Source organism: Salmo trutta, chromosome 18 (genome assembly GCF_901001165.1).
Source record: "Salmo trutta chromosome 18, fSalTru1.1, whole genome shotgun sequence".
Taxonomy (NCBI): Eukaryota; Metazoa; Chordata; class Actinopteri; order Salmoniformes; family Salmonidae; genus Salmo; species Salmo trutta.
The window spans coordinates 38,678,833-38,814,881 of record NC_042974.1 but is presented as its reverse complement, the minus strand read 5'-3'; the positions used below and the strand labels follow the sequence as shown (position 1 = coordinate 38,814,881).

The window sequence follows — 136,049 nt, the reverse complement described above, 5'->3', positions numbered from 1 at the left end:
GGGTCTGAATAATTACCGAATACACTGTATCTGCGTTTCTATTAACCTGGTTACCAGTCTGTTTCTGCTAACATTAAACTCCTTGTCGTCTGTGTCAGATGCCAAACATGCATATTACACGGAGTACAAGGTGTAGAATAGCTAAACAGACTGGTACCCAGGCTATGTTTGTATGATATGGGCAATGTAACCATCAATATTTCTCCATTCATACCTATAGGCTAGTCAGAGATCAATATTTGAGTATAACATGATTTTATTTTATTTGATTATTGCTGAATAGAAATACATAAAATATATATTTTAAAGCTTTATTGAACTCATTGATATGGTTTATTAAGTCAGTACAGTTAGCTCTTTCAGGAAACCCTGGTCAGAAGTAACATACTGTATCATTGCAATACCATAGAAGAATGCAATTAACTGTATTTCACACTCTGTGGTTCCCTCTCTTTTCAAGAAGGGGATTACGAATTCCAAGTCGTCCTGTAAGATCTCTCAGAGTTTGACTGTGGGAAACTGTATCAAAGTTCCTTAGGAACATTGGGTACCACAGTGTGAAAAACCCTGCCTGTCCTTTCCTCAGTCCAGGACTCAGAAATAATAAAACAATTTCTCCAAAAGTACAGAACAGAAGGGCATGATCTGTCAGACATGAAAGGCATAGCTCCACTCTTCCCAAATTCCTCAGGAGTCAGGACTGTATTAACTATAAATCTGATAAATACAGTTGCTCTATAACACAGAATGGAGCTGTAAGCCTACTGGCCTCTGATGTGGTACAATAGTTGCACTATTGTGCATTCAATTCGTAGTGAGCTAAGGAAAGCATTTTCTCTTGAAGGACAATAAAACATACAGATATCATAAGGTGAATGCACCAATTTGTAAGTCGCTCTGGATAAGAGCGTCTGCTAAATGACGTAAATGTAAATGTAAGTCGGAAGTTTACGTACACCTTAGCCAAATACATTTAAACTCAGTTTTTCACAATTCCTCTCATTTAATCCTAGTAAAAATGCCCTGTTTTAGGTCAGTTAGGATCACCATTTTATTTTAAGAATGTGAAATAATAGTAGAGAGAATGATTTATTTCAGCTTTTATTTCTTTCAGCACATTCCCAGTGGGTCAGAAGTTTACATACACTCAATTAGTATTTGGTAGCATTGCCTTTATATTGTTTAACTTGGGTCAAAGGTTTTGGGTAGCCTTCCACAAGCTTCCCACAATAAGTTGGGTAAATGTTGGCCCATGCCTCCTGACAGAGCTGGTGTAACTGAGTCAGGTTTGTAGGCCTCCTTGCTCGCACATGCTTTTTCAGTTCTGCCCTCAAATCTTCTATAGGGTTGAGGTCAGGGCTTTGTGATGGCCACTCCAATACCTTGAATTTGTTATTCTTAAGCCATTTTGCCACAACTTTGGAAGTATGCTTGGGGTCATGGTCCATTTGGAAGACCCCTTTGCGACCAAGCTTTAACTTCCTGACTGATGTCTTGAGATGTTGCTTCAATATATCCACATCATTTTAATTCCTCATGATGCCATCTAGTTTGTGAAGTGCACCAGTCCCTCCTGCAGCAAAGCACCCCCACAACATGATGCTGCCACCCCGTGCTTCACGGTTGGGATGGGTGTTCTTCGGCTTGCAAGCCTCCCCCTTTTTCCTCCAAACATAACGAGGATCATTATGGCCAAACAGTTCTATTTTGTTTCATCAGACCAGAGGACATTTCTCCAAAAAGTACGATCTTTGTCCCCATGTGCAGTTGGACACCGTAGTCTGGCTTTTTTATGGCGGTTTTGGAGCAGTGGCTTCTTCTTTACTGAGCGGCCTTTCAGGTTATGTCGATATAGGACTCGTTTTACTGTGGATATAGATACTTTTGTACCTGTTTCCTCCAGCATCTTCACAAGGTCCTTTGCCGTTGTTCTGGGATTGATTCGCACTTTTCGCACCAAAGTATGTTAATCTCTAGGAGACAGAACGCGTCTCCTTCCTGAGCGGTATGACGGCTGTGTGGTCCCATGGTGTTTATACCTGCATACTATTGTTTATACAGGTGAACGTGGTACCTTCAGGGGTTTGGAAATTGCTCCCAAGAATGATCCAGAGTTGTGGAGGTCTACAATATTTTTTCTGAGGTCTTGGCTGATTCATTTTAATTTTCCCATGATGTCAAGCAAAGAGGCACTGAGTTTGAAGATAGGCCTTGAAATACATCCACAGGTACACCTCCAATTGAGTCAAATGATGTCAATTAGCCTATCAGAAGCTTCTAAAGCCATAATTTTCTGGGATTTTCCAAGCTGTTTAAAGGCACAGTCAACTTAGTGTATGTAAACTTCTGACCCACGGGAATTGTGATACAGTGAATTATAAGTGAAACAATCTGTCTGTAAACAATTGTGGGAAAAATTACTTGTGTCATGCACAAAGTAGATGTCCTAACCGACTTGCCAAAACTATAGTTTGTTATCAAGAAATTTTTGGAGTGTTGAAAACCTAGTTTTAATGACTCCAACCTAAGTGTATGTACACTTCTGACTTCAACTGTAATTGTCATCAATCAAATGTAATGTAGTTGCTTGCAATTAAGTTCAAACATCTAAAGTTACATTTGAAGTACACCGCATGTCAATCTAAATGACTTACATAACTTTAGAGTGTCTCTGCTGGTCAAATTAGCTGGATGTTGCTTTTTTTACCTGAAGCAAATTACTCCATTCAGGTGTGAGGCTGGTCCACTGCGTGGAGGAAATCCCCATCAGGTAATCTATTGATATAATGTTGATGGTAAGGGCAAGAAATAGTCTTCAACCAATAAAACAGCCTGCAATAAAATTGCATTCCCCATAATTAAAAAAAAAATCACTGGGTTATATGGCAGCTAAGAGAAATAAAAAAGCGATGACATTTTAAAAAGCCCAGTTTGGCAACCTGGACCACCTACATGTAACATGGTCAATTTAAATCCAGAAAACAAATCTGTATGATATGTTGCATTTCATATGGTACGTATTAATTTGTGGATGTCCATCATCCATTTCGTATGATATACTACGAATTGCAATATGTTACGAATTGCAATTCGCACAATTTGTTGCGAATTTGCAAAACTTATGTTAGTTAGGGTTAGATTAAAAACCTTCAGGACGGTAGCTCTCCAGGAACAGGGTTGGAAAGCTTTTGCTCTGGTCTATGAGACCAGGCTGAGTAGGCCTATGTAACCTATTGTAGGCCTATGGCAATATGATGTAGCCTAGGGCTATACATTTTTTTTTACATTTTAGTCATTTAGCAGACGTTCTTATCCAGAGCGACTTACAGTAGTGAATGCATACATTTTCATACATTTTTTTTTTCTGTGCTGGCCCCCCGTGGGAATCGAACCCACAACCCTGGTGTTGCAAACACCATGCTCTACCAACTGAGCTACAGGGAAGGCTATAATGACGATATGATGTTGTTGATGTATTACACAAAAAAGCTGGATGTGGAGTTGGGCTGGCATGGTTACACGTGTTCTGCGGTTGTGAGGCCGGTTGGACGTACTGCCAAATTCTCTAAAACAACTTTGGTGGCGACTTATGGTAGAGAAATTAACATTACATTTTCTGGCAACAGCTCTGGTGGATTTTCCTACAGTCAGCATGCCAATTGCACACTCCCTCAAAACTTGAGACATCTGTGCAATTGAGTTGTGTGAAAAAAAATGCATATTTTAGAGTGGCCTTTTATTGTCCCCAACAATGAGATGATTGTGGACTACAGGAAATGGAGGACCGAGCACACCCCATTCTCATCGATAAGGCTGTAATGGAGCAGGTTGAGAGCTTCAAGTTCCTTGGTGTCCACATCACCAAGCACACCAAGACAGTCGTGAAGAGGGCACGACAAAACCTTTTCCCCTTCTGGAGACTGAAAAGATTTGGCATTGGTCCTCAGATCCTCAAAAGGTTCTACAGCTGCACCATCGAGAGCATCCTGACTGGTTGCATCACTGCCTGGTATGGCAACTGCTCAGCCTCCGACCGCAAGGCACTACAGAGGGTAGTGCGTACGGCTCAGTACATCACTGGGGTCAAGCTTCCTGCCATCCAGGACATCTATACCAGGCAGTGTCAGAGGAAGGCCCTAACAATTGCCAAAAGCTCCAGTCACCCAAGTCATAGACTGTTCTCTTCGCTACCGCACGCACAGCAAGCAGTACCGGAGCGTCAAGTCTAGGTCCAAGAGGCTTCTAAACAGCTTCTTCCCCCAAGCCATAAGACTCCTGAACATCTAATCAAATGGCTACCCAGACTATTTGCATTGCTCCCCTGCTACTCTCTTATTATCTATGCATAGTCACTTTAATAACTCTACCTACATGTACATATTACCTCGACTAACCGGTGCCCCCTCACATTGACTCTGTACCGGTACCCCCTGTATATAGCCTCACTATTGTTATTTTACTGCTGCTCTTTAATTATTTGTTACTTTTATTTTACATTTTTTCAACTTTGTTGTTGGTTAAGGGCTTGTACGTAAGCATTATACTAAGGTCTACACCTGTTGTATTCCGCACATGTAACAAATACGATTTGATTTGAACACAAGGTGCACCTGTGTAATGATAATGCTGTTTAATCAGCTTCTTGATATGCCACACCTGCCAGGTAGATGGATTATCTTGGCAAAGGAGAAATGCTCACTAACAGAGATGTAAACAAATGTGTGCCATTTTTGGGGGGAGAAATAAGCTTTTTGTGCATATGGAACATTTCTGGGATCTTTTATTTCAGCTCATGAAACATGGGACCAACACTTTACATGTTGCGTTTATATTTTTGTTCAGGATAGAATGTGTGAGCTGCAGTTCATCTCAAAGTACATCCCCATCCAACCTGGCCTCAGAGGATTTTGTATTATTCTGTACGTAAATCCGAGACACTGGATTTAGTATGATATGTTACATTTCGTATGGTATGTATTAATTTGTGGACGTCCATCACTCATTTCGTACATTTCGAATTATATGTTACGAATTTGCTAAACATACAATATGTTACAAATTTTCAAAACGTACAGTATGTTAAGAATTTGCTAAATGTATGATATGTTACGAATTTTCAAAATATGCAATATGTTAACATTTTGGAAAAAATTGACAATATGTTCCAAATTTGAAAAAAGTTGGATATGTTATGAAGCTAGCTGGCTAACATTAGCTAGGCTAGGGATTAAGGTTAGGGGAAGGGCTAACTGAAAGGTTTAAGGTTAGGGTTAGCTAAAAGGGTTAGGGGAAGGGTTAGCTAAAATGCTAGTTGTCCTTGATGAGATTTGAACTTGCAACCTTGGTTACTTGACGTTCACATTATGTTATGTCAAGTCTATGAGACCAGGCTTTATCACCATCAGGTTCCAGCGGCCACACGCGCTCCGTGCAAATTGATGTTAGGCTACTTGCCAACAAGTAACCGGTTCTGACTGGACCAGACGCAATATTAACAATGTTCCCGGTAAATATTGCTCAGACTTCACACTCAAGCATCACCGGCAAAATAACTTTCTTCTGCGCTAACTCCGGAGGATCCCTTTACTTGTCGTTTAGAGTGGGTCTATTATGTATAGATTAAAGTGCATATATAAAACTTGTATTCACTGTAAAGAGAAAAGAAACAGCTATTTTTCATTTGCGATAACAAATAATTTCTCCGTTTAGTTTTTACAAATTCAAAGATGTTTTTACACTATTTGTGAAGAAACATTCAATCTGATTTGACTTGAAATACTTTGAAGCGCTTTCTGATCATCACAGGTAGGCTAATTACAAATGCTAACTTTTATAATTGATAGGCTAATCGATAGCCAATGCATGCAGTTGAATAACATGTCCCCCACCCCACCTATGTCCACTATTATCACGATGCATACAATGTAGCCTATCATTATTGAATTGATGGGCCTATTATCAAAAAGAAGAAAACGTATCCGTATTCAGTTGCGTTTACTCTGTGGCAGTGTGTACTGTACGCTCTCTAGCTCCACACAGTCGCACATGATGAAGAGGAAGCAGAGTTTCCTCAACGTTGGTAGCACACAAATCCGGACCAGCAAAAACAGCTTTGAACCGGTTTGGTCTCCGGCAACAAAGCTATAGGCTATAAAACGAATACTGTGCGCGTAGCTAATGCTGCTGGGGGACCCGGGTCTGCCTCACCGGACCTCAGATATAGCCTAGCGGGCGCTCGGCATCAGCCTGTGTTATCGTATATATTTTTTTCGATTTCGATTCAATACCTAGTTATTATCGGGATACCAACCATCCTTCATGGCAACTCCCTGTAGGCAAACGAGCACGTTTGCTGCAGTTGCATGTTGTGCTTGTGGCTGTTCTTTTTTTATGTTGTTGAGGTAAGTCGCATGTATTTCCTTATGTTAATAAAATAACAATCGTCTACTATAGCACAACATTATAACATAGTAGGGCTATGGCTAAATACAGCGTCATATATTTTGTAGGCTATGTAATGGGTGATTAAGTGCCAACGAATATCTCGTAAATGCAAGCAAAAAACATTGTTTAATAAAGAAAATAGGTAGCTATGTGTAGTTGGCACAGTGTTCCACCATATAATTATGTTTATTGAAAATTGATAGATGCGCAACTTGTGTCGCGCTCCTTGTTTTTAAAAACAGGAAGAGAGAGAGAGGTTGCTGCAGTAGTGCACCGACAGCTCAATTTGTTCTCTGGCACAAATTATTAATCAAAGATAAAAACATGTTTCCGTCAGCACAGGAAACAGGGTGTGCCTCTAAAAGTTCAGTTTTTCGTGCCAGAACTTAGACAAAAGGCAGGTTAATTAAAGTAGGCAGTCCAGACACCAAACTCCCCTCCTTCAAGGTGTGGTCTGCTAGGGCACATAACGGGCAGCGCAGGATGGGAAGGTTGCACTCTGTTTAGGAAGTACAGTAAAACAGGTGACCTGCCTTGTAGACCAGGCAAGAGCAGCATCAACATCAAGACATGAGTGTGCGTTTGGCATGCATCTACTACTTTAGAACTCAACTTATGACATGTATCTCTTCCTTGATCATGATCCCTGTTTCCAAACTTGCATGTGATTTATTTTGTCTGTATTCTCGTGCATTTGGTCAATTGCTTGTCTATTGCGCTTGTTTTTAAAACTTTTTGCTCTTTTTCTGTTTTCCCCAGGAACCCTCCCTGTTGAAGTTGTAAGATCCAAGCAGACAGCATGAGTCCTCATACCTCAAAGAAAGCTCTGGATGGAGGTTGGGGATGGGTGATCATTGTGGCCTGCTTCATGGCCCAGTTCCTGGCCTACGGCTCCCCCCAGTCGGTGGGCGTCCTGTACCCAGAGTGGCTCCACGCCTTCCAGGAGGGGAAAGGCATGACGGCATGGGTTGGCTCCTTGGTCTCTGGAGTGGGACTCATAGCCAGTGAGTATTCTCCGAACACCTTTGTTTAGATACGGTATAGGTATAGGCTAATGCTCTCATCCAAAGACAGAGCTCACTGTGCTTTACTGCAGAATTCTGTATTTTATAAAATGTAGATTTTTTAACATTCATTTATTCAACTCAGCATCTAAACATCTGTTCAATAATTCCATATTGATTTACTTGGCATGGCTATGAATTGATATGCTTAACAGCATGCCAGTGGTTAGACCTGAATTTACTTATCTATGCACTTTACAGTTGCAGCTACATTGTCTCCTTTAGAGTCTCACCTGGTATGCACCTGTTGCATAATTAATGATGTCACTGATACAGAACCAGACAAAAGAATGGTCCAATGTCTCCATAAACACATACAGTGAGGTGGCATTATGGGTAAAGTAACAGACCAGTTTTTATCTAACCAAGTTATCTTGTTTGGAGGGCAGAGTGGCACATAAGATGGGAAAATAAGTATTTTACCTGGTACATATCAACAGTTGTGAAAGTGCAGTGCTGACTTGTTCTAGGTAGATGAAGAAAACTGCAATATTGGTGGCATTTTGGTGCGCTTAACACTTAGTTGAGGTTATTGGTTGATAAGTAATTTACATTTATATCATTTAGCAGACGCTCTTATCCAGAGCGACTTAGGAACTAAGGGCACAGTAAGATTTTTCCCCTCACCGACTCAGGGATTCGAACCAGCGACCTATCGTTTACTGGCCCAACGCTCTTGAACGATAGGCTACCTGCCGCCCCACAGTCAGCCCTGTCATACCTGCAGAAGGAGCCCTTAAGTAGCTGTGACCATACAGAGAGTGTGTGTGGGAAAGAGAAAATGATAATAGGAAATATACATTTACATTTACGTAATTTAGCAGACGCTCTTATCCAGAGCGACTTACAAGCTTTCAACAGTTTCATTCGTTTGGAATGACCAGGGGACACAGGAGGACAGTTCACTGCATGTCTGCAAGCTGTATTCATAGATCAGAGAGATCACAGTCTTGGTTTACATTTACCGCCAGGCTAAGCCTCCCTTCACTTTGTCGCCTTTCCAGAGGTCAGTGAAATGTCATGACTAGACAGATTGCTCCCAGTACATGTGTGGGAATTGGCAGCTGGGCTATGCAGCCTTATACCGTGGGCTGTTTTAACTGGTGGTGAAACGGAAAGGAGGTGGAGACAGGGTTCATCAAGACGTGATTGGCTATTCTTTACGCACACCCTTGGGTTGTCAGTGGTCTGATTAGTAATTCAATATGTCTCCGCACAACAAGTGACGTGCATAATAAGGACGGACACATTTAAGACTCAGGTTATCACCACCAACTGTCTCCTCTATCCAGAGTTTGACTGATTCACTGTACTAAAACAAAATAGTCAATTCAATGTGCATCAGACACATGAGGACCTATACATACAGTGCAGTGTATAGCTTTGGAAACTAAATGGATTGGGCTGCATTTGACTTGGCACAATGCTAGGAAATCATAGCAGTCTTTAATGAGTTGGCAGCAGATTACGGGTTAGTGAGGTGATACCGTCTCAGGCCCGACGCCAGGATAAAGTGACTAAGGGGGCAGTTGAAATCAGTGAGAGGGCAAAACATTTTTATATTGAATTCTGCCTGTATCGAGCTATACTACAAACAAAGTTTGAATGTCGAGACTCAGACCATTGATTGAGTGCTTTTGAAGTGACAGGCTACAGATTTCGTGCCAACCTATCTCTGCCAAGTACCCCTGACTGCAGTGTGCAGTTCTGGGCTGGGCTCAATGTGGGCAGAGTCAAACATTTGACCCCACCAACCTGTTTTTTTTTGTTGTTGTCCATCTGAGGTTTGACAGTCACACACTGAATACAAACACACGTTTTTGCAAGGCACACGTTAAATACAAACGCATTTCATTTTTGAAGATCGTAAGAAATATGATATAAAGTGGTAGCAGAACATGTTTTAACACTTTTTGCTTGATGCTATGAGACAAGCCACTGATATTGTTGCAGTGAACAGACTTGTTATGTCATGTAATGTTAAAATTGTTGATAAATGTTAGATTATTTCAATGTGTATAGACACACACAGTTACTACCTATCCTTATTTATAATGCTATTTACTTTCCTCATTAGAATGGAGACAGACTATACCATATAGACAAGCTGAATGTGCTTTGTACATTACGTTATACCAGCTCCAGTAAAGAGATCAGAGACTCGGGTGACTTCTACATCATCTTTACTAAACACGCGTCTTCAACATCATCCTGAAATATTGGAGGGGGGGGGGGGGGGGGGGGGGGTGTTTAAGTCTTATCTTTCAACCTCTCTTCTTCAGACCTTAGTGAGTGAATGACACATTCAATATATTCAGGTCAGCCTGGCTATAGTGAAACAAGTGACTTTAAGGATGCTAATGAAACGTTTTTATAATGTTCAAGACTTACGGCATTGGAAAGTTCTGCAGGAGAACTAGGCACCACCAAAATGTTTAAATCTACCAATGATCAACAACCAACTTGACAGAGCTTGAACAATTAAAAAAATAATGTGCAAATATTGTAAAATCCAGGTGTGCAAAGCTCTTAGAGACTTACCCAGAAAGTCACAGCTGTAATCGCTGCCAAACGTGATTCTAACATGTATTGACTCTTATCTAATCAATATATTAGTTATTTTTTATTACATTTTTATTTTTTTTACATTTCTTCCACTTTGACATGTGAGTATTTTGTGTAGATCGTTGACAAAAAATGACAAATATATTTTAATCCTACTTTGTAAAACAACAAAATGTGGAAAAAGTAAGGGGGCGTGAATACTTTCTGAAGGCACTGTAAGATATATTTCTGTAACTCGGTGTGCTTTTAAATTCGATATGGTGTGAGGATGATGACGAACGAGCATCACTGGCTGTCCTTTTCCCTGACCCTTTACCTCTGCTCAGGTGTCTAATAAATAGCTAGTGCCGCTTTCAGGCTTAAGGGGACCACGTTGTAAACATATGAGGAGAACGAATAGGGTCACAAGCCTAGCCAACAACATGCCTATGATAGAGACTTAGGAACAGAGACGAACACTGTCCTATATAGGGAGCGATAAGGTCAAAATAATATCAGGGCAGAAAAGGGGACCATGTCACATGGTTAAAGTTGATACATCACGTTTTCCTGCCATGAAATAGTCCAACATGTACGGTACACCTTGACCGGTATCACTTTCCTTTTTGCTGCTTTTGTATTGTTTAGGAAAGCCATCTTTTGCTAACACCACATGCATCCTGAATGCACCATATTAATTCCATCATGCGTCTTTTTTTTTTGTGTCGTCATCTCATTTTTGCTACTCCCTAACTCACTATTCAACAATGTACCCTCAACTCTCCCACACACACACACTGAATTCACACTTCCTCTCTGCCCTATTTTCTCCCCCAGGTCCTGTCTGCAGTGCCTGTGTGGATAACTTTGGGGCGCGCCCTGTGACCATCTTCAGTGGGGTCATGGTAGCAGGGGGCCTGATGCTCAGTGCCTTCGCCCCAAACGTCCAGTTCCTCATCTTCTCTTACGGGATTGTCGTCGGTAAGTGAGAAGCTCGTAAATGGTCTTTTTTCTGCTGAAGCAAGTCTGCGGTTTGTGTGATCCACTATTAGATATAGGATTAGCCTTGCAAGTGTGAGAAAAATTATAGGAAGTTGCTTGTTTACTCTGTGGTTGTGTTGGAAGTGAATTGTGTTTTTAACTCATCATTACATAAAAATATTACAGTTAAGCAATAACACAAGTCAATGATAGATAAGACACATAAGAATTGAATAGGTTAATGTCTCTGCTCCAGCACACATGCACTGTGAGGGTATATGTAGGATGTATTCAGAGATATAAAAATAGGGTAGAGTCGGATTGCCATGTGACTGATGCCTCCCCCAAACAGTTTGAATGCACCCATCGCAGCTCATTATCTAACACCCAGTGACAGCTGTGCCATGCTAAGGGGGAAAGAGCCCAATAGACGGCCACTGCCTGTGGCATTGGCCTGAGAGAGAGGCCATGCATATTTGAAGAAAGGTGTCTATTTTTAGACCATCCCTTAAACGTGACACGTGTGGCTCAGTATTCTCTCATCACTTTTCCGCCCAGTCATCCTTTGCGGATTAAATTACTGTTGGGGTGATTTTACACTAAACAAAAGTTATTTGTATGGTTAATATGTAACATATTTATCACAGAACAGATTTTAAACATGGTGAATTTACTGTATGTTATTACATGACTAAGATGGCCTTACACAAGTCCCACAGTTTCACATTAATGTACAAAGTTTACTGTGCAAGGCTTTGCTCAGAACATTAAATGTCTTCTTCAACATGGTAAAAAAATAAGGTACTGTAGCTACATGCTCCTCTAAAATGTGCTAATGAAAATACCTCTGTTTTTGTTGTCCACAGGTCTTGGCTGCGGTCTTGTCTATGCTGCCACATTGACCATCACCTGTCAGTACTTTGACAAGAGACGTGGCCTCGCCCTCGGCATAGTCACCACAGGTACTTCAGCCCCCCTCTTCGCTCACTGGGTTCACACCAAGTCTCCATGCTCAGTTCTTTCATGTTTCAGAAGCTGGAAGTCTTGGAATGCCAAGGTAAACATTCTAGTCTAGAAACACTGTAGCCTTGTGATTAGGGAAGTGGACTGGTGACAAGAAGAACACTGGTAATACAACACAGTTCTGGGGCATTCTGTGTTTGTCCCCTTGAGGGAGGGTAGCTTTAGGCAATGATGTTCCACTAAGCAAGGCTTTTATTAAATGAATATTAATGAATGTCTAAGGGCTTATTCTTGGAATGTCAACACTAAATCGTTCCCTTCTCTCATTTAGGCACAAGTGTGGGAGGGTTCCTCTATGCCACGGCTCAGAATGAGCTGATTGTTCTCTTTGGCCTGGAAGGCTGTCTGCTGATCATCGGGGCCTTGGCCCTCAACCTCATGGCCTGTGCCGGCTTCATGAGGCCCCTGAACATGCCTGGCTACTACCTCAAACAGAAGGCTGCTATGGAGCGCACAAAGGAGCAGCTCTTCAAGAAACCGCCTGCTGACGACCTCAAGACCACACCGGGCACTGGCGAGAAAAACCTGGCGGTCAAGGATCACCTGATCACCATCGACGCCAAAGACATCACCACACCTGACAACAAAGGGGAGTTCATGGCAGGTTTAGCCATTGTGAAAATTATCAAGAAGAAGCGTCAGGCTTACTCAAAGTACATGCACTCCACGGCTGACTTCCTGCATGACAGAAACTTCATGGCCCTCTGCATAGCTATATTCCTGTTCAGTCTAGGAGCCTTCCCTCCGGTCCTCTTCATGGAGGATGTGGCCCAGAGTGAGGGCCTCATCGACGAGGTCAGAATCATCCCCCTGGTCTCTATTGTAGCCATCACTACCGGTGTGGGCAAGCTGACCCTGGGCATGCTAGCAGACATGAGGTGGATCAACAGTGTGTTCCTGTACGCCTTCACCCTGCTGGGGACCGGGACGGCCCTTCTCCTCATCCCCATCTCCAAGAGCTACGTAGGCCTGCAGGTCCTCTCAGCTGTGGTGGGCTTCTTCTCTGGGAACTGGTCCCTAACGTCATACATCACTACCAAGATCGTGGGCCTGGACAAACTGACCCAAGCCCATGGGATCCTCATGTTCTTTGGTGGATTTGGGATCATGCTTGGGCCCCCTGTTGTTGGTAAGAAAGATCCCACTTCTGACACCATTGGTCAACATTGCTGAGTGTGTGTGGTCCACATTTACAGTTGTTAGGTTAGAGCTTGTACAGATTCATATTCATGCTTTTACAGAGAATCACTCTTCCATATGTCAAAACATTTTTACAGATGATGTAATCTTAATGTGTGAGTGAGAATGTGGAACTCAGGATGTTGGCCATTAGCTAGTCTTTTGCTGACTCATATTGTCAAGAGATTTTGCTGAAATTGTTGTTTTTTTTCCTCTCCTCTTCTTCCTGTTCCAGGGTGGTTCTTTGACTGGACCCAGTCCTATGACCTGGCCTTCTACTTCAGTGGAGGCTCTGTGCTCCTGGGTGGAGTCACACTCTTTCTGTGTGCTCTGCCCTGCTGGGACAAAAAGAAGTCTGACATCGACAGGCCCGACATTCAGTACGCCAGCAACTGTGACAAAGTTGCCTCTGTAGCCTGAACACTAACTTTCACATCGACCTTGCTCTCCAGTGCTCTCAGCGATTTTTGCTGATAAGCTCTATACCCTTCAAGAGGTTTCTTTTTCCCTGGTGCCAGATTTCACAGATGTGTACCTGAGAAGAGCTTTGAAGTAGGCCTTTTCTGTACATCTTTATTGTGTTTTTAAGACTTCTTACATTAAACTACAGAATTTTGAAAGATGCCAATGTTGAACATTTTAATAACGGCCTCATTTTAAGAGGCCTATTCAACAAAATTGTTTCTAAACAAATTAATACAATAGATTATGTTTACTTAGAATAAATGTTGTTTTTTACATTTCTGGATCTTTTCTTGGGTCAAATGGAAAAGGTATTTTCTTCTGGTGACCCTGTGGAGAAATACAAACCAACAATGGCCTGTGAAGATGTTGGTTGAAAACACAAAAGGCTGTTCAAATATCTCAGCATATTGAAATGTATAACCATGTAAAATTTAAATTCGAAAGAATTTCCCAGGTATTTACTGGAAAAATACAGGGATTGGAAAAAAACGAGGGAATGCACTTTAATGTACTCTTTTCAATTCTAGCCGCACAAACTTTTTGTTTCTATCTTACCAAAGCACCAGGATGGTGGACGCCTGTCAACACATTATGCCTGATGAATACAAGTCTTGCTTTTTAAGTTCATTGGCATTGTACTGTATTTTACTTGTACTGTCCAAACTTGTTTTGTTTGAGTTAAGGAGGTACCAAATACCTCACTTTGTCTTAACCGAACTAAGAACTTGCTGAATAATATTCTGTGCAAATACCAGAGACTGTACAGGAATAAGGTCCAGTTCCTTAAACTAGTTTGTTGGTTCTTTGTGGCATGACCCCTTTCCTGCATTTGTTCACCAGGCTGGTCCTATTCATAATGTTTTAATGTGTTTTTTGCGTCTGTGCATGATTTTGTACATTTTTTTTTTGTACTATATTTTGTACGTTTCTTCAACTCTTTCAATGTTTATAAGCAACTTTGTATACAGTATGCACTGAACCAGTCCCAGATATGCATTGTATGTAAAGATGTCATTCATTATTGCCATTATGATTTTGTTAAGAAATATAATTGTGATACCTGCTTTGTTAGTCACTTGAAGATCCCATTTAAAAAGTTAAATAAACCACAACATATTTCAGTTTATATTCTTCCTCAAATCTAAGACTACTGGGATATTGTTTTATTCTTAGTCAAGCTTCTTTGTAAAAGTATTTACAGGGTTGAAATGAAATACAAAATATCTTCGATCCAAAAAGGTTAGAAACAGTAGAACTGTGACTTTATATGATGTTGATCCACTCCGTCTTATTCTGTTTTTAATGTCAGTGTTACAGTATTTATGTTTGCAATATTTCGCTCTTTCTATTTTGTTATTTTCAACAAAAAAGTTCCAATAAATGAAATTCAATATTGTGATTCTAGATGTTTTTTAATGCTTGTCTGACTAACATAAAATGTGATTCACTGAAGACCTTTCTTCTTGACTTCAACACATGTGGCGAACATTTTGGTGGTATTTAGAGAGTGAGCACATATGTAAACTCTAGACACTCCTTGGAAAGTTTGACCTAATTCAGTTCTTTGGCAGTGCAACATCCTCCTAGGGATGGACCGACATGTACAGAATGGTTGCCTGGAAGGAAATGGGGGAGGGTCATGCTTTTATATTTCAGACAAGGGGAGGGTTTAGTCTTTTTTCAAATCTAGTCCGGGGGAGGGTCATGTAATTTGTAATGAATAAAATGTTTATATTTCTCAGTGTTTTAGAATGAGTTGCTTATTAGGCTATATATTGAGGTGTGCCCAATGCCCCCCCCCCATCTCGGATTCTCCGCTGGGAACGCAATATCATATGTGCCTATAGGATATTTAATGTGATCTCAATCAAATGATCCATACATAGCCTTGGCTATATATAGGCTTTAAAGTGCGTGCTCCGAGTAGTACAGAGCAAAGTAATATTTCTTGCTGGGATGGTGTAAATACAACTAGGTTGCATTACACAGCAGTGGCTATTCCAACCCTGAGCCCCGGCCTGCTCTGTTCTTGCTGATCAAAGAACATTTGTGTGTGCTGCCTATCCAATGGCTGTGCTGTGTAGGCCTATGGCAGCAGTTCAGGAGGAGAGTCAACAGCTTCTTCCCAAAAATATTTTAGGCCTAGTAAAAAAAACAGCACTATCTTGCTCATGGACTAGCCTATAGCCTATGTACTATAGAGCCACAGTGGTGGTGTCATAATACCCATAAAACCTAGCGATCAAACAGGAAAATGGTTCCAATAATTTTTCCACCATTCATTTTTCCCATAGGGAATTTAAGAAAACCTCAATAAGGGCTGTGTTTTGTGTAGACTTACCCTGGCATGATGTTTTGATAACCACGTAAATCTCTCTGGGACAAGGTGAGCTTTATCAATATCTTCACCTGTATGGTAGAGAAACAATTGGAATCATTTCCTTGTTTGACCGCTAGGTTTTATGGGTATTATAACTCATACTGTGGTACTCTATTCAGTTTGAGAAGGAGAGGCTAAGATGAAAAGGAGGACCTGAGGTCAACTGTGATAGCATGTTACTACTGTAATTGATTTTATTCAAAACATGTTTCTTGCCCATTATGTATTTATCATAGTTAATGAATTTACAATTATCCAGATTCTACGTACTTACATTGTGGTGCTGAAACTTGAAGCAGCAGCTGCAGCACAATCAATCGGAAATGACAGCTCATGGTGCTGAAAGTAGGCAAATTTGAGTAGGCATAATTCATTTCAAGCTTCTTAATTTTAATTAGACTACAAACAAAGGTGCTTTTTGTTGGAGCCTATTTCTTATTTAATACTTAAGACATAGGTCTATATACCTGTTTGACGAGGCTGATATATCTGTCACGGTTGTCGTAGGATGAAGGAGCGGACCAAAGCGCAGCGTGTGTATCGTTCCACATTTTCTTTATTAAACTGTGAAACTATGCAATACATACAAATAAACAAAACAACAAACCGTGACGAAGCATTACAACATACACTTACTCAAAAACAATCTCCCACAAACCCAGGTGGGAAAAACAACTACTTAAGTATGATCTCCAATTAGAGACAACGATGACCAGCTGCCTATAATTGGAGATCATCCCAAAAAAGCACAACATAGAAATACAAAACTAGAACATAACAACATAGAAAATCTAAACTTGAAAAAAAAACTGTATTAGAAAAAAAACCTGTCACGCCCTGGCCTACTCTACCATAGAAAATAACAGCTTTCTATGGTCAGGAAGTGACAATATCCATAGATTTGTCAGTCTATTCCTCCACCCACCATGCACTCTTTAAATAGCCTACCTCTGTGTCAGTGAGGGGCTGTTAAGTTAAAACAGGGACTCAAATTGAGGGTGTATGAGAAGGCATGCTATAGGCCTAACTTTTTTTTAAAGAAAATGGCAAAAAGCAGAGGCCTACCCCTTGTTAGTTTTAGATTTTGAGGAAAATAAAATGATCCGATTATATAAAGTGATCTATAACAGCGCTTTGGTCTGCGATGCTTTATGCTAGTGTAACCGGTGTGTAACTGACACAAACAGTACAACGTTTCAGTTTAGGAGAAAACTGACTGCAGTCTGACTGGGACAGAAAATGTCATGCATCCTCCGAAGAATCCCCATAGTTACAGTATGCCTACTTGTCACATGACAAACAAGTAAACATAGAAGTCTAATTAGCTAGCCAATGCCCACAGTGAAAGGTCTGATTTCGTCTGATGTTAGTGTAAAGCTATATTTCTTATATGTATGTGCATATCGACATGCGCGGGCGATGGAAAACATATGTAACGTTAATTGAAGAGCCTTTCCAAGAAGAAAAACTATGCGTAGAAATGGTGTGTTGCTGTTTGCTGACTTGATGGGAGTAAGTGCCTCGATATCTCTTCGTGTACAGTTTAGTAATGTACAGTGCAATTCTACAGCGCAATTCAGTATTGAATATAGCTTGTTAGTGAATGAACGACAGGCAAGCAAAAACTGAATTTTCAGTGCATGCATCACCCGAACAGCATCAGCTGTTGCACATTGCAGGAAATATAATAAAGTTTGTGAAATTTTCACAATTTTCCCATTGAGCAGACAGCAGTAACCCAGAGAGATTATGCATCTTTGGGCTAGGGGGCAGTATTTTGATGTCTGGATGACAAGCATGCTCAAAGTAAACTGCCTGTTACTCAGGCCCAGAAGCTAGGATATGCATATAATTGGTAGATTTGGATAGAAAACACTCGGAAGTTTTTAAATCTGTTAAAATGATGTCTGTGAGTATAACAGAACTGATATGGCAGGTGAAAACCCAAGGAAAATCCATCCAGGAAGTGGGATTTTTTTGATGTGACTGGTTTTCCATTGAAAGCCTATTGACTATCTAATGGGTTCGGGCCCAGATTGCAGTTCCTATGGCTTCCACTAGATGTCAACAGTCTTTAGACCTGGTTTCAGGCTTGTTTTCTGAAAAATGAAGAAGAATGAGACATTTTGGTCAGGGGACTATGGAATCATGCAGTACTGGTTTGCGCGTGTGACTGTGAGCATGCTCTTCGTTGTTTTTCCTTTCTATTGAATACGCTATTGTCCGGTTGAAATATTATCGATTATTTAGGTAATTGACAACCTGAGGAATAATTATAAACATCGCTTGACATGTTTCAACGAACTTTATCGGTACTATTAGGATGTATTTGTCTGCATGTTTTGACCGCCTTTGAGCTAGTGGATTACTGAACAAAACGTGCCAACAAAACAGAGTTTTTGGGATATAAAGAGAGACTTTATCGAACAAAACAACCATTTATTGTGTAGCTGGGACCCTTGTGATTGCAACCAGATGAAGATCTTCAAAGGTAAGTGATTCATTTTATCGCTATTTCTGACTTTCGTGACTCCTCTACTTGGTTGGAAAATGTTTGTATGCTTTTGTAAGCGGGGCGCTGTCAGATAATCACATGGTATGCTTTCGCCGTAAAGCCTTTTTGAAATCTGACAAAGCGGCTGGATTAACAAGAAGTTTATATTTTAACCGATGTATAGCACTTGTATTTTCATGAATGTTTATTATTACTATTTTTGCAATTTGAATTTGGCGCTCTGCAATTTCACCGGATCTTGTCGAGGTGGGTCGCTAGCGGCACACCTTGCCCAAAGAGGTTTTAACATGGCTGTTGATTTGAAGAAAGTTACAATTTAGGGGATTACAACTGTGGGATACCTGACTTTTATACTGTGTTGATTAATCCATCCAGTTGCCTCTTACCCTATTAGGCCTCAGGAAATAATGATAATAATCACAAAAATGCATACAGCCTGATGTTTTTTTTGTCTTTTCTATGCAGACCCACTCATCCTCTGTGAGAATTCAAATGGACAATGTGAAGTCAGCCCTGTGCCAACTGTTCCAGACCCAGGCCCTGACACCAGTCCTGTCTTTGGGGTAACCCTTTAGAGGCTGAGGAAAGATAAACAGCTAATTTGTGGAGTTCTCGACATGCTGCAACACATGGTGGGATTTTCTGGATAGAAATGGTAAGGCATCACACTGCTAAACATGTATGCATGCAAGCACGCACGCACGTAACTTTGTTTGTTTACGGTCCATCCCCTGCCCTTCCTCCAGGTGTGCAGCAGAGGTGTCTATTCCGTCTGTCTGGCTCTGTGGTGAGAACCAGATAGCTGAGGTGGGACAGGGAGAGAGGGTGGATCTTGGGGTGGAGGGGGATGTTTCCAGTGTGGCCTCCCTGCTCAACTCTTCTTCAAGGAGCTGCATAGACCCATCATACCAGAGTCTCAGCACAAGGACTTGGTTCTCAGCCGTACAGGTATGGAATTATGCTTTGAAATATGGGAAACAGGGTCATGCGCAGATTTTATCACTCAGTTATCAACTGTATATTAAGCCATATACAGTTCCTTCAGAAAGCATTCACACCCGTTGACTTTTCCAAATTTTGTTGTGTTACAAAGTGGGATTAAAATGTCATTTTTTGTCAACGATCTACACAAAATACTCAAATGTCAAAGTGGAAGAAAAATATAGTCAAACATTTCTAAAATAAAATGCATGAAAAATAATATATCTTGATTAGATAAGTATTCAACCCCTTGAGTCAGTAGATGTTAGAATCACCCTTGGCAGCAATTACAACTGTGAGTCTTTCTGGGTAAGTCTCTAAGAGCTTTCCACACCTGGAATTGTAACATTTGCCCATTATTCTTTATAAAATTCTTAAATCTCTGTCAAATTGGTTGTTGATCATTGGTAGATAACCATTTTCATGTCTTGCCGTAAATTTTAAAGTAAATTCAAGTCAAAACTGCAACTCAGCCCCTCGGGAACATACACTGTCTTCTTGCTAAGCAACTCCAGTGTAGATTTGGCCTTGTGTTTTAAGTTATTGTCCTGCGTAAAGGTGAATTCATCTCCCAGTGTCACGACTTCCGCCGAAGTCGGCTCCTCTCCTTGTTTGGGCAGCGTTCAGCGGTCCGAACAAGCAGGTACCCCGGTCCGAGGGGTTGAGGAGCGCGTCCGAGAACACTTGGCGATGCTGCAACATCTCGGCGCCACGATGGATTGCGTTGTCCAGACCATGGACTGCTGGGAGAGGCAGGGAGTCTCTCCAGCACCTCGACCAGCACAACCGGGGTTACCACTACCCGTCCCTCCTGTTTCCGGTCCCAGTGGGATGTGTATCGCCCTTCCCGGGGAGTATGATGGGACGGCAGCACAGTGCCAGGGGTTCCTCTTACAACTGGACCTATACCTGGCCACCGTTCACCCGGCTCCCTCGGGAAGGGAGAGAGTGTCCGCCCTCATCTCGTGCCTCTCGGGGAGAGCTCTGGAGTGGGCAAACACCGTGTGGGGAGAAGGAGATGCGGCGTTGGACCACTTTGAGGAGTTCGCCTGCCGCTTCTGGGCAGTTTTTTGGGCTGTTTACAGATGGGCTATCTACAGGTGCAGTGATCTGTGAGCTGCTCTGACAGCTGGTGCTTAAAGCTAGTGAGGGAAATATGAGTCTCCAGCTTCAGTGATTTTTGCAGTTCGTTCCAGTCATTGGCAGCAGAGAACTGGAAGGAAAGGCGACCAAAAGAGGAATTGGATTTGGGGGTGACCAGAGAGATATACCTGCTGGAGCGAGTGCTACGAGTGGGTGCTGCTATGGTGACCAGTGAGCTGAGATAAGGCGGGGCTTTACCTAGCAGAGACTTGTAGATAATCTGTAGCCAGTGGGTTTGGCGACGAGTATGAAGCGAGGGCCAACCAACGAGAGCGTACAGGTCACAGTGGTGGGTGGTGTATGGGGCTTTGGTGACAAAACGGATGGCACTGTGATAGACTGCATCCAATTTGTTGAGTAGAGTGTTGGAGGCTATTTTATAGATGACATCGCCGTGGTCGAGGATCGGTAGGATGGTCAGTTTTACGAGGGGATGTTTGGCAGCATGAGTGAAGGATGCTTTGTTGCGATATAGGAAGCCGATTCTAGATTTAATTTTGGATTGTAGATGCTTAATGTGCGTCTGGAAGGAGAGTTTACAGTCTAACCAGACACCTAGGTATTTGTAGTTGTCCACGTATTCTAAGTCAGAGCCGTCCAGAGTAGTGATGCTGGACAGGCGTGTTGTAGCACATGATCTAAGCCAGCCGGACTTCACTTCACTTCAAGAACGGAAAAAATATATTTACGTTCGTTCAAACATGTCAAACGTTGTATCGCATAAATCATTAGGGCCTTTTTTAACCAGAACATGAATAAAATTCAAGGCGGACCATTGGGTTCTCTTTTAAAACGTTTCGGAATGAGAGTACCCACCATCAACTCGCGCGCAAGGTGTCTAATGGGCCATCGCCGTTCCAAGGCTCTTCTTCAGTCAGACCTCAGAGTAGAAGACTCAAAACACGTTGTAAAGGCTGGGGACATCTTGTGGAAGCAATAGGAAGTGCCAAAACATTCCTCACCCCCTTTGTTTTTCAATGGTATAGGCTTAAAGTCAATTCAACACATCAGGTATCCACTTCCTGTCAGAATCTGTCTCAGGGTTTTGCCTGCCAAATGAGTTCTGCTATACTCACAGACACCATTCAAACAGTTTTAGAAACTTTAGGGTGTTTTCTATCCATATATAATAAGTATATGCATATTGTAGTTACTGGGTAGGATTAGTAACCAGATTAAATCGGGTACATTTTTTTATCCAGCCGTGAAAATACTGCCCCCTATACCCTAACAGGTTTAAGCATGTCCCAGTTTAGGTCACCTAGTAGCACGAGCTCAGAAGATAGATGGGGGCAATCAATTCACATATGGTGTCGAGGGCACAGCTGTGGGCAGAGGGTGGTCTATAGCAAGTGGCAACACTAATTTGTAAACATTTCGAAAACATAATTACATATTATGGGGTATTGTGTGTATATACCAGTGACACAACAACTCAATTGAATCCATTTCAAAATCAGGCTGTAACACTAAAAAATTGGAAAAAGTCAAGGGGTGTGAATACTTTCTGAAAGCACTGTAGATTGAATCCAGGTTACAGTTTCCGTATGAAATGTGTGTTTCTGCTAACCTATAGCTGACATAAGGGGTGAGAGGCAGAATGTTAATCGATCACAGTGTAACCTTTGGTCCCCACAAACATGCTTCCCACCATTGTCTGCAAATTTTGCTTCATGATGTGGGTTAAAGAACTCGCAATATGCAACGCTTGTGTTTACATGCACCTCAACCACTAGTTTGAAAATAAGATTATGGCATGTTAGGACCTCTATATCAGGCGGTGTCAGAGGAAGGCCCAGAAAATTGCCAAGACTTCAGCCACCCAAGCCATAGACTGTTCACTCTGCTACCGCCTGGAAAACGATACCAGAGCATCGGTTCTCGGACCAACAGGCTCCGAGACAGCTTCTACCCACATAAAAATGCTAAATAGCCATAAGACTACTAAATAGTTCATTAAATGTTAACCCGAACTAAAAAAGGTGGCCTCTCACAGCTAATCAAATCACATGTCTGTGGAGAACCTGGCCTCAGTCTTTGGACCCTGTATATTTAAGTGAGTCATTGCCAATGCCAACCCTATTCATCATATAATAAATCAACCCAGAGACATATTCAGGTCATAGAACTTGGGCAAACTCTACAAAGATGAAATTATCAGTCATAATAGCTGTCTTAATAAAAGAGACTTAAACATTCTTACACTGTTTTCGATAGGTTAGTAACCTACACAATTGCAGTCCTAGTTGAGGTAAACATTAGTGTATAACAATTAAACATGAGTGCCAGTTCCAATCCTCCCAATTGCGCAATTGGTAACTGGAAGTGTTGTTGGGGAGTTGGAAGAGTTGTGGAGTGGGGCGATAGAGCAGGACAGGCGGTGGATGACAGAAGTTCCAGTACAGCTGTACCTCTCCTATTTACAGAGCTCTGCCGTCTGTGTAAACAAACATGACCCCCGGAGATCTTCCTGTCCTGTCATGCCTCTGCCCCGACGCAGTGGAAATACTTATTTATATCAGTTAATGTCCCCCCTTTCCCCCCCACTCTCTCCTCCTTCCTCTCCTACGTCTGTCTGAGTACTGGAAATAAGAGGGATGTGTCTGGCCAGCAGAGTTTGTTGTCAAAGTGTACATTTTGCCAAGCAAAATAAAATTACAGCTGATTGAAGTGGGGAGGGAAATGAGGAGGAAAGGGAGGTGTGTATGAAGTCCTGGCCAGACATCCTGCACTGTCTACCTGCCAGAAAAAGGCAGAGAGAAAGAGCAGGAGAAGAGGAGACAGGAAAGCAGGAGCAGTTTAGCGACATGACCTGCACCTGCTTCGGCTCAACACAAACAAACCTTATAAATACCCTAATGTTTCACATTCTCTTCCCTCCATGTACCGTTTACTCTTTACAGTGCCATACGGTATGGTTCCGCTGGACCTGAGCTCCCCAAAAAATACACAAACAGATGGCAACAGCAAAAACATTATGAGAAAAACAAAAACACACCGAAATAGAAAATGTTTCCACATAAATATATGAAGATGTTTCCGGCATTCAAGTTCTGGAAAGGTCGGACGAGCTAATCATCTCTGAAATGTAGGGCAAGTGGATGCTATTAAAAGGACTTGTTTTTTGGATATGAAAGGTCACAGTCAGAAATTGGAACTTAGACGACGTGTATACTGTTTAGCCATCAGCGTACATTGACACAGAGGCTTTATTCAAGGTCAATGGAAGGTCATTAGTCAAAACAATAATGGCCCAAGCCGGCTGCCCTGCGGTACACCACACTCAACTGAATTTGCATTAGAGGGGCTTCCATTAAAGAAAACCCTATGTATTCTATTAGATTGGTAACTCTCAATCCATGATAAGACAGAGAATGCAAATCCATAACACTTATGTTTTTCAACAATAGGTTATGATCAATGATATCAAAAGCTGCGCTGAATTCTAACAGCTCCCACAATGTTCTTATTATCAATTTCTTTCAGCCAATCATCAGTAATTTGTGTCAGTGCTGAGCATGTTGAGTGGTCTTCTCTATAAACATGCTGAAAGTCTATTGTTCATTTGTTTTCTGTCAATTTACATTGTAAACTCAGCAAAAAAAAGAAAAGTCCCTTTTTCAGGACCCTCTCTTTCAAAGATAATTTGTAAAAATCCAAATAACTTCACAGATCTTCATTGTAAAGGGTTTAAACACTGTTTCCCATGCTTGTTCAAGGAACCATAAACAATTAATGAACATGCACCTGTGGAACGTTCGTTAAGACGCTAACAGCTTACAGACGGTAGGCAATTAAGGTCACAGTTATGAAAACTTAGGACACTAAAGAGGCCTTTCTACTACTCTGAAAAACACCAAAAGAAAGAATCCCAGGGTCCCTGCTCATCTGCGTGAACGTGCCTTAGGCATGCTGCAAGGAGGCATGAGGACTGCAGATGTGGCAAGGGAAATAAATTGCAATGTCTGTACTGTGAGACGTTTAAGACCGCACTACAGGGAGACAGGACGGACAGCTGATCATCCTCGCAGTGGCAGACCACGAGTAACAACACCTGCGCAGGATCGGTACATCCGAACATCACACCTGCGGGAAAGGTACTGCTCGAGTTACAACAGGAATGCACAATCCCTCCATCAGTGCTCAGACTGTCCGCAATAGGCTGAGAGAGGGTGGACTGAGGGCTTGCAGGCCTGTTGTAAGGCAGGTCCTCACCAGACATCACCGGCAACAACATCGCCTATGGGCACAAACCCATAGGCCAGACAGGACTGGAAAAGGTGCTCTTCACTGACCAGTCGTGGTTTTGTCTCACCAGGGGTGATGGTCGGATTCGTGTTTATCGTCGAAGGAATGCGCGTTACACCCAGGCCTGTACTCTGGAGCGAGATCGATTTGGAGGTGGAGGGTCCGTCATGGTCTGGGGGGGTGGGTTGCAGCATCATTGGACTGAGGTTGTTGTCAGGGCTAGGGCCATTCACCCCAGAAATGTCCAGGAACTTGCAGGTGCCTTGGTGGAAGAATGGGGTAACATCTCATTGCAAGAACTGGCTAATCTGGTGCAGTCCATGAGGACGAGATGCACTGCAGTACTTAATGCAGCAGATACTGACTGTTACTTTTTGTTCAGGGACACATTATTCAATTTCTGTTAGTCACATGTCTGTGGAACTTGTTCAGTTTATGTCGCAGTTGTTGAATCTTGTTATGTTCATACAAAAATTGACACATGTTAAGTTTGCTGAAAATAAAGCAGTTGACAGTGAGGTGTTAGGTTCTTATTTTTCAGGGTAAATAACCCACGGACGCTAGAGAAGCTTTAACCAAGTTTATTCTTCCCAAAGGTTCTGTACAGCTGAAAACAGACAGCAAAAGATTTCGGACATCACAGTTTATATGCATCCTATGTTGCATATAAACTGTATGTTGGTGGTTGGAGATATCCCTCCAGTGGTGTGGAGGCTGTGCTTTGGCAAAGTGGGTGGGGTTATATCCTACCTGTTTGGCCCTGTCCGGGGGTTTCATCGGATGGGGCCACAGTGTCTCCTGACCCCTCCTGTCTCAGCCTCCAGTATTTATGCTGCAGTAGTTTATGTGTCGGGGGGCTAGGGTCAGTCTGTCACATCTGGAGTATTTCTCTTGTCTTTTCCGGTGTCCTGTGTGAATTTAAATATGCTCTCTCTAATTCTCTCTTTCTCTTTCTTTCTTTCTTTCTTTCTCTCTCTCGGAGGACCTGAGCCCTAGGACCATGCCTCAGGACTACCTGGCTTGATGACTCCTTGCTGTCCCCAGTTCACCTGGCTGTGCTGCTGCTCCAGTTCCAACTGTTCTGTCTGCAGCTATGGAACCCTGACCTGTTCACCGGATGTGCTACCTGTCCCAGACCTGTTGTCCCAGACCTGCTGGAACCCTGACCTATTCACCGGATGTGCTACCTGTCCCAGACCTGCTGTTTTCAACTCTCTAGAGACAGCAGGAGCGGTAGAGATACTCTCAAAGATCGGCTATGAAAAAGCCAACTGACACTTACTCTTGTGTTGCTGACTTGTTGCACCCTCGACAACTACTATGATTATTATTATTTGACAATGCTGGTCATTTATGAACATTTGAACATCTAGGCCATGTGCTGTTATAATCTCCACCCGGCACAGCCAGAAGAGGACTGGCCACCCCTCATAGCCTGGTTCCTCTCTAGGTTTCTTCCTAGGTTTTGGCCTTTCTAGGGAGTTTTTCCTAGCCACCGTGCTTCTACACCTGCATTGCTTGCTGTTTGGGGTTTTAGGCTGGGTTTCTGTACAGCACTTTGAGATAACAGCTGATGTAAGAAGGGCTATATAAATACATTTACATTTACATTTAAGTCATTTAGCAGACACTCTTATCCAGAGCGACTTACAAATTTGATTTGATTTGATCCTACTTAAGACACTCCCCTTTCTCTCCAATCCTTACATTTTATGGCTCTACAGGAAGCTAATAAAGAGGGTAACAGGATTCCAAACATTTATTATTCTCTTAAGAGAATCTGTCCTCACCTCCTGACCTCAACCCCTCTTTCATCCAATACACAGATGTCCATCTGTCTCCCCTGTATCAACACATCTCTCTCCTCTCCTCCATCAAACACATTCCAAAGCCTTCTGTCTTTCTTCTGAGAACCATTCACTTCCAACATAACTCAGTCTCTTTAATTTCCTATCATTCATTTAATATCTCAATGTTCAAAGTTTAGCCGATTCCAACAAAGGGGACATATTTTTTAAATTTGTTTATTTGGTCGAACATGATTGTTTTAACATTTTTTCTAATCACTGATAACAGGCAAATTGGTCAGCTGTTTGAACCATTTAAAGGGTACTTTGCTATTATTGGGTAGTAGAATGGCCTTTGCCTCCCTCCAGGCCTGAATGCACACACACTGTCTTCTAGGCTTAAATTGAACATGTGGCAAATAGGAGTTGCAATGTATTCCGTTACCAACCTCAGTAATTTACCATCCACGTTGTCAGTACCAGGTGGTTTGTCCGTATTTATAGATAGCAATAATTTTCCCCTCTTCCACAGAAATGTTGTGGAATTCAAAACTACAGTGCTTGTCTTTCATTATTTGGTCTGTTATGCATGAATATGAAGGCTCGGCGTTTTGTTGTTTGCACGTCATGCCTAAGTTTGCCAATCTTGTCAACAAAAAAGTTATTAAAGTGGTTGGCAAAATCAAAGAGTTTTGTTATGAACAAGCCATCTGCCTCAATGAAGGATGGAGTTGAGTTAGCTTTTTTGCCTTGAATTTCATTCATGGTACTCCAGAGCTTTTTACTATCATTCTTTATATAATTTATCTTTGTTCCATCGTATAGTTTCATGGTATGTTCACACTATTCTTGTGGACAGAGAGAAAAATTAGCAGTTTTAAATACATTTTCTGCAATTCTAAACATTATGCCATTGTGCTACTAGAACATTTTGGAATTTTAAAGCTAATTTCTTGCAATTCTACAAACTTTCCACATCTTATGTGTGTTCATATGGTATCTCATCCTGACCAAATTCCAGAAATAAAATAATAGCGATCTCACCTTGTCTTTATCCTGAAATTCTTAGTGGGTGCTGTTCAGATGAACTTTGAGGTTGGTTGGGTTTTTCCCTTTTATCTCTGTTCCACACACACTGCCATCTTCTGAAACTACAATACATTTGCTTTTATCCGTTCCAGCAGTGTACTCTAAATAATCTCATAAGGAGCTTTGCCTTTTGCGCCTCACTATTGTTGGTGTTGGGTTTGCTGCCGCCATTGCTCACACCTATGGTTTAGGCTCATGCCCTGCGCTCACCCTTGGATTTCTTCTCTGTTAGCTAGTGATAGTGATACAGAAGCTAGGCCTATTTGAAACATTGCCATTTACCCGCCAGATTCAGAAGCTTGAAAACCCCATTAGAAAAAGGGCTTGAAAATTCCATTAGATTTATGCCCAAAGTTTAGAAGTTTCATTTTTAGTTTGTTTTGCAGTCAAATATAATAGTTTCAGTATAGTTTTAATTTTAGAAATGTTTTTATTTTACTATTTTACTTCAGTTAACTAAATAGTTTTTACAATTTTAGTTTTTATTACATTTTTGTTTACTTTAATAACCTTGGTGCAAACGCTTTTCATTGCAAACTGCAGTACATGTTGAATTTCACTAGGGGGAACCATTAAGTATATTCACATGAAGCTTACCTAGGTTCATTCCCCTTTTATTTTTTAATAAAAAAATATATATAACACCTTGCGGGCTGCCGCAGAATTCTGTGGCACGTTATTTAATTGTCAGCCATTGTTACCATTAATGCTAGTTAGTGCTAGTTTGACCACCAGAGGGCTTCTTTGAGAAGCATTTGATAGCCTTCAATATTGGTTGTACTAGAGAATTTAAAACCCTTTTTTTGTAAGAACATTGTATATGGGATTGATTTTAAGAAATGTAGCTTAATTAATTAGATTAATATTATAGTGTTTCTATTCCAAGAAAAAATGAAAAACGAAACATCAGGGTTTTTCTTTTTAGGAGAATATGGCGCTGTACAACGTGATGGTCGGGAATAGGCTACAGTACTGAGAGCATAACATTTCCACACCCTAATTGTAGTCTAACCAATACCCAAATGGAGATTCAGTGAAAATAAAAATCGCATTGATTTATCAAGACCAGTCCCCATGCTTGTCTCAGTGCAGCGCGAAACGGCGCTATAACAGTTGACCAAAAGTTGCTTCAAATCCTATTGCTTCTAACTTCAATATGCTTTCTAAATAAATAAGACCTACACCACTTTTAACAGCACATTACTCAACACTAGTGAGACTCATGTCGCCTCTGGAAGTCCTACAGTATATCGAAAAATATTTTTTCAATGAAGTGACTCTCCGCAAATAATTCGATTTAGAGAATCGGAAGATTCTAAATTTATATCTTAGGGGCATTTTTCTATAGGGCAAATCTGATCTGTGAGAATATCTACGGGGCTTTTATATAATTTTAAATGAATTAATAATAATAATCGCTTTGTTGAAAAAATAATGATATTTTGGAGATGATTTCGTTTTCAAATAACCTAAAGTGAGCGAGAAAAAGGCCATTGAACACGGGGTGAGACATTCTTACTAATTTCTAAATAAGGCCAGTTTGTTATTTAGAATGATTTATATCTGTTTTTAGAGGGAGAGAAACCAAAAGCCCAACATCGCCTCATGGGTCTCCCCGTCATGGACGGCATGGGAATCAAACCAGCATCCGTAGCAACAAAGTTTGCACTGTGATGCAGTGTCTTAGACCGCTGCGCCACTCGGGAGGCCCCATATGCAAAGTTTTTTTAATGCTGATCAATTGCCTTGCACAAAGTATGAAAATACAAAGAGGTGTTGGCAAGAGTCTATTGTCCTGCTAATAGCCCATAACGGTCTATTATAATACATGGTGTCCAGGTCAGGATAACCAAAACATTTCTTTATTAAAGACTTATTTATTTTGATCCAAAGCCATGAATGAGTGAGTCACTCAGCATTATGTAGGTGCTATGACTGTACCATCAACTTGATTATTTAGCAGACATCACTTGCTTATATTCAGTCAACACATATATCTTAAGCATATCATGGAATGTAATTGAACATTTTAGTTTCTCTTAGAATAAAAACCTTAGTGTAACAACAGTTTTAGTAAGTAATACTGACGAGTAGAAACAAAAAAAGAAGTGTATTTCTCAGGGTGTGCGCGTGCAGGACAGAGGAATAGTAATTCTTACACAATTGTTCTAAATTCAATCACCTTCATCTTCATCATTCAGTTTATTGAAATTAAATTTTGAAGTCGTGCAAAATTATCAGTTTCGATTTGGTTTATGTCGCCCATTCATTGTCAGTTAGAGACACAGTAGCGCCTTGGGACCCAAAAGCATAATCAGTGCTCTAACTCCCCTTTGTGTTGGTCTGGAGCAATGAAGTAGTGATGCAGAGTACCGTACTAAACCACAAATTACCTCTAAATCCCGCAACATAATCTCAAAAACATTTAGTTGAGCAACCACTGTAGCAACACATGACAACAACATGGTAGCAACACAACATGGCAGCAACACAACATGGTAGCAGCACAAAACATGGTACAAACATTATTGGGCACAGACAACAGCACAAAGGCAAGAAGGTAGAGACAACAATACACCAACAATACACCGCGTTATTGGCGGGCCTTAGGGGGCCTGGCCTGCCCTACTGTACCTCCTTGCCCGTTCAAATAAAATATTGAAATATTGATCATTTATTTGACCAAGATGCACGCTGACAGAAAGACGCATCAATCACAGTTAAAGCATCTGAGTGAGTGAAACAGCACCCATCTGGCTCAGTATGTGTACACCATGGATCTGATGCTGTCTGGACCAAAAGAGTATGGCATGTCATACTATTTCTGTCCAGACAGCATCAGATACAGTACATGGACTACATACAGAGGGGCGTTGTTTCACTCACTTTGATGCTTTCTCCAATGATATAGTTTCATCAGAGAGGAAGAGGTGAAGCGAGAGGGCTCACCTTCGCCAAAATCTGTCCAGGGTAAGCCCAATGCTTTTCTATGGGAAAAATATGCAGACCTAACCTTGTCGCCTGCCTTCCCACCTTTGGGACAAAGACTCCCATTGTTAGGGCGGAGACATGAGCATCTCATCATTATATACTGATCTCTGGTTTCAGCCTCTTGCGAATTGGGAAGGAAAGTTGGCCGGTGCACTGTTAGGATGGTTGATTGCCCTAAAGTAAATTGATGTTTCGCCAAAATTATATAATTACTCCTGTGTAAATAAAATCATTTAAAATACTTTAGCTTATTTAAAAAAATAGCTGTGGATTGTTCCAAATCACAAGTGTGTTTGGGAAGCCCGCAATTTGGGTAGTGTGCATAGCATAGGTCTAGCTGATTGAGTTGTGGCTGTCAGTGAAAAGTGTCTAAAATATGTGTGAAGATAATGTGTCTTGAGTATAATGTAAAATGTTGCATCAAGGAGAAGGGGAGGTGGGTATGGCGAAGATATGGTGTGTCTGTAGAATGCATGCATATGAAGGAAAGTTCCCTTTTTGTCAATGTCTTATTTCTGATTGTCTTAACACATTTTTTCTTCACCTCACAAGTCAACAAAGTGTTTTTTTAACATCCATTGCGAATGATAGTTCCTCAGTATTTGAAAAATCTTTCAACACTCCCGGCCTCGATAATCATCAAGCCTCGGTGTGAAAGGGCAACATATGATATGATGATCCCATATATCCAGTGGAAAGCGCTTTCTGTCCTGAGCTCACTGGCACAGGAAACTTTGAGGGCCCGGAATAGGCTAGTTGATACAATGCTGCAAGTTAGTTAGCAACTGCTTCTGGCCAGATCCTGTTGAACTTCACTAGCAATAGCTCAAGACAGATAGAAAGGGAGGCAGACAGGCTGAGAAGACATGAATGCGACTGAAAGAACCTGAATATTCGTCAGGATATTATCTACAGTTTTGGATCACAGTGTATCAATGTGTCCATATGGCAGAGGCTAGTGCTAATAGTTTAATTTTAACTTTTAGATTTTTATAATTTGACTTCAAATTTGTATGATTAACCACGCGACAACATTATTAGGCTATTGAAATTAAACTGTTTCACAAAATGTGCATATTAAAATAATCATAACGGGCACACAGATTGGTAGAAAAAAGGGTAGGATAAAATGGAAGCTTCCCCAAACTTAAAACTCAGGAGCTGCCTATGATCTTTACTATTACACCCATTTAAAAATTGTGGACGTTGCTAGCGCCTGTACACATAGGTGGTCCCGTGAAAAAAAAAACGGGCCCGCCTATGGAAAGCAAATGCCCGTCCAACTGATTTGTTCTGGCGCCGGGTCTGTCCCCTTGTGTTGTTTACAGTATCGATATTGAATTGCATAGAGAAGCAAATCACATTTCATAGTAACGGTGTGAATGAAATAGTTGTAAATGGCATGCAATCACTGTTGGAACTCAGTCTTGATTTCCTCTGATCAGCACAGTATTTTACTGAAAACATTTGTATTGACGTTTCGTCTCCCTCCCCCTGTACAGTGTTCCATCAGAGCCCAGGATGTTGGAGAAGAAGAGTGTGTGTGTGTGTGTAATTCCCTGTTGCTCCACCTCCTGAGGCACCAATCTGTCAACTTTATCCGTCCCCCAGATCTCCAACACACCCCTCCTAGCCGGGACACCCAGTCACCACCCCTCTCAGCCCTGTCCGACTTTGAGGTGAGACATGTTATAATTAATAACGTTTTTGTTATTCTTTTGTTTTTTCCTCTTATGTTTGTTGTGTAGTAAATATTTCATTTTTTATTTTCATTGTTGTTTTTGTTTTTTTGTGAAGCACGTGTCGCATTTCATGTCTGAAATGTGCTGTATATATAAAGCTTGCTTTGATTCCCTTCCCACAGTGATTTGCACTGTGCATCTCTCCCTGGCGTCTGAGGATAGGCTTACAGAGGTTCTTAATGTCCTGAGTTTTCACTAAATGGACCATGGTCCTGACCCTGAAAATATTATGTAATGTGCTGTAGATGTATTCCATCTGATAGTTCTAATCTAACCTTTATTCAGATTCACATGCTGTTGTCTTTAAGAAATGACAGGATATCCTGATTCCCTTGACCCCTGTGGTGGGTTTCATGATGCATCATTCCACCCCAGTGAACTCCATTTACTTTGCAGCAGCACATACAGTGCCCTCCTGAATTATTGGCACCTAAAGTAAATACTGTATGAACAAAAAAGGGTGTGAAAAAATGGCATTGTTGTTTATCAGCTTGATCTTACACTAAAAATGTCAACCTTTAATTGAGTTAAAATGTTTAAAAAAAAGAATGGCATCAAGAAATAATGATTTTATTCAAAAACATACGTGTCACATTTATTGGCACCAATAGAAATTCTTATGAACAAAATCGAATTAATGTATTTTCGATTAAGATTTTACTTTCTAAAGTTCATCTGAGTCTTTGGGAACTATTACGTCATCCATGACTTCCTGTTTCACTGGGGTGTACATATGAGGTGACACACAGGCTAAACTTCCTTTGTCATCAATCAACATGGGAAAGGCCAGAGAACACACAAATGAAATGAGACAAAAGGTTGTTGACCTTCGCAAATCAGGCAATGGCTATAAAAGCATAGGTCATTTAAGTTGTGTAGCTATCTCCACTTATTAAAAAATGTAAAACAACTGAAGCTGTGATGAACCTTCCTGGAAGAGGACACACTTTTATTTGACCCCAAAGCACAGTGAGAAGGATGGTTCAAGTGGCAAAAAATATGCAGAAGTTGGTTACACCTTGGGGTCATCAAGTCTCCAAAACTACAATTAGATGCCACCTCCATGCCAACAAGTTATTGGAAAGGGTTGCTAGGAGAAAGCCTCTTCTGACACCAAACCACGAACATAAGCGCCGGGAGTTTGCTGTCATTGGAACTTTGACTGGAATCAGGTTCTATGGTCTGACGAGACTAAAATATAGCTTTTTGGCAACAAAAAAACAGAGGTGGGTTTGGCGTAAAAAGAGCCATGGTCATGCAGAAAATAACCTAATCCCCACAGTGAAATATGGTGGTGGATCTGTGATGTTGTGGGGCTGTTTTACCTCCAAAGGCCATGGGAACCTTGTTAGGATACATTACATCATGGACTACATTATCAAGCACCAAGAGATTTTAGGATCAGAAAAACAGTCAGTCTGGTGTGACCACCATTTGCCTCATGCAGTGCGACATCTCCTTCGCTTATAGTTGATCAGGCTGTTGATTGTGGCCTGTGGAATGTTGTCTCTCTCCTCTTCAATGGCTGTGTGAAGTTGCTGGATATTGGCGGGAACTGGAACACGCTGTTGTCCATGTCGATCCAGAGTATTCCAAACATGCTCAATGGGTTACATGTCTGGTGAGTATGCAGGCCATGGAAGAACTGGGACATTTATTGCTTCAAGGCATTGTGTACAGATTCTTGCAACATGGGGCCGTGCATTATCATGCTGAATCATGAGGTGATGGCGGCTGATGAATGGCACGACAATGGGCCTCAGGATCTCGTCACGGTAGCTCTGTGCATTTAAATGGCCACCGATAAAAATGTCATTGTGTTTGTTGTCCGTAGCTTATGCCTGCCCATACATAACCCCACCGCCACCATGGGGCACTCTGTTCACAACATTGACATCAGCAAACACGCTGTCTGCCATCTGCCCGGTACAGTTGAAACCGGGATTCATCCGTGAAGAGCACACTTCTCCAGTGTGTCAGTGGCTATTGGCGGTGAGTATTTGCTCACTGAAGTTGGTTACAACGCCAAACTGCAGTCAGGTCAAGACCCTGGTAAGGACGATGAGCACACAGATGAGCTTCCCTGAGAGGGTTTTTGACTGTGCAGAAATTCTTCGGTTGTTCAAACCAACAGTTTCATCAGCTGTCCGGGTTGCTGAACTCAGACGATCTTGCAGGTGAAAAAGCCAAATGTGGAGGTCCTGGGCTGGCGTGGTTACACGTGGTCTGCAGTTGTGAGGTCTGTTGGACATACTGCCAAATTCTCAAAAGCGACATTGGAGGCGGTTTATGGTAGTGACATGAACATTCAATTCTCTGGCAACCGCTCTGATGGAGATTCCTACAGTCAGCATGCCGATTGCACGCTTCCTCAAAACTTGAGACATCTGTGGCATTGTGTTGTGTGACAAAATTGAACATTTTAGAGTGGCCATTTATTGTCCTCAGCACAAGGTCCACCTGTGCAATGATCATGCTGTTTAATCAGCTTCTTGATATGCCACACCTGTCAGGTGGATGGATTATTTTGGCAAAGGAGAAATGCTCATTAACAGGGAAGTAAACAAATTTGAGCACACAATTTGAGAGAAATACACTTTGTGCGTCTGGAAAATTTCTGGCCTACTTTATTTAAGCTCAGATGCAACAATTTACATGTTGCATTTATATTTTTGTTCAGTATAGTTGCTGATAACTTCTTTATTGAGGAAAAACACCTAGCTATCTTAAGATGAATGCACTAACTGTAAGTCGCTGTGGCCAAAAGCTTCTGCTAAATGACCACATTTTTAATGGGAATTATATTTGACATTTTAGTTATGTAGCAGATGCTCTTATCCAGAGCAACTTACAGGAGCAATTACACATGCATTGCTCAAGGGCACATTGACAAAGTTTTTGACCTAGTCGGCTCGAGGATTCGAACCAGCGACCTCTCAGTTATTTGCCCGACGTTCTTAACCGCAAGTCTACTTGCCGCCCCTAAATCTAAAATGTTTGATAGCATAGTAAGGCTGAAGCATCTTATAAATGTATTGTGGCATCTGCGGTAAGAGATATTGGGGAGTAACGTGTCATTGTTGTTCTGGTTGTATCAAAGACGGGGGGGGGGGGGTCCTCCCAGCACCTCTCAGTCAGAGGAGAGTAACAGTGTGGGAAGGTTTGACGGACACAGCGCCACGTAAGAGACCAGAGGTCTTACGGCCAACACACCCAGCAAGGCATGGACTCCATCCAACCTGAACAGGTGCAGTCCCCTGCATGGTATCACCTGACAGTCTCTGAAAGAGCCCATATGGGAACCATCAGAGAGGTGGAATAATATTAAAGCATTCAGCAACAACAAAAGTGGTTATAGGTTGAGAATGTCTACACAAGGCCAACATATACTCAGTATGTACAAAATTCCTTTCTAAATGGTCATGCCAGGAATGTACACTTGTGCAGTAATGTATGGCACAATCATGCAACATTCTCTATTCAGTGTTCTGGATCATTCAGTCACATGTCAGGTTATGCAGTAAATTAAAGTTTATAGCTTGTAAAGATCACACCTCTTAGAACATATAATTGGTGATCACTTGTCAGCTGAATCTCAAACATTGTTATTAGCAATAACTGTAAACAAGCATTTCTGAACTTTGACCTGACCTGAATGCACACTACGAACTGTTAAAAAAAATTTTATCAGCCTTTTATGAAGTTATGATTCAATTTATGAGGACTTGTCCCGGTTCAGTTATGTACATTATGTAATTTCATGATTGTTTTGATAACTTTATTAGTGCAGTGTCTGCAGAAACCGAAGCCACTCCTGACCCGTTGAGTGTGTGCGCCTGTGTGTGTGTGTGAGCGTGTGTGGATGTTAGGCTTTAGTTTCCTGGATGTTATCACCAAGCTTGTTATGATGTCTGATGAGCAATCTGACTTTGTGGCCACATAAACTCAGTGAAACATTTGTGTGGTGTCAGTTGACTTGCTCTGACGTTCATTACAGGACATTTTAGAAATCCCTGAACAGATTCTCTTGTTGTTAAAAATCCCTGAATAGATTCTCTCCTTGTTAATAGATAGTCATGCACAAATATAAGATGATAGTCAGGAATTAAGGACACTCCCTGCAGGGATGGGAGTACTGCCTCTGTCTGGACAGCTGTACTGTTCCAAGACTCAAGACATACAGTAAGTTAGCCACAATGTGTCCCATTATTAGAATCCCAGACAGTCAGTCCTCAAGTCCACGTCACTGCGGTAACTGAAACTGACATGCCACTCTGTGCAGTTCCAAAAACCAAGAGTGTGCAAAGCTATCATCAAGGCAATGGGTCACTACTTTGAAGAATCTCAAATAAAAAATATATTTTGATTTGTTTAACACTTTTTTGGTTACTACATGATTCCATATGGGTTATTTCATAGTTTTGATGTCTTCACTATTATTCTACAATATAGACAATAGTAAAAATAAAGAAAAACCCTTGAATGAGTAGGTGTGCTTCACTGTAGGGATGGTGCCAGGTTTCCTCCAGACATGACACTTGGCATTCAGGCCAAAGTGTTCAATCTTGGTTTCATCAGACCAGAGAATCTTGTTTCTCATAGTCAGACTCATTTAGGTGCCTTTTGGCAAACTCCAAGCGGGCTGTCATGTGCCTTTTACTGAGGAGTGGCGGGTAAACAAAGTCAGAGTAGTCAATCCCGTCCACACCTGCACTGGCCAACTGGTCGCCAGAGCCCTGCTCAGTGAAGAGGATCTGGCCACTCTACCATAAAGGCCTGATAGGTGGAGTGCTGCAGAGATGGTTTTCCTTCTGGAAGGTTTTTCCATCTCCACAGAGGAACTCTGGAGCTCTATCAGAGTGACCATCGGGTTCTTGGTCACCTCCCTGACCAAGGCCCTTCTCCCCTGATTGCTCAGTTTGGCCGGGCAGCCAGCTCTAGGAAGAAGAGTCTTGGTGGTTCCAAACTTCTTTCATTTAAGACTGATGGAGGCCGCTGTGTTCTTGAGGACCTTCAATGATGCAGAAATGTTTTGGTATCCTTCCCCAGATCTGCGCCTTGATACAATCCTGTCTCCGAGCTCTACAGACATTTCCTTTGACCTCATGGCTTGGTTTTTGCTTTGACATACACTGTTAAATGTGGGACCTTATATAGACAGGTGTGTGCCTTTCCAAATCATGTCCAATCAATTACATTTACCAAGAGGTGGACTCCAATCAAGTTGTAGAAACATCTAAAGGATGATCAATGGAAACAGGATGCACCTGAGCTCAATTTCGACTCTCATAGCAAAGGGTCTGAATACTTTTTTAAATTTTAAATTTGTATAAATTTGCTAAAATTTCTAAAAACCTGTTTTTGCTTTGTCATTATGGGGTATTGTGTGTAGATTGATGAGGAAAAAAGTGATTCAATCCATTTTTGAATATGGCTGTAACGTAACAACATGTGGAAAAAGGGAAGGGGTCTGAATACTTTCCGAACGCACTTTAAATATGAAGTCTTTACCTAATGACTGTTGGCTTCAGTTTTAGTGAGAAATCTTTTTGTGCTACAACACATTTATTTATGGAACTTTATAATAACTCCAAAAATCCACAAGAGAAAAACTGTCCGGTCCGGAATCAATGGCTATATATAATTAATTTTAAAGTCCTCAAATGGATGAGGCAATCGCATATTGCTCCTTTAAAGAGCATCATGTACTGCTGGAATGTCTGCCAATGGCATGCACATCTTTTTGTGAGAGATTACACTGGTCACTCAAAACTTTTATAAAGTATTTAAAAAGTGTAAATAGCCCACACTTTAGATGGTGCCACACAAAAAGACTTAACTATAAACCAAGTAAATGGTTTATAAGGACCAATATTAAATGTCTTATGTATGGAGTAATGATTAATAAATGATAAATAAAATATTTACTAATCCATTATAAATGCTTTATTACGTAGAGTTATTATAAAGTGCTACCCATTTATTTATCATTTCGAGAGCTTGGGACTATAAGGTTCGATCTGTATTTTTGTCCAAATTTTGTTATTGCTCTCTACCTATATAGTACTCTAAATAACCCAATTCATGTTGTTAAGATTAAAAGAATACTAGATCAAATTGCGGACACCATTCAAACCAATGAGGGTTCTGAACTTTTAAAGCCAATTATATCAGAATAATATTTTTGCAGATAGACCCTTATAGTCCCAAGCTCTCGATTTGTCTTGGTTAGCCCTGTTTTTTTAGAAAGACATCTTAGCCACACAGGAGAGGTGACAAGCAGCTGAAAATGTGTTTACACTTACGGGGGAGAAGGACATGTTTGGGTAATGACAAATAAGTCCATTGGGATCTGTAGCAGACCAGTAAACCATGATCTGTATTGTGTTTAAGAATTCCCCTCCTACATTGATAAAAATAGTCTCTGCCTCACTATTGGAAAATGTAGAACAATAACTAATTGGTCCCCAAGATAAATCTGCATAATACAGCATTCTGTTTCAAAGTAACGTTTCCTATCCAAACTGAAAAAGGCTTTGCTCCTTAGCAAGTCTATTTTGAAAACGTGGATGTGGGTGCCAAGTATTTTGGATGCCGTGAGAGTGGTTCATTGACTATACTTATAATTTAATTCCCCATGGCTCTGCATCTGACTCCTAGGTGATTAATACACTACATGGCCAAAAGGATGTGGATACCCCTTCAAATTAGTGGATTCTGCTATTTCAGCCACACCTGTTGTTGACAGGTGTATAAAGTCTAGCACACAGCCATGCAATCTCCATAGACAAACCTTGGCAGAAGAAGGGCCCCTACTGAAGAGCTCAGTGACTTTCAACGTGACGCTATCATAGGATGCCACCTTTCCAACAAGTTTGTTTAACAGCAAGGGGGGACCAACTCCGTATTAATGCCTGTGATTTTGGAATGAGATGTTTGACGAGCAGGGGTCCACATACTTTTGGTCATGGGGGTGGGGTGGGGGGGGCGAGGGGGGGGGCTACCCAAGACCACTGCCACCTGCCACCCTCTGAGCTGGTTGGGGATCAGGTTGTCAAAGGACAACTTAGAGTCAGACAACACTGTCTGGATCTAGCTGGAATGACTCAGAGCTGGTGTTTGTGCTTGCTTGCTTGTTTGTGTGTGTGTGTGTGTAATTCCTATTGGCAAATTAGAGGATTTCACAGATGCCCTTCATTACACTGCGGAGAGGGGTTTTATAAATAGACAAAACATGTGGCAAATAAGATGTGATGATGTGGATTTATGCCCACTCGACACGAACCCAAAGACTGTCTAATCTACCACCAGGCCCTTTTTTTAGAATAGCGCATTCTATTTCCCTTATGCATTTATTTCTAGAAGGTATTTTTGTATAATCTGTTCCACACATACAAATGCATTTAATGCTCCTATTAACTGTCTTTAGCCTACGAGAGTGAAATGTTGTTTCGGTACACAGAATCATCGTAACACTCACGAGTTAGAAACTCTGAGTGTTAGAAACTCTATTAGAAACTCTATTTCTCTTTCCTTTGTTCATTCTTCCCACGTTGTGACTGAGCTCCATGTGTCCTATCTTGTCTGTCATTTGGGCTGTGTTTTAGGAGCGATCACGCCTTTTCGCATCGCGACATGTTACTGGGTTGCCATCATTCGCCGATTCTATTCATGTAAGATGTGCCCAATTTAAAGTGTACATGTATACCGAATAAAAATATAAACGCAACATGTAAAGTGTTGGTTCCATGTTTCATGAGCTGAAGTAAAATAGCCCAAGAATGTTGCACATGCACAAAAAGCGTATTTCTCTAAAATGTTGTGCACAAATTTGTTTACATCCCTGTTAGTGAGCATTTCTCCTTAGCCAAGATAATTCATACACCTGACAAGTGTGGCATATCAGGTGTGGCATAGCCTTCCCTGTAGCTCAGTTGGTAGAGCATGGTGTTTGCAGCACCAGGGTTGTGGGCTTGATTCCCATGGGGGGCCAGCACAGGAAAAAAAAGAAAAATGTATGAAAAAATGTATGAAATTGTATGAAATGTATGCATTCACTACTGTAAGGCGCTCTGGATAAGAGCGTCTGCTAAATGACGTAAATGTAAGAAGTTGATTAAACAGCATGATCAGTACACAGGTGCACCTTGTGCTGGGGACATTAAAAGGCCACTCTAAAATGTTCAGTTTTGTCACACAACACAATGCCACAGATGTGTCAAGCAATTGGCATACTGACTGCAGGTATGTCCCCCAGAACTGTTGCCAGAGAATTGAATGTTAATTTCTCTACCATAAGCCGCCTCCATCATTTTAGAGAATTTGGCAGCACGTCCAACGGGCCTCACAACTGCAGACCACATGTCACCATGCCAGTCCAGGACTTCGGCATCTGGCTTCTTAACCTGCAGGATCGTATGAGACCAGCTGATAAAACTGAGGAGTATTTCGGTCTGTAAAAAAGCCTTTTTATGGGGAAAAACTTAATTCTGATTGGCTGGACCTGGCTCCCCAGTGGGTGGGCCTGGCTCCCAAGTGGGTGGGCTCCCAGGCTCAACCATGGCTGTGTCCCTGCCCAGTCATGGGAAATCTGTAGATTAGGGCCTAATGAATTTATTTCAATTGACTGATTCCTTATATGAACTGTAACTCAGTAAAATCGTTGAAATTGTTGCATGTTGTGTATATTTTTGTTTATATTTTTTGTTCAATATATGTAATTGGGTAATTATGAGGAGGACAGTTTAATTTCTATACCTGTTATGTGGTTATTTGTCATTGGACAAGTAACTATGTCCCAGGGAGGGGCTTAGAGAATATACAGTTGAAGACGTACGCTTACATACACCTTAGCCTAATACATTTAAACTCAGTTTTTCACAATTCCTGACATTTAATCCTAGTAAAAATTCCCTGTCTTAGGTCAGTTAGGATCACCACTTTATTTTAAGAATGTGAAATGTCAGAATAATAGTGGAGAGAATGATTTATTTCAGCTTTTATTTATTTCGTCACATTCCCAGTGGGTCAGAAGTTTACATACACTCAATTAGTATTTCGTAGCATTGCCTTTAAATTGTTTAACATGGGTCAAACGTTTCGGGTGGCCTTCCACAAGCTTCCAACAGTAAGTTGGGTGAATTTGGCCTAATCTTCCTGACAGAGCTGGTGTAACTGAGTCAGGTTTGTAGGCCTCCTTGCTCGCACACGCTTTTTCAGTTCTGCCCACAAATCTTCTATTGGATTGAGGTCAGGGCTTTGTGATGGCCACTCCAATACCTTGACTTTGTTGTCCTTAAAACATTTTGCCACAACTTTGGAAGTATGCTTGGGGTCATTGTCCATTTGGAAGACCCATTTGCGACCAAGCTTTAACTTCCTGACTGATGTCTTGAGATGTTGCTTCAATATATCCACATAATTTTCCATCCCTCATGATGCCATCTATTTTGTGAAGTGCACCAGTCCCTTCTGCAGCAAAGCACCCCCACAACATGATGCTGCCACCCCCGTGCTTCACGGTTGGGATGGTGTTCTTCGGCTTGCAAGCCTCCCCCTTTTTCCTCCAAACATAACGATAGCCGTTATGGCCAAACAGTTGTATTTTTGTTTCATCAGACCAGAGGACATTTCTCCAAAAAGTATGGCAATCTTGTCCCTGACATCCTTGGAGAGCTCTTTGGTCTTGGCCATGGTGGAGAGTTTGGAATCTGATTGATTGATTGCTTCTGTGGACAGGTGTCTTTTTTACAGGTAACAAGCTGCGGTTAGGAGCACTCCCTTTAAGTGTGTGCTCCTAATCTCAGCTCATTACCTATATAAAAGACACCTGGGAGCCAGAAATCTTTCTGATTGAAGAGGGGGTACTTATTTCCCTCATTAAAATGCAAATAAATTTATAACATTTTTCACATGCGTTTTTCTGGATTTTTTTGTTGTTATTCTGTCTCTCACTGTTCAAATAAACCTACCATTAAAATTATAGACTGATAATCTTTTTGTAAGTGGGCAAACGTACAAAATCAACAGGGGATCAAATACTTTTTTCCCCCACTGTACATCTGCCCGAGCACTCCCTCGACCACCCCTTAAGTGCCCTCTGTCGCCACGAAATCTTAGGGTTGTGAGTGGCTAGCCAGGGGATCCGTAACACCACCGGAAATGTCGGGGAATCAATAATAAAGAGACTGATACTCTCCTTCTGACCCCACCACATTACCATGACCAGTGGCACAATAACCTCCCTGACCAGCCCTGACCCTAGTGGTCGACTGTCTAAGGCGTGCACGGTGAATGGTTGGTCTAATTAATCCCTAACTTACTGGCGACCCCACTGTCCATAAAACTCCCCGCCGCGCCTGAATCGACTAGCGCCTTAAGCCGGGAGTGAGGGGAAAATTCAGGAAAGGAAACTAACCCATACATATGACTAACAGGGGGCTCTGGGTGAGACTGGTGCTGACTCACCTGAGATGTCGAAGGAGTGCTCTGGCTGCCGTCTGGACTCCCGGGCGAGCTCCTCCAGCACTGGTCGGCAGTGTGCCCCCCCCTTGTGTCCCGACAAGCTAGCTCCCGGCAGACGTCCTCCCTGAAACTACAATGGTAGTGGTCTATCAGGGCCCTCTCATTCTACCCCGCTCCAGCCGCCAGGGTCCGGAACTCCAAAGCAATGTCCTGCGCTCTCCTCGTCTCCTGTCTCAGGTGAAACAATCACTCACCCGCCGCTCTCCCTTCCGGAGGATGATCGAGTGAACTCCGAGTAGTGGTCCCTGGCCGAGTCCGGACTGTCACAAACTGCGTTGGCCCAGGCCAGGGCTCTACCCGTGAGACACGAGACGAGGACGCTGACACTCTCCTCTCCCGAGGGAGGAGGGCGGACGGTCGCCAGGTACAACTCCAACTGGAGTAGGAAACCCTTACACCCAGCGGTTGTCCCATCGTACTCCCTCAGGGGCGCGAGTTTATCCCCACTGGAACCGGGTGATGTCGGTGCTGGTGGTGGCACTGGCTGTTTTGCAGCCACGTTCGACGGGGTGGGAGCGCTTCTGTCCAGGCTCTCCAGGCGCGCCAAGACTTGGTCCATGGCGTTGCCCAAACGATGCAGGATGGCGGAGTGTTGAGCCACCCTCTCCTCCATGGACGGGGTCGACGCTGCGGCTCCTGCTGACTCCATAAGTGGTGCGTGATTCTGTCAGTGTTCACCAGGAAACATGAGGGTTGAAGTCAGACGCAGGAGACTCAAGTCCGTGAACACACAAAAAATATTTATTAGATATCCACACGTTGCCCAGAAAACAGGTAAGACAGGGCAAGGCAAAACAAATGCCCAAAACAAACAGCCTGCACGCAGCTTAGAGACGCAGCCCAAAACATGGGAAAAAAACACCTGTACCTCAAACACTTAACACCTGACAACAAACAATCACGCACACAGCACACACTACACAGAACGACTAAATAGCCCTCCCCCACTAATGAACTAATAAGAAACAGGTGCCAACTAAACAAGACCTCACCAACAGAAAATTTTAAAAAGGATCGGTGGCCGCTAGTAGGCCGGCGATGACGACCGCTGAGCGCTGCCCGGGCGAGGAGCGGCGCCACCTTCCGTCGATGTTGTGACAGCAGGCTGGTTGAGCCAGGTACACACCCAACCTGTCATTTCTATGGAAGCTACAGCGTAATCAAGTTTTTGGCTTAGTGCTGTTCGTTATTTTTTTGAGTAGTAAGTCTATCGTCTACCTGTTTGTCTTATTCGTTGCCGGCTGTTACTATTGAACACTGAAAATACAAATGGACATCTTTGCACCAGAACCTTCTGCCTCCTTCTGAATAACTGCCCTTAAGATCGCATCTCTATGTTAACTATTTCACAGATGTCAACCTTGTTTTCCTTTGTTTTAGAGCTCGCTGTATGTTTTCGTTCCGAGCATAGTCATTTGCATAATAATGATGTGTCTAAATATGTGGACACTTCCTTCTTGGCAGCTCACTGAGCTCAGTATGTAGTCTGAATCCTATCTATCAAATATCTCTAAGAGAATCTCTCTATAGACTAGATATTGAGACATGTCTTATCTCTTCTGTCCCTTGTGACATTGCATTGAGGGTGGTACTCTAAGGGTCTGGGTTTCAAAGCTAAGGGTCTGGGTTTCAAAGCTCCTATTGGCTGACCCTGAGCAGCACATCAAATCAAACTTTATTGGTCACACACACATGGTTAGCAGATGTTAATGCCAGTGTAGCGAAATGCTTGTGCTTCTAGTTCCGACAGTGCAGTAATATCTAACAAGTAAGTGAAATTGCTAAGCCCGCTCGGAGGTGAGTGAGCCATCCTGTGAAGGCTGTCAAGATTCCAGTACTCTACTATGCCCTCAGGGTGCCAGTCTAATTTGCATGGGTGTCATTGCGCTCACCCTTCTTGTTTGTCCATAGTGAATGCTGTACATCAAGTGTAATCAGCTGGTTGGTTGGTCTTGGTTGAGTGTCCCAAATGTTCTCCTGTCTTCTTTGCTTCAGCTTCTCAGACTAGCTACAGTAATTTGCAAGTAAGGGCTGAATATTTACACTGAATAAAACTTGTTTGATTGCATGTTATAAAATACATGTAATCTGAAAAGTGTGATTTTACACTGCATTCCAAAAAATTGCTTTGTTAATTACTGTCCTATTTTTAGATTAGAGTAGATGACTGTTCTTGAACATTTTTGTAGGATGCTTACTAGACATTCTAGTAGTATTTCTACCAGTGGAGTCTGACTTCACCTCATTCAACTCATTTGAGTTGCAAAACAGGTGCAAGGTGCATGCATTGCAGAAATCAGTGGAGGCTGGTGGGAGAAGCTATAGGAGGATGGGCTCATTGTAAAGGCTGGAATGGAATGAATGGAACAGTATCAAACGCATCAAACATTTGTAAACCAAATGTTTGACTTCATTCCATTTATTCCATTCCAGCCATCACAATGAGCCTGTCCTCCTATAGCTCCTCCCACCAGCCTCCACTGATTTCTACAGTGCATGCACCTTGCACCTGTTTTGCAACTCAAATGAGTTGAATGAGGTGAAGTGAGTGTGTAGTTGCTGCTGCTAAGTGAAGTAAGAAATCCTTGTCCAAGCCAGAATGGCCCATGGGGGCAGGAGCCTATCTCTTGTTTCTGTAGCGTGAGGCAGCTTAATGTACACCCACTGGACAGGATGCTAGTTGCTGCTGCTAACCTTGTGTATAAGAGTTAGACCACTTTGGTTACATTCTCAGACTACTGGCAGCACATGTTACCTTGGGCAGATCACTAGTGTTTTGTTTTGCTGAGAGCAGGCAGATGAAGACTAAATGGAGGTCTGAAAGGAGTCAAACTAGATGTATTCACACCCAGAAGTAGAAAGATAGTTCTTGATTTTGTGAAAGTCAATATTTAGAAATGCTTTAATGTATGTTTAATCTAATTTAAGTTAATGTTCAAAATAATGTTGTCCATGCTTGAACTTGTTACTCAAATTTGCACAATGTATATTATTTTGGCCATTGTAGGAATAGGGGACAATAATGAGCAATATGTCCTCCAACTAAACAAAAATATTACTCATACCTTTTACATTGTACTTGTATTATATCCCCATCTCTGTAGTCCTGAGAGCTTGTACCTTGGCTCGGACATCACTGGCCACACACAGCACCTGATCCCAGACCTATTGGAGGATGTTGTGGATGGCGAACCTGGCTGTGTTCTCAGCTGCTCCGCTGATCCTAGACCAGCTGGGGAGCCTAGCCAACAGGGTGAGGAGGATCCTGGATGTCCCAGGGAAAGATGGGTCTCTCTGGGGTGCTGTGGGTCAGCCTTCAATACTTCCCGAGCTTTCCTCTCTTTGTCCCCGGGGGGTGGGAGATGACGTCAGTTAGTCACCCTGCTCCATATGACCTCTGCATCTGTTCACTTACTTAACATGCAGTTTATTTATTAATGTCTGCTTCATTGAGATGCCCTTATTGAGAAGTTCAAGGTGATCCACCCCAACCTGCCTGCTCAAGTCTCGGGTCATAATAGTAGATGACAGGCTTTTTGAAAAAGTATTGAAGAATGCAGTTCAGCTTGTATATATCTTCCTGAGCAGGACAAGGTCACAACAGGAGGAAGACCCAGTCACCTCCTTCAGCATAAAGGAGGAAGAGGACAAAGAGGAGGAGAGAGGCCCCTTTAGCCATCTGTGGACTCATGGACCACAATAAAGAAGACTATTACCAGGTGATCTTTCTCTCTCTATCTCTCTCTTTCACTCTCAAACATCACTTTTCTCATTAACAATGCAAAACACAATTGTCACAATATGATGATTCACCCTCAGCTCAACGCACTGTAAGTGTGTATGTGTCTGTATTCAGTGATAGCCTAGATGTTAACATCATCATACATCGAGAGCTATTTCTAAACCACCATGTTTATTGTGACATGCAACGCGGGCCCCTATGAAGAAGTTGTTAGATAAAAATGAAAAAAGCTAATGAGCAGAACATATGTTTGTTAAAATATATGAATTGGTCTCAATAGTTGAATTGCAGCAATAATTGATGTCAGTATTCACAAAGTACAGCATGGTACAGTATGTTTCAATTGATGAGTCGGTGTATGCAGAGTCTATTGATGAAGATATTGTATGTATTGGGTTTTAGGACATAAGGGATCCTGAGCGCTCCAGGTGTGTGTCAGTGAGCTGGCAGGCCCAGGACCCCCAGGGGCCCGCGTTGCATGTCACAAAACTCAACTCCATGCTGAAGGAAGTTTCTGATTCAGTTAAGCAGAGACTAGAGGTCTTCACGGGTCTAAATAGTTGGTTCATGTTTCTTGAAAAGTATGGATTTCAGCAAACCAAGAAATGCACGCTACTACAGATGACAAATATGAACTCTGTTGGTGGAGTTCATCCAAAACTTCCTTCACCATGGTGTTGAGTTAAGTCAGCTACCCAGAACCAAGACTTGCTTACAGACAGGCTTTTAGGGAAGACCCAGTTTAATTTTTGTCAACAGAGATATTACTGTACTTTCATGATAGCAAGGGCTAAGGGAGTAAGTTATTTTCATAATGATTCAGGGAACAAAGCATGTATTCTCTCACTGCTGGATATGGCCTATGCCAACAGTCCCGTCAAAGTCTTCTCTAATGTCTCGTATAGAATAGTAAAAATATATTTTTGAAACCAATCACATTTCAATGCTCCACTCTGTTTTAATTGGTGTGCTTTGAAAGAAGCCTTAACTGAACAACATTTTCAACTTCATGGAAAACAAACAAAAAATGCCAACAGCAACAGCCACAGAACGGTGGCAACTCTGCTGCTAGTGTTAGTGGTTCTGTAATGGCGAGGAGAGATCAAATTGGTGGCTGTACTGATCCTTCTGCTGCTCTTCTGGCCAGATCCAAATGTAGCATCTTGGATTTGGACTGAAACAATCTTTAGGCTGAAAACCTCTGCCATGAGGTACAGTAGGCCTGAAAGACACAACAACCTTTTTGATATCCCTACAGTAGCAACTTGAACATGAGAGAAGACACCTGAATGATGGGGTTAACAGTTTTGTTAGGTGAGATAAGGGCAGTGGAAGGTAGGCCCCTATGGCAGGTAATCCAAGACTGATTTGCTCTCACCACGTGACCTTGGCTCTTTGCTCTCTCGAACAGCCTGATTACCCACAGCAAGAGGTGGGCAGGGTCTTGGTCTGGTCTCTGGGTCACCAGGACAAGCTCAGGGCTGGTGCCAATCCGGACCATGGCCAGGGGCTGGTCCAGGTAAAGGAACAGAAAATACATTCTGGCCAGACAGAGATGCACAAGGAACATGTCTAATTAGTCAATTCTGTCTGTCTGTGTCCTGCCTGCCTGCCTGCCTGCCTGCCTGCCTGCCTGTCTGTCTGTCTGTCTGTCTGTCTGTCTGTCTGTCTGTCTGTCTGTCTGTCTGTCTGTCTGTCTGTCTGTCTGTCTGTCTGTCTGTCTGTAATACAACAGCAAAAACATGTTAATATATGAGTGTTATAAACAGCCCAGAATAGAACCGTTCACTTCAGCTCTCATATTAGATGGTGAGTCATTAATTGCATTCCAATCAGGGGCAATGGTTTCATTTTAGATATGGGTAATTTTTATTGACACTGCAGTATTGATTTTAATATTTTGTGAAGTGGAATACATTTGCATTGGCTAATGGCTAGTGTGTGCGTTCATACAGGTTAGCGTGTGTGTGTGCACTTGCGTGTGTGTGAGTAACAGCACCCTCCCTTTCCTCTGTCTCCTGTCTGACGCACACAGTTTTTTTAATGAATGAACAGCGAGAGGGAGGGGCTATAGCCTCACTAAATCATGATGTCAAACGAAACTGAATGAGCCCCCCTTTACCCTCTATCCCCCCAGACTACCCCATATTTATGCATCAAAACCGATTTTATCCTAGTACGGACGCTCACAGAACAACCCATGTCAACCCCCTACTGCGGCTCACACTGAGCTAACAACGTCAGCCTTCCTGCTCTCCAATTAGAATGCTCAGCCTCACAACGTTACCACGGAGACCCCCCCCCCCCACCACCCCCTATCATATTCCCACACGCATGGTTTTCCTGAACGTTTCCCTGACGCTATGAATAATCCATGTGGAGGTGAGTCGGAGCAGCAGAAGCATCACTGGGAACGCAGACGGACCGGAAAAACGGGGAAAACACAGATATGTGCAGACACACATGGATTCTACTGAATCACTAACAGTGATACTATGAGAATTACAGAACACAGGGATTTCACCGTTCTGAGGAAGCTGAGTATGCCGTCACACACACAGGGATCTAACTAATGGGATCACATGTGGATCCAGGTTTGAGGAAACCTAGGGGAGAGCAGAACCGAGACAAGACCCATTATGTGACTGCTAACGTCATGTCTTACGCCACCCTTTTATAACTGAGGTGTGGGGCACACGGACACAACACAAGATCACTTTCCCTAAGGACAAGCCCTCTTAACGGCCATCATCAGGATTTTGCCACCCACCTTCTTCAACCTCTCCACCCCAGACAGGGAATCTGCACCCCTGTTTTACCTTCTCCAGACCCCTAATTCTGAAGACATGTTCTGCTTCTGTTTCCAGAGCCCCTCCCTGAAGCAGCAAGCCCTGGAGGCTGAGGTGTGCACCTCGCCCCCCGGAACCCCCCAGGAGGACCTGGAACTCCCCCCTTGTACCAATGACTACCAGAGCCTAACCCCATCTCTCCAATCCCTCCCAAAACAGGACCAGGACATCATCAGCACTTCACTGACAGGTAGGAGAGCAGCACCTTCCCTATCCCTCCTTTTCTTTTATCTCTTCCTCCTCTCCTATCTCTCTCAACCCTCGTCTCCTCGTTAGCAAATTGGTTATTCTTGTACTGTGTGATATCTTGTACACTATGATTGATATTTAGTGCTTTTTTTGTGAACCAATCATATGTCTCTTCATCTGTCTTTTGTTTAGTGGATAATATAAGCTCTTATCAGTGTTAGCTTTGGGTGGGTATGTCTCATGCTTGCTTATCAAGTGACGATGCACCAGGATGCTATAGAGATACAGTAGGAGCAGTGTGTGTATAAGGGCAGATATCTTTTGAGTATGTTCTGGATATGAAGTGAAGTTAGTTGTTTTTGACTAGTAGGACAGGTGCACAACTACACCACTAGCTTTGTTATAGTTTCAAACCTGTTAGTCTTCATTTCATTTCTGTACTTTGACCCCGTTGTTTCTCTCCCTCCACCCTCTGCTCTCTGTCAGAAGCCAGTCCGGTCCAGAGGGCCCCCGTGTCTCTCTCTGAGGGGAGTAGCAGTGAGTGTCTGCTGACCCCTGGTCCTAGTCCTCTCCTCCAGCGCCTCGCGGCTGGTGACTGTCCCATACCGTCCCCCCGCTGCCACAACCTCAGCCAGGGCCAGCGCTTCAACACAGACCCGGAAACAGCCCCATCCCCACCCTGCTCACAATACATCAGGATGTAAGAGACTGTGTTCAAGTGTTGTGTGTTTGTGTTCGGTTTTTGTGTGTGCATTCGGATGGAGAGAGTATGTAACCTTGTGTGTCCAAGGTTTATGCATGTGAAGTGTGTGTTGTGTATTAGTGGGTGTGTCTTGGAAGCGTATGTGATGGATAAATGTGGAAACTTACCATTCTAGCTCTCCCTCCCTCACAAGGGCTCACTACACAGTCAGGACTGAACCAGCAGAGGGAGCTATCAAGACCCCATCAGTCACAATGCTAAACAGACACATCCAGAACCTGAGGAAGAGGATCAGACATTTTGAGGAGCGCTTTGAACAAGAGAGACACTACAGGGTGAGACAGTAAAACCATCAAACATCAACGTTTATTTACAACCATATTATAGCCCAGAGGCCAACCTTTTAGTTTCTGAATAAATCCATGGTTTGACTGATGAGAGCTTTAGTACAGAGTGTCTCATAAAGACAAAGCCCACTCGACACAAACTGCAGAGAAATGTTGTTTCAACATAATTTGTCAACATATTGTGACGTGGAATCTGTGTGGAAAATAAATTGCATTTGAAAAAAGTAATCAACCTCAACTGTTGTTTTGATGGTGAAATTTCAACCACAGGATTATGTGTCATCATGGTAACCACATTTCAACATAGACAACCCTTGTATAAAATGTGTTGAATTTGTACCATTAAAACAACATCAGATCTTCAAAGTTATGTCTACTATCAGGGGGGAAAAACTATAGGGTGGGCAGCACCTCCTACTGGAAAATGTATCTATAGCTACCCTTTGGTCTCCCATCCAGGATTTTAACTAAGACCAACCCTATTTAGCTATTTTTCAGACTATTACCAATGTGCTATCTTGAGAATAAATATTGAGAGAGCTCCACTTAAAAATTAAATAGATTCATTGTTGCTATCGAAGTCATTCCACTGTAGTTTTAACAGAGCAAAGTAAATGTCACTATACTTTATCACTCATATATCATCAATTATACTATTTAGGCCTATATAGATACCATTTGCAAAGTCATCAACACCTATTGTTTCAATTCAACCCAACTAAAAATAGACAATACAACAGGCCTAGGGTTTCAAGCTCTGGTTGATTTCAAATGAAATTATATTTAGTGATATTGAATTGTGTTTAGTTGTCAACACAACCGAATATCAACATTTGAAGGAGATGGATCTTCTGCTTGGATAGTTCTATGCCACTGACTTAGTCTGACTTTAATTACAGTTTTTCTACAAAATAATAATTGATATGTTTGATTCACGTCTCCATCCCAACCAAAAATGTAACTTAAAGAATAGGACTAAATCAAATCAAACATTATTTAAGTGCATTTATATTTTGATTTGATTTAGTAATATTCTTTAGCTTAGATTTGTTTGGGTTGAGATGAAGACGTGAATACAACATATCACAAATACTGTAGCTAACCTCTCACAGTTACAATAAAATGGGAAGTTAGCATTTTTGGGGGTGTATGATATTTGTGCGTCTAACTTCCTCACTCATCATTATTCACAAATCATTCAGGATTATCTGTAATCATGGTAGCATTCACATGAATGTAGAAGTGTTTACAAACATATTCTTATTTACAATAAAAGTGATTCCAAAATGTCACAATACATGATTTACCATTCATTTCTATTGGGCACAAAATAATCTGAAACCCAACCAAAACAAACAGCAAATGCATCCAACAAATGTGTAGAGTCACAAGCTTGATGAAGCCATTGTGTGTTATGAATATGGGACCAAATACTTAACATTTTACTAACCTGTTGCTGTTTATATGTTTACAATATATATCTTTATCTTATCCGATTTGCCACAACTGAAGTTCTTTCTGGAAAGAAAGAATTCAATAACACATTGTAAATTCAACTAACTTTTGTCTATCTTTTTGAGTGGGTGAATATAGGTTGTATCAACGTCTCAGCCAAATATTACCCAATTATCCACATTGAAACATCCTGGTGTGTCCAATGGGAGGAATGTATTTCCTCCTGCTGAGTCAAAGAATCAAGGCCACAGACGGTCATATCTCCTCTCCCTCTTTCAGGCCAGTTTAGACTGGTTCAAACCGCTCTCTCTCTCACCAGACTCGACTTCCGTTTCCTTTTCTAAGTGCCAACTCAGCCCAATACCAGCTGCACACAGCCTTAGGAAAAAGTTGATGGTTTGGGAACAGAATAATCCAACTCAAGAAGTTCTCCTACTGGATGTTTTCCCACATTACACTTCTGTGTTTTCTAGTGCTGTAGTTCTCGTTCCAGTAGAACACACGCATTTAGTGTAGCGCCACCTAGTGTTTATGGACTGCTAATAATGATAGGATATATTTTGCCATATATGAATGTACCTTTTCTATGTGTCCTATATTCATGAGGTTTGTGTTGTTTTTCTGTGGCAGCCAGCATACAATGATAAGACTGCCCACCCAGAAATATCTAGACTGATGCGAGACCTCACTAAGTCTCGGAAGCAACTCAAAGGTAAGTCCTTGACTTGTTGCAATCAGATGTATTTTAAAAAAAACCCTGTGTGAACTGCAGCTGAAGTGAAAGAATGTAACACCTAGACACCACCTTGGTGGCTGTATAATGTATCATTATTATTTGTAAGGAAATGTTCATAATTATTCATGCCATTAAAAAATATATATATTTGGGGAGGAGGGACATTTATTCTGAATCTATATTGATATTTGTATGAGTGTTCTATATTGTCAAATGGAACCTCTGTGTATGTGTAGAGCTGAAGCTGAAGCAGTGTGTGGAGGGGCTCAGAGAGCAGCAGAGAGGATGCACAGCTACATGCAGGTCCACCAGAGACCCACAGGGGGCGATGGAGCACTACCAGAACAGTAACAACAAACCCTCACTGAAGGAGACCGTCGATAGCCTGAACAAGAGAATGATGGAGAAACGACAGGAGGGACTGCCAGATAACATCAAGGTAAAACTACACATCGTGAATTACCAGGTAATGCGATGGAAATGTACATAGTTATGAAAGGACCTATTCTCATACCAAGATTACACTTGATTAGTTGAGTGTGTTATACTGTCAGTGTAACTCTGCTATGGTCTATTACTCTTTGGTTTGGCCTTGTGTCTGACTGTATTGCCACTGGTTGGTTCCTGGTCCAGGAGATGACCCTGGCTCAGATGGCTGTGGAGAAGGTCACCCTGCAGAAGTGTCTGCTCCACTTTGAGAGCCTGCATGGACGACCGGTAAGGCTGCCCAGTGTGCCTTGTAAATGTCTGTTTTAGTGTAGCTTCTGAATGAGTAGCCGTAATGTTTAATATTATTATAATTTTTTTTTACTGTGTATGTGTGTGTGTTTTCAGAGCACCAGGCAGGAGAAGACTCTGATGAAGCCTTTCTATGATCGCTACCGCCAGGTCAAACAGCAGCTCCTGTGTTCCTCCACCACCATACCTTTCATCACCACCATAGTAAGTCTCTCTCTCTCTCTCTCACACACACACACACACATACACACACACACACACACACAGGTAGTTTGGGGGTGGGGTTGTGTGAGGAGATGTGGCTTTTGTTGTTGATGAAATAGCGCAGTGCAGCTGCCTTAACTAAACAAGTAATCAGGTGTGTAGTGCTAGCTTTTTTCAATTTGAGAATACACAGAAAAATGTATTCTCATCAATTCTAAAATAAATTATATTTAATTACCACAAAAATTGCATGAAAATGATAGAATGACAAACCAAATAAATATCTAGGCTACAGCAGCCTACAGGTATGTAGGTAAATGGTGGTTTATGGTGGTTTATATTCTCTCTGGTGAATGATGAAGAACTGTAGGCTACATGTGTGCAATGCAGAGGCCCATTGGAGGCATGTCAACTTCAGAACATAACAAATAAAAAATCATCACCTGTCTGCCTTGATGTTCATAAAACTCCACCAACCTGCTCTTGCGCAGTGGAACCCAGAATGATACAGTGCATTCGGAAAGTATTCAGACCCTTTGACTTTTTCCACATTTTGTTACATTACAGCCGTATTCTAAACTGGATTAAATTGTTTTTTTTCCCCCTCATTAATCTACACACAATACCCCATAATGACAAAGCAAAAACTGTTTTGTAGAACATTTTGCAAATGTATTAAAAATAAAAAACTGAAACATCACATTTACAAAAGTATTCAGGCCCTTTACTCAGTACTTTCACCGCATTCTTATCGGCAGACTCAATAGTGGGGTCTCAAATGACTGCCTCGCCTGGTTCACCAGCTACTTTTCAGATAGAGTTCAGTGTGTCAAATCGGAGGGCCTGTTGTTCGGACCTCTGGAAGTCTCTATGGGGTGCCACAGGGTTCAATTCTTGGGCCGACTCTTTTCTCTGTATATATCAATGATGTCGCTCTTGCTGCTGGTGATTCTCTGATCCACCTCTACGCAGATGACACCATTCTGTATACATCTAGCCCTTCTTTGGACGCTGTGTTAACAAACCTCCAAACGTGCTTCAATGCCATGCAACACTCCTTCCGTGGCCTCCAACTGCTTTTAAATGCAAGTAAAACTAAATGCATGCTCTTCAACCGATTGCTGCCCGCGCCCACCCACCCGACTAGCATTACTACTCTGGACGGTTCTGACTTAGAATATGTGGACAACTACAAATAGATAGGTGTCTGGTTAGACTGTAAACTCTCCTTCCAGACTCACATTAAGCATCTCCAATCCAAAATTAAATATAGAATTGGCTTCCTATTTCGCAACAAAGCCTCCTTCACTCATGCTGCCAAACATACCCTCGTAAAACTGACTATCCTACCGATCCTTGACTTTGGCGATGTCATTTACAAAATAGCTTCCAAAACATCAGCAAACTGGATGTAGTCACAGTGCCATCCGTTTTGTCACCAAAGCCCCATATACTACCCACCTCTGCGACCTGTATGCTCTCGTTGGCTGGCCCTCGCTACAGATTCGTCGCCAAACCCACTGGCTCCAGGTCATCTATAAGTCTTTGCTAGGTAAAGCCCCACCTTATCTCAACTCACTGGTCACCATAGCAACACTCACACGTAGCACACACTCCAGCAGGTATATTTCACTGGTCATCCCCAAAGCCAACACTTACTTTGGCCGAATTTCCTTCCAGTTCTCTGTTGCCAATGACTGGAACGAATTGCAAAAATCACTGAAGCTGGAAACTAATATCTCCCTCTCTAACTTTAAGCATCAGCTGTCAGAGCAGCTTACCGATCACTATACCTGTACACAGCCAATTTGTAAATAGCACACCCAACTACCTCATCCCCATATTGTTATTTATCTTCTTGCTCTTTTGCACCCCAGTATCTCTACTTGCACATCATCATCTGCACATCTATCACTCCAGTGTTAACGCTAAATTGTAATTATTTCACATCTATGGCCTACTTATTGCCTTACCTCCCACTCTTCTACATTTGCACACGCTGTACATAGATTTTTTCTCTTGTGTTATTGACTGTACGTTGTTTTTGTCGCACTGATTTGCTTTATCTTAGCCTGGTCGCAGTTGTAAATGAGAACTTATTCTCAACTGTCCTACCTGGTTAAATAAAGTTGAAATAAATACAAATAAATAAAACTTTGTTAAAGCACCTTTGGCAGCGATTACAGCCTCGAGTCTTCTTGGGTATGAGACTACAAGCTTGGCACACCTGTATTTGGGGAGTTTCTCCCAATCTTCTCTTCAGATCCTCTAAAGCTCTGTCAGGTTGGATAGGGAGCGTCGCTGTACAGCTATTTTCAGTTCACTCCAGAGATGTTCGATCGGGCTCAAGTTCTGGCTGGGCCACTCAAGGACATTCAGAGACTTGTCCCGAAGCCACTCCTGCGTTGTCTTGGCTGTGTGCTTAAGGTCGTTGTCCTGTTGAAAGTTGGACCTTTGCCCCAGTCTGAGGTCCTGAGCACTCTGGTGCAGGTTTTCATCAAGGATCTCTCTATACTTTGCTCTGTTCATCTTTCCCTCGATCCTGACTAGTCTCTCAGTACCTGCCGCTGAAAAACATCCCCACAGCATGATGCTGCCACCACCATGCTTCATCTTAGGGATGGTGCCAGGTTTCCTCCAGACGTGACGCTTGGCATTCAGGCCAAAGAGTTCAATCTTGGTTTCATCAGACCAGAGAATCTTGTTTCTCATGATCTGAGAGTCCATTAGGTGCCTTTTGGCAAACTCCAAGCAGGCTGTCATTTGCCTTTTACTGAGGAGTGGCTTCCGTCTGGTCACTCTATCATAAAGGTCTGATTGGTGGAGTGCTGCAGAGATGGTTGTCTTTCTGCAAGGTTCTCCCATCTCCACAGAGGAATTCTGAAGCTCTGTCAGAGTGACCATCGAGTTCTTGGTCACCTTCCTGACCAAGGCCCTTCTTCCTCGATTTCTCAGTTTGGCAGGGCTGCCAGCTCTAGGAATAGCCTTGGTGGTTCCAAACTTCTTCCATTGAAGTATGATGGAGGCCTCTGTGTTCTTGGGACCTTCAATGCTGCAGAATTTGTTTGGTACCCTTCCCCAGATCTGTGCCTCGACACAATCCTGTCTTGGAGCTCTACGGACAATTTCTTCGACCTCATGGCTTGGTTTTTGTTCTGACATGCACTGTCAACTGTGGGACTTTATATAGACAGGTGTGTGCCTTTCCAAATCATGTCCAAATCATGTCCAATCAATAGAATTGTCCACAGGTGGACTCCATTCAAGTTGTAGAAACATCTAAAGGATGATCAATGGAAACAGTATGCACCTGAGCTCAATTTCGAGTATCATAGCAAAGGGTCTGAATACTTATGTAAATAAGGTATTTCTGTTTTTTACTTTTAATAAATTTGCAAAAATGTCTAAAAACCTGTTTTGACTTTGTCATTATGGGGTATTGTGTGTAGATTGACGAGGGAAAAAAATATTTAATCCATTTAAGAGTAAGGCCGTAAAGTAACAAAATGTAGAAAATGTCAAGGGGTCTGAATACTTTCTGAATGCACTGTATGTGACCACTTGGTTACAGCAACACCGTTGTGCCGAGGACACCCAAACCAGAGTGGCACCGTAAAGCCCAAGAGCCTGACCCTCTCTGGATGTTGCTTTAGCCTTGCTTCGGATCTTTAGCCTATGTTGACTATTGGTTGAGAAACAGGGCCTGTTAGGGTAGGCTATGTCAGGGTGGGAAATTGGAAATGTGAATTAGGCCAAGTTGGAGGTAATAATGCTTTTAAGTTTATTGCATCTCAATATACACTGCTCAAAAAAATAAAGGGAACACTAAAATAACACATCCTAGATCTGAATGAATGAAATAATCTTATTAAATACTTTTTTCTTTATATAGTTGAATGTGCTGACAACAAAATCACACAAAAATAATCAATGGAAATCCAATTTATCAACCCATGGAGGTCTGGATTTGGAGTCACACTCAAAATTAAAGTGGAAAACCACACTACAGGCTGATCCAACTTTGATGTAATGTCCTTAAAACAAGTCAAAATGAGGCTCAGTAGTGTGTGTGTGGCCTCCACGGGCCTGTAGGACCTCCCTACAATGCCTGGGCATGCTCCTGATGAGGTGGCGGATGGTCTCCTGAGGGATCTCCTCCCAGACCTGGACTAAAGCATCCGCCAACTCCTGGACAGTCTGTGGTGCAACGTGGCGTTGGTGGATGGAGCGAGACATGATGTCCCAGATGTGCTCAATTGGATTCAGGTCTGGGGAACGGGCGGGCCAGTCCATAGCATCAATGCCTTCCTCTTGCAGGAACTGCTGACACACTCCAGCCACATGAGGTCTAGCATTGTCTTGCATTAGGAGGAACCCAGGGCCAACCGCACCAGCATATGGTCTCACAAGGGGTCTGAGGATCTCATCTCGGTACCTAATGGCAGTCAGGCTACCTCTGGCGAGCACATGGAGGGCTGTGCGGCCCCCCAAAGAAATGCCACCCCACACCATGACTGACCCACCGCCAAACCGGTCATGCTGGAGGATGTTGCAGGCAGCAGAACGTTCTCCACGGCGTCTCCAGACTCTGTCACGTCTGTCACATGTGCTCAGTGTGAACCTGCTTTCATCTGTGAAGAGCACAGGGCGCCAGTGGCAAATTTGCCAATCTTGGTGTTCTCTGGCAAATGCCAAACGTCCTGCACGGTGTTGGGCTGTAAGCACAACCCCCACCTGTGGATGTCAGGCCCTCATACCACCCTCATGTAGTCTGTTTCTGACCGTTTGAGCAGACACATGCACATTTGTGGCCTGCTGGAGGTCATTTTGCAGGGCTCTGGCAGTGCTTCTCCTGCTCCTCCTTGCACAAGGGCGGAGGTAGCGGTCCTGCTGCTGGGTTGTTGCCCTCCTACGGCCTCCTCCACGTCTCCTGATGTACTGGCCTGTCTCCTGGTAGCGCCTCCATGCTCTGGACAGTACGCTGACAGACACAGCAAACCTTCTTGCCACAGCTCGCATTGATGTGCCATCCTGGATGAGCTGCACTACCTGAGCCACTTGTGTGGGTTGTAGACTCCGTCTCATGCTACTACTAGAGTGAAAGCACCGCCAGCATTCAAAAGTGACCAAAACATCAGCCAGGAAGCATAGGAACTGAGAAGTGGTCTGTGGTCACCACCTGCAGAACCACTCCTTTATTGGGGGTGTCTTGCTAATTGCCTATAATTTCCACCTGTTGTCTATTCCATTTGCACAACAGCATGTGAAATTTATTGTCAATCAGTGTTGCTTCTGAAGTGGAGAGTTTGATTTCACAGAAGTGTGATTGACTTGGAGTTACATTGTGTTGTTTAAGTGTTCCCTTTATTTTTTTGAGCAGTATAGTTTAAGATGCATGAATACACCACACCAAAATCTTGATTGTATGGCCGTTTTAAGACACACTTCTTGCAATTCTACGTAGTAATGATTTATGTTCACTACTTGGTCAATTGATTTGATGATTAAATCTCTGCAAATAAATTATATGAATTGATAGTTCAGCCGTCCGTTTTCTATTCTTCTATAATAGAGTAAACATGTGTTCAAGACAATCAAATCAATGTTTATTTAGCGTTGTCCTTTTACAACCACGAAGAGCGCTCCAAACATTTACCACAACACTTATCAAGATCTGTTAGTCCTACTCATCATTAGTATTATTATTATTATAAATTATCACATCTCACAATGGTGTTTATTTAGTAAAGTTAGATCAAAGATGAATCAATGTCTTGTATTTTATATAGCTGAACCGAGTCACATAGCAGGCCTTTACTGTTACACCAAAAAGGTGTAACAGTAAGTAAGGTTGACCGATTATGATTTTTCAATGCCGATACCGATTATTGGGGGACCAAAAAAGCCGATGCCGATTTGATTTATTTATTTGTAATAATGACAATTACAACAATACTGTGAATGAACACTTATTTTAACTTAATATAATACATCAATAAAATGAATTTAGCCTCAAATAAATTATGAAACATGTTCAATTTGGTTTAAATAATGCAAAAACAAAGTGTTGGAGAAGAAAGTAAAAGTGCAATATGTGCCATGTAAAAAAGCTAATGTTTAAGTTCCTTGCTCAGAATATGAGAACATATGAAAGCTGGTGGTTCCTTTTAACATGAGTCTTCAATATTCCCAGCTAAGATGTTTTAGGTTGTAGTTATTATAGGAATTATAGGACTATTTCTCTCTATACGATTTGTATTTCATATACCTTTGACTATTGGATGTTCTTATAGGCACTTTAGTATTGCCAGCGTAACAGTATAGCTTCCGTCCCTCTCCTCGCTCCTACCTGGGCTCAAACCAGGAACACATCGACAACAGCCACCCTCGAAGCAGCGTTACCCATGTAGAGCAAGGGAAACAACTACTCCAAGTCTCAGAGCGAGTGACATTTGAAACGCAATTAGCGCGCACCCGGCTAACTATCTAGCCATTTCACATCGGTTACACCAGCCTAATCTTGGGAGTTGACAGGCTTGAAGTCATAAACAGCGCAGTGCATTGCGAAGGGCTGTTTGAATGAATGCTTATGAGCCTGCTGCTGCCTACCATCGCTCAGTCAGACTGCTCTATCAAATCATAGACTTAATTATAACATAATAACACACAGAAATACGAGCCTTAGGTCATTAATATGGTCGAATCCGGAAACTATCATCTCAAAACAAAACGTTTTTCCTATCAGTGAAATACAGAACCGTTCCCTATTTTATCTAACGGGTGGCATCCCTAAGTCTAAATATTCCTGTTACATTGCACAACCTTCAATGTTATGTCATAATTACGTAAAATTCTGGCAAATTAGTTCGCAACGAGCCAGGCAGCCCAAACTGTTGCATATACCCTGACTGCGTGCAATGAACGCAAAATGACCCAATTTCACTTGGTTAATATTGCCTGCTAACCTGGATTTCTTTTAGCTAAATATGCAGGTTTAAAAATATATTCTTCTGTGTATTGATTTTAAGAAAGGCATTGATGTTTATGGTTAGGTATAGTCGTGCAACGATTGTGCTTTTTTCGCAAATGCGCTTTTGTTAAATCATCCCCCGTTTGGTGAAGTCGGCTGTCTTTGTTAGGAAGAAATAGTCTTCACAGTTCGCAACGAGCCAGGCGGCCCAAACTGCTGGATATACCCTGACTCTGTTTGCAAGAGAAGTGACACATATTCCCTAGTTAAAAGAAATTCATGTTAGCAGGCAATATTAACTAAATATGCAGGTTTAAATATATATACCTGTGTATTGATTTTAAGAAAGGCATTGATGTACCTAACGTGTACCTAAGCATATTATATGCAACGCAGGACAGGCTAGATTAACTAGTAATATCATCAACCATGTGTAGTTAACTAGTGATTATGATTGATTGATTGTTTTTTATAAGTTTAATGCTAGCTAGCAACTTACCTTGGCTTCTTACTGCATTCGCATAACAGGCAGGCTCCTCTTGGAGTGCAATGTAAAGCAGGTGGTTAGAGCGTTGGACTAGTTAACCGTAAGGTTGCAAGATTGAATCCCCGAGGTGACAAGGTAAAAATCTGTCGTTCTGCCCCTGAACAAGGCAGTTAACCCACCGTTCCTAGGCCATCATTGAAAATAAGAATGTGTTCTTAACTGACTTGCCTAGTTAAATAAAGGTCTAAAAAAAAAAAAAACAATCGCCAAATCGGCGTCCAAAAATACTGATTTCCGATTGTTATGAAAACTTGAAATCGGCCCTAATTAATAGTTTTTTATATTTTCTGGGTCAAGATTCGGCTTTTTCAAGAGAGGCTTTATTACTGCCACTTTTAGTGAGCTTGGTACACATCCGGTGGATAGAGAGCCGTTTATTAGGTTCAACATAGGAGGGCCAAGCACAGGAAGCAGCTCTTTCTGTAGTTTAGTTGGAATAGAGTCCAGTATGCAGCTTGAGGGTTTGGAGGCCATGATTATTTTCATCATTGTGTCAAGAGATATAGTACTAAAAGACTTTAGTATCTCCCTTGATTCTAGGTCCTGGCAGAGTTGTGCAGACTCAGGACAATGGAGCTTTGGAGGAATACCCAGATTTAAAGAGGAGTCTGTAATTTGCTTTCTAATGACCATGATCTTTTCCTCAAAGAAGTTCATAAATGTATTACTGCTGAAGTGAAAGCCATCCTCCATTTGCGAATGCTGCTTTTTAGTTAGCTTTGCGACAGTATCAAAAATAAATTTCGGATTGTTCTTATTTTCCTCAATTAAGTTGGAAAAATAGGATGATCGAGCAGCAGTGAGGGCTCTTCGATACCGCACGGTACTGTCTTTCCAAGCTAGTCGGAAGACTTCCAGTTTGGTGTGGCGCCATTTCCGTTCCAATTTTCTGGAAGCTTGCTTCAGAGCTCGTGTATTTTCTGTATACCAGGGAGCTAGTTTCTTATGACAGATGTTTTTAATTTTTAGGGGTGCAACTGCATCTAGGGTATTGCGCAAGGTTAAATTGAGTTCCTCGGTTAGGTGGTTAACTGATTTTTGTCCTCTGACGTCCTTGGGTAGGCAGAGGGAGTCTGGAAGGGCATCAAGGAATCTTTGGGTTGTCTGAGAATTTATAGCACGACTTTTAATGCTCCTTGGTTGGGGTCTGAGCAGATTATTTGTTGCAATTGTAAACGCAATAAAATGGTGGTCCGATAATCCAGGATTATGAGGAAAAACATTAAGATCCACAACATTTATTCCATGGGACAAAACTAGGTCCAGAGTATGACTGTGGCAGTGAGTAGGTCCAGAGACATATTGGACAAAACCCACTGAGTCGATGATGGCGCCGAAAGCCTTTTGGAGTGGGTCTGTGGACTTTTCCATGTGAATGTTAAAGTCACCAAAAATTAGAATATTATCTGCTATGACTACAAGATCCGATAGGAATTCAGGGAACTCAGTGAGGAACACTGCATATGGCCCAGGAGGCCTGTTAACAGTAGCTATAAAAAGTGAATGAGTAGGCTGCATAGATTTCATGACTAGAAGCTCAAAAGACGAAAACGTCATAGTTTTTTTTTTTGTAAATTGACATTTGCTATCGTAAATGTTAGCAACACCTCCGCCTTTGCCGGATGCACGGGGGTATGGTCACTAGTGTAACCAGGGGGTGAGGCCTCATTTAACACAGTAAATTCATCAGGCTTAAGCCATGTTTCAGTCAGGCCAATCACATCAAGATTATGATCAGTGATTAGTTCATTGACTTTAACTGCCTTGGAAGTGAGGGATCTAACATTAAGTAACCACATTTTGAGATGTGAAGTATCACAATCTCTTTCAATAATGGCAGGAATGGAGGAGGTCTTTATACTAGTGAGATTACTAAAGCGAACACCGCCATTTTTAATTTTGCCCAACCTAGATCGAGGCACAGACACGGTCTCAATGGGGAAAGCTGAGCTGACTACGCTGACTGTGCTAGTGGCAGACTCCACTAAGCTGGCAGGCTGGCTAACAGCCTGCTGCCTGGCCTGCACCCTATTTCATTGTGGAGCTAGAGGAGTTAGAGCCCTGTCTATGTTCGTAGATAAGATGAGAGCACCCCTCCAGCTAGGATGGAGTCCGTCACTCCTCAACAGGCCAGGTTTGGTCCTGTTTGTGGGTGAGTCCCAGAAAGAGGGCCAATTATCTACAAATTCTATCTTTTGGGAGGGGCAGAAAACAGTTTTCAACCAGCGATTGAGTTGTGAGACTCTGCTGTAGAGCTCATCACTCCCCCTAACTGGGAGGGGGCCAGAGACATTAATCGATGCCGACACATCTTTCTAGCTGATTTACATGCTGAAGCTATGTTGCGCTTGGTGACCTCTGACTGTTTCATCCTAACATCGTTGGTGCCGACGTGGATAACAATATCTCTATATACTCTCTACACTCGCCAGTTTTAGCTTTAGCCAGCACCGTCTTTAGATTAGCCTTAACATCGGTAGCCCTGCCCCCTGGTAAACAGTGTATGATCGCTGGATGATTCGTTTTAAGTCTAATACTGCGGATAATGGAGTCGCCAATGACTAGGGTTTTCAATTTGTCAGAGCTAATGGTGGGAGCCGTCGACGTCTCAGACCCCACAGCGGGAGGAGTAGAGACCAGAGAAGTCTCAGCCTCCGACTCCGACTCACTTAATGGGGAGAACCGGTTGAAAGTTTCTGTCGGCTGAATAAGCGACACCGGTTGAGCATTCCTACAGCGTTTCCCTCCAGAAGCCATGAGAAAGTTGTCCGGCTGCGGGGACTGTGCGAGGGGGTTTATACTAACGTTACTATCTGTACTTGCTGGTGGCACAGACGCTGTTTCATCCTTTCCTACACTGAAATTACCCTTGCCTAACGATTGCGTCTGAAGCTGGGCTTGCAGCACAGCTATCTTTGCCGTAAGGCGATCGTTCTCCTGTATATTATAAGTACAACGACTGCAATTAGAAGGCATCATGTTAATGTTACTTAGCTTCGGCTGTTTGAAGTCCTGACGAACCATGTCCAGATAAAACCTCTGGGGTAAGAAAGTTGAATGAAAAAGTTGAGTGAGGGAAAAAGTAAAAATATACGGTAATGAAAAAGTAAAAACCGTCAGGTAGCAAAGTAAGATCGGCAACAAAAACGCACAGCAGCATAAACAAGTCTGTTTTGGTTTTATTCCCCTGGCACTGTTTCCAAATGCATTTGTGGCACATGTGCATTTGTGGCACAAATGCATTTGTGCAGTGGCTTCTTCCTTGCTGAGCGGCCTTTCAGGTTATGTCGATATAGGACTTGTTGTACTGTGAATATAGATACTTTTGTACCTGTTTCCTCCAGCATCTTCACAAGGTCCTTTGCTATTGTTCTGGGATTGATTTGCACTTTTCGCACCAAAGTACGTTCATCTCTAGGAGACAGAACGCGTCTCCTTCCTGAGCGGTATGACGGCTGCGTGGTCCCATGGTGTTTATACTTGCGTACTATTGTTTGTACAGATGAAAGTGGTACCTTGTGACTTGTGAAGGTCTACAAATGTTTTTCTGATGTCTTGGCTGATTTATTTTCCTATGATGTCAAGCAAAGAGGCACTGAGTTTGAAGGTAGGCCTTGAAATACATCCACAGGTACACATTTAACATTTAACATTTAAGTCATTTAGCAGACGCTCTTATCCAGAGCGACTTACAAATTGGTGCATTCACCTTATGATATCCAGTGGAACAACCACTTTACAATAGTGCATCTAAATCTTTTAGAGGGGGGGGTTAGAAGGATTACTTTATCCTATCCTAGGTATTCCTTAAAGAGGTGGGGTTTCAGGTGTCTCCGGAAGGTGGTGATTGACTCCGCTGTCCTGGCATCGTGAGGGAGCTTGTTCCACCATAGGGGTGCCAGAGCAGCGAACAGTTTTGACTGGGCTGAGCGGGAACTGTGCTTCCTCAGAGGTAGGGGGGCCAGCAGGCCAGAGGTGGATGAGCGCAGTGCCCTCGTTTGGGTGTAGGGACTGATCAGAACCTGAAGGTACGGAGGTGCCGTTCCCCTCACGGCTCCGTAGGCAAGCACCATGGTCTTGTAGCGGATGCGAGCTTCAACTGGAAGCCAGTGGAGAGAACGGAGGAGCGGGGTGACGTGAGAAAACTTGGGAAGGTTGAACACCAGACGGGCTGCGGCGTTCTGGATGAGTTGTAGGGGTTTAATGGCACAGGCAGGGAGCCCAGCCAACAGTGAGTTGCAGTAATCCAGACGGGAGATGACAAGTGCCTGTTTTAGGACCTGCGCCGCTTCCTGTGTGAGGCATGGTCGTACTCTGCGAATGTTGTAGAGCATGAACCTACAGGATCGGGTCACCGCCTTGATCTTAGTGGAGAACGACAGGGTGTTGTCCAGGGTCACGCCAAGGTTCTTAGCACTCTGGGAGGAGGACACAATGGAGTTGCCAACCGTGATGGCGAGATCATGGAACGGGCAGTCCTTCCCCGGGAGGAAAAGCAGCTCCGTCTTGCCGAGGTTCAGCTTGAGGTGGTGATCCGTCATCCACACTGATATGTCTGCCAGACATGCAGAGATGCGATTCGCCACCTGGTTATCAGAAGGGGGAAAGGAGAAGATGAATTGTGTGTCGTCTGCATAGCAATGATAGGAGAGACCATGTGAGGATATGACAGAGCCAAGTGACTTGGTGTATAGCGAGAATAGGAGAGGGCCTCGAACAGAGCCCTGGGGGACACCAGTGGTGAGAGCACGTGGTGCGGAGACAGATACTCGCCACGCCACCTGGTAGAAGCAACCTGTCAGGTAGGACGCAATCCAAGCGTGGGCCGCGCCGGAGATGCCCAACTCGGAGAGGGTGGAGAGGAGGATCTGGTGGTTCACAGTATCAAAGGCAGCAGATAGGTCTAGAAGGATGAGAGCAGAGGAGAGAGAGTTAGCTTTAGCAGTGCGGAGAGCCTCCGTGACACAGAGCAGTCTCAGTTGAATGACCAGTCTTGAAACCTGACTGATTTGGATCAAGAAGGTCATTCTGAGAGAGATAGCAAGAGAGGATTCAGGAGGGAGGAGAAGGTGGCGAAGAGCTTCCTAGGGTTAGAGGCAGATGCTTGGAATTTAGAGTGGCCAAGGACGGCACGTTCAAGAGTTTTGGAGAGAAAAGAAAGAAGGTATACTGGTCTGTAGTTGTTGACATCGGAGGGATCGAGTGTAGGTTTTTTCAGAAGGGGTGCAACTCTTGCTCTCTTGAGGTAAGGGAGAAGGTCTCCGGAAATGGTCTGGAGAAGAGAGGAGGGGATAGGGTCAACCGGGCAGGTTGTTGGGCGGCCGGCCGTCACAAGACGCGAGATTTCATCTGGAGAGAGAGGGGAGAAAGAGGTCAAAGCACAGGGTAGGGCAGTGTGAGCAGGACCAGCGGTGTCGTTTGACTTAGCAAACGAGGATCGGATGTCGTCGACCTTCTTTTCAAAATGGTTGACGAAGTCATCCGCAGAGAGGGAGAAGGGGGGGAGGGGGAGGAGGATTCAGGAGGGAGGAGAAGGTGGCAAAGAGCTTCCTAGGGTTAGAGGCAGATGCTTGGAATTTAGAGTGGTAGAAAGTGGCTTTAGCAGCAGAAACAGAAGAGGAAAATGTAGAGAGGAGGGAGTGAAAGGATGCCAGGTCCGCAGGGAGGCGAGTTTTCCTTCATTTCCGCTCGGCTGCCCGGAGCCCTGTTCTGTGGGCTCGCAATGAGTCGTCGAGCCACGGAGCAGGAGGGGAGGACCGAGCCGGCCTGGAGGATAGGGGACATAGAGAGTCAAAGGATGCAGAAAGGGAGGAGAGGAGGGTTGAGGAGGCAGAATCAGGAGATAGGTTGGAGAAGGTTTAAGCAGAGGGAAGAGATGATAGGATGGAAGAGGAGAGAGTAGCGGGAGAGAGAGAGCGAAGGTTGCGACGGCGCAATACCATCCGAGTAGGGGCAGAGTGAGAAGTGTTGGAGGAGAGCGAGAGGGAAAAGGATACAAGGTAGTGGTCGGAGACTTGGAGGGGAGTTGCAATGAGATTAGTGGAAGAACAGCATCTAGTAAAGATGAGGTCAAGCGTATTGCCTGCCTTGTGAGTAGGGGGGGAAGGTGAGAGGGTGAGGTCAAAAGAGGAGAGGAGTGGAAAGAAGGAGGCAGAGAGGAATGAGTCAAAGGTAGACGTGGGGAGGTTAAAGTCACCCAGAACTGTGAGAGGTGAACCATCCTCAGGAAAGGAACTTATCAAGGCGTCAAGCTCATTGATGAACTCTCCAAGGGAACCTGGAGGGTGATAAATGATAAGGATGTTAAGCTTGAAAGGGCTGGTAACTGTGACAGCATGGAATTCAAAGGAGGCAATAGACAGATGGGTCAGGGGAGAAAGAGAGAATGTCCACTTGGGAGAGATGAGGATTCCAGTGCCACCACCCCGCTGGCCAGATGCTCTCGGGGTATGCGAGAACACGTGGGCAGACGAGGAGAGAGCAGTAGGAGTAGCAGTGTTATCTGTGGTAATCCATGTTTCCGTCAGCGCCAAGAAGTCGAGGGACTGGAGGGTAGCATAGGCTGAGATGAACTCTGCCTTGTTGGCCGCAGACCGGCAGTTCCAGAGGCTGCCGGAGACCTGGAACTCCACGTGGGTCGTGCGCGCTGGGACCACCAGGTTAGAGTGGCAGCGGCCACGCGGTGTGAAGCGTTTGTATGGCCTGTGCAGAGGGGAGAGAACAGGGATAGACAGACACATAGTTGACAGGCTACAGAAGAGGCTACGCTAATGCAAAGGAGATTGGAATGACAAGTGGACTACAAGTCTCGAATGTTCAGAAAGTTAAGCTTACGTTGCAAAAATCTTATTGACTAAAATGACACAGTACTGCTGGCTGGTGAAGTAGGCTAGCTAGCAGTGGCTGCGTTGTTGACTTTGTTTGAAAGTGTAGCTGGCTAGGTAACCTCGATAGTTTCAGTACTACACCTTTATCATGATACAAAGGCAACTATGTAGCTAGCTAACATAACACTAATCAAGACGTTCCCTTGTAATGTATTTAGTTTCTACAATGCTGCTCGTCGGTAATAGTTGGCTAGGTTTGGAAAATGGCGTCGCGGGGGACGAAAATAGCTGGCTAGCTAACCTCGATAATTACTCTAAACTACACAATTATCAAACTATGACAACTATGACAAAGACAACTATGTAGCTAGCTAACACTACACACTTCCAATTGACTCAAATGATGTCAATTAGTCTATCAGAAGCTTCTAAACCATGACATAATTTTCTGGAATTTTCCAAGCTGTTTAAAGGCAATGTCAACTTAGTGTATGTAAACTTCTGACCCACTGGAATTGTGATACAGTGAAATAATCTGTCTGTAATCAAATGTTGAAACTAACTGACTTCCCAAAACTATAGTTTGTTAACAAGAAATTTGTGGAGTGGTTGAAAAACGAGTTTTAATGACTCCAACCCAAGTGTATGTAAACTCCCGACTTCAACTGCAATTTCGAATGAGATTTTAGGATGGTTAGCTTAAGCTGAATAGTAAAAGAAATAGTATAATGCGCCACTATGCAGAGCCACTATGCAGGATATATGCTTTGATTGGAACAAAATACAAGAAAGGATTAATAGTTTGTTAACGTCATCTTGTAAAATTTCTTCACGAAACAGTAATTCAAGAAGATTGAGATGCATTGGCTATTCCCATGAAACTGATTGAGATCAATCAAATGATTGGCATGGAGATGCAGTTTCACCGGTAAACCTTGAATAATTTTAATTCACGATTGACAGTGATGATGGCCTATTTAGAAATTAGGTATGCCTAACTTGGTGTTTGAGGGTATAAAAAATATTATATTTTCTTGAGACAATAAGTGTGGGCATAGGCGAACGTTGCAATTGGAGGATGCATTTTAGGCATCATTTTTTATAACAGGGCTCTCCAACCCTGTTCCTGGAGTACTACCATCCTGTAGGTTTTCATTTCAACCCTAATTTAGCGCACCTGATTCTAATAATTAGCTGGTTGATAAGATTAATCGAGTTAGTTACATCTGGGGTTGTAGTGAAACCCTACAGGACGGTAGCACTTCAGGAACAGGGCTGAAGAGCCATGATAGGCTATTCAATAGGCTACATCTGTCAGTGCAAACTTTGATTGAGGAAATGTTGACGTCATTTACATATTTTTTTGCGCTCCCTCATCTAAAAAATAATAGCAATACACCACTGCAAGTAAGATCTTTGGTAGGTCTGTAACCGGTGGTGTCTGTATGTGTTCCCTGCTGGCTTCATCCATCTGAGCAGAAACCAAAATGCAACCGCCCCATTATGAACAGGGTAATAAAGGACCTAGAATGACAGCACCATGGACAACTCCTCCATTCACCTGCTATTTTGATCTGCCACTGACCACGTTTTAGCATTCTTCCCTATTTACATTGTCGTAGCCTACACTTGGATTAGTCTACACTGTAATTCATTAAACTGGACTGGATTATTTTACCGCACCAGCATTGCAATCCAATGCATTCACGATTTATGCAATAAACGGAGATATATTGCTGTGTTTTACATTTGGGCTACGCTATAGAAGGCTATATCGGTCCCCTAATACAGGAATAATAAAGGCCCAGTGCTCCACTGTTGTGAAAGATTTAAAAAATAATAATAATAAATTATATACAGTACCAGTCAAGTTTGGACACACCAACTCATTCAAGGGTTTTTCTATATTCCATAACACATATTGAATCATGTAGTAACCAAATAAGTGTTAGACAAATCAAAATATATTTGATATTTGTGAATCTTCAAAGTAGCCACCCTTTGCCTTGATGACAGCTTTTTATTCACTCTGTTGTCCAACTCATCCCAAACCATCTCAATTGGGTTGAGGTTGGTGATTGTGGAGGCTAGGTCATCTGATGCAGCACTCCATCACTCTCCTTCTTGGTCAAATAGTCCTTACACACCTTGAGGTGTGTTGGGTCATTGTCCTGTTGAAACACAAATGATAGTCCCACTAAGCCCAAACCAGATGGGATGGCGTATTGCTGCAGAATGCTGTGGTAGCCATGCAAGTTAAGTGTACCGTGAATTCTAAATAAATCACAGACAGTGTCACCACAAAGCATCCCCACACCCTCACACCTCCTCCTCCATGCTTCATGGTGGGAACCACATATGCGGAGATCATCCGTTCACGTACTCTGCGTCTCACAAAGACATGGCGGTTGGAACTAAACATCTCAAATTTGGACTCATCAGACCAAAGGACAGATTTCCACCAGTGTAATATCCATTGCTCGTGTTTCTTGGCCCAAGCAAGTCTCTTCTTCTTATTGGTGTCCTTTAGTAGTGGTTTCTTCGACTATAAAGGCCTGATTCACAGTTTCCTCTTTGATGTTGAGATGTGGCTGTTACTTGAACTCTGTGAAGCATTTTTTTGGGCTGCAATTTCTGAGGCTGGTAACTAATGAACTTATCCTCTGCAGCAGAGGTAACTCTGGGTTTTCCTTTCCTGTGGCGGTCCTCATGAGAGTCAGTTTCATCATAGCGCTTGATGGTTTTAGCGACTGCACTTGAAGAAACTTTCAAAGTTCTTGAAATTAACTGACCTTCATGTCTTAAAGTAATGATGGACTGTCATTTCTTTTTGCTTATTTGAGCTGTTCTTGCCATAATATGGACTTGGTGTTTTACCAAATAGGGCTATCTTCTGTATACCACCCCAACATAGTCACAACACAAATGATTGGCTCAAATATATTAAGAAGGAAAGAAATTCCACAAATTAACTTAACAAGGCACACGTGTTAATTGAAATAGATTCCAGGTGACTACCTCATGAAGCTGGTTGAGAGAATGCCAAGTGTGTGCAAAGCTGTCATCAGGCAAAGGGTGGCTACTTTGAAGAATTTGTTTATCACTTTTTGGTTACTACATAATTCCATATTTGTTATTTCATAGTTTTGATGTCTTCACTATTAGTCTACAGCCTCTGTGCTGATTCCCTACAGGTGGAAGAGGAGTGTTCTGATGAAGAGTATGTGAAGGACAGCCCCTGGTTACCTCATACAGCATTGCACTGTGTGTCAGAAGAGTCACTGTGTCTACCGCATAATGAGGTAGCCAACACACCTCTCGTGTCACCTCTGGAGGAGATCAAAAGTCTACAGCCACCCAGCGTCACCACAGCAACACTGCACGAGGCATCAAGGTATGCCCCTGGTTAACTTCTCTTGCTAGTGCATAGAGATTCATTTGGGAGTGAGGCCTTGCTGTATGTATTCTTGTCTCACTCCTCTCTGTGACCCCTCCTACTGTACTGTAGATCAGAGTTACTGGAGCAGCTGAGGGTGACACGAGCAGAGAAGAAGAGACTCCGTTCAGTACTCCGAGACTTTGAGGACCACTTCTACACACAGACCGGCAGGTAAGACTCGTTACACTTCACTGTTTGCTTTTTCTTTAATTTTCTTTTAACAAACTGGAACATTTGGTATCCATAGTTCAACAATGCCTTGTGAAAAATAAAATAAAACATCCACTAAAAGAATTCAGCAGAATGCTACAACAGCGTGATGCACACTCACGTTAATACGACACAAATAAGTACTTAGGAGAGAGACGGAGAGATAGAGAACTGCTCTGAACGACATGTAAAGGTAATTTCCGATTGAGCCGACATAAGCAGCGTTTACCATGAATGCATTCTCCACTTAAGCGGGAACATTGCCATTAAATTGCAATCACGCTGTAAAGCTGAATTTCCGTGATGCAGATTGAAAAGAGCCCTAAAATACAATGCTTTAATTACAATACTCACTGTACAATGTTATCTGAATAAGGCAACACAAGGACTATACCAGTAAAGGAAGCTGCAGCTTGTCTAAAATGTTAAGTTAGTATTTTTCTCTTCCTCGTCTTTAAAGGAATGCCCAGAAAGAGGACCGCAGGCCCATGGCAGAGGAGTACTGCGAGTACAAGAACCTAAAAGCTAAACTCCACTTACTGGAAGCCCTGCTCAGTAAACAGGATACTTAGAAGACTGTCTAAGCCTCCTTCACAGTGGGACTTTTATTTTGAAACACTTTTTTACTCATTTATAGGACCTTTAGTTTCTGAACAATTTTCAAAGTGAAATACCGGTACTTCTTGTCATGTTTCATGTCATGGTTACATGGTGATGCACTTTAAATTACTTTGATGTTGACTGACTCTCACTTTGGTTAAGAGTGATGGCAAGATGATTCAAGAGTTGCTGGGCGACATCCAGAATTATTTTGTCCCTTAACAAGTACTTTGTTATTTATAATAACAAATGATATTTTATGCAACTGATGTAGCGAGTGTAACAGTTTAATTTTAAGGAAACAAAGAGAACAAATATAACGCAGTTGATGTTAGATACATGTTATCAATTTCTAAGATATTTTATGACACTATTGTTACTTGCATTTTCTTCTCGCAAAACTATTCTCGGTATAACAGGTGGTGTACTATGTTCAAATGTGGCACTTTGAAAAGTGTAATCTTGGCAAGGAGGATATGTCATCCAAATATACAATCCGACAATCCTGTAGAATGTTTGTGTATGTCAATCAGTTTTTAGTCCCACATTGTACTATGATATGTATTAGTTAATAGTTGACATGATGCATTGTGGTAATTCAAGTTATACATTACCTTGAAAAAAAATGTGTGAATGTTGGCATAGGGCAAGTTACTCCTGCAGTCAAATGTGTTTTTCATCCCAAAATGCCATTCTTTACTATTATCAGATCTCTTGACATTGTGCACTTCTGGTTTCTATATATATCAGTAAAAAATAAATATTTTCACATTTACTTTGCTAAACACAGTTTATGGTTTCCTTATAACTAGAATAAATAAAACATAACAATGCAGTTGACAGCATCATGCTCTTAAAGGTTACCAAGTAGTAGTTACCAAGTTGATCTCAGAGTTAATTTGCTTTTTAGTGGCTGTTGCATTAGTATTGTTATTCTACAGCAAGTTATTTCCATTTGTGTTACCTTTGGCATAAAGATGATGACACTGTACCAGTCTCTGCCAATAGAGGGAGGGAGGTATGGAGTAACTTGGATCTGTTTGATATGAAACCAAACTAACACCTTCCAGAAGAGACAGAAAAAGAGGAACACAACCACCTGTCTACCTGGACTGAAGTGAACAGAAAGGTCAAAGGGAGAAGGAGATGTTTGAAAAACAACAGGAGGGAAAATCTATGAGAAAAGCTGTGCGAATAAATGCAGGCAACAATGAATGTTTGGTTAGAACATTTAAAGGGATCAGTCAGTTAATTGGCCAGTGTTGGCTAGCCGGTTTGGATGATGCTGACAAAGGGTTGTTAGGGTCCCACACTTAAGCTGCAGATCTTTCAGTTGGGGCTCCTCCCTCTTTTGCATTGTTTCTCTTCTGATGGGGTTGACGGGTGGCTGGAATAGAGTTCCACACTTTTGGGAGGGTGGTCCTTTGAGGATGTAAAGGGTTATGGATGATGTGTTTTGTTTATGTGTATGTTTGTGTGTGTATGCTATTGGATTGTGAATTCTAGCACCGCACCCTGTTGTTACATTTCTTTCACAGTCTGGGTCCCTCTTTTGCACTGTTCTTCTTTTGGGAGGGTGGTTCTTTGTGGATATAGAGGTGTGTAAAGGTTGGGGTTGCATGTGTGTGTAGCACAGGTCCAGTCCAGTCTCCCACTAGCGTCCCACGCTGATGTTGCAGGTCTTGCAGCTGGGGTCCTTCTTGGCATTGACAGTAGAAAGGCTCATAAGCTGGTGCCCGCTGATCTCTGACACCGTGCCCAGCGCCAGGTCCACGGGCTCCGTGTAAATCACCTCCAGGATCACATCCTGGGCGTGCTGGAACACCAGCGCTCCGTCGCCCGCCTCCTCGTCCACCGTGCACGTCAGGAAGTGGTTGTTGGTGACGTCGAGCGCTTGCAGCCTTGCCTTACAGAAGTCATCGCCGGGCGAGCCCTGTGGGGCCAGCACCAGTATGACGTAGTGGTAGGCTGTATACATGCAGTAGAAGTCCCCGAAGTAGAGATTAGTCTTGGGGTTGAACAGGGTCTCAGCCTGGATCTCAAAGCGTGTGCGGCCGTAGGGGGAATCCTGGGGGGGCTTGCCTGTGTTGAACTCTGTGTTGCAGCTGAAGTAGAGGCCCTCCAGCTTTCCACTGATAGGTGAGCCGTGGCTTCCACTGTTGTCCTTCACTGCTGGCAGCATGCGGTTCCCATGCACCTCCCTGTAGAGGAAACATGGACAACTGTCTAAGTATTCACTATACTATAGATTACAATGCATCATCAATACAACCAGGGATTAGGGTAGTAATTGGATCCTATCAAAAGCTTGTCAATGTGTCTCTTGATAATGCAAACAAGTTCTCAGAAAGGCTCCATTTTCGAAACAATGAGTAAAAAGATAGATCTAGGGCTCGATTCAATCCATATCATAAAAATTCAGTGTTTCTTGCGCGATTCAAATTTCATGGTAATTTCAGATTTAAGACGAGATATGCTGTGTTTACCGAATGCAGTCTCCTTAAAATGTATATCTCGCTGTAGCTCAGATCTTCAGCACAACGGATTGAATCGAGCCCCTGATAAATGTAATCTAGGGCTGAATTCAATTCTGATCACAGAAGTATCACGGAAGATCTGCATTATAGCTCAATTTAAATTTAAAGGCAATGTTCCTGCGTTCGCGGATACTGCATTCACAGTAAACACTGCATATGTCAGCTCAATTGACAATACCTTTACATTTTAACACAGATCTTCCACGATACATCCGTGATACGGATAGTATCCAGCCCCTGGTTAATGCAAATTGCTCCTCAGTGTTCTGCTTGGTAAACAGACACCTTCCTTTGCACTAGACAGAACTCAGAAAAAACAACAGACATACGGATTGTATTCGGAAAGATCTCTGGATGCCAACAAATTAATAGTACAAACTTCAAAAAAGCACAGTGCTTCTGAGGAACGTATCAATTGTCAGTCAGATCTCCTATGATGAAAATCCAAGCTCCAAATGCTTCAATTATTGGTGTAATTACATTGGTAACACTTTAAAAGGTTATAATGATAACCATAATTGTCTCTGTCATGGTAATTATCAAATTATTCAGGTCCCACCCGGGTCATCATAGCAAAGGCCTCATTTTACGGTCCTTCACCATGCTACACCACATAGAAATGAAAATAAGAGAAGATAAAACTAGAGAGCAGAAAGATCTCTTAACTCCCCCCTCCAAAAAAATACATATTCCCTTAAGACACATCAGCAAACATTTTAAAACACAACAGACTCATCTCCTCTCGGTCTCATTCACTCCGTTTCTCTCTCTCTATCTTGCTTTCTAGTCATGTTAGTCTGCCAGATGTTTGCTACACACTCCAATTCCTCTTTCTTCAGAATATACTTTAAAAGGCTTTGCTTCTCCGAGCACAATGCTTTTTCTTCATTTATTCCACTAATTACAGCAGTAGGTTTGAAATTATTTGGAAAAATTAATCCAAGTCCAATGCATGTGGTCATTGGGAAGGTAATTTGTTCCAGCATATACGCAAATGGAAAACATATTTTTTTTTTTTACTTTTTTACTTAGCTTGTGTAAGCTGCTGTTTTGTAAAATAGTAATTTGGAGGTTTTGTGACCATGTTACTCTTCTAGTTCAGAATGCAGAAAAAAAATACAAGTAAATAGATTTCAGAACTGTTATGTTACTGAACTATAATCTGCTAACCCGGGTACTTTACTTTTTGTATAATGCAATGTAGCAGAGTTTATGAATGGATTTGGAGAACTAATACGATTCCTGTCAACACTTTTTTGCAATAATACCCTTCTGTTGAGCTTGGGAAACTTTAATGAGGGCCACAAAAAATCAGAACCCATCGTTAGGGGCCACAGTGGCTCACGGGTCTGCATACCCACACATGCAGTCAGAGCTTGCCTTAGCCTTTTGGGGACCTTGCAAGCAAAACATTTTAGCGGCCCCCTCTTAACAGTGGAGAGAAAAAAACAATTTAGAGTTAATTTCCTGCAATTCTACGCATTTTGCCATGGGGAGGAGAGAAGATTTTGCAACTTTATAACTCATTTCATGCAGTTCTATTCATTTTGCAGTTTTTAATATGATATCTGAGTGACAGTAACAAAGAAAATCAATGGGGGCCCCTGGTCGGTAATTCAAACATGATTACTACAAGTTTAGATATACAGTATGGCTAAACTAACTTACCAATCAAAAATGGATTTGGTGACATGGGCTAATTGAGTGACTGTCAGTGACATAACAATAAAAAAAACTGCTGATTCACAATCAAATTTCAGTTGTACCATTTTTGGGGGAGGGGGATTGATCCATGGGCCTACAAAAGGGGGGGCTGCTAGTTGCCCACCCATAACTCCCCAAATACAGAACTAGCCCTACACATGCCGATATCTTTTGTTTTTGTACTTCTACCCCCTTTTCTCTCCAATTGGTAGTTACAGTCTTGTCCCATCACTGCAACTCGGGAGAGGCGAAGGTCGAAAGCCATGGGTCCTCCAAAACACAACCCTGCCAAGCTGCATGGCTTCTTGACACACTGCTCGCTGAACCCGGAAGCCAGCTGGCAACCGAAGTCAGCTAGCATGCGCTCAGCCCACCACAAGGAGTCACTAGAGCGAGATGAGACAAGGAAATCCCGGCCGGCCAAACCCTCCCCTATCCCGTACGACACTGGGCCAATTGTGCGCCGCCTAATGGTCTCCCGGTCACAGCCGGCTGTGACACAGGCTGGGATCGAACCCGGGTCTGTAGTGACACGCCTTAGATCGCTGTGCCACTCGGGAGGCCCCTGCACATGCAGATCTGAGCATATAAAAAATGCTTCAAACCATAACATCTGGACCCTTTCCCTTGAGTTTTGAAGAAAGCATCTGACAATTTCAGTTGAAAGGGAAGGTGGTATTAGCAAAGATCATGTGCATCCCTATTTATCTCCATATTACGTGATTCCGCTTGAAAATGTTTACATACAGTATCATAACATCAGAATAAATTTGCTGGTTGTTGTGCAGACATACGTACTTGGCCTGGTCAAAGTACTCTTTGTTCTGGTTCCTGTAGAACACAGAGAAGCGCAGCATCCTCCCTGCGATGACCTCAGCTTTCTCCAGCAGTTGGGTTAGATGCACCGTGGAATAATCTGGAAACAGGGGTTAGCCATTAGACAAATATAAGAGAGAATATAACATGTTCATCATATAAAAGGCAGGTTTTAGGGATATATATTTGAAAAATCCCTGTATCAAAAAGCTTTGTTTCCCTGCCCCTCTTCTGCCCCTTGCCTCACCGGCGGTGGTGAACTCTATGATCTCGCTCCACTCTGACACAGCGTAGTCTCCGTCAGTCTGTTTGGAAGCTGTCTGGACGGCCACAGTGTACTCGGTACGCGGGCTGAGGAACCAGTGACCCCTCACCGTCATGGGCAGAGGAACCGCCTTTGCCACCAGCTTAGTGGGGACATCCTGGACGGGGACACAGACAGAGTGCTTACACGTAACATACACAAAGCTTGCAACTCTACACACAAACTCTGCATTAACACATTGTTCACTGTTCAGCTGCACAAGCAACATATATGTATCAATGGCAGTAGGGGCCTCCTTATTATTGATATATATATATACTTTAATGCCACATACACACCAAAACAGAAACTCAGCATAAATACACTTCTCAGTGTTATGCTGCTCAAACGACACATGTATAGACTGTAGCGTTCCCTTATCCCCATCTCCTCAAAATGTATTCACTGTATACTATGGAGCCTAGTATTATACTTCCTATCTCCTCCATCTATGCATTAGCTGCAGGACATTGATTGGGCCCGCACACCCTGCAGTATTACACCAGCCCCTGTGTAGCGACAACAGCAGTACATTAATGCACAACATCGTCCCTGCATGCTGTAATGAAAATAACTGCATGCGGTCTATATTCACACAGAGAATGGGAAGAAAAACACTTCCTTTAGGGGGGCTTTTATGGTCACTACACCCATAATGTGAGCTGGGAGACTGATGAAATAGGTCTGTAAGATTTTACATTAGATCTATTTGATTAATGGCTCAAACAGCAGCCATCTTGTGAAATTAGTCTCTGCTAGCATTATGTGATATTGTTACTGCTAGTAGAGTACATACGGTTATCTGGTGTTAGAGAGTGTGTGGGAGTGCCAGTTCTGAGCACTGGTAAATGGTTACACCTGATACATTTCTTGTTTGGAATAGAAAGGTTACGATGTGGGTAGATACTGGTTGGTGTTCTAGCTCTAACTAAATGACTTGCCTCATCATGTAGAAATAATTTGATAGACAACTTCCCGCTCTAGGGAGTTTTTCCCTAGCCACTGTGCTTCTGCCTCTGCATTGCTCACTTTTTGGGGTTTTAGGCCAGGTGTCTAAAGCACTTTGTGACAGATGCTGGTGTGAAAAGGGCTTTATAAAATAAAGGAGATTGATTGATTGTATTACAGAATTAGGAAATGTCTGAGCTATTCCTTTGAAATAGCCTAGTTGTTGTTGTTGTGTGTGTGATAGGTTACCTTGTGTTTGAACTTGTTGGAGTTCTTGTTCTCCTTCTTATTGAGGTCAATGAAGTAGTGAGTGATGCGCTCCTTGACCCGGGGCTCCATGTCCCAGCAAATCTTGAAAGAGTCACATGTGATGTTGCTGATCTTGATGTTCTGAGGGACAGGAAGCTCCTCCATCTCTACGATGCCGCTGTCCTGGGATTTATTACCTGTGGCACAGGGACAAAAGGAGTGGTTAGGCTTTAATGCTTTCACATTTTACTTAACTACTGACATTTATTTTTTTGAGACAGCAAATACATCAGATATGGCTGGCCCTACAGTCCCCTGCACTATAGGGTGCACTTCCAACACTCAGCTGCCTCTGTGCTCTGTGGAGCACTTACCATAAAGCAGGGAGCTCCACCGTGTATCTGTTGTCATGGCAATGCTGCAATCTCTTCAGATTACAAGCACATACAGTATTAAATATTTCAAACGCTGGTGATTATCGTGACTCAACCCAACACAGATGGATCTCTTAATAAAGCCTTGCTTTTTTCTTTCATGGGGGAACATTTTTATTTTGTCACAAAGAAAATGTAAGTAGGCGATGCTCTGATAAACCTTTCAGTCAGGGTCTGTCAGACCATGTGGACACTCTCCCTCTCTCACACACACACACACACACACACACACACACACACACACACACACACACACACACACACACACACACACACACACACACACACACACACACACACACACACACACACACACACACACACACACACACACACACACACACACACACACACACACAAATACAAATAGCCCTATACACCAAAACAAGTGAGTGAATAAGAGCTTTGTGACATGGCCATGAGCTTAGCATCCACTACACACAAAAAAGAAACACTCTTGGCATGGCAACAATATGTTTTCTGTGCAAGCTCTAAATACAATAACTAGATGCAAGAATGTGGAATTCTGGGGTAATGCACAGGACACAATAAACAATGGGAAAAGCAGCAGACCATGGAACTCCTATCTCTGACCATGAGCTCTGAGGCTGGATGATAATTGAGTATTTCCACAAATTGGGTCAGGTTTTTCTCCCTATACACACACACCATGGGTGAAACATGTTATATTGACCATTTATATGGAGTATTTACAATCATGTCAAATGAATCATTTATACTGAGGTTATTGAACTAGGCATGAAAAAATGTGTTTCTGCCAAGGGCCACCTTTCAACCCAGGTTGTCTGTTCTGTGCTAAACAAACTTCTGCCAAGCCAGTTGAAGAGTAGATATTTTCCTGAAAAGTAGCATATTGCAATAAAACTTAGACACACTACTGGGACAACATACTCCCTTGACAAATGAAAGCAGGGGGGCGTAACTCACAATAACCCCTGTAGAAACAATTGTCTATTTTTCCTGTAGGCCCCACCCACTTTTGTCCTAAAGAGTGTTTAGCTGATTAACAGGAACAGTGATCTTTACCTCACAGAGAGGTCTCCTTTCCTTAGTGCCTAAGCAGCTCAATGAAAGAATGTACAGTAGTACCAAACAAAATGAATGAACCTGCCCCTAGGTAGAGTAAAGTAGCGACAGGTTGTAGACGTAGCAAAGTGGGTGGCAGGTAGCCTAGTGGTTAGAGCGTTGGGCCAGAAGTCGCTGGTTTGAATACTTGAGCCAACAAGGTGAAAAATCTGTTGGTGTCCTTCACCATGGCACTTACAGACTCAAACATGGAGAGGTTGAAAATGTCAGTGAAGACACCTGCCAGTTGGTCAGCGCATGCTGGGATTACACGTCCTGGTAATCCGTCTGGCCCTGCGGCCTTGTGAATGTTGACCTGTCCTTCTGGACAGACTGGAGAGGTGGGTTGGCCTCCAGTCCAGTTCTAAATTGGTTTAGGACCTATTTAAAATCGGTCAAGAGTTTTGTCACCCTTGGTGAACATAACTCAGAGAAAATAGATATCAAGTGGCGTTCCACAAGGTTAGATTTTGGGCCCGGTACTGTTCAGTTTTATATATGTTACCCCTTGGCAGCGTTATCAGAAAGCACAGCATTGATTTTTACTGCTACGCAGATGAAACATAACTTTGCATTTCTGTGTCATCCGAGGATTCTAAATATATCTTTTCTATTGCCTCTTGGGAGAGGCTGCTGACATCAACCTTGCTGCTACTGATTCTTCACTCTTCTTTGTCACTGCAGCCTGACTGACTGCTCTGTATTGGCCTGGCTCATCAGCTGTGTTACAGATGCCTGATCCATCTATTGACTAAGATCATGAGTGCTTTCAGAAAATGTACTGTAGCTTATCAATGCTCACCTACACTTGTTGAGGGATACACAATGAATGGTCATATACAAACGCATTCCTTAAAGCATAGATAAGTAGAACGCTGAGCTGTAGTCAATGACTAGCATTCTCACATAGGTGTTCCTTTGTCCAGGTGTGAAAGGGCAGTGTGGAGTGCAATAGAGATTGCATCATATGTGGAGCTGTTGGTGCGGTATGCAAATTTGGGTGGGTCTAGGGCTTCTGGGATAATGGTGTTGATGTGAGCCATGACCAGCCTTTCAAAGCAGTTCATGGCTACAGACGTGAGTGCTACGGGTCAGTAGTCATTTAGGCAGGCTACCTTAGTGTTCTTGGGAAAATGGACAATGTTGGTATTACAGACTTAGCTCGTCAGCTGTTTACACTAATGCCACCTCATTAACCTGCAAATAGATGCATTACACTGACACAGGCATGGTATGCCTGACTAATGCAGCCAATGTTTGCCAACATAACAGCATTACACACTGCTTTAGTTAAAATAATCTAATCACACATACTGTGAAAACGGAGGGGAGGGCTGCCATGCTATTTTGTTTGTTTTTTCGCGTTGTTTGTAACTTGTTTTGTACATAATGTTCCTGCTACTGTCTCTTATGACCGAAAAGAGCTTCTGGACATCATAACTGGGATTACTCACCTCAAATTGGACAAAGACTTCTTCTTCATTGAGTCGGACGGGAGGGATATACTACTATAGACACTACTATAAACACCCGACCAGGCCCAGATCCCCGTGATTCGCTGGAAAAGGAAACGGAGGTTTCGCTGAAGGAGATCAGGGTGCCTTGTGATGATCAGGTGACGAGTGGCTAATCTGCCCTTGCCTTCCATCCTGTTAGCTAACGTTCAATCGCTGGAAAATAATTGGGACGAACTGAAAGCACGTATATCCTACCAACAGGACATTCAAAACTGTAATATCTTATGTTTCACCAAGTTGTGGCTGAACGACGATATTAAGAACATACAACTGGTGGGTTATACACTCTATCGGCAAGACAGAACAGCAGCCTCCGGTAAAACATGGGGCGGGGGCCTAAGCATATTTGTATACAATATTTGGTGCACGATATCTAAGGAAGTTTCAAGGTTTTGCTCACCTGAAGTAGAGTATCTCATGATAAGCTGTAGACCACACTATCTACCTAGAGAGTTTTCATCTGTATTTTTTGTAGCTGTCTACATACCACCACATACCGAGGCTGGCACTAAAACCACACTCAATGAGCTGTTTTCCGCCATAAGCAAACAGGAAAACACTCATCCAGAGGCGACACTCCTAGTGGCCAAGGACTTCAATGCGGGGAAACTTAAATCAGTTTTACCTCGTTTCTATCGGCATGTTAATTGTGCAACCAGAGGAAAAAAAACTCTAGACCACCTTTACTTCACACACAGAGACGCGAACAAAGCTCTCCCTCGCCCTCCATTTGGCAAATCTGACCATAACTCTATCCTCCTGATTCCTGCTTACAAGCAAAAATTAAAACAGGAAGCACCAGTGACTCGGTCTATAAAAAAGTGGTCAGATGAAGCAGATGTTAAACTACAGGACTGTTTTGCTAGCACAGACTGGAATATAGGGATGCATGATATATCGATGAACATATCGGAATCGGACGATATTAGCTAAAAATGCCAACATCGGTCTCGTCCGATGTCTAGTTTAACGCCGATGTGCAAAACCAAAGTCAAAGCTGACGTGCATACCTACAGTATATAACGTAGGTACATGACGTAACGATGTCATATAAAATGTTGCGCTATACGTGCAACACAGCATTCCTAAACTAGCCCACAATGTCTGCTGTGTGGATCGAGCCATCAACAAGTCAAGCAGTCATTTGAAAGAGTAACAACATTTCAACGAGACAACGCAAAGGCGAAATCCATTAATGCCAAGATAATGGCTTTCATTGCCCTTGACAATCAACCATTCTCTGTCGTAGGTGATGTTGGCTTTCGCCGACTGGTCGAGCACCGGTTAACACTACCAAGTGCGCTATTTTTCAGATGTTGCCCTACCGGAGTTACACAGTAATAGCGTCACTGCTATTAACTTCACGACATACATACTATGGAACGCCGTTTGGGTCTTTGCGTGTCAAAAAAGATACAGTAGCTCTGTCAAAGCTGTACAAAAAAGTCTGCAAACAAGCAAACATCAGCCATGAACGATGTGTTTACAATACCGTGTTGGTACTATAGGATAATTTGTTCGACTGCAACTTCTGGGGTAGCTAGCTTTAGCTTGGTACCTAGCTAGAACCAATACAACCAGCCTGAAAACAATGACCAGTAGAAACTGCAGTCATTTTCATTATTCTTAGTAATGATTTTGGAATCCTTGTAAGTATTAGCTAGGTTAGCCACTTGTTGTTAGCCTATTCAACTTTAAATTCAGTTCATGAAAATAAATAGCTGGGCAGCTACATAACCCTGTTGCCCAAAGCTAACATTATAAGCAGCCAACTAGCTTCATCTGGCTAGTGAGGCTCGACCGGACCGGGTTATGTGTTGTGAAGTTAGCCACAATAAGGATTAGGCACAATAGCAGAATTTGCGGTTTGCGTTCAAAATAAAAGTATGTCATTGACAGTGATGCAAATAAATACAAATAGTAGAATTATGCAATACCTTTATTTTGAAGGCTAACAACAAAGTCCACTATTGTGGCTAATCCTTATTTTGGTGTGTGTGTGTGTGTGTGTGTGTGTGTGTGTGTGTGTGTGTGTGTGTGTGTGTGTGTGTGTGTGTGTGTGTGTGTGCGTGCGTGCGTGCGTGCGTGCGTGCGTGCGTGCGTGCGTGTGTGCGTGCGCGTGTGTGTGTGTGTGATTCTTCCGATGGCATTGAGGAGTACACCACATCAGTCACTGGCTTATAATAAGTGCATCGAGGACGTCGTCCCCAAAGTGACCGTACGTACATACCCCAACCTGAAGGGTAGAGCTGCCGGTTTCAAGAGCGGGACTCTAACCCGGAAGCTTATAAGAAATCCCGCTATGCCCTCCGATGAACCATCAAGCAGGCAAAGCGTCAATACAGGACTAAGATCGAATCGTACTACACCGGCTTCGACGCTCGTCGGATGTGGCAGGGCTTGCAAACTATTACAGACTTCAAAGGGAAGCACAGACGAGAGCTGACCAGTGACACGAGCCTACCAGACGAGCTAAATTATTTCTATGCTTGCTTCGAGGCAAGTAACACTGAAACATGCTTGAGAGCATCAGCTGTTCCAGACAACTATGTGATCACGCTCTCTGCAGCCGATGGGAGTAAGACCTTTAAACAAGCCGCAGGACGTGTACTGTGAGCATGTGCTGACCAACTGGCAAGTGTCTTCACTGACATTTTCAACCTCTCCCTGTCCGAGTCTGTAATACCAACATGTTTCAAGCAGACCACCATAGTGCCTGTGCCCAAGGACACTAAGGTAACCTGCCTAAATGACTACCGACCTGTAGCACTCATGTCTGTAGCCATGAAATGCTTTGAGGCTGGTCATGGCTCACATCAACACCATTATCCCAGAAACCCTAGACCCACTCCAATTTGCATACCGCATCAACAGATCCACAGACAATGCAATCTGTATTGCACTCCACGCTGCCCTTTCCTACCTGGACAAAAGGAACACTTATGTGAGAATGCTATTCATTGACTACAGCTCAGCGTTGAACACCATAGCGCCCTCAAAGCTCATCAATAAGCTAAGGACCCTGGGACTAAACACCTCCCTCTGCAACTGGATCCTGGACTTCCTGACAGGCCGCCCACAAGTGGTAAGGGTAGGTAGCAGCACATCCGCTACGCTGATCCTCAACACAGGGGCCCCTCAGGGGTCAGTCACTTCTTGTACTCCTTGTTCACTCATGACTGCTCGGCCAGGCAAGTTCTTTGGAGTCCACATCACCAACAAACTAACATGGTCCAAGCACACCAAGACAGTCATGAAGAGGGCACGACAAAACCTATTCCCTCTCAGGAGACTGAAAAGATTTGGCATGGGTCCTCAGATCGTCAAAAGATTGTACAGCTGCATCATCGGGTGCATCCTGATGGGTTGCATCACTGCCTGGTATGGCAACTGCTCGGCCTACGATCGCAAGGCACCACAGAGGGTAGATCGTAGAGCCCAGTACATCACCGGGGTCAAGTTCCTGCCATCCAGGACCTCTATACCAGGCGGTGTCAGAGGAAGGCCCTAAAATTTGTCAAAGACTCCTGCCACCCTAGTCATAGACTGTTCTCTCTGCTACCGCACAGCAAGCGGTACCAGAGCTCCAAGTCTAGGTCCAAGAGGCTTATAAACAGCTTCTGCCCCCAAGCCATAAGACTCCTGAACAGCAAATCAAATAGCTACCCAGAGTATTTGCATTGCCCCCCCCCCCCCCCCCATATGCTGCTGCTACTCTGTTATTATCTATGCATAGTCACTTTAATAACTCTCCTTACATGTACATATTACCTAAATTACCTCGACACCGGTTCCCTCGCACATTGACTCTTTACCGGTACCCCCTGTAAATAGCCCCGCTGTTGTTATTTACTGCTGCGCTTTAATTATGTGATATTCTTATCTCTTACTTTTTGGGGGTATTTTCTTAAAACTGCATTGTTGGTTAAGGGTTTGTAAGTAAGCATTTCACTGTAAGGTCTTCACCTGTTGTATTTGATTTGATTTGATTTATTAGGCCTAGGTCTAGAATGAACTGTGATACTGTAGCTGTGCTAAATTACTCAAAAATGTGTAGAAATTGTCAACTATGTCTAAAGGACACACACAGCTTGTTAAAATATCATACCTTTGTTTCCAAAGAGGCTGATACTAGTAGGTAGGTAGGTACTTGCTTAGCCATTTTAGATTATTTTACATCTGCTAGACTAAATGGGCTACCAACTGTGTAGTCAACCATGAAATTATGTAGGGTATGTCCATCTGACAAATAATAGGCCTAAATGCATGATCCTTTTCATGTGATTTTCACAGTCTGTGGAGCTTCTTTACTTTCTCTGGCCCTCTCCCCTGAGAAATAGAGAGAAATGGGAGCTGGAAGAAAGATGGTCAGGTGATGATGTTCTGAGTTCAGACAGACAGGCAGACAGTGTTTGAATTGGTTTGAAATCAGCAGCAGCTCTGGCTCCTTCTGCCTTCTCCCCTAGGCCTTCCTGTGGGGCTACAGTCCGCTCAGCCCTGGATTCACTACACCAGGGATCATCAACTATATTCAGCCACGGGCCAATTTCTTCTTGAGCGGAGGGGTCCGGAACATAATTAAAAATAAATTGACCGCAAGAAGCCCAAACAGATATGTTTGGTGTACAAATCTGTACACCATTTGGATTTGATTGTCTAATTGTGTTGGAAGTACTGCTCTGTTAGAATTTCTTTTTTTGAAACCTGAAAATCAATCTGTAGATTTTCCCCAAATACATTTTGTGCCAGGATGTAAAACGGCTGTTTTGTAGATTTGTGAAGATATCAAAATACTTAAACTTACATGCAAAATACCTGCTGTTAACTTTAAAATGATTGGAATGAATTATCCAAAGAGTGTAAAGAAGATTTATAATCATTTCGAACCTTGCTTACATGTGTATACGATCACGTCATGTCTCTATTATGCCTGGGAATACTTGGGAACAGATTTCTTCAACTAAAATCACTTGGAGCTGATTTCCTGGCGTTTTTTTTGCCTTATGTCCAACAATAACAATTCCACACAAAAAAAGACCTGCACTACACTGTACAGTACATCAGAACATCACTCATTATAACAGCGTCTAGAAACACAACTGATCCTATGGATTAGGCAGCCTACACAGAATTCTCACTACAACTGAGGTCCAGGGTATAGCCAAACCGGGCCTAGAAGATCCTAATCCCGGTCAAGGTGAGACCAATGAAAATGTAGAGCTAGCTACAGGCAGCCCAAACCCTAACCTTTTTCTTAACCTAAGTCTCCTAACCTGCTATGTTACATCTTTTAAGCTGCTGGTAAATTCTACAAACCTGCTACAAAAAAAATTGTCCTCCATGCTATGACAGTTAACATTAGCAACAAAAAGTAATCTCATTTTGTGATCTCATCCCTGCCTGTCGCTGACATCTTTCTTCATGCACGTGCGAGGACTTTTGCTTGCTACAGTATCTGCTGCTCGTCTGGACATGTAAGGAAACAGGTAACAAAGACAAAAAAAGCTTCCCAGCAGCATTTACACAAATCTATCTAGTGGGCAATGTCTCACTAACTATAAACTTTAATCGTTTCACCTCCAGATTAATGCAAAAATGTAGCTAACAAGCTTGGGCCTGTTAGCTAGCTAGCCATGTGCTATCGAAGCACTTGCACAGGTACACATCTGCATAGCTACTTGAATTAGCTAGGCCGTTAATGAGAAGTGCAGTAATTTACCCCGCAGCTAGCAAGCTTGTGGCACAATCATGTTCATAGCAAAAAACTTTGGCATTCAATAACATTGATCCGGAAAGCTAAGGGAGTGCACGTTGTTTATTACAATCAAATCAAGCTTTATTTATATCGCACATTTCAGACATGAATGCAACGCAATGTGCTTCACAGGAAAAAATGAATAAACTATGAAAATACATACAGAAATATTTACTACACAACAAACATAAGAGGATAAAAAACAAAAGAATAACAATAAAAACTGAAAGACTAAAAAAGCACTAAGGAAAAGCAAAGCTAAAAAGGTGTGTTTTAAGATCTTTTTTAAATATGTCCACGGGGGGGGGGGGACGACAACATAATAACAAAAGGCTGCCTCCATGCCTCTTGGTCCTAGGCTTTGGGATAATTAAAAGGCCAGTGCCAGAGGACCTGAGGGACCTACTGGGTACATAACTTTCGTGGATTGATTTAAAAACCAATAGGAGGATCTTAAAAGTGATTATAAAACTCACAGGCAGCCAGTGCAGAGACCTTAAAAGCGGTGTAATGTGTGCTCTCCGTTTGGTCTTGGTCAGTACCCGTGCAGCAGCATTCTGTGTGTTTTGCAGTTGACCAATGGCCGTCTTGGGTAGACCAGACACGAAAGCATTATAGTAGTAATAAAAGCATGGGTGAGTCTCTCTGTATCAGCCTGAGATATAAATATATTTTGGTCACATTCCTAATGTGTGATTCAAAATTGAGTTCAGAATCTAAAATGACACCAGGTTTTTTTACCTGGTGCTTTATCTTTATTGCCCATGAATTAAAATGTGCGGACAGATTTTCTCTGTGCTTTGGCTCCAATAATAAGTACCTCGTCTTGTCTTGATTTAGCTGGAGGAAGTTGTGAGCTATCCAAGTATTTAACTCACTAATACAGTATAATTTATCTGTGGAGCTAAAATCCTCTGATGACACAGAAATGTAAGGTTGTGTATCTGTGTAGCAGTGAAAATCAATGCTGTGCTTTCTGATAACACTCCCAAGGGGCAACATATATAAACTGAACAGTACCGGACCCAAAATCTAACCTTGTGGAACGCCACATGTGATATCTATTTTCTCTGAGTTATGTTCACCAAGGGTGACAAAAAAAACTATTAACCGGTTAAATAGGTCCTAAACCAGTTTAGAACTGGACAAAACCAATTTAGAACTGGACGGAGAGGCCAGCCCACATTTCCAAACCCTAATTTATGTATTTCACATGACTGGGAATACAGATATGCATCTGTTGTTCACAGATACCTTTAAAAAAAGTAGATGTGGATCAGAAGCCCAGTCAGTACCTGGTGTGACCACTATGTGCCTCGTGCAGCACGACACATCACCTTCGCACAGAGTTGATCAGGCTGTTGATTGTGGCCTGTGGAATGGTGTCCACTCTTCTTCAATGGCTGTGCGAAGTTGCTGGATATTGGCGGCAACTGGAACACTCTGTCATACACGTCGATCAAGAGCATCCCAAACATGCTCAATGGGTGACATGTCTGGTGAGTAAGCAGGCCATGGAAGAACTGGGGAATTTTTAGCTTCCAGGAATTGTGTACAGAAACATGAGGTGATAGCGGTGGATTAAAGGCACAACAATGGGCCTCAAGATCTCGTTACCGTATCTCTGTGCATTCAAATTGCCATTGATAAAATGCAATTATGTTCATTGTCCGTAGCTTATGCCTACCCATACCATAACCCCAACGGCACCATGGGGGCACTCTGTTCACAATGTTGACATCAGCAAACTGCTCACCCACACGACACCATACACAATGTCTGCCATCTGCCCGGTACAGTTGAAACTAGGATTCATCTGTGAAGAGCATACTTCTCCAACGTGCCAGCAGCCGTCAAAGGTGAGCATTTTCCCACTGAAGTCTGTTACATTGCCAAATTGCAGTCAGGTCAAGACCCTGGTAAGGACGAAGAGCACGCAGATGAGCTTCCCTGAGACGGCTTCTGACAGTTTGTGCAGAAATGATTCAGTTGTGCAAACTCATAGTTTCACCAGCTGTGCAGGTGGCTGGTCTCAGACGATCCCACATGTGAAGAAGCCGGATGTGGAGGTCCTGGGCTGGTATGGTTACACTTGGTCTGCGGTTGTGAGGCCGGTTGGACGTACTGCCAAATTCTCTAAAACGACGTTGGAGGTGGCGTATGGTAGAGAAATGAACATTACATGCTCTGGCAACAGCTCTGTTGTACATTCCTTACAGTCAGCATGCCAATTGCACGCTCCGCCAACACTTGAGACATCTGTGGCAATGTGTTGTGTGATCTGCACATTTTAGTGGCCTTTTATTGTCCCCAGCACAGGGTGCACCTGTGTAATGATAATGCTGTTTAATTAGCTTCTTGATATGCCACACTGGTCAGGTGGATGGATTATTTTGGCATAGCAGATATGCTCACTAACAGGGATGTAAACAAATGTGTGCACAAAAAAAATGAACTTTTATTTCAGCTCATGAAACACGGGAGGAACACTTTACATGTTGCATTTATATGTTTACAAATGGATTGCTCTTCCTTCAGCAAAATATATTTTACCTAAATTCTCTCTGAACACTTAAAAAAAACAAGTGACCCTCCCCTATATCTACTGTCTACTGTTTACGCTCACTTCTTGGACAGACCAGAGACTTAGAGATGCAGTTTTAGATACTGTTCTTTAGAAACTGTTTTTCATCCTATAAGCATTACATGGCAACGCAGGAATTTTGATAGCGCACAGGGCTGCGGGCCAGAGGCTTGTGAGTTTTCAGACCACTGTAGAAAAGAGTAGGGGTGGAAAGATCTATTTTATGGTAAAAAAATTGAATGAATCTATCATCGTTTTTGGAAAAAATAAAAATGTCATGCAATTTTTTATTTATTTATTTATTTATTTCACCTTTATTTAACCAGGTAGGCAAGTTGAGAACAAGTTCTCATTTACAATTGCGACCTGGCCAAGATAAAGCAAAGCAGTTCGACAACATACAAAAACACAGAGTTACACATGGAGTAAAACAACATACAATCAATGATGCAGTAGAAAAAAATAAGACTATATACAATGTGAGCAAATGATGTGAGATAATGGAGGTAAAGGCAAAAAAATGCCATGGTGGCAAAGTAAATAAAGTATGGCAAGAAAAAACACTGGAATGGTAGATTTGTAGTTTGAAGAAAGTTAAAGTTAAAATATAAATATAAATAATATGGTGCAAAGGAGCAAAATAAATAAATACAGTAGGGGAAAAGGTAGTAGTTTGGGCTCAATTAAAGATGGGCTATGTACAGGTGCAGAGATCTGTGAGCTGCTCTGACAGCTGGTGCTTAAAGCTAGTGAGGGAGATAAGTGTTTCCAGTTTTAGAGATTTTTGTAGTTCGTTCCAATCATTGGCAGCTGAGAACTGGAAGGAGAGACGACCAAAGGAGGAGTTGGCTTTAGGGGTGACCAGAGAGATATACCTGCTGGAGCGCGTGCTACAGGTGGGTGCTGCTATGGTGACCAGTGAGCGGAGATAAGGGGGGACTTTACCTAGCAGGGTCTTGTAGATGACCTGGAGCCAATGTGTTTGGCGACGATGATGAAGTGAAGGCCAGCCAACGAGAGCATACAGGTCGCAGTGGTGGGTTGTATATGGGGCTTTGGTGACAAAACGGATGGCACTGTGATAGACTGCATCCAGCTTGTTGAGTAGGGTATTGGAGGCTATTTTGTAAATGACATCGCCGAAGTCGAGGATTGGTAGGATGGTCAGTTTTACGAGGGTATGTTTGGCAGCATGAGTGAAGGATGCTTTGTTGCGAAATAGGAAGCCAATTCTAGATTTCACTTTGGATTGGAGATGATTGATGTGAGTCTGGAAGGAGAGTTTACAGTCTAACCAGACACCTAGGTATTTGTAGTTGTCCACAAATTCTAAGTTAGAACCGTCCAGAGAAGTGATGCTGGATGGGCGGGCAGGTGGAGGCAGCGATCGGTTGAAGAGCATACATTTAGTTTTACTTGTGTTTAGGAGCAGTTGGATACCACGGAAGGAGAGTTGAATGGCATTGAAGCTCGTCTGGAGGGTTGTTAACACAGTGTCCAAAGAAGGGCCAGAAGTATACAGAATGGTGTCGTCTGCGTAGAGGTGGATCAGAGATTCACCAGCAGCAAGAGCGACATCATTTATGTATACAGAGAAAAGAGTTGGCCCAAGAATTGAACCCTGTGGTACCCCCATAGAGACTGCCAGAGGTCCAGACAGTAGGCCCTCCGATTTGACACACTGAACTCTGTCAGAGAAGTAGTTGGTGAACCAGGCGACGCAATCGTTTGAGAAACCAAGGCTACTAAGTCTGCCGATGAGGATGTGGTGATTAACAGAGTCAAAAGCTTTGGCCAGGTCAATGAATACGGCAGCACAGTAATGTTTCTTATCGATGGCGGTTACGATGTCGTTTAGGACCTTGAGCGTGGCTGAGGTGCACCCATGACCAGCTCTGAAACCAGATTGCATAGCGGAGAGGGTGCGGTGGGATTCAAAATAGTCGGTAATCTGTTTGTTGACTTGGCTTTCGAAGACCTTAGAAAGGCAGGGTAGGATGGATATAGGTCTGTAGCAACTTGGGTCAAGAGTGTCACCTCCTTTGAAGAGGGGGATGACAGCAGCTGCTTTCCAATCTATGGGAATCTCAGACGACACGAAAGAGAGGTTGAACAGGCTAGTAATAGGGGTTGCAATAATTTCGGCAGATAATTTTAGAAAGAAAGGGTCCAGATTGTCAAGCCCAGCTGATTTGTAGGGGTCCAGATTTTGCAGCTCTTTCAGAACATCAGCTGAATGGATTTGGGAGAAGGAGAAATGGGGGAGGCTTGGGCGAGTAGCTGTGGGGGGTGCAGTGCTGTTGAATGCAGTAGGGGTAGCTAGGTGGAAAGCATGGCCAGCCGTAGAAAAATGCTTATTGAAATTCTCAATTATAGTGGGCTTATCGGTGGTGACAGAGTTTCCTATCCTCAGTGCAGTGGGCAGTTGGGAGGAGGTGTTCTTATTCTCCATGGACTTTACAATGTCCCAGAACTTTTTAGAGTTGGAGTTGCACGAAGCAAATTTCTGTTTGAAAAAGCTAGCCTTGGCGTTTCTAACTGCCTGTGTGTATTGGTTTCTAACTTCCCTAAAAAGTTGCATATCGCGGGGGCAGTTCGATGCTAATGCAGAACGCCACAGGATATTTTTGTGTTGGTTAAGGGCAGTCAGGTCTGGGGAGAACCAAGGGCTATATCTGTTCCTGGTTCTAAATTTCTTGAAAGGGGCATGCTTATTTAAGATGGAGAGGAAGGCATTTTTAAAAAATAACCAGGCATCCTCTACTGACGGGATGAGGTCAATATCCTTCCAGGATACCAGGGCCAGGTCGATTAGAAAGGCTTGCTCGTTGAAATGTTTCAGGGAGCGTTTGACAGTGATGAGTGGAGGTCGTTTGACCGCTGACCCATTACGGGTGCAGGCAATGAGGCAGTGATCGCTGAGATCTTGGTTGAAAACAGCAGAGGTGTAATTAGAGGGCATATTGGTTAGGATGATGTCTATGAGGGTGCCAGTGTTTGCGGCTTTGGGGTTGTACCTGGTGGGTTCATTAATAATTTGTGTGAGATTGAGGGCATCAAGCTTGGATTGCAGAATGGCTGGGGTGTTAAGCATGTCCCAGTTTAGGTCGCCTAGTAGCACAAGCTCTGAAGATAGATGGGGGGCAATCAGTTCACATATGGTGTCCAGAGCACAGCTAGGGGCCGAGGGGGGTCTATAGCAGGCGGCAACGGTGAGAGACTTGTTTTTGGATTTTTAAAAGTAGAAGTTCAAATTGTTTGGGTACAGACCTGGATAGCAGGACAGAACTCTGCAAGCTATCTCTGCAGTAGATTGCAACACCGCCCCCTTTGGTCGTTCTATCTTGTCTGAAAACGTTGTAGTTAGGGATGAAGATTTCACAGTTTTTGGTGGACTTCCTAAGCCAAGATTCAGACACAGCCAGGACATCCGGGTTGGCAGAGTGTGCTAAAGCAGTGAATAAAACAAACTTAGGGAGGAGGCTTCTAATGTTAACATGCATGAAACCAAGGCTATTACGGTTACAGAAGTCATCAAAAGAGAGCGCCTGGGGAGTAGGTGTGGAGCCAGGCACTGAAGGGCCTGGATTCACCTCTACATCCCCAGCGGAGCAGAGAAGGATAAGTATGAGGGTACGGCTAAAAGCTATAAGAATTGGTCGTCTGTGACGTCCAGAATAGAGAGAAAAAGGAGCAGGTATCTGGGGGCGATAAAATAGCTTCAAGGTATAATGTACAGACAAAGGTATGGTGGGATGTGAGTACAGAGGAGGTAAACCTAGGCATTTAGTGATTATGAGAGAGATATTGTCTCTAGAAATATCATTGAAACCAGAAGATGTCATAGCATGTGTGGGTGGAGGAACTGAGAGGTTGGATAAGGTATAATGAGCAGGGCTAGAGGCTCTACAGTGAAATAAGCCAATAAACACTAACCAGAACAGCAATGGACAAGGCATATTGACATTAAGGAGAGGCATGCTTAGCCGAGTGATCAGAGGGTCCAGTGAGATTCAGACAGCTAGCTGGGCCATAGGTAGCAAGCTGGTGGAAGATGGGAGGGAGGTCTGTTTTTAGCCGCCTCGTGCGTTTCCGTCTGTGGGTTAGTGGGGTTCCGTGTGGAAGGGGGGACCTGTCCAAGTTGGCAGAATAGTTAGTTATAGTGGCCCAAGAAAAGTGTCCGACAGACCTATTCAGATCGCAGCCGAAAAGACAGCTAACGTTTAGCTGGCCGCAGATGGGCGATCAGGTTACGTCGCGACGGAGGGGCCAGTTGGAACAACTCCCTCGGGCAGATAACGTCGGTGATCCAGTCGTGAAGACCCAATGGGGCTCCGCATCGGCAGTAAAACGGGTCAGGATAGGTGAGTTGTAGCCCAGGAGACACTTCAGCTGGCTAGCTCAGGAGTAGCCCACGAGTGGCTGACGGAATTCTTCAGCTGGCTAGCTAGCTAGCTCCGTAATTGTGTGTGTTAATTCCGAGACCGACGTTGCCAATAGTCACTCAGGTAGCAGCTAGTTAGCTGCAAGATCCAGGTGTAAATGTCCAGAGCCTGCGGTAGAAATCGAGGAAAGGAGAGAGAATAGGTCCGATATGCTCTGGTCTGAGTCGCGCTGTACAAAAACTGGCGATAGCTTTTCGAGCTAATGGATAGCTGAGGACAGCTAACCGTAGCTAGCTGAACTTCAACGTTAGCCTGTGAAAATAGCTAACCTCTGGCTAGCTTCTGTCGTGGAATTCAGATGAGGTAAATAATACTTTCTTTTTTTTTTTTAATTGATGAGGCGGGTTGCAGGAGAGTGCCTTGAGGTTGAGTATTCAGAATAAAAAAATGTAAAAAGATAAGTGAAGAAAAAAATATGTAAATATATATATATATATACACGGGACACGACAGGACGTCTGAACTGCTACGCCATCTTGGAATATTTGTTGCATAAGCTTTTTAATACCACACAAATTACCGAAATTACAGGCTAAGAATAGACACAGAGATAGGCCTGTGTTCATTTTATCATATTTATCCAATGCCTCCTAAGTGTAAATTGGTTACTCTTCTTCCGAGGTCACAAGTGTTTTCCTAAACAACAACCTCTCACAGTCTCATGTCAGAATTAAACGTTCACCCAAACATCAAATTCCGAAGTGTTTAAGGTTAAGTTTAGACATTAACTCAGAATTTGTATGGCCTGTCCCGAAACGCTGTCTGGGTATAAACATCTTCGATTGTACAGAAAGTGAATACCTTACTAAATTAATAGTGACAGTATTAGATTACTTCACAAGTAAGTCAATTGTTTGTCTCCTCGGCTATAGAAGGTTTTGGCTCAGCCTCGATGTCAAAGAAACGTAACAATGATATTCTCGTCTTTCCCGGGCATTTTACCGTTTGTTTCTAGCATAAAGCACCGCGGACCAATGCGCTGTTATCGATCACTTCATATAATCGGATCTGTTTTTTTATATACACTACCATTCAAAAGTTTGGGGTCACTTAGAAATGTCCTTGTTTTTGAAAGAAAATCTATTTTTTTGCCCATTAAAATAACATAAAATTGATCAGAAATACAGTGTAGACATTGTTAATGTTGTAAATGACTACTGTAGCTGGAAACGGCAGATTTTTAATGGAATATCTACATAGGCGTACAGAGGCCCATTTTCAGCAACCTTCACTATTGTATTCCAATGGCACGTTGTGTTAGCTAATCCAGGTTTATCATTTTAAAAGGCTAATTCATCATTAGAAAACCCTTTTGCAATTATGTTAGCACAGCTGAAAACTGTTCTGATTAAAGAAGCAATAAAACTGGCCTTCTTTAGAATAGTTGAGTATCTGGAGAGTCGGGATTTGGGGGTTCGACTACAGGCTCAAAATGTCCAGAAACAAGAAATAAACAAGAAACTGAAGATCTCAGTTGGGGTGTGAGTGGCTCTGCAGAGAGATGGACCAGGCTGCCTATCTACCTCCAACAGGCAAGAGGAGACATTCATCTGGTTTAAAACCTTCTGGTTCTGTCGTGGGCAAAGGGGTGTGAAGTCTTCCACCATTGGGGATTTCTATTCACCTGGGGATACCTGCCCAAATGAGGTGGCCCTGCCCAGGTAAGGAGACCCATAAGTGCAACAAGATAGGCTACACTGTCTAGGATTTCTTCAGAACCCCAAATAATAGACCTGCCCATCTTGGCTGATAACTGTATATAGCCTCACTACTGTTATTTCACTGCTGCTCTGTAATTATTATTATTATTATTTTACTTTACGTATTCGGTGCATGTGAATAATACGATTTGATTATATCGCATAGTATGCATTTGTTGAAACTCAATTTTTAAATCCAAAACTCCCTACCATCATGTCTAAGCCAATACGACGCCAATGTTGATAAACATTTGCAAATCAATTTGGAGGTACACAACACACTACCCGCCTCTCATTACCGAGAACCACTATACCGGATTTTTGACAGGGTCGTTAGCATTAGGGTTGTTAAATGTTTTGCCCAAACCTAGCTCATATTCTAAACATTGGATTAAAACCAGGCTACTGCGTCCATTAGGTGACCATTTATATTTAGATCCATTTGGACAGAATAAGTTTGTAGGTGCAACAGATTTTATTACATTCACAATTTACCGCTCACATGCACATTTTTTGCCTAGTAAAAACCAATGATGTGCCGAATATCAGGTAGCTAGGTATATCTAGCTATGGGAGGTTTCCCATATGGCGGAAGTCATCTGCGTAAACTGCTGACCTGTACACTTGCGTGTAATCAGAGCACAAACTAAAAAGTTAGCTAACGTCCTTGGCTGCTATTACGGGCCCGTTAGATTCACCGAACTTTGGGGACACTGCCACGCTGCTAATTTATAATACATGCAAACACCAGAACAGACGTGTCGCTGTTAGAAGATCCAGAGAAAATTCTAGCCCATACCTTATGCATTAATTCAGTACACTCCCTTCTCTGTCAATGCAATTTCCTTGTCATTATAATCCACATTTGCGCTGACTCTGATCAACAGTGTCACGTTACTTTTCAACGTGTTTCCAAAAAGCTGAAGTCGCCATCCACAAGTAAAAAGCAGCAGGGTTGCTCAAGAAGCATCCAGGTAACGTTAAAACAACGCCATCATATTGATCATTGCTTGCTAGGCGCGACCTGTGCGCAAGTCAAAATAAAGCGCCTTGCTTGCTAACTTGGTTGCCTATGTGATCAAATTAAACTGCAAAATATCAACTGTTCCTTAAAAAAACATGTTTAACCAAACAAGATAAATAAATGTTCAATCAGTATTTTGTGAATGAAACAACATATTTTGGAATGGACAGCTTCCATTTAAATAGTGTCAAATCGAAGTATCTGTTACAGGGTTCGTAGCGCAACGGTTAGAGTCACTGGGATTTGAAAGACATATTGACCATTCTCTTTCGTGTATAGTTTTTGACACCCGCTCCCATTCCAGACACCGGCGCATGCACGTGTGCTTATTTTTTTGATGTATTAGATGTATGTAAAATAGCCTTTGGGTTCATTAGGCATCGTTGAGTGGCAAGGAACAGGGAGTGTGACGTGTACTAGTAGTTGTGCGCGCGTCTTGCTACTATGAAGGAGAGAACAGTGGCGAGACCAGCTCTCAAACTCTCAAGACGACGTCGCCCTCATTGATCAGATGCACGCCATCCCTACCGTACAAATGCATGCGATAAATTGCACAGGTTGTAAACGTTTCTCCTTTTCAGGCGCAACTTTCTGTCGTTTGAGAAGCTATGACTTACGCTTATTCATATGCACACAGTACATCGCACACTATCAGTAGCACTTATGTATGTTCTGTTCCAAATCTGTGAGTACTCCCATCTGTTTTCATATTTATACATTTGGGAATGTGTTTTTTTCCTGGAGTCTGACAGCTTTATTAAGAACATCGGTACCTAAAGGATTTAGAGCACCTATCCAATGTCAGATTTATAAGAATGTATTCTTAAAAGTGTTTTGTACTTGTTGAATTAGTTTGTATTTTACAGGTGTTTCTCAGCAGTTTGTCAATTGTAACAGTGTTTGTATCAGCACCTACCAAAATTGCTATTGATGAGCTGAAGGGTTATGCAGGCTCTCCTGTTCAAGCCCAGTGCTACCACACCTGATTTCACTGCTCAGCTATTCATCAATACCTCAGCTGTTCATCAAGATCTTATATAGTAGGTGTGGTAGACCTGGGCTTGAACAGGAGAGCCTGCATAACCCTGTAGCCCGTCGAGATATAATGGCCATCCCTGAATTCTATGTACAAAGTTTACTGATGAACATTGCTCAAAAATGGTCCACCTCTGAGGAGCCTCCACTTGATAAAACAGGACTATGTTTGCAAAAAAGTGTTTCTGAGCTTATGTCAATATTACATAGGTAAGCTAACGGTTACAGAAATAAAAAATGCAGACAGGCTCCATAGACCTATCTATATGAGTGGCTGTCGAACACACCACCTGTTATGTTGTGACTAAAATTGGGTAATGCCTTAGTGTGGGGTGGGAAGAATGCAATACATTACCTTGTATGTGGTACAAATCACATTATTATGGGAGCACCTCTAAGAGTATTAGGCTGTTTGATAAGGTGCTGTTTGAGAAGGTTTGAATCCTAAGCAACCTGCCTACACATTGTTTGATGTACAATATACCAACATACTGTAGCTACTGTAGTAGGTCAAAGCTGTGAGCTGGAAAACCTTGGTAGAGCATGGGTGAAGTACACATTGCGGTGCTCATGTGAATTTATTTTATTTTTCGGCTTCAGACCAATGGCTACTTCTCACTTAAAATAGGCCTATAACATACGTTTTGTGTAAGTTTGTGATCAGCAACATGCTCTGTCTATCAGTCTATACATCAAGAAGAGGCATTACTCATCTAATTTCTATCTTCCCTGTGTCTCTCTCTGTCTTATCAGGCGCAATATGTATTTCCTGTCGCCTCATGCCACCGGCCCAGAGCCACAATACTTTGCGCTTTTGGAAATCCAAGACCCTCTCTGCCTCCTGCTGTGGGTCATCAGGTTCATGAAGCGAGTGAGAGATCACATGGTGAGAGCACATCTGTCAATAAATGGGTAGTTCATTTCCTGTCTTGACCTGTTGCTTAGCATCTGACTTTTTTTGTTTCAGGTGTTCTTCATGGATAGTAATAAAGACATGGTGGGGTAAGCAGAACCAAGGGATGGGTACACCTGCCTGTTCTCTCTTTTTTTGCTATCGGAAGAACCGCTACTCACCGCCGATGCTCCACCTTCATTCTATGGATGTGATTGTTTGTTTTATTTTCTATTGTCTGTTTGTGTTCAGTGTTCACTATTAATAAGAAAAGTTTGCTCAATTTAATATTTTAATGGCGCACCTAGTAAAACATAGTTGAGCATTGAACATTCATTGTTTTGTTGTGATCATATAGTAAAATGATCACAACAAAACAATGAATGTTCAATGCTCGACTATGTTTTATTAGGTGTGCCATTAAAATATTAAATTGAGCAAACTTTTCTTATTAATAGTGAACACTGAACACAAACAGACAATAGAAAATAAAACAATGTATGAGTCATAGAACGTTTGCCTTGCATTAATGGAGCTGTTGGCCTGTTTGGCCCAGGCCTTGTGATACTGTAGATGCGTATGTGTCAGACAGGACTGCTTTTCAGGGTATCGTAGGTCTTCCAAGCTAACATAGTGTGATGACGATCCTTGCCTAAGGCCTAGAATGTGTTGGCTCACATAACTAACACCAAGCAATAGTCACAGACAATTCAAGTTCAAGGCCTGTTCCATTAGATAGGCTTCAAGGTCATTGTTGTCAATATGCCCATTAGGTAATGGAGGCCATGAGGTACAGCCCTGACAGACTTATGGTAAGCTAACATAGTGAGTATAATGAGGGTAAATGTTAGGTCATTAAAAATACATTTACCAATGAGCTCATCAAACCCAAAAGAAAGGAAGCGGTGGAAAACAGATGTATGCCTGGGTGGGAGACAGGGAGTCCATGGAAGTACATACTGTATACATTATTTGCATTTCTGAAATGGCATGTAATATATTCCAACTTAATTTCAGAGGATTAGAAATGAGCCTTGTCATACTGCAGGCTCTAAGCCAGCTGTCTGGTGTGTAAAGACACTGAGCTCACAGTTATGTACTAGCTTATTCACACAATCCCATGGGTGCAGTAGGGTGTTTATCCTTTTGTCACATTTTGAAATAGAAACATTGGCATGATACAGGTCTGACTTAAATCTGCATTGCCGTTTTTATGCAGTTGCTTTCCTAATGAAATGTGTGTGTGCTCTGTAAATAACAGATTTTGTAAATATAGTACATAAACATTGGCATCGCAGGTTTCATTCAATGATTGAATTCATGGCTTACAATCTCATCATTTACGAGCTACAGTAGGTACAGGGAGAGCCAGGAAGCATGGCCAAGAATCGCAGTTTGCTGCAAATGTGTCCTTAACCTTGTCAAATGAAACTAATCGAGTTTAATTTAATTTGAGCACTAGGGTGAAGTTAAACTAAATCAATATCAACCTAGTTAACATACATGGCGTGTCTTGTGACTTGAGTGATGGAGTTTTCCTGAGTGTCGACATGACCCATAGGCTATGAATACAAATTCGAAGCATTTGGAAATCTGAATGCTGTTGGAAATCCGTAGGTGCTGCCTAGGACCATTTGTTTTTGGTCCATTCTTACTCTAAAAGACTCCAACACAACACTACAAACACCAAATGGGATTCAGGGCAGGCCTTTGAAAATCACTGTTTTGTCCTTATACACTGGCAAGAGAGCACAAGCTGAGAGTGAAGACGTTGCCAGAGAAATAACATCCTACTAGTAGCGAAACACAAAGCTCTGTTCATACAGCTCCATACAGTTACTGTGAGTTACCTATTACTCCAATCACAGGGTAATTGATCAACAAAGAAAACAATAACATAGAAACAAAGAGAAAAAACAATGTCTAAGAATTCTGAGTGATGGACTAAATAAAACCATGTATATCACAAAAGAATTCAACTGTAAATATAACCAGCTGTCATAACAAATTAATTCAATCCAAAATGTTTTTTGGGGAAGGACGATAAGAGCGTTCATTCTTAACTTGTCAAAAAATAGATGTGTCATTGTGTTTCATTAGCATAGAATTTGTTAATGACACCAGAGTGAAATTAAATTAGGCCTATGTTAAATCCCTCAACAGAATACTTTGGCTTAAAAATCAATCCATTATGGAACTTTTTACATAGCATTGTTGAAATACATAATTTATCATTTTGATCAAGAATATCTTTTTACCTAAATAACCATTTTGATTTCAACATAATTTTGTCCTCCAACTAGGTTACACATTCTGTTCACAAGAAAGGGTTAAATCCACAGAGCTCTAAGAGCAGTGTCTGGTCTGGATGAGGTGGACAGCAGCAGTGTAACTGACATGGATTACTCTTCCTGCCAGACACACTCATGGGTCAACTGCCCACACAAAATATGGTCTCTCTGAGTTGTCAGAGAGCCAGGATAATGAATCAAATCACCTCTTTGATATGATTTGCATACACCACTGGTATGGTATCGAGAGTATGATTGATCTCTATTGATCTCTCCATTTCCTCATAAAGTTCCTGGAGTTATCGCTTAAAAGGTTTCTCCATTATTTCCACTGGCTTTTAGGGGTTTTGAGTCTAAGCCTCTCTTGTTAGTACATTGTAGAAAAACAATTGGCAACAGGCCTGAGCTAAAGTTTGGTAAAATTGGGCTCTTGGGGAGGGGCTTTATTGTTACTGTTCATTTAGTTGTTGCTACTGCAAGACAGATGGTAGGCTCAATTCACACACCCGGCCTGTATCCGACAGTGAGGCTGGCTCTGATGGTGTCACAGCTGGAATGGGGGATGGCGGTTGGGAGGTCTCTCAGAAAACTGACACAGTACTTGGTTAAATGAATGTCACCCATCCATCATGGACCTTCCAGTACCCTTCCCTGAACCTTAGACACTGTCACTAGCTGGCTAACACTCGGCACTCTACCCTGCACCTTAGAGACTGCTGCAATATGTACATAGAGTCATTGAACACTAGCCACTTTAATAATGTTTACATACTGTTTTACCCACTTTATTTGTATATACTGTATTATAGTCATGGCTTATCCAGATATCTACTGCTGTACAGACCTTTTCTATTCACCTACTGCCCATACTGTCTATACACGCCATTCACATATGTACAATATACTATATATTTATATAGCTAATTTTCTGCAATTCTATACATTTTGCCATGTGGTTTTGTACTGTCTATTTAAATACTGTTTTCTCAACAAAGTTCATTCTAATATTTCTATTACTGTACACTGTAGTTACACTGTTTATACACACTGCATATTTATTTATATACTGGATTCTTGACATAGCTCACTCTAATATACACTGAGTGTACAAAACATTAACAACATCTGCTAATTCAATGACATAGACTGACCAGGTGGATCCAGGTGAAAGCTATGATCCCTTATTGATGTCACAAGTGAAATCCACTTCAATCAGTGTAGATGAAGGGGAGGAGACAGGTTAAAGAAGGATTTTTAAACCTTGAGTCAATTGAGACATGGATAGTGTATGTTTGCCAATCAAATCAAATCAAATATTATTTGTCACATGCTCCGAATACAACAGGTGTAGTCCTTACAGTGAAAAGCTTACTTACAAGCCCTTAACCAGCAATGCAGTTTTAAGAAAATACATAAAAAAGTAAGAGATAAGAATAACAAATAATTAAAGAGCAGCAGTAAATAACAATAGCGGGGCTATATACAGGGGGTACCGGTACAGAGTCAATGTGCGGGGGCACCCTGTATCGAGGGAATTTAGGTAATATGTGCATGTAGGTAGAGTTATTAATGTGACTATGCATAGATAATAACAGAGAGTAGCAGCAACGTAGAATGGGGTGGGGGGGGGGGGCAATGCAAATAGTCTGTGTAGGCATTTGATTAGATGTTCAGGAGTCTTATGGCTTTGGGGTAGATGTCACAGATCCCTCCGGAACTTTCATTACGCACACCTGTCCCCTATTCCCACTGATTAGTACTTGTATAAGTGTGCCCTTTGGTTTCCATTGGGCTGTCGATTATTGTTACAATGTCCGTTGGTCGTGTGAGTACCTGTGCTATGTTGTTTTGGCTTTCATGCCACGTATATTGTGCAGATGATTACGGGTCTCGTCACGTGTGATAATCATTAATTCGAGGTACTCCTCGCTCTTTTGTTTGGGTTTCTCTCCTGTGTTTTGTATTCGTGTTTGTTTGGTCTTCGTCCACGTGCCTTTACACGGCACGCTGTAATTTGGGAAATAAAACCCCCTATTACGCATTCCTGCGCCTGTCTCCCAACCCCTTCATACCAACGTGACAGAATAATCAACCCTTTTGGGAGACAGCGGGAATGGCCCATCCGACAACGCTACGACTGGTCGGTCCAGCACCGCCGCAACTTCGGCAGCTGCAACTGGGCCGTCCGAGGTTGCTACAACGGGTCCGTCCAATGACGCAGCTTCTGCAGCTGCAACTGGCCTGTCCGGCGCCACCACAACCAGTCCATCCGACACCACTGCAACAGGTCCATCCGACACAGCCGCAACTTTGGCAGCGGCAACTGGCCCGTCCGACGACGCAACTTCGGCAGCTGCATCGGGTCCTGATCAGCCTGCACTGCATTACTGTGATCGCCCCCGAGGCCGGTGTCGTTGCGCTGCTAATGCAATGCGTCAGTGGGGTACTGTCACGGATCCCTCCGGATCTTTCATTACGCACACCTGTCCCCTATTCCCACTGATTAGTACTTGTATAAGTGTGCCCTTTGGTTTCCATTGGGCTGTTGATTATTGTTACAGTGTCCGTTTGTGCGTGTGAGTACCTGTGCTGTGTGTTTTGGGCTTTTGTGCTCTTGTGGATTGCGCAGATGATTATGGGTCTTGTCCCGTGTATTAATAATTGTGCGCATGTGTTATTTATTCGAGGTTCTCCTCGCTATTTTGTTTGAGTTTCAACCCTGTGTTTTGTATAGCTTTTGTTTGGTCTTCGTCGCCGTGCCTTTACACAGCACGCCGTAATTTGGGTACAATAAAAACCCTTATAACGCATTCCTGCGTCTGTCTCTCGAATCATTTATACCAATGTGACAGTAGAAGTTGTCTTGGACCTAGACTTGGCGCTCCGGTACCACTTGCCGTGTGGTAGCAGAGAGAACAGTCTATGACAAGGGTGGCTGGAGTCTTTGACAATTTTTAGGGCCCTCTTATGACAGCACCTGGTATAAAGGTCCTGGATGGCGGGAAACTTGGCCCCTGTGATGTACTGGGCCGTACGCACTACCTTCTGTAGTGCCTTGCGGTTGGAGGTCGAGCAGTTGCCATACCAGGCAGTGATGCAACCCGTCAGGATGCTCTCGATGGTGCAGCTGTAAAACCTTTTGAGGATCTGAGGACCCATGCCAAATCTTTTCAGTCTCCTGAGGGGGTATAGGTTTTGTCATGCCCTCTTCACAACTGTCTTGGTGTGCTTGGACCATGTTAGTTTGTTGGTGATGTGGACGCCAAGGAACTTGAAGCTCTCAACCTGCTCCACTACAGCCCTGTTGATGAGAATGGGGATGTGTGCGGTCCTCTTTTTCCTGTAGTCCACAATCATCTCCTTTATCTTGATCGCGTTGAGGGAGAGGTTGTTGTTCTTGCACCACACGGTCAGGTCTCTGACCTCCTCCCTATAGGCTGTCTCATCGTTGTCGGTGATCAGGCCTACCACTGTTGTGTCATCGGCAAACTTAATGATGGTGGTGGAGTCGTGCATGGCCGGGCAGTCTTGAGTACAGGAGGAGACAGAGGGGACAGGGAGTACAGGAGGGGACAGAGTACACACCCCTGAGGGGTGACCGTGTTGAGGATCAGCGTGGCGGATGTGTTGTTACCTACCCTTACCACCTGGGGGCGGCCCGTTAGGAAGTCCAGGATCCAGTTGCAGAGGGAGGTGTTTAGTCCCAGGGTCCTTAGCTTCATGATGAGCTTTGAAGGAACTATGGTGTTGAACGATGAGCTGTAGTCAATGAATAGCATTTTCACATAGGTGTTCCTTTTGTCCAGGTGTGAAAGGGCAGTGTGGAGTCAAATAGAGATTGCATCATCTGTGGATCTGTTGGGACGGTATGCAAATTAGAGTGGGTCTAGGGTTTCTGGGATAATGGTGTTGATGTGAGACATGTCCAACCTTTCGAAGCATTTCATGGCTAGAGATGTGAGTGCTATGGGTCAGTAGTCATTTAGGCAGGTTACCTTAGTGTTCTTGGCCACAGGGACTATGGTGGTCTGCTTGAAACATGTTGTTATTACAGACTCTGACAGGGAGAGGTTGAAAATGTCAGTGAAGACACTTGCCAGTTGGTCAGCGCATGCTCGGAGTACACGTTCTGGTAATTCGTCTGCCCCTGCGGCCTTGTGAATGTTGACTTGTTTAAAGGTCTTACTCACATCGGCTGCGGACAGCGTGATCACACAGTTGTCCGGAACAGCTGATGCTCTCAAGCATGTTTCAGTGTTACTTGCCTCGAAGCGAGCATAGAAATTATTTAGCTCATCTGGTAGGCTCGTATCACTGGGTAGCTCTCGGCTATGCTTCCCTTTGTAGTCTATAATAGTTTGCAAGCCCTGCAACATCCGACGAGCGTCGGAGTTAGTATAGTACGATTCAATCTTAATGGTTTGTCGGAGGGCAGAGTGGGATTTCTTATAAGCTTCCGGGTTAGAGTCCCGCACCTTGAACGCAGCAGCTATACCCTTTAGCTCAGTGCGAATGTCACCTGTAATCCATGGCTTCTGGTTGGGGTATGTACATACAGTCACTGTGGGGACGACGTCATCGATGCACTTATTGATGAAGCCAGTGACTGATGTGGTGTACTCCTCAATGCCATCGGAAGAATCCCGGAACATATTCCAGTCTCTGCTAGCAAAACAGTCTTGTAGTTTAGCATCTGCTTCATCTGACTACTTTTTTATAGACCGAGTCACTGGTGCTTCCTGCTTTAATTTTTGTTTGTCAGCAGGAATCAGGAGGTTAGAATTATGGTCAGATTTACCAAAAGGAGGGCAAGGTAGAGCTTTGTACATGTCTCTCTGTGTGGAGTAAAGGTGGTCTAGAGTTTTTTTCCCTCTGGTTGCACATTTAACATGCTGATAGAAATTAGGTTAAACTGATTTAAGTTTCCCTGCATTAAAGTCCCCGGCCACTAGGAGTGTCGCCTCTGGATGAGCGTTTTCTTGTTTGCTTATGGCGGTATACAGCTCATTGAGTGCGGTTTTAGTGCCAGCATCAGTCTGTGGTGGTATGTAGACAGCTACGAAAAATATAGATGAAAACTCTCTAGGTAGATAGTGTGGTCTACAGCTTATCATGAGATATTCTACCTCAGGCGAACAAAACCTCAAGACTCCTTTAGATATCGTGCACCAGCTGTTGTTTACAAATATGCATAGGCCCCCGCCCCGTGTCTTACCAGAGGCAGCTGTTCTATCCTGCCGATAGTGTATAACCCGTCAGCTGTATGTTATTAATGTCGTTGTTCAGCCACGACTCGGTGAAACATAAGATATTACAGTATTTAATGTCCTGTTGGCAGGATATACATGCTTTCAGTTTGTCCCAATTATTTTCCAGCGATTGAACATTAGCTAACAGTACTGATGGCAAAGGCAGATTAGCCACTCGTCACCTGATCCTCACAAGGCACCCTGATCTCTTTCCACTAAATCTCAGTTTCTTTCTCCAGCGAATGATGGGGATGAGGGCCTGTTTGGGTGTTTGGAGTATATCCTTCCCGTCCGACTCGTTAAAGAAAAAATCTTCGTCCAATTCGAGGTGAGTAATCGCTGTTCTGATGTCCAGAAGCTATTTTCGGTCATAAGAGACTGTAGCAGCAACATTATGTACAAAATAAGTTACTATGCGAAAAAAACAAAGAGCCAATAAAACGGCAGCCATCCCCTCCGGCGCCATCATTCAGAGGGTGAATAGGCAAGCCTAAAAATGCAAGTGCCTTTGAACGGTGTATGGTAGCAGGCATACTGATTTTTTAATCATTTAGCAGACACTCTTATCCAGAGCAACTTACAGTAGTGAATACATACATTTCATTTTTATTACATGCATTTATTTTGTACTGGCCCCCTGTGGGAATCAAACCCACAACCCTGCACACACCATGCTGGCATTGCAAACACCATGCTCTACCAACTGAGCCATAGGGAAGACTGTTTTTGTGTCAAGAACTGTAACACTGCTGGGTTTTTCACGCTCAACAGTTTCCTGTGTGTATCAAGAAAGGTCCACCACCCAAAAGACATCCAGCCAATTTGACACAACTGTGGGAAGCATTGGAGTCAACATGGGCCAGCATCCCTGTGGAATGCTTTCGACACCTTGTACAGTCCATGCCCTGACGGATTGAGGCTGTTCTGAGGGCAAAATGGGGGGACCGACAAACAATTTGTTAGTTCGACATGATGGGATCTTTTTGTGTCGGTAAAATGTATTATGTGAGAAATGGCAGTGGAAACGCCTTTGTGCAGATATATGGATATAATAACCATCATATCAAAGTTAACTTGGGAGTCACCTGAATATAAACTCAGCATCAAAAGAAACGTCCCTTTTTCAGGACCCTGTCTTTCAAAGATAATTCATAAAAATACAAATAAATTCACAGATCTTCATTGTAAAGGATTTACACACCATTTCCCATGCTTGTTCAATGAACCGTAAACAATTAATGAACATGCACCTGTGGAACGGTCATTAAGACACTAACAGCTTACAGACGGTTGGCAATTAAGGTCACAGTTATGAAAACTTAGGACACTAAAGAGGCCTTTCTACTGACTCTGAAAAACACCAAATGAAAGATGCCCAGGGTCCCTGCTCATCTGCGTGAACGTGCCGTAGGCATGCTGCAAGGAGGCATGAGGACTGCAGATGTGGCCAGGGCAATAAATTGCAATGTCCCTACTGTGAGACGCCTAAGACAGCGCTACAAGGAGACAGGACGGACAGCTGATCATCCTCGCAGTGGCAAACCACGTGTAGGCTGAGAAAGGCTAGACGTAGGGCTTGTAGGCACGTTGTAAGGCAGGTCCTCACCAGACATCACCGGCAACAACGTCACCTATGGGCACATACCCACCTTCGCTGGACCAGACAGGACTGGCAAAAAGTGCTCTTCACTGACGAGTCGTGGTTTTGTCTCACCAGGAGTGATGGTCAGATTCCCGTTTATCATCGAAGGAATGAGCGTTGCACCAAACCTGTACTCTGGAGCGGGATCGATTTGGAGGTGGAGGATCCGTCATGGTCTGGGGCGGTGTCACAGCATCATCAGACTGAACTTGTTGTCATTGCAGGCAATCTCAACGCTGTGCGTTACAAGACATCCTCCTCCCTCATGTGGTACCCTTCCTGCAGGCTCATCCTGACATGACCCTCCAGCATGACAATGCCACCAGCCATACTACTCATTCTGTGCGTGTTTTCCTGCCAGACAGGAACGTCAGTGTTCTGCCATGGCCAGCGAAGAGCCCGGATCTCAATCCCATTGAGCACGTCTGGGACCTGTTGGATCGGAGGGTGAGGGCCATTCCCCCAGAAATGTCCGGGAACTTGCAGGTGCCTTGGTGGAAGCGTGGGGTGACATCTCACAGCAAGAACTGTCAAATCTGGTGCAGTCCACATGGAGGAGATGCCACACCAGATAGTGACTGTTACTTTTGATTTTGACCCCCCCTTTGTTCAGGGATACATTATTCCAATATCTGTTAGTCACATGTCTGTGGAACTTGTTCAGTTTATGTCTCAGTTGTTGAATCTTGCTATGTTCATACAAATATTTACACATGTTAAGTTTACTGAAAATAAACGCAGTTGACATTGAGAGGACGTTTCTTTTTTTGCTGAGTTCATGTAGTGTAGTTCGTCCTCCCACTACGACTCGGCAAACCATGCAGTTTATTAGGCAACAGATTCAATAAGTCATCATGAACTTCACAGGGTGGTGAAAGTGCACTTGATGTTGATGTTGATGTTTGGCTGCCGTTTGAAAAATGAAAATAATCTTGCTCTTATCCATAATAATCTCATCATGTAGGTAGCCTACCTGCACTGTATCTGCGAGCTGTTGGCTAGAGCGCACGTGCCAAGACCAGAGTGGTCACATTTGTGACAAAACCATCATAGCGTTGAAAATGTGATGGAAACCCTTTTAACTAGCATTTTTCATTCGGTACAGATAAATGTAACCACAAAAGTCATTTTTCTGTGTACTATGTCATCATGAACAGACTTTTATCCACAATAAATCAGTTTGCTGGAAACACATCTCTGGTGGTAAAATGTCCATATTGTTTAGTGCAGATTTTAGAATATTCACATGAAAATCTAGATAGAAACCTAGCTACTGTTGAAGTGCTATTCGGGTTGTTAATTGGAGTCGTTCTGATATTTCTTGATTTCTTGTATTATTGTTTTATTGGATTTTTTGTGTACTTGTTTGAGATTTTATTGCATTGTTAGGAGCTAGTAACAAACATTTTGCTGCATCCACTATAACATCTGCAAAAATGTGTAAGCGAGCAATAAACTTTGATTCTATCAAATCAAATGTTATTGGTCACATATACATATTTAGCAGATGTTAATGCAGGTGTAGCGCAATGTTTGAGTTCTTATCTCCAACAGTGCAGTAGAATCTAACAATTCACAACAATACACAAATCTAAAAGTAAAAGAATGGAATAAAATATATAAATATTAGGACGAACAATGTCGGAGTGTCATTGATTAAAATACAGTAGAATAGAATAAAGTATATACATATGAGATGAGTAAAGCAGAAATAACACACAAAGAAAACGAAATACTGCAAAGTTGCTTAGTAGCTAGAAGCAGAGCTGTCATGTCTGTCTGCACCATCTTGCCAACATGGTAACTAAACTGAACTGGTAACCACTGGACATAGACGTGACACATGTATATTGAGATTAGTCCTGGTTGGCACACATTTGAAGTGTGGCTGAATTTCTTATACAGTTTTTAAATAGGATGTCTGTCTTAAACACAAAAATTTTAATGGGTCCTTCAAATATTGTCAGTTCCAGTTATTTTATTTCTCTATGCAGTTCCCAGAGCTATTCTTGAAACAGAGGGGAAAGGCTCAGTCACATGTGCCTTCTCAATGCTGAAAACCACCACCACTTTATACACATCACAATGCTAAAATATTGATGGGCCTCTGACAAAGCCATTTTCTATTTTTAGACAGGTTTGTGACACTGAAATTAACATTAAATGAGCAATTCTATAAATACATTGGAGAAAATCCAATACATTTTCAAGAGAACTAAATGTATAGTATTCCTAGACGGCAAACAATTCGTTAAAGGGCACAGTCCCTACATTTCGACAAGCCTAGCAGCGTAAAAAGTAAAACACAGAGAAAATTTATTAAAGTGACACCAACCCATCAAAACTACTTGCTGCCAGCTTTAGTCTGTCAAAGCAGGATAAACTATCAAATCAAATTGTATTTGTCACATGCGCCGAATACAACAGGTGTAGACCTTAACCAACAATACAGTTCTAAGAAAATACCAAAAAATACCTAAAATAAAAAAGTAAGAGATAAGAAAAACAAATAATTAAAGAGCAACAGTAAATAACAATAGCGGGGCTATATACAGGGGGTACCGGTACAGAGTCAATGTGCGGGGGCACCGGTGTCGAGGTAGTTGAGGTAATTATGTACATGCAGGTAGGGTTATTAAAGTGGCTATGCATAGATGATAACAGAGAGTAGCAGCAGCATAGAATGTGTGTGTGTGTGTGGGGGGGGGGGGGGGGTGAAAATAGTCTGGGTAGCTATTTGATTAGCTGTTCAGGAGTCTTATGGCTTGATTAGAAGCCTCTTGGACCTAGACTTGGCGCTCCGGTACCGCTTGCCGTGCGGTAGCAGAGTGAACCGTCTGACTAGGGTGGCTGGAGTCTTTGACAACTTTTAGGGCCTTCCTCTGACACCTACATGTGAAGTTGAGGTAAACTGTCTGTGGTGTTAGTGAGAATGCATTTTCAGGAGATGATCCTGTCCTACACTTGATTTATTCTAAAAACGTGGTTTAAACTGATTTCATGTTTAGATGGGCTGTCAAGTAGGCATGGTTTTATTATTATCATGATGTTGGACCTATCATCAATGACATTGGATCAGATATATTGCAATCTACATACAAATAGGAGTGCTCAACCCCAAAACACATACAGATGGTCATAGGCTACATCAAGCATCATCAAAGCTAGTGAACAAATCAGCCTGTCTTGGGAAAGGAGCTTCATACTCAACATACAATTATAATGTTTGGTAAAGAATGCAGACGCTTTTTATAACCCTATCATTTCATTTCCCCTCAGGATCTATAAAGTAATGACAGAGATTGTTGTGCTGTTGTACTACAAACAGTAGGCAGCTCAAGCACACTTATCCCTTATTTACCCAGTATTGACTGACAAATTGGAGAGTGCTTGTTTGCTGCAAAGGGGCCAATACAAGCCCAGTAAACCCACAGTACAAAGCACAGAGCTGGCACCAACAGCAACATCCATAAGAAAGTTCAGCCTATACCATTACTAAAATTAGAGTTTTAAAATCAGGCCAGAGTCGTAAGGGCATATAAAGAGCATCCCACTACATTAAATGATGGGCAGCCGCCCCAGGAAATGAGAAATAGAACCAGAGGTACAATTGGTGCACTGTGTTGGCAGGGTCTAACTGCCCTGCTTGTGTGGCCTAATGAAGACCACCATTGACTGGATAGGGCCTAGACAACAGCCCCTATGTATAAATCAAAAGACACATTATCAAGCTCAGTTTAAGCGTTCACTTTCAACATCTTTCTAAATGCACATCTGTAATATTTCTGTGACTAGGCCGTAGATTATAGTTTGTTGATTATTGTCTTGCAATAAAATGTACGGTGCCTTTGGAAAGTATTCAGACCCCCTGACTTTTTCCACATTTTGCTACGTTACAGACTTATTCTAAAATTGATTAATTTATTTTTTTCTTCTTCAATTTACAGACAATACCCCATAATGACAAAGCAAAAACAGGTTTTTAGAAATGTTTGCTAATTTATTACAAATAAAAAACTGAAATATCACATTTACATAAGTATTCAGACCCTGTACTCATTCATTTGTTGAAGCACCTTTACCACAGGTGGACTTAAATACTCTCAAATACTCTCCTGAAAATTGCTGTACAGAGATGCTCCCCATCCAACCTGACAGAGCTTGAGAGGATCTGCAGCGTCATACCCAAGAAGACTCAATGCTGTAATTGCTTCGTAATGACAATTACACCATCAAGTGTTCTTTTCATTATGTACATGTGATATTTTAGCGATTACAGCATCTAGTCTTCCTAGGTATGACGCTACAAGCTTGGCACACCTGTATTTGGGGAGTTTTTCCCATTCTTCTCTGCAGATCCTCTCAAGCTCTGTCAGGTTGGATGGGGAGCGTCGCTCCACAGCTATTTTTAGGTCTCTCCAGAGATGCTCGATTAGGTTCAAGTCCCGGCTCTGGCTGGGCCACTCAAGGACATTCGGAGACTTGCCCCGAAGCTATTGCTGTGCTGTCTTGGCTGTGTGTTTAGGGTCGCTGTCCTGTTGGAAGGGGAACCTTCACCCAAGTCTGAGGTCCTGAGCACTCTGGAGCAGGTTTCCATCAAGGATCTCCATGTACTTTGTTCCATTCATCTTTGCCTCGATCCTGACTAGTCTCCCAGTCCCTGCCACTGAAAAACATCCCCACAGCATGATGCTGCCACCACCATGCTTCACCGTAGGGATGGTGCCAGGTTTCCTCCAGATGTGATGCTTGACATTCAGGCCGAAGAGTTCAATCTTTGTTTCATCAGACCAGAGAATCTTGTTTCTCATTGTCTGAGAGTCATTAGGTTCCTTTTGGCAAACTCCAAGCAGGCTGTCATGTGCCTTTTACTGAGGAGTGGCTTCCGTCTGGGCACTCTACAATAAAGGCCTGATTGTAGGAGTTCTGCAGATATTGTTGTCCTTCTGGAAGTTTCTCCCATCTCCACAGTGGAACTCTAGAGCTCTGTCAGAGTGACCATCGGGTTCTTGGTCACCTTCCTGACCAAGGCTCTTCTCCCCCGATTGCTCAGTTTGGCAGAGCGACCAGCTCTAGGAAGAGTTTTGGTGGTTCCAAACTTCTTCTATTTAAGAATGATGGAGGCCACTGTGTTCTTGGGAACCTTCAACGCTGCAGACATTTTTTGGTACCCTTTCCCAGATCTGTGCCTTCACACAATCCTGTCTCTGAGCTCTAAGGACAATTCATTCGACCTCATGGCTTGGTTTTTGCTCCGACATGCACTGTCAACTGTAGGACCTTATATAGACACGTGTGTGCCTTTCCATATCATGTCCAAGCAATTGAATTTACCACAGGTGGAATCCAATCAAGTTGTAGAAACATCTCAAGGATGATTAATGGAAACAGGATGCACCTGAGCTCAATTTCGAATCTAATAGGAAAGGGTCTGAATACCTATGTAAATAAGGTATTTCTGTTTTTTTATTTTTTTTATACATTTACAAAAATGTCTAAAAACCTGTTTTTCGCTTTGTCATTATGGGGTATTGTGTGTAGATTGCTGAGGAGTTTTTTTTTATTTAAATCAATTTTAGAATTAGGCTGTAACGCAACAAAATGTGAAAAAAGTCAAGGGGTCTGAATACTTTCCAAAGGCACTGTAATGCAATAAAGCACTGAGTATGTGTCATCAGCGTATTATGTAACAAATGAATTTGTCCATGTTCTCTCACTCTATTGTAAAATTATCTGAGTAATTAGAGTGAAGGGTGTGGATGCTCCATCTTTAGCTTTGTTTATACCTGGCATGTCTCTGGTCCTGATTTTGTCCACATTCTGATTATGCCCACATTTTCAGATATGCATCTACACCTGGGTATTAAAATGTGTCTCTTATCCATCGACTGTTTCCACATTGTGACCAGATTTCCTGGTCCCTCCCTGTATGCAAATTATTTCATCGATATTCTTTCAAAATAATATTCATTTATTTATTTTAAGCCACTTATTGATGTCATAAGTCAATGGTACCACCTGTCAATGATTTTAGAAGATGGATAATGATGATTTAAATATTTTCACTGTCCAGAGCCATCTACAATTGTGAGATAACCAGACACAATGTTTGCCTGACTACCTCCGGAGGGGGCAAGAAGATCTGATCACAATCTGATCACGATGTGTCTTTTGAACATCCACACCTGTCTACAAATGTGGGCACAATTAGGACAAAGGATACATGTTAACACCAGGTATAAACGGGGCTTCTGTCTGCAGATGGGTGCAGCCATCTTTGAGCCCAGTCCCCCAGTGATGATGACTTGCTATTTTTTCATTCTGATCAGCCAACATAGGCTATACATCGAAAGAGTAGCCTAGGCTGGGGCTAGCAACAGCTGTTCTCCATTTGCATGTATTTCTCAAAACTATCTTAATGTTGCAAATGTTTTAATAGGCCTGATATCGAAATGTAAACTTCGACAAAACCTTTTAATGATCAAGACCATTATGTTTTAACCATTGTACAGTGTTTCCTCTGTTGCATACCAAAAGAGTTCTATTTTCAAAATGCAGCTGAATTCTCAAAGATAGTAGCTTTTCTTAGTCAGAGCATGTTAAATAATGCAGTTCAAATCTATCTTTGTATCGGCTTGTGGATGTGGTTTCTGACTTAAAACAGCTCTAACTGTAGGCTACTTCAATATATAGTATATATGTGTAATGTCAAGCTTTGTTCAGAGCTGCACCAGGCATGAATAACGTTAGTGTTCCCTATTCATTGAAACCTGTGCAAAAGCGATCCATCGGCTGCTGTCCACTTCCATGGTTCTGAAATGGTGAAACCCCATTTTCCTGAAATGCCATCATGTGGAATTTATGCCCGTTTCATAGTGAAAACCCTAAATGCATATGATTCATACATAAGATAGGTTATGTGAGAAAAATGCATTGATGCCCTCAGCTATTCCGCGCACGCAGCAGCGCACCAGTCGCCGTCCAAATCGGATTAACTGTAAACCTGCCGTATTATTACATTTTCATCATAAAATAAGGGACAAACAGAAACCCTGGCCACTATTTTGAGCCTTATTCAGTCATTCTGGCACCACTATATATGGCTAGTAGAGCCCACTAGCGTGGCTGTAATCTTTCATTAACTGATGGAAGGGAATATTCTAACGCACACAAAATGAAATTGGTGGAGTGGATGGGGGTGATCCATGGAATTTCAACGCCTGGGCTACATGACAATCCAAAATGCAGTTTATTGTGCGCTTACCCTCTCGCTCGCATAACTGTATACCGTCCAAGCTGAGGTTCTTTATCATGCCCTCACACGGACTCATCGGGCTGGTTAAGTTGTGTCCCAATCTTGGAACCTCCATTTCTACAACAGAGCCGGGATGCCTCTCCTGGTATCGGTGGAATTTCGCTCGTTTTGCCGCAGGACTTGGTCCCTTCACATTCGATCAAGAAAGAGAGAGATAGAGTGACCGGTTCCCAGCCCCTTCGCTCCCTCGCAGCATCTCTCTCCAGCGTGGTGGGGCTGAAGGCGCGTCAGCAAATCGTCACGAGCGCATAGCACACTGCCGATTTGAAGCTGCAACGTGAGAGGCATACATAAAGCGAAGATATGCCAGTCCTTATAATGTATTGTCTATATTACACTTTTCTACTCAATAGGTCCCAGGCGCGCGCTATCGTCCATGTAAGCCACAAGTGTTTCCCCTATTCTGCCGCAGGACAGTGGAACATGAATGCCGGAGATTGAGCAACAATTTATGTAGCCCAACTACAGTACCCCTTCCACCCCCACCGGTTTAACAAAATGCTAACCTATATACATATTGTTTATTTTGCGTTTCGTTTCTGCTAACGTCATCCAAACAAGATGGTCCATAGGCCTATTACCTTATTTAGAGATCTCTGCGCGTCTCGCGCTCTCCACAGGAGCGCAGGTGCAAGTGGCCCACGAATTAATGAAGCGGGAACGACCCATCTCACCTTTCATAACAAGAAGAATAATGTATTTTAAACAGCTGTGGCTTATCTCTGCCACAATCCTTTAGCCATGGGCCTTTTCTTGAGTCTAACAGTGACACAGAAAGTCTATTCACATGCGGGATTTCACAGATGGCTTCATTCGAAATGTATGAAAGACTACAAACTATAAATGTATTTACCCATGAAATTGCCTTGAGATGATTAATACTGACCTCACAGTTAGTTCTCTGTCTGTCTGTCTGTCTGTCTGTCTGTCTGTCGCAGTTATCTCTCCGCACACCCAGTCAATCACTCCGCCACAATGACAGGATCGTCCAAACATGAGGGTCAAACCAAACCCACAGACAAAAAAATGAATGACCATTCCTTTTATGTCAAATATTTATTCAGTGCTGAAGCAAAACTAAATATGCTATTGGCAATACGATTAAAATGGAACAATATGATAATATTTAAATCCAATAGAAAACGGGATGCCCTCCCACTGGGCACAGACTTCAGTTCAATGTCTAATTTTGATTTACATTTGGTTGAGTTGTCAACTAATCTTGAATTCAACTTGAAATCATCAAATGTCATCATGTCATTGGTTTTAGGTTAAAAGTTAATGATTACTTTTTGCAAATCTAATCATTTTCCCACATTGATTCAACGAAACCACGATGATTCAACCAGCGTCAGTCGACATTAGCGCAACATTGGAGTGACGAGGTGTTACTCTACATTTCACCATTGTTTTGAGCGTCTCGGGGTATTTCGACAAATATGTGTGTTATCTTTTCAGCAGGCCGACACTCTGTCTGCGACTGCACCAAAAGGACTACTGAGTCATCATGCTGAGAAGGCAGAGGCAGTAACTAACTGCTGCGTATATGTGATTTAATACACTTAGAAATAGGAAATCCCTAAGCCCGCCTGTATAGACACACGCAGGCACGAACAAAAGGACGCGCAAGTGCTTGTAAACACACACGCGCGCGCGCGCACACACACACACACACACACACACACACACACACACACACAACATGACAAATGCAAATTCCTGCAGCATATTCAATGTCAACTAAGAATGTGTTGCTGTTCATATTAGGCTACGTGTCTTTATCAGTGTGCTACTTCATTTTGGTCCAATACAGGGCAAATAGGAAGACGCCTCCATACAGATATGGTACTGGTGCTCCCTGTATATAGCTTCATTCTTGTGTATTTTCATTCCTCTTGTGTTCTTATTTTTTTGTCTTAAAAAAAACTGCATAGTTGGGAAAGGGTGAATTGAACATCCGTAAGACATTAATCACCATGGCATTTCAAATGCAGCACACTAATGAGATTCTAACACTAAAATTGTATTTGTCAATGGCGCTGAATACATCTCCGTCTTGTCGTTTGTCGTTATCCGACTGGCCGGTGTTGCCCGGAGTTCATTCGCCAGGGGAGCCATCTCCTGCCTCTCGTCCCCCATCTGGAAGCGGAGTCAAATGAGCACAGCAAGAGGAGCATGGCAATCAACAATGGTCGCATGTCACGAGCTGTGGAAGCAGTGGCGGAACTAGAGTTTTATACATAGGGTGGCCACGGGGTGGCCAAGGCTACTTCAGGGGGTCCATAGACCATGACAGAAAATTAGTGTGCAACCCTAACCTGGCATCTAAGGAGCATGAATGAATCCCATGATTGCTGATTAGAGGTAGAAGTGATAATTCACTTAACCCAGAGTTCTTCAATGTGGCAAATAGTGTGGTACAAAAGGGTTACTTCACTAGAATTCTTTAACATACTACTGCAGCTCAATTTCTTTCTCTCTCTCTTGCATGCACACACACACACACACACACACACACACACACACACACACACACGCGCACACACACACACACACACACACACACACACACACACACACACACACACACACACACACACACACACACACACACACACACACACACACACACACAGTACTGTACAGTACTGTACTCACATACTGGAGAGACTTGGGTCACTCTGTTTTCATGAATATATAATCTGGGTGAACAACCTAAATATTTTCAGAAAATAAAGCTCAAGCACCAAGAAGATAAGATAGCATTTGTGTGTTACATAAGTTGCATAGGTTATTTACAAATAATTACATTTACAAAAAAACAAACTGCAATTTGTCATACCAGGTATCAAGCAGAAATGGACTTGAAAAACCAAACATTTTTTTGCTGCCCATAAATATTACAAACTTACAGTATCATATTTATGCTCATATATACACTACCGTTCAAAAGTTTGGGGTCACTTAGAAATGTCCTTGTTTTTGAAAGAATAGCCCATTTTTTGTCCATTAAAATATCATCAAATTGACCAAAAATACAATGTAGACATTGTTAATGTTGTAAATTACTATTGTAGCTGGAAACGGCAGATTTTTTTAATGGAATATCTACATAGGCGTACAGAGGCCCATTATCAGCAACCATCATTCCCATGTTCCAATGACAAGTTGTGTTAGCTAATCTAAGTTGATCATTTTAAAATGCTAATTGATCATTAGAAAACCATTTTGCAATTATGTTAGCACAGCTGAAAACTGTTGTGCTGATTAAAGAAGCAATAAAACTGTCCTTCTTTAGACTAGTTGAGTATCTAGAGCATCAGCATTTGTGGGTTCAATTACAGGCCCAAAATGGCTAGAAACAAATAACCTTCTCCTGAAACTTATCAGTCTATTCTTGTTCTGAGAAATGAAGGCTATTCCATGCGAGAAATCGCCAAGAAACTGAAGCTCTTGTACTACGCTGTGTACTACTCCCTTCACAGAACAGCGCCAACTGGCTCTAACCAGAATAGAAAGAGGAGTGGAAGGCCCCGGTGCACAACTGAGCAAGAGGACATTAGATTGTCTAGTTTGAGAAACAGATGCCTCACAAGTCCTCAACTGGCAGCTTCATTAAATAGTACCCGCAAAACACCAGTCTCAACGTCAACAGTGAAGTGGCGACTCCGGATGCTGATGCTCCTGATGCTCCTGACTGACTAGCCTCAGGTAGGGAGCTGCTCTGGGGCCCGGTGGTGATGCAAGGGCTGGGGTCTGTTTGCACCTGATCTGCCTGTTTGTGCTTCTTTAAAAATAAGTCTGATATCTTTCCCTTTCTTTTCATATTTAATTAACCTTATGCAAAAAATAAGACAGTCTATGGTTACATCAAAGCATCCAATTACCCACATTTTAGTCCAATCTCAATCTTAATTACAAATCCCCATTATCATAACTGTACCTTAAAATCAAACCAGCCTAAGTAACTAGTTAGATCATGGCTAGCCCTACTCTGCAGTAAGTAACTTAGCTAGTTATAATTTCTTACACCTTTATGATAGCAAACAGGCTATCTGCAAATTGTGGTAATCTTTAGAGTAACGTTAACAGATTGATAATAACAATTTTTCGTTTTGAGTTCAAGTATGAAAATCTAACTGACTTAATGGATTTCAAGTTACTGAATGTTAACTTGCTGAACACTGACAGCTGTAGCCTACTAGTTACCCCACATTAGCTAAACATTTGTATACTGTAACTTACGACACTGCACTGTATATGTGTGTATTACTAGCACAGATGTAAACATAATGTTAGGCTAAATTGGGAACCGATCTCTCTTATCTGATTAACTGTCTGTTAATGGAGCCTAAGGTCTAACTTTAACTTACACAGCGACTCTACTTTCGTAAACGTTGTTCAGGAAACCTAAACCTGATGCTAAACCTTAAAACTTACTTCAAATATGATGCTTTCGCCGCTGTGGAAACACTCTCTTCTTCTTCTGTATGTTCTTCTTATTCTTCTTCTTCTTCTGTATCTCGCAACCAACGTTAATATTCTCTCTACCTTGTCCTCGATTTGAAACCATCAAAATAAATGATTCTTTCAACAAGAGGTGAAATGAGATGTCAAACAGAAACAAACTGCCAGTAGCGAATAACATTTTGGGGTGGCACCCGGGGTGCCCAATCAGATGTCAGGGGTGTCCAGTGCCACCCCGGACACCCCTCTGACTCCGCTCCTGCATGGAAGCTGAAGACAGCAGCCTGCCGCAAAGCAGCCTACTCTCCCAACGAGAGGCCCGGAGCGGATACAAACAACAAATAGTTTTGCCACCCTGGATCCTGATCTTCCTGCACCTTCGTTGCTGTGGCTACTCCTACTACTTCCCCTACGATTTCGAACTTGACGTCTGTAACCTTCCGTCCCTGCTCTGGATCGAGAGGGGCTTTTCCATCTATCGGAGGCCTGCACCATCCTGTGGGAGTGGGCGGATTCCATCGTCCTTCTCGCCAGCCGTGATTTTGGGCAGCTCCATGGTAAGAAATGTGACTGTTCCTGGTGCAAATACAATGTCCTATCCCGGAGCTTGAGTAAATTACATCACTAAGCTGCTCCCAAATGTATACTACACCAGGACATGGACATCAATTCTATCGCAGTCCATGTGGGTTTTAATGACATCATGAAGGGCAGCTCTGAACAGTTGAAACTGGATTTAAAACAGTTGATTGACTCTCTGCGAGACACTAATAAAAGACCCATCATATCAGGTCCTGTGCCCTCTCTGAATCGTGGCATTAAACACTTTAGCAGTATTCTTTCTCTTCACAACTGGCAATGGGATTATTGCATCTCAATGGGTGTAACTTTTGTTGACAATTTCAATTCCTTTTGGAGGATGGGATCCACCCAAGACATTTGGGTGCCTAGATCCTTTAACATCATTATAAGGCTTCATTGAGACGATGAGTTATCAATTGCCCAGCTCAGTTAATCCCTACCATTGTGGCGCTGAGTCATCATAATGCTTTAGCAAATGTACATTATACTAGGGGTATTGATAGACACAATGTAAGTAACCTAATGTATGTCCCTCTAACTGCCCTGACAATGCTGCCTATTGTATGCAGCAATCATGTGTCTATGAACCAAATTTATGCTATTAGCACTGAGGCAGTGTGCCCTAGTAGAAAGTCCACTGTGTGCAGCTCACCCTGCACTAACATAAATAACATGAGAATATCTACTTCTGCTAAGCTTCCCAGTAAAGCAATGAAAACAAGCAAGCATCCCTGAAAAGTGCTCAAAATAGCCCACGTTTACATATGTAGCTTAAGAAACAGGGTTCATGAAATGAATAACTTGCTAGTAACAGATGACATTCATATTCTATCTCTGAAATTCACTTAGACAATACATTTGATGACACAGTGGTGACAATACAAGGTTATAACATTTACAGAAAATACAGAAATGCCAGTGGTGGAGGTGTGCTGTTTATATTCAGAACCACATTCCTGTAAAGATTAGAGAGGATCTCATGTTAAATACTGTTGAAGTACTATGGCTACATATTCATCTGCTCCACCTAAAGCCCCTTCTTGTGGGAAGCTGCTACAGACCACAAAGTGCTACCCGTCAGTATCTGGATAACATGTGTGAAATGATTGATAATATATGTGATATCAACAGAGCGGTATATTTTCTGGGTGATTTAAATATTGACTGGCTTTTATCAAGCTGCCCACTCAAGAAAAAGCTTCAAACTGTAACCAGTGCCTGCAACCTGGTTCAGCTTATCTGTCAACCTACCAGGGTAGTTACAAACAGCACAGGAATGAAATAATCAACATGTATTGATCACATCTTTACTAATACTGCAGAAATGTGCTTGAAAGCAGTATCCTGATCCATCAGATGTAGTGATCACAGTATAGTAGCCATATCTAGGAAAACCAAAGTTCCAAAGGCTGGGCCTAATATAGTTTATAAGAGGTCATACAGTAAGTTTTGTAGTGATTATTATGTTGCTGAAGTAAATAATATTTGTTGGTCTGTGGTGTGTAATGAGGAGCAAACAGACGATGCACTTGACACATTTATGAAATTGCTTATCCCAGTTACTAATAAGCATGCACCCATGTGGATTGATGAGGAATTGACAAATTGTATGGTTGAGAGGGATGAGGCAAAAGGAATGGCAAATAAGTCTGGCTGGACAACCGATTGGCAAACATACTGCAAATTGAGAAATTATTTACATAATTTAGCAGATGCTCTGGATGACTTACATTTCATACATTTTTTTTTTCCCGTACTGGTCCCCCGTGGGAATCAAACCCACAACCCTGGTGTTGTAAACACCATGCTCTACCAACTGAGCCACACGGGACCTGTGTGTGAATAAACAATACAAAGAAGAAGAAACTACACTATGAAACAAAGATAAATGACATGAAGAATGATAATAAAAACCTTTGGAGCACCTTAAATGAAATGTTGGTAAAAAATCATTCATTGAATCCGATGGCTCATTCATTACAAAACTGACTGATATTGCCAACTATTTAAATAATTTTTTCATTGGCAAGATTAGCAAACTTAGGCATGACATGCCAGCAACAAATGCTGACACTACACATCCAAGTATATCTGACCAAATGATGAAAGACAAGAATTGTAATTTTGAATTCCGTAAAGTCAGTGTGGAAGAGGTGAAAAAATGATTGTTGTCTATCAACAATGACAAGCCACCGGGGTCTGACAACTTGGATGGAAAATTACTGAGGATATTAGCGGATGATATTGCCACTCCTATTTGCCATATCTTCAATTTAAGCCTACTAGAAAGTGTGCCCTCCGGCCTGGAAGAAAAAGTCATTCCGCTACCTAAGAATAGTAAAGCCCCCTTCAGTGGCTAAAATAGCCGACCAATCATCCTGTCACCAACCCTTAGTAAAGTTGTTGACATTTTTTTATTTGACCAGATACAATGCTATTTTACAGTTAACAAATTGATGACAGACTTTCAGCACTCTTTTAGGGAAGGACATTCAACAAGCACAGCACTTACACAAATGACTGATGATTGGCTGAGAGAAATTGATGCTAAAAATATTGTGGGGGATGTTTGTTAGACTTTAGTGCGGCTTTTGACATTATCGATAATAGTCTGCTGCTGGAAAAACGTATCTGTTATGGCTTTACATCCCCTGCTATATTGTGGATAAAGAGTTACCTGTCTAACAGAACACATAGGGTGTTCTTTAATCCAGGTAGAATAAGGAATTCCCTAATGCAGCTGTCTAGACCCCTTACTTTTTTCGATCTTTACTAACGACATGCCACTAGCTTTGGGTAAAGTTAGTCCTAAATATTTCAAAAATGAAAACCCTAAACTTCAACTAAATCTAGTAATAAATTAATGTGGAAATTTAGCAAGTTGGAGTGACTAAACTGCTTGGAGTAACCCTGGATTGTAAACTGTCATGGTCAAAATATATTGATACAACAGTAGCTAAGATGGGGAGAAGTCAGTCTATAATAAAGCACTGCTCTACCTAAACAGCACTATCAACAAGGCAGGTCCTACAGGCTCTAGTTTTGTTGCACTTGGACTACTGTTCAGTCGTGTGGTCAGGTGCCACAAAGAGGGACTTAGGATAGGGCAGCACAGCTGGCCCTTGAATGTACACAGGGAGCAAACATTACATGTTAATCTCTCTTGATAAAGTACAGGAGAGATTGACTTCATCACTACTTCTATTTGTGAGAGATACTGACATGTTGAAAGCACCGAGCTGTCTGTTTATACGACTAGTACACAGCTCAGACACCCATGCAATCCCCACAAGACATGCCACAAGAGGTCTCTTCATAGTCCCCAAGTCCAGGACAGACTATGGGAGTACGACATAGAGCCATGACTACATGGAACTCTATTCCACATCAGGTAACTGATGCAAGCAGTAGAATCCAATTAAAAAAAAACAGATAAAATACACCTTATGGAACAGCTGGGACTGTGAAGCAACACAAACATAGGCACAGACACATGCATACACACACATGATAACATACGCACACATACACATGGATTTTATGTTGTACATATGTGGTAGTGGAGTATGGGCCTGACAGCACACACTTAGTGTGTTGTGAATTCTGTAATGAATGTCATGTTTTTAAAATGGTATAGCTGCCTTGGCAGCAGCGAATGGGGATCCATAATAAATACAAATACAACATTGTATTCAGCCGCATGTGACAAATAACATTTTATTTGATTTTGAGTTAGAATCTGATCAGTGTGCTCTGTTTGGAATGCCAAATTGATTAAGGTCTTACAGCAGCACCGTATATGATGAGTGTGTATGTGTGTGTACGTACAGTATGTAGTGTATGTTTGTTTGTGTGTGTGGGTTCGTGTGAGTGTGAGTGTCAGTGTAGTGAGTGTGTGGATAGAGTCGTGTGAGTATGCATAGGGTCAGTGCAAAATGGGGTCAATGCAGATAGTCTGTGTAACCATTCGATAACAAATTCCGCAGTCTTATGGCTTGGGGATAGAAGCTGTCTTGGAGCCTGTTGGTCCGAAGACCCGATGCCCCGGTAACGCTTGCCGGACAGTCTATGGCTTGGGTGGCTGAAGTCTTTGGCAATTTTTTGGGCCCTCCTCTTACATCTCCTGTTGTAGAGGTCCTGGATGGCAGGGAGCTCGGCCCGTCCGGACCACCCTCTGTAACGCTTTGCGGTCGAGGGCGGTGCAGTTGCCATACCAAGGCCAGTGCTCACTTTCAGTAGTGAGATTTCCTGGCCAAAAATATATCTCACTAAAATTGAAGGTCAATATGTTTATTGCTTCCTCTAAAGCTATTTGTATGACAAAAGATACCAGAGCAATAATACCCTCAAACCAAGCTATTAAACCAAATATAACCAAATATAACCAAATACACACAGTATGTTTTATAAAGTCTGGAAACTGTTACAGTATAATGTAAAATGTAGACCTACCACAATAGCCTCTGGATTGTAGACAACATGAGTCGTTTCTGTGTAAGTTTGCACACAGTGTTATATCAGGCCAGTGTTGGAGAGACAGACTTGGTAATGACCCCCTGTCGTGTTATTGCAGTGCTTTGATTAACAGAGAAAACAGATTAAGACAGCATCTGTTTTGGATGGTCTGTTTCCAGTCCAATTTAATGTAATTAACTGAAAGGTAATCCATATACAGTCATCACACAGCCATTATAACCTCTATAACCTCTACAACCTCTATAACCTCTACTAGCTAACTAACAGGAATATAAATTATAACATGATTATTACCTCTATCATTTTCCTCACTTACAATTTGAGCATTATCTCTGTGCTTATCTGGTTCTAGGGAGGAGGAATATAAGGACTGATTCTGTATCCCTTCTCCCCCTCCCATGCTCAACCCTAGGGGGAGTCACCCTGCATTAGCATCAGAGCCCGCCTTGGGAGGGGATGTCGCTGCGCCTTCCGCACTGATCTGTGGCCATACCAGTCCATTTCTCTACTTCCCCTCTCTTCTCATTGCAAAGGCTCTTACTAAATGCACGCATGCGGCCCATTTGTGTGTGTGTGTGTGTGTCTGTGTGTGTGTGGTCTTCATACTGTATTGGCAGTTTCCTCATATTGCTCACTCTGTCGCACTTAGATCACAGAGCCCACGTGAGACCAAGGTGAGAGATTGAAGGAGAGAGAGGAGAAAAACACACAGGGGGAAAAGGGAGTGATTTGACAAGTCAAAATAAAATAAAATACATTTGCTACAGATTGAAGGGTGCATGTGTGTGTGTTGGCTTTAGGCAGCCTGACATGGGTAGTTTAATGGGGGAGTGTGACCTTTATAGACCAGACTTGGTATGTGTATTCAATGTGTATCTAAACATGTATGTGTCTATGGACTCCTTTAGTTGCCATCTAATCTACAACTCTCATCTTGGTCTCATCTGGACCAGAGAGCTAATTTGGCCTTTCACAGCCACTGTGGAGACTGGCAGAAACCCAGTAGCAGTCCTCTTATAGGGCTTAACACTTATCTTACTGATGACTGCCCCCCTGGGGTGAACACTGGACATGCAATGGTGTCACAGTCGTCATGGGCCGCTGAAATCTCTGACTTCCGACTTCAGCGCGTTCAAGACAACTAGGAACTTTGGAAAAAAACTAGCTCCGACTGGGATTTTTTTTTGTACGGTTATCCAACTCGGGATTTCAAGCCACGAACTCAAGCCTCTTTCTAGAGCTCCGACTTTCCGACCTTAAGATCACAGACGTCATGATTTGACCCCGTTGTTTTTCAGAGATCCCAGTTGTTTTGAAATTACCATTACAGTTTACCAACACAGTTCATCTCACAGTTCAACTTTTACGATGCTGCTACTCTCTGTTTATCATATATGCATAGTCACTTTAACTGTACATTCATGTACATACTACCTCAATTGGGCCGACCAACCAGTGCTCGCGCACATTGGCTAACCGGGCTATCTGCATTGTGTCCCGCCACCCACCACCCGCCAACCCCTCTTTTACACTACTGCTAGTCTCTGTTCATCATATATGCATAGTCACTTTAACCATATCTACATGTACATACTACCTCAATCAGCCTGACTAGCCGGTGTCTGTATGTAGCCTCGCTACTTTTATAGCCCCGCTACTGTATATAGCCTGCCTTTTTACTGTTGTTTTATTTCTTTACCTACCTATTGTTCACCTAATACCTTTTTTGCACTATTGGTAAGTAAGCATTTCACTGTAAGACTACACCTGTTGTATTCGGCGCACGTGACAAATACACTTTGATTTGGTAATGTGTTTGAGTGTGTGCATGTCTCAGTGAGTGAAATGGAGCTTGCCTTTGATTTGCATTGAACTCGGTCTTTGCTGTTGTTAGATTAATGGCCATGCACAAAGTGAGAGTTACCAGAGCCTGCTCACCAAGACTTGTTCGTTCCATCCAAGTGATGAGTGGAAATCTAATAATTATAATAGATAAATAAGCATAAAAAGACAGTTGCAAGGAAGATTCCGTGCTGTTATCACTTAAGTGCTTTGATCACATGAGTGTACAGTATGAGTCATTCACTACCTTGGTGGATGTAATCATGTTCAAGTTCAAGTTAGTTTATTCATCATATACACGATATACAGGAAACTGCCAAAATAAAGGAAACACTTGAGTAAATGAGGGATACAAAGTATATTGAAAGCAGGTGCTTCCCAACAGGTGTGGTTCCTGAGTTAATTAAGCAATTAACATCCAATTACACTGCAAAAAAAAATCGAGTGGATTTGTCTAATCGTTATTTTGTAACTGATTTCACAGCCTTTTTGTGTTTACTCAACTTTTCAGTCAAAGTATTACCTGAACTTAACAATTTTAGTTCGCCCAAACTCCAACTTGAGAAAACAATTTGGTTAGGAACACCCACACAAAGTGCTTTTAACAATGTTTTCAACATACATATTTGATACACATTGACATTGTGCATGTATACAGTAATTATTATTCAACTAACTGGGATTTGAACAACCTCTTGGTTCACGGCATTCCGATCTCCCTGCTATGGCACCATGTCTGTGTAAATTATCAGTTAATCTGACTATTCTCTCATCATTCATTTAATTTACTTATTTACTTGTTTTGGGGGTTTCCGTTCTAATGTTACTCCTTAAGCACTATGATAAATAATAGTTTTTCTTGAGTGCACTTTTAACAGAGCTGTGATTTGCTGTGAAGTGCAAAGTATAGGAATACAGGTGAAATCAGTCACTGATACAGACATAGTGGCGTAGCAGTAAGATAGGAATGCTGTGAACCAAGAGGTTGTGAATTCAAATCGCAGGTGAGGACATGTTCGATAATAGTTACTGTAGAAATGAACATAGACAATGTAATCGTGTGTCAAATAAACTCGTCAAAAAAAGAAACGTCCCTTTTTCAGGACCCGGTCTTTAAAAGATAATTCGTAAAAATCCAAATAACTTCACAGACCTTCATTGTAAAGGGTTTAAACACTGTTTCCCATGCTTGTTCAATGAAGCGTAAACAATTAATGAACATGGACCTGTGGAACAGTCGTTAAGACACTAACAGCTTACAGACGGTAGGCAATTAAGGTAGGTCACAGTTTTGAAAACTTAGGACACTAAAGAGGCCTTTTTACTGACTCTGAAAAACACCAAAAGAAAGATGTCAGTGTCCTGTCATGTGTTCTGTCATGGCCAGCGAAGAGCCCGGATCTCAATCCCATTGAGCACGTCTTGGACCTGTTGGATCGGAGGGTGAGGGCTAGGGCCATTCCCCCCAGAAATATCTGGGAACTTGCAGGTGCCTTGGTGGAATAGCGGGGTAACATCTCACAGCAAGAACTGTCAAATCTGGTGCAGTCCATGAGGAGGAGATGCACTGCAGTACTTAATGCAGCTGGTGGCCACACCAGATACTGAGGGTTACTTTTGATTTTGACCCCCCCTTTGTTCAGGGACACATTATTCAATTTATGTTAGTCACGTGTCTGTGGAACTTGTTCAGTTTATGTCTCAGTTGTTGAATCTTATGCTCATACTAATATTCACACATGTTAAGTTTGCTGAAAATAAACGCAGTTGACAGTGAGAGGACGTTTCTTTCTTCGCTGAGTTTATGTAAGTTGAAAACATTGTATGTTAAAAACACTTTTGAATGTGTGTTGGTGTCCCTAATGTTTTTGCTAAATGTGGGCCAACTAAACATTTTCAATTCAGTTAACACTTTGATCGAAAAGTTTAGTAAACAAAGGCTATGGAACCAGTTACTATATAATGATTAGTTGAATCAAATAGATTTTTTTTTACAGTGCATGCTTAGGATCATGTACAAAAATACCCAGTTGACGGATCCGGAGCAGACCGGTTGCCTCCGCTGAGGTGCAGAAACCTGACGAAGGGGCTGAGATGTGAAAGCCTGATGAGCCGGCTGAGACCTCCCTGGTTGCCTTGGTCGAGGCATGGGAGCCTGTCGAGCCCGCTGAGGCATGGGAGCCTGTCGAGCCCGCTGAGGCATGGGAGCCTGTCGAGCCCGCTGAGGCATGGGAGCCTGTCGAGCCCCCTGAGGCATGGGAGCCTGTCGTGCCCCCTGAGGCATGGGAGCCTGTCGAGCCCACTGAGGCATGGGAGCCTGTCGAGCCCACTGAGGCATGGGAGCCTGTCGAGCCCGCTGAGGCATGGGAGCCTGTCGAGCCCGCTGAGGCATGGGAGCTTGTCGAGCCCGCTGAGGCATGGAAACCCGTCAAGCCAGCTGAGGCAGGGGAACCCGACAAAGCGCTGGTTGGACACCTGGACCCGACATCCCCCCCAACACAAAAAAACATAAAACACCCACCTTGATGCTTCCCTTTGGTGAGGCGTCATTATGTAACGTGTGCGCTGGGAGTCGGGAACCAAGTTCAGGGAGTGGATAATTTAATTAACATAACACGAACAACGTACAGACAGGAAACTGAAATAGAAACAATGACACCTGGGAATGGAACCATATAGGGCATATATAATGACATATATAGGGCAGGTAATCAAGGAGGTGATGGAGTCCAGGTTAGTCTGATCAAATCAAAGTATATTTGTCACGTGCGCCAAATACAACAGGTGTAGACCTTACAGTGAAATGCTTACTTACAGGCTCTAACCAATAGTGCAAAAAAGGTATTAGGTGAACAATAGGTAGGTAAAGAAATAAATCAACAGTAAAAAGACAGGCTATATACAGTAGTGAGGCTATAAAAGTAGCGAGGCTACATACAGACACCGGTTAGTCAGGCTGATTGAGATAGTATGTACATGTAGATATGGTTAAAGTGACTATGCATATATGATGAACAGACTAGCAGTAGCGTAAAATAGGGGGTTGGTGGGTGGTGGTTGGGACACAATGCAGATAGCCCGGTTAGGCAATGTGTGGGAGCACTGGTTGGTCGGCCCAATTGAGGTAGTATGTACATGAATGTATAGTTAAAGTGACTATGTATATATGATGAACAGAGAGTAGCAGCAGCATAAAAAAGGGGGGTTGGGGGGGCACACAATGCAAATAGTCTGGGTAGCCATTTGATTACCTGTTCAGGAGTCTTATGGCTTGGGGGGTAAAAACTGTTGAGAAGCCTTTTTGTCCTAGACTTGGCACTCCGGTACCGCTTGCCATGCGGTAGTAGAGAGAACAGTCTATGACTGGAGTGGCTGGAGTCTGACAATTGTTAGGGCCTTCCTCTGACACCGCCTGGTGTAGAGGTCCTGGATGGCAGGCAGCTTAGCCCCAGTGATGTACTGGGCTGTACGCACTACCCTCTGTAGTGCCTTGCGGTCAGAGGCCGAGCAATTGCCGTACCAGGCAGTGATGTAACCAGTCAGGATGATCTCGATGTTGCAGCTGTAGAACCTTTTGAGGATCTCAGGACCCATGCCAAATCTTTGTAATTTTCTGAGGGGGAATAGGCTTTGTCGTGCCCTCTTCATGACTGTGTTGGTGTGTTTGGACCATTCTAGTTTGTTGTTGATGTGGACACCAAGGAACTTGAAGCTCTCAACCTGCTCCACTACAGCCCCGTCGATGAGAATGGGGGCATGCTCGGTCCTCCTTTTCTTGTAGTCCACAATCATATCCTTAGTCTTGGTTACGTTGAGGGATAGGTTGTTATTCTGGTACCACTTGGCCAGGTCTCTGACCTCCTCCCTATAGGCTGTCTCGTCGTTGTCGGTGATCAGGCCTACCACTGTTGTGTTGTCTGCAAACTTAATGATGGTGTTGGAGTCGTGCCTGGCCATGCAGTCGTGGGTGAACAGGGAGTACAGGAGGGGACTGAGCACGCACCCCTGTGGAGCTCCAGTGTTGAGGATCAGCATGGCAGATGTGTTGCTACCTACCCTCACCACCTGGGGGCGGCCCGTCAGGAAGTCCAGGATCCAGTTGCAGAGGGAGGTGTTTAGTTCCAGGATCCTTAGCTTAGTGATGAGCTTTGAGGGTACTATGGTGTTGAACGCTGAGTTGTAGTCAATGAATATCATGACGTGCAGGTGCGCGTAATGATGGTGACAGGTGTGCGCCATAACGAGCAGCCTGGTGACCTAGAGGCCGGAGAGGGAGCACACGTGACAGCTGCTAACGATTCAAAATGTAACGAGTACTTTTGGGTGTCAGGGAAAATGTATGGAGTAAGAAGTACATTATTTTTGTTAGGAATGTAGGGAAGTAAAAGTAGTAAAGTAAAGTAAAGTACAGATACTCAAAGAAATTACTTAAGTAGTAATTTAAAGTACTTCTACGTATGGGTTGGGATTATGGTTAATTGTTTAGCTACATGTCTAAACAAATGACTAAATTTCGCCAGATGATTACATGACACATCAAGTTAGCCAGGTGTGTCTGAGGGTGATTACGGTCATCTATTGTATTTCATGAACATGTGTACATGTCTAGACAATAGTGACTAATCCACTTAGCTAGATGTGGCTGGGGGGTGGTTATAGCATTTCTTTCAAGTGTGTCTGGCTAAGCGTCATCTAATTATTATAAAATACAAAACATGTTTTTATTAAGAAATTCGTATTTACATTGACGGCCTACCCCGGCATTCGAACCAGGGACTGTAATGATGCCTCTTGCACTGAGATGTAGTGCCACTCGGCGCTCTCGGGAGCCAAGAACACTGGGTGTCCTTTGGGTGGTGGACCATTCTTGGTACACACGGCAAACTGTTGCGCGTGAAAAACCCAGTAGTGTTGCAGTTCTTGACACAAACCTATGTGCCTGGCACCTACTACCATACCCCGTTCAAAGGCACTTCAATCTTTTGTCTTGCCCATTCACCCTCTGAATGGCACACATACACTTAAAAATCCACCCGTTCATCTACACTGATTTAAGTAGATTTAACAAGTGACATCCATAAGGGATCAAAGCTTTCACCTGCATTCTCCAGGTCAGTCTATATCATGGAAAGAGCAGGTGTTCATAATGTTTTGTTCACTCAGTGTATACAATATTTTTATTTTTCTATTTTTGATACAGTGTATGTTTAACAGAGACGGTAATTACCTGCACAAAAGTCATACCAGGCTATGGGCCAAGGACTAGATAAAGTGTATTTTGACATTTAGTTTTGCCTTATTGCAGGTCACTACTTTCCCCACTTTTAGTCTTGAAAGCGTTGTTTTTTTACTACACTATCTTACTCACTCTGTTTAGCACATGACCTCACATGTAAATCCTTAAAGAGATGGATGGGGCTAAGGCTTGAGAGGGTGTGAATGATGCTGAATAGGTGTAGAATTTAAAAAAAAATGTATGGACTCAGTACTGTAAGTTGCACTCGATAAGTGCATCTGTCAAGTGACTAAAATGTAAATGTAGACAAAGAAGAGCTCTCCAGTAGGTGTACCAAAACATTCAATGGCCTTTTTCTGAAAAGTTTACAAGTTTATCAACTTTAAAAGCATAATTACTTTCCCAACTGCAGTGTATGATGTACCATTTTATAGCTCTGAGTCTCTACTTTTATTCAATGTAAAAAACACAATTTCAAATTTTGCTAAATAAGTCTGAATCGAGGTGGTCGGTCACAATTGAACACTTACAGTTGGAGTCGGAAGTTTACATACACTTAGGTTGGAGTCATTAAAACTAGTTTTTCAACCACTCCACAAATTTCTTGTTAATTAACAAACTATAGTTTTGGCAAGTCGGTTAGGACATCTACTTTGTGCATGACACAAGTCATTTTTCCAACAATTGTTTACAGACAGATTATTTCACTTAATCACAATTCCAGTGGGTCAGAAGTGTACATACACTAAGTTGACTGTGCCTTTAAACAGATTGGAAAATTCCAGAAAATGATGTCATGGCTTTCGAATCTTCTGATAGGTTAATTGACATGATTTCAGTCAACTGGAGGTGTACCTGTGGATGTATTTCAAGGCCTACCTTCAAACTCAGTGCCTCTTTGCTTGACATCATGGGAAAATCTAAAGAAATCAGACCTCAGGAAAAACATTGTAGACCTCCACAAGTCTGGTTCATCCTTGGGAGCAATTTCCAAATGCCTGAAGGTACCACATTCATCTTTACCAACAATAGTACGCAAGTATAAACACCACGCAGCCGTCATACCGCTCAGGAAGGAGACGCGTTCTGTCTCCTAGAGATGAACGTACTTTGGTACGAAAAGTGCAAATCAATCCCAGAACAACAGCAAAGGACCTTGTGAAGATGCTGGAGGAAACAGGTACAAAAATATCAATATCCACAGTAAAACGAGTCCTATATCGACATAACCTGATAGGCCACTCAGCAAGGAAGAAGCCACTGCTCCAAAACCGCCATAAAAAAGCCAGACTACAGTTTATAACTGCACATGTGGACAAAGATCAAACTTTTTGGAGAAATGTCCTCTGGTCTGATGAAACAAAAATAGAACTGTATGGCCATAATGACGATCGTTATGTTTGGAGGAAAAAGTGGGAGGCTTGCAAGCCGAAGAACACCATCCCAACCGTGAAGCACGGGGGTGGCAGCATCATGTTGTGGGGGTGCTTTGCTGCAGGAGGGACTGGTGCACTTCACAAAATAGATGGCATCATGAGGAATGGAAATTATGTGGATATATTGAAGCAACATCTCAAGGCATCAGTCAGGAAGTTAAAGCTTGGTCGCAAATGGGTCTTCCAAATGGACAATGACCTCAAGCATACTTCCAAAGTGGTGGCAAAATGTTTTAAGGACAACAATGTCAAGGTATTAGAGTGGCCATCACAAAGCCCTGACCTCAATCCTATAGAAAACTTGTGGGCAGAACTGAAAAGCATGTGCGAGCAAGGAGGCCTATAAACCTGACTCAGTTACACCAGCTCTGTGAGGAGGAACTGGCCAAAATTCACCCAACTTATTGTGGGAAGCTTGTAGAAGGCTTCCCGAAACATTTTACCCAAGTTAAACAATTTAAAGGCAATGCTACCAAATACTAATTGAGTGTATGTAAACTTCTGATCCACTGGGATGTGATGAAAGAAATGAAAGCTGAAATCAAATCACTCTACTATTATTATTCTGACATTTCACATTCTTAAAATAAAGTAGTGATCCTAACTGACCTAAGAGAGGGAATTTTAATTAGGATTAAATGTCAGGAATTGTGAAAAACTGAGTTTAAATGTATTAGGCTAAGTTGTATGTAAACTTTCAACTTCAACTATACATTTCATTCATGTGGCAGCTGCCCAAAAGAACAGGCATAAGTGTTCTAAAAATGAAACCTCTCGAAAGCAATATACTGTAGAGACCAGGGTCGAAGTCCATTCCATTTGAATTTCAATCAAAGCATTTTTTTTATTTTATTTAACCTTTAGTTAACTAGGCAAGTCAAGAAGTTGAATAGAAAGTACAGAGTATTTCTACAAAAGTCATACATTAAAACAGTGAAGCTACTAAGGTGACAAGAAGTCAGGTGATGACACTGTCTGGAAAGCCTTTCCTGTCTGGAACTATCCTCAGTGACATTTGCAGGGGAGGAGAAAATATTTTTGGATGCCATATTTTTAACTGTTATTTTTAGATATCATCACACCGTCTTCGTTGATGTCAAAAGGGCAGCACTGTTTACAGGACAGATGAAACATTTCAAACAGAGTAACAACTCCAGGAGGTATTTCTTCTTCCCACCACATCCATTGGACATGAACTATAGATTCACATAAATGCAGTGTTATGTTGTGTAACATAAACACATTCAGATTTCTCCCCCCAGCATGGCTCCTATTCAGATAATGATGCTCTATGAGATAATGAGGGGAATTATAGTCTACACACTATGCTTTAGAAAACAGTTAAATGAAGTCACCTGTTTCTAGGGTGAAAGGAGAAGATCCATTTGCAATGGATGAAAGATTTCTACATCAGAGACCATAAATCTGCTGTGGGAAAGAGGGCGGCAATGGGCCTCAAATTTTGCAACCTCATATAAAATGAACATAATTAAATCATTCTGCAAGCTAAATAAGATATACCATAAATAGGCCTACATGAAACATAGTCCTACATACAAGAATTTGAAATGTTAAAACCAGTAAAAAGGATGAACTATTATTTCCTCTTAAAAGCTATTTTCTGTAAAAGACTAATAAATAATTAAAGAAGCATGTTCTGATATTAACCACTAAGGCTGAATTATTACATAAATGCTTTTTTTTGTAATTTAGCTCAATATACTGGTAGGCCTAGTGGTGTTTTTGTTACTGTAGTACCCCCTGGAGGAGATAAACATTCAGTCAATCATGGATTGGATTTACATAGTGTTTTTTCCACCAGGTGCT

General features: G+C 42.5%; 3 protein-coding genes and 1 long non-coding RNA gene across 6 annotated transcripts; 2 read left to right on the top strand and 2 right to left on the bottom strand.

The window, feature by feature from the left end:
* The first annotated feature begins 5,492 nt into the window (after nt 1-5,492).
* LOC115153280 (monocarboxylate transporter 9) lies at nt 5,493-15,102 on the top strand. 3 transcript variants are annotated; one of them, XM_029698555.1, is made up of 6 exons: nt 5,493-5,805; nt 7,204-7,448; nt 10,890-11,033; nt 11,900-11,995; nt 12,328-13,185; nt 13,471-13,810. In XM_029698555.1, the coding sequence occupies exons 2-6, from the start codon at nt 7,244-7,246 to the stop codon at nt 13,653-13,655; spliced, it is 1,488 nt and encodes a 495-aa protein (XP_029554415.1). In that variant the 5' UTR covers nt 5,493-5,805; nt 7,204-7,243; the 3' UTR covers nt 13,656-13,810. The 3 variants fall into 3 exon arrangements, with proteins under 3 accessions (XP_029554415.1, XP_029554414.1, XP_029554416.1); XM_029698554.1 differs by lacking the exon at nt 5,493-5,805 and adding an exon at nt 5,826-6,401; XM_029698556.1 differs by lacking the exon at nt 5,493-5,805 and adding an exon at nt 6,923-7,020 and having other exon boundaries at nt 13,471-15,102.
* Nucleotides 15,103-32,412: 17,310 nt separating this feature from the next.
* LOC115153277 (protein FAM13C-like) lies at nt 32,413-73,431 on the top strand. The gene is made up of 13 exons (XM_029698551.1): nt 32,413-32,513; nt 46,205-46,353; nt 46,689-46,819; nt 49,710-49,881; nt 50,367-50,580; nt 50,777-50,918; nt 53,016-53,097; nt 53,358-53,560; nt 53,755-53,838; nt 53,956-54,063; nt 71,602-71,801; nt 71,916-72,017; nt 72,517-73,431. Exons 3-13 carry the CDS (start codon nt 46,790-46,792, stop codon nt 72,626-72,628), a joined length of 1,449 nt encoding a protein of 482 aa, XP_029554411.1. The 5' UTR covers nt 32,413-32,513; nt 46,205-46,353; nt 46,689-46,789; the 3' UTR covers nt 72,629-73,431.
* LOC115153279 (uncharacterized) lies at nt 47,563-50,364 on the bottom strand. The gene is made up of 3 exons (XR_003867676.1): nt 50,295-50,364; nt 48,221-48,383; nt 47,563-48,064 (listed from the first exon to the last, which is right to left on the bottom strand). It is a non-coding gene; the product is annotated as an uncharacterized LOC115153279 (long non-coding RNA).
* Nucleotides 72,034-116,490, bottom strand: LOC115153278 (phytanoyl-CoA hydroxylase-interacting protein-like). The gene is made up of 5 exons (XM_029698553.1): nt 116,133-116,490; nt 79,215-79,411; nt 77,961-78,135; nt 77,696-77,813; nt 72,034-74,857 (listed from the first exon to the last, which is right to left on the bottom strand). Exons 1-5 carry the CDS (start codon nt 116,236-116,238, stop codon nt 74,311-74,313), a joined length of 1,143 nt encoding a protein of 380 aa, XP_029554413.1. The 5' UTR covers nt 116,239-116,490; the 3' UTR covers nt 72,034-74,310.
* Between the last annotated feature and the right edge of the window lie 19,559 nt (nt 116,491-136,049).

What these genes read in the sequence shown, in the direction of transcription:
- LOC115153278 (XM_029698553.1), bottom strand. Translation starts at nt 116,238, where the DNA reads ATGGAGGTTCCAAGATTGGGACACAACTTAACCAGCCCGATGAGTCCG. An exon ending in ACAGTTATGCGAGCGAGAGG is followed by an intron (nt 79,412 to 116,132) that starts GTAAGCGCACAA and finishes CCTGTGCCACAG; the next exon opens with GTAATAAATCCCAGGACAGC. An exon ending in CCAACAAGTTCAAACACAAG is followed by an intron (nt 78,136 to 79,214) that starts GTAACCTATCAC and finishes GTCCCCGTCCAG; the next exon opens with GATGTCCCCACTAAGCTGGT.
- LOC115153277 (XM_029698551.1), top strand. Translation starts at nt 46,790, where the DNA reads ATGGACCACAATAAAGAAGACTATTACCAG. An exon ending in GACTGCCAGATAACATCAAG is followed by an intron (nt 53,561 to 53,754) that starts GTAAAACTACAC and finishes TTCCTGGTCCAG; the next exon opens with GAGATGACCCTGGCTCAGAT. An exon ending in ACACTGCACGAGGCATCAAG is followed by an intron (nt 71,802 to 71,915) that starts GTATGCCCCTGG and finishes ACTGTACTGTAG; the next exon opens with ATCAGAGTTACTGGAGCAGC.
- LOC115153280 (XM_029698556.1), top strand. Translation starts at nt 7,244, where the DNA reads ATGAGTCCTCATACCTCAAAGAAAGCTCTGGATGGAGGTTGGGGATGG. An exon ending in TGGAGTGGGACTCATAGCCA is followed by an intron (nt 7,449 to 10,889) that starts GTGAGTATTCTC and finishes TTTCTCCCCCAG; the next exon opens with GTCCTGTCTGCAGTGCCTGT. An exon ending in CTCTTACGGGATTGTCGTCG is followed by an intron (nt 11,034 to 11,899) that starts GTAAGTGAGAAG and finishes TGTTGTCCACAG; the next exon opens with GTCTTGGCTGCGGTCTTGTC.